This window comes from Balaenoptera acutorostrata, chromosome 15, assembly GCF_949987535.1.
Source record: "Balaenoptera acutorostrata chromosome 15, mBalAcu1.1, whole genome shotgun sequence".
Lineage (NCBI taxonomy): Eukaryota > Metazoa > Chordata > Mammalia > Artiodactyla > Balaenopteridae > Balaenoptera > Balaenoptera acutorostrata.
This window is the reverse complement of record NC_080078.1, coordinates 951208-1059813: the sequence shown is the minus strand read 5'-3', so window position 1 is coordinate 1059813 and position 108606 is coordinate 951208. Positions and strand designations below refer to the sequence as shown.

The 108606-nt window shown below is 58.8% G+C and overlaps 4 protein-coding genes across 13 annotated transcripts; 2 read left to right on the top strand and 2 right to left on the bottom strand.

Annotated features, from left to right (window-relative positions):
* Window positions 1-6823: 6823 nt before the first annotated feature.
* LOC130704888 (uncharacterized) lies at window positions 6824-57849 on the bottom strand. The gene is made up of 4 exons (XM_057529348.1): window positions 57779-57849; window positions 55093-55158; window positions 10658-10824; window positions 6824-7985 (listed from the first exon to the last, which is right to left on the bottom strand). Exon 4 carries the CDS (start codon window positions 7931-7933, stop codon window positions 7106-7108), a length of 828 nt encoding a protein of 275 aa, XP_057385331.1. The 5' UTR covers window positions 7934-7985; window positions 10658-10824; window positions 55093-55158; window positions 57779-57849; the 3' UTR covers window positions 6824-7105.
* Window positions 57850-61572: 3723 nt separating this feature from the next.
* PSMG3 (proteasome assembly chaperone 3) lies at window positions 61573-63591 on the top strand. Of its 2 annotated transcripts, none has more exons than XM_057529278.1 (3): window positions 61573-61654; window positions 62298-62535; window positions 63096-63591. In XM_057529278.1, exons 2-3 carry the CDS (start codon window positions 62320-62322, stop codon window positions 63246-63248), a joined length of 369 nt encoding a protein of 122 aa, XP_057385261.1. In that variant the 5' UTR covers window positions 61573-61654; window positions 62298-62319; the 3' UTR covers window positions 63249-63591. The 2 variants fall into 2 exon arrangements, with proteins under 2 accessions (XP_057385261.1, XP_007174684.1); XM_007174622.3 differs by lacking the exon at window positions 61573-61654 and adding an exon at window positions 61739-62100.
* A 4022-nt stretch (window positions 63592-67613) lies between these two features.
* On the top strand, window positions 67614-80674 carry TMEM184A (transmembrane protein 184A). 5 transcript variants are annotated; one of them, XM_007174616.3, is made up of 9 exons: window positions 67614-67738; window positions 71823-71999; window positions 74611-74776; window positions 75280-75370; window positions 75481-75556; window positions 75668-75759; window positions 76547-76716; window positions 77189-77386; window positions 78191-80674. In XM_007174616.3, the coding sequence occupies exons 1-9, from the start codon at window positions 67715-67717 to the stop codon at window positions 78448-78450; spliced, it is 1254 nt and encodes a 417-aa protein (XP_007174678.2). In that variant the 5' UTR covers window positions 67614-67714; the 3' UTR covers window positions 78451-80674. The 5 variants fall into 5 exon arrangements, with proteins under 5 accessions (XP_007174678.2, XP_007174681.2, XP_007174682.2 ...); XM_007174619.3 differs by lacking the exon at window positions 67614-67738 and adding an exon at window positions 69630-69819; XM_007174620.3 differs by lacking the exon at window positions 67614-67738 and adding an exon at window positions 69946-70048.
* Window positions 80675-82034: 1360 nt separating this feature from the next.
* MAFK (MAF bZIP transcription factor K) lies at window positions 82035-93087 on the bottom strand. Of its 5 annotated transcripts, XM_057529119.1 has the most exons (5): window positions 92912-93087; window positions 88791-88983; window positions 88504-88620; window positions 85025-85104; window positions 82035-84186 (listed from the first exon to the last, which is right to left on the bottom strand). In XM_057529119.1, the coding sequence occupies exons 4-5, from the start codon at window positions 85058-85060 to the stop codon at window positions 83752-83754; spliced, it is 471 nt and encodes a 156-aa protein (XP_057385102.1). In that variant the 5' UTR covers window positions 85061-85104; window positions 88504-88620; window positions 88791-88983; window positions 92912-93087; the 3' UTR covers window positions 82035-83751. The 5 variants fall into 5 exon arrangements, with proteins under 5 accessions (XP_057385102.1, XP_057385103.1, XP_057385100.1 ...); XM_057529120.1 differs by lacking the exon at window positions 88504-88620; XM_057529117.1 differs by lacking the exons at window positions 88504-88620; window positions 88791-88983 and having other exon boundaries at window positions 92912-93086.
* Window positions 93088-108606: the final 15519 nt, after the last annotated feature.

Genomic DNA, 108606 nt, shown 5'->3' with positions numbered 1-108606 from the left:
ACTTATATCCAAAGATCCTATATCCCCATATGTAAAGAGCGCTTACAAATCAATTAAAAAAATACCCAAGAGGGAAAAAAGTGAGCAGAGATTATGAACAGAAAAGGAAATAAAAATAACACTTATATATACAAAAAGTGCCCAGTCTCACACTTAACAACAGAAATGAAAATTAAAATTACTCTCAAAGATGATTTTTCATTCATCCAATGGGCAAAGGGTAAAGTTTAATGACACACCATGTTGCAATGGTATAGGGAAGCAGGCACTCTTGGAACATCTGAAACAATGTCCAAATTACAAATACATATATCCTTTGGCCCAGCATTTCCTTCTAGGAATCTGTCCTCCAGAGACTGCTCACAAACGTGAAAAATGATATATTACTGCATTCAAGGTTATTCACTGAAGGCACTCTTTGTAATAGCAGCAGATTGGAAACATCCTAAATATCGGCTGGCGGTGGAGCACTGGGACACTTACACATGGAGGCGTGTGCAGCTGGATAAGCACAGACTGATTTGAGTCCATCTCCCAGAATGGTCTTCAGGGGAACAAACAAGGAGAGGAACAGTGTATGTAGTACTTTTTTTTTTACGAGTACAAAAAGGGTGTAACAAAATAACATTTTACTTGCTTGTGTGTGCAAAACTGTAGCAAAATTGGAGGGCTAGGAGACATGGAGAGGGTAGGAGACGGATTTACTTAAAGATGTTTTTTAATGTATTATTTACTGACAATGAAATTCACCCTTCTTAAGAGTACAGTTCCACGAGTTTTGACAAATGTATACATCTGTGTCATCACCACCCCAATCAAGATATTGAAACTTCCATCGCCCCAGAAAATGAGACTTCTCACTGAGTACCCACATCTGCCATTTGAATTTTGTACAATGTGCATACATTTCCTTTTGTAATAAATTTAAATACAGAAGTTAAAATGAAAAATTGTTTCATATCTGTCATCTCATCTGGTCCCTGCAATAACCCAGGAAGGCAAATCTTTCCAGCCCCATTTTACATATCAGACTGAACTTCATTCCTGGAATGACAGAGACTTGCCCCAGAGAGCCGAGTCAGAACTTGAACCCAAGGCTCTCTTTTGTTTTAACAGATTTATTGAGGGATAATTTACATGCCATTTCAAGCGTGCTAGTCAATGGTTTTTAGTATATTCACAGAGTTGTGCAACCATCTAATTTTAGAGCATTTTTTACCCCGAAAGGAAACCCCAGTACCCGTTAGCAGTCACCCCCATTCTCCACCACCACCTCTAACCCTAGGTAGCCACTAACCTACTTTCTGTCTCTGTAGATTTGATTATTCTGGATATTTCAAATCAATGGAATCATATGCTATGTGGTCTTTTGTGACTGGCTAATTTCACTTAGTGATATTGTCTTAGTGTAAAATGCAGGGGGTTTTTGTTTTTTGTTTTTCATTTTTTTCAGATATGGAGTTTATTTAAAATCATGTTAACCTGTGATGTAGGCATTTGGAATAAAAGAGTGGAAAACGAGCTGAATGAGCCTGAGAAAGCATCTGAATCAGCATCATTTTACCCGCAAGGAAGCTGAGGCCCACGAAGTGCAGTTACTTGCCCAAGTCAAAGGTTAGTTGGCAGCAAGTCTACAGTGAAAATTTAGATTCCCTTCTTCCTACTCCACTGCTTCTCCTTCTGACAAATACTTGGCCTACGCAGTTTAGAATCCTAGATCCCTCTTCTCCAACTTCTACAGAGACGGCAAGATGTGGAGAGGAAAGGAAAGGGACGATCCACGCCTGCATCCTTTGACACATGCCTCTGTAGAATCTTGAATTAATCATTCTCTTCCCATTTCCACTGCCATGCCATAGTGCTGGCCCAACGCCTGCCCAGAAGACTTCTGCAGGAGCTTCAAAGCTGAGATTCATATATGTTGTAGCATATGTCACAATATCATTCCTTTTGATTGGCTGATAATATTCCATTGTATGGATGGACCACATGTTATTATCCATTCATTAGCTGATGGACATTTGGGTTGTTTCCGCTTTGGGGATACTACGAACATGCTGCTATGAACATTTACGTAGTTTTTACATTAACATATGTTTTCATTTCTCTTGGGTATATACCAAGGAGTGGAATTGCCGGTCATATGGTAACTCTGTGTTTAACATTTTGAAGAACTCCCAAACTGTTTCCAAAGTGGATGCAACATTTCATATTTCCACCAGCAGTGTGTATGTTTCAATTTCTCCACACCCTCACCACCACTTGTTTTTATCTGTCTATTTGATTCTGGCCATCCCAGTGGGAGTGAAAGGGTATCTCATTGTGGCTTTGATTTGCATTTCCCAATGGCTAATAATGTTGAGCATCTTTTCATGAGCTTCTTGGCCTTTGTAAATCTTCTTTGGAGAAGTATCTACTAGGATCCTTGTCCACGGCCAGGAGGCTATTTATCTTTTTATTATTGAGTTGTAAGAGTTCTTTATATATTCTAGACACAAGTTCCTAATTAGATTCATAATTTGCAAATATTTTCTCCCTTTCTATAGGTTGTTTTTTCACTTTCTTGTTGGAATTGTTTGCAGCACAAAAGTTTTTAATTTTGATGAAGTCCAATTTTTTTTTTTTCTTTTCGTTGCTTGTGCTTTTGATGTCGTATCTAAGAAGCCTTTGCCTAAGGTGAAGATTTACTCCTATGTTTTCTTCTAAGAGTTTTATAGTTTCAGCCCTTACATTTAGGTCTTTGATCCACTGAGTTATTTTTCAGATGCTGTGAAAAAGGGATCCAATTTCATTCTTTTGCACGTGTTGTTGGTCCCAGCACCATCTGTTGAAAAGACTGTTTTTTCTCCATTGAATCATCTTGGCCCCCTTGGCAAAAATAAAGTGACCGTAAATACAAGGGTTTATTTCTGCACCCTCAGTTCTACCCCATCGGTGTACATGTCTCTATCCTTCTGCCAGACCACTGTCCCGGTCACTGTAGAAGTCTGACAGGGGGACGTGTGAGACCTCTGCTTCGTTCTTCATTTGCAAGATCGTTTTGGCTCTTTGGGGCCCTTTACTCTTGAACTCAGTGCAAACCCTTGGCTTATCCCTCAGCCTCTCTGGCTGCCTACAGCACACGTAGGAGCCCTGATAACTCAATATTACCAACAATGGAATTGCTACCAACAAAGGGCACATTTTTTAAGCACCTACTGTATGCCAGTACTTACTGTGGGTAAGTACTTGACGTTCATTAATTCTTTCATGCCATGGCGACACGGAGGCACCAGGAGTCCAAGAAACTAGTCCAAGGTCACACACACGGTCAGTGAACAGCTACCACGGTCCAGCCGCTTGTCTACAGCACCTGGGCTCTTTCATTGGCTTTCACATGTAATCTTGCAAATTTTCAAACATACAGAAGAGTTGAAATAATTTTATAGTGACACCCAAACGCCCACAGCAGACGTTTGGCTCCACTTGCTTTATCACCTTTCTCTCCAGCCCCCAGGAATCTACCACTTTCCCAGTCGGCTGCAGATGTCCGTACACGACACCCCTAAATAGGCAGCGCGCACAGCACAAACGAGTTCAATGTTCGTTACGGATTTTTAAATTCTTTGGAGTAAAATTGATAATGAAATGTAGAAACATCAGGGGGGCCATCGAATGCTCTAACGTGTACTCTGCAGCCCAAACCCCCATTGAGAGACAGAACATTCACTCCAAAAATGCCCACGTGCCCCGGCCCCCCGCGCCACCCTGGCTCCGACTTTTTCCACCGTAGGTTGGCTTACCCTCTTCCGGAATTTCATACACTTGGGGTCACAGAGTATGCCCTCCCTGGGTCTGGTTCCTCCCACCCCGTCCAAGGTGTGTGTCCGCTGGCTGCTGTTTCGCTGAGCGGCGCTGCGGCGTACGCGCACCACGGCCGCTCTTCCCCATCCTGGGGCTGGGCGCCTGCAGGCCTCGCAGCGCCACCCCCATGGCATTTCTCAGTCTGAGGAAGGCAGAGAGACCCTCCCAGCCTCCAGACACCGCGTTGCTCCCCCGTGGCCTCAGCTCTGGCCTCTCGCCGGCTCACCTGCGTGACCTCTGTTCGCACCTGTGTTCCCCACCTGCTCCTCAGGGCCATCTCTCCAGCTGCACACCGATCGGAGGAAATGGGGGCCATGTCGCCTCCTTGGAAGCCAGAGGTTGCAGAAATGCACGTCTTTGTTGGCATCTTGCGTCTGCGATAAACCACACGATATGCTGTTGGGTGGAGAAATCAACAGAGTGTGAACTGCATAGTAGATTCAATCCCAGTTTTGCAAAGAAAAAATGTATGTGTGCGTAGAAGAAAGACCTGGCCGAATGACGGTGCTTTTCGTTCTCTTTTTTTTTTTTTTCCCAGAATTGTCCCTCTTGACGATTAGGAATGTGGATTACGACGGCCGGGGCTGTTGTGGCACATGAGGCCCGCAGGAGAGAACAGCAGAGCTCGGGCCCGCTCTGAGGCACCCTGCCCTCAGGGACCCTGAGATGTTGGGTCTGTGTCCCTGACAGGCGCGGCCCAGGGCCACCGTCAAGGACCAACCAATGTTTGCAGACTGGATGCGGGCAGGAAGGACAGATGGACAGACAGACAGAGGGGGCCTCACACCTGGGTCGGGTCCATTGCGTCTCCAAGTTCTGGGAACTAACAGGCAGCCTTTCCCGGGGCTGCAGAGGTGGGGCTGGGAAAGCTGTCCCAAAGGGGCTCGCACCCCCTCGTGCTTTGAGGGCTGGGGCTGCTCTCCTACAGCGTGAGAGGCCGGGGACCACAGCTCCAGGCCCCAGTCACTTGAGCCCCCCCGGGATTTTTCCTACTCACTGAAGGACTAGGCCAGAAAATAACAGAGATGACATTTACGAGCTTTGAAGTGGACTGAGAGGTATTTTATTTCTTAAAAACCGTTTCAGCCACCAGGATTTCTTTCTTGGAAGGAAAGATCAAGGACGTCGAGGCTGGTAGGGAATGGCCCCGGGGGGGCCCCCAGGTCCCTCCAGGGACTCCAAGATGGAGGTGCCGTCGGAGGCCACAAGTGGACGTGGCCTTGAACACGTGTGGACCCCTGCCGACACAATGAAAGCGGCTGCAGCAGCGGCCCTTCCCCCACTTCTCATGTGAGCCCCTGGGGTCAGGGCCAGTCAGAGCAGTGTCACCTTTGGGCAAAGTACTCACAGTAGGTGTCACAGTAGGTGTCACAGTAGGTGCTTCGGGACCGAGCCACAGGCGTGCCCTTCCTCACAGGTGGGCCGTCAGCGTGTAACCCTGCTGCCCTGCTTGGTGGGGACCCTGATGCCCACCCTTCTCCCTGGGAGACCTGCTGCAGCCCAGCCCGCGGGGCGCAGGAGCCCGGGCGCAGGAGGGCGGGTCTGGGTTCAGCGGGTGCTCGTCCCCTTCTGAGGGTATGGCCCCCTCACCTCCAGGCCTGTGCTCACATCTGTGCCCCTGCATGGCATGCTGTCCAGCACGCTGGCTGGCCTGCCCCAGGCCTCTGCCCTTCAGACCCAGCTTGGGTGTCCTGGGCCGGTTCAGGTGCCCGTGCACGCCCGTCACCTGGGCTGGGGTCGTGGTTCCTGGTCGGGGATCACCTTGCAGGAAGGGGCTTTTGCCAGTGCCCCGGAGCCCCAGTGCCCCTCACAGGACTTGAACTGACCTGGCTGGAGGGGGCGGCGGGGGTGGGATCCCAGGGGAGGGACAGGCAAGTGGGTCCAGGGAACAGAGGCCAACTCCGCCCCTCCCCCTGGCAGTCTCCATGCCAACCGACTGTCCCATCTCCTGCTTCGGTGTCAGCTGCTCTCCGTTCCCAGAGGGCCCCCTGCCCCCACGGACAGGCCACTTACCCTGAGCCCCCGTCAGGATGGAAAACCAGGCACAAGTAGGAGATTTGGGCCAGGAGGTGCCCTGCTGCAGGGAACGATTGATTGAGTTTCCTCCAGGAATGAGGCCAGTGCCTCCGTCCTTCCTGGCCGAGCGCCCTCCCTCTGGCCTGATCCGTGGGTCAGAGGCGTGTGGACGAGAGTCCAGGGGGTGGCCTTCCTCACAGCCACCCTGATCCACCCCTTCCTGGGTCCATGTCGACGCCTCTGCAGGGCAGCCTGGGATCTACAGCTGCAGGCCTCAGATCCCGCCAGGCTGCCCAGCCCCTGGGCCTCCACTAAAGCACCAACTAGTGTGGGAGGTGGCCCCTCCACCACCTCCTTGCAGGACATGCCCCCCCAATTACTTTTGAGAAAAATACACACCGCCCCTTGTGTTACTGGCCTTTCTTCTCCCACTCAAGCCTCCTGGCCCAGTGGGGCATCAGGATGTGCTTGATTTCCTCCAATGTCAGGGAGCTCAGTACTCAGCCCTGGCAGCTGCTGGCTTTATGCACCTACATGTCCCATCTGGCTCTGTCTTGAGAAGGGCTGAGCACGCCGTCCTGCCCCAGACAGGGCGGCTCCTCGGGCCATCTCAGGGCAGCCTGTGGTGGGCCCACCTCTGAGGCCTCCTGGCCTCAGCTCAGTCCTTGGCCCAGCCCTGCCTGCCCCGTCCCACGTGACCTCCACCCGCACCTCCTCGCCTCCCCTGCATCTCTGCAAAGGTGTCCCCAGCTCTCCTGGCTGTGCAGCCACCAGCGCCCCCTGGAGCTGACCTCTCGGGGGTCTGGGCTTCGCGGGCTAATGGGCAGCAGCCCGGGACAGGCTGTGATGGACGCCAGCAGGGCAGGGACCCAGCTTTATGATGGACCGTCAAGTGGGCAGCAGATAAAACGCCTACCCAGTGTGACAGAAGCAAGATATAAAAAGCCTCCACAGCGCCTTTTTATTGACTAGAAATCTTGTCCTTCATGTCCCATTATCTCCCGGGCTAACAGGCTGCACACTGAAGCTGAAAGGAAGTCGGTGTCCTGGCCACAGGGAGACGCGGGCTCCCAGGGTGCCCGACGCGGCCTGGGGCCCCCGGTCATCCCGCAGCATCAGTGAACCCCTCCCAGGACTGTCCGACGTGGCGGGTCACTGCCCCCCATGCACTTTCTCCCCCTTCTTGTTGGGGGTCCGGCAGGACACGATCACCCCTCGTGGAGGCTGCGGGTGGCAAGGGACTTGCCTAAAGCAGAACTGGTCGTAGTTCTGCAGCATGAGTAGAAGCGCAGGTTCTGGGGCCGCCCACCACTCGGCATTCAAGGAGGACGTGCCCCATCTTGCAGTTGGGGCTAAGTCCAGGGATGGGGGGGTTTACCCTGCATCCCTGCAAGTCAGAGGCAATGCTGGGCTGGGACCCAAGGCTATGGGACCCCAGAGGCTCAGGGAGCCCCCGGGAGGGATCAGGCTGGGGTCTGGAGCGTCTGCAGATGGCGGTGGAGCTCCAACCAGACCAACACCCAGAGAACAAGCTTCCCCGGCACCAGGGGTCTGCGGGCCCCAAGGCCCTTACGAGGCCAGCAGGGCAGAGATGGAGGACAGGCTCCTTCTGAGGCAGGTTATGCCCCGCAGGCTGGAGGCCAGCAGGGGGAGGGCTCAGGAGGGGCTTCCGGGCGGCCTCAGCCCGGGGCTGGCTCCTGGGGGTCCTGGAGCCTCGTTGCCCGCCCGAGCCCCCGGCCGGGGTCTCCAGGGGCCCCCTGTTCCTGTCCTGTGCCGGCCCCTCTCCCAGTCCCCTCAGGCAGGTGGCAGCTGCTCTCCTGCTCCACGCCCGGCCCAGCACCCCAGGGACCGCGCGAGCCGGAAACGTCTGTGGCTCAAAGGAGGCCGGGAGGCACGTTGATCTAAATGAAGGGCCGTTTCTTCCTTCCAGAATAGCTGGGCCCGCGGCACCTCCAAGGAGCCTGGGTCTGGCTGGCCAGTCGCGGCACGCGGAGCTTGTAATGAATAAAAATGGGTAATGATGGACCATCTGTCCCAGCCCGTGCTCCATGGCGGGGCCACGCTGAGCCCTCATTAGGCATTCCTCGGCTGTATCCCCACAGATGTTGACAGTGGCCGTGGGGCTCCTGCGGGAAGACGGGGTTGAACAGATTTAGGCAAACAGCACAGAGAAGGCTGGGTCTCAGTGAAGGAGCTCACGCGGGGTCAGCCTGAGTGAGACCCACGGGCAGGTCCCCGCCGTCTGGCGTCCACCCGGGAAGGTGGGACGGGGTGCAGACTGCGCGTGGGGGGGCCTGGCCTCACCTGCTCCCTGCACGACCTTGGGCGAGTGCCGGACCGCTGCGGGCCTCCACTCCGGGCTGCGGGGAGCAGGGCAGGGCCCCAGGACGGGGCTCAGAGTGTGTGTTGGAAACACAGGGATCAGGGATCAGGACCCCCAGAGCCTTTAGTTTGCTCACGTGCAAAGGAGGTCGCTGTCCGTGGAGTCTAGTTGGTGGCCAGTGGACAGAGGGGGCCTCGTGTCTTGGAACTCTTGGAAGGTGCTGGTCAGGGCTTACTCTCCTTGACAAGCTGGTCACCCCTGTGCTCCTGCCAGAGACCCGCACCCTGGAAAAGGCCTGCGGGCCAGGAGCTACTCCTTGCCCCGGGGGAGTCCACCAGCAGGAGACGGGGCTGGGCACCCTGGATGCCCACGGCTTCCAGCCCAGTGAGAGTCAGACAAGCAAAGAGGGAGCTGCCGGGAAATCGGGGTTCAGCACGGCGGAGGTGCCGGGAGAGGAAGCGCCCCCAGAGGTCTGGGGCGGCAGGGAGCCTGGGCAGACGCAGAGGCAGGGTTTGCCCTCTTGGAATCCCAAAGCTTTGGGCTCTGCGGTGTGTCACTGCGCCCCAAGCTGGCTCCCCTCTGGACGAGTGGCCAAATGCCCCCGGGTGGGGCCCTCCCACGCAGGGCAAGGGTAGCTGGCCTTGCATACGGCCGGGAACAGGCATGCACAGAGAGGGGCACTGAGATGCAGAGCCAGGCGGCCTGCGCAAGGTCACGCAGCGTAAGCAGTGGAGCCTGACTCCCTCCAGGCAGAGGGAAGCCCCAGCTCACCCCGACCCGGACCTCGAAGGCCTTCCCCACCCCCTCCGCAGCTGCCAGAACCGAGTTCTCCTGCGGTATCTCTGCCCCTCGTCCCCTATTTCCCTCCGGTGTCTCTACAGCACTGTGAGAGTGAATCTCTCAAGATGGACCTCATCTTAGAGGCGATCACTCAGGTCTCCCCTGCGGACACGGGTACTGAACACAGGCCGCAGCAGAGGATCTCTGCCTGCTCGGCAGCTCTTGGCCCTCTGTCCGTCCTTTGCTGTCCTGTCAGCTGACCCCACCCCTCCTGGCGAGTGCACCCACCCACCTGTGTCTCCCGGGTCCCAAGGGACAGCTAGCTGAGCAGGCCCTGGCCGCGGGCCCGTGACATCGGACCCCAGGCCTCTCTGGTTACCCGCCTGGGTAACCCGAGGCCTGCCTGGCTCACCCCCAGAGAAGCCAAGCCCCCAGCTTTGTCCCCACACAATGGTGCACTCGCCCAGAAAGTGCAATCAGAGAGGACGTGTTTGTTCCAGGGGCAGCCAGCCTGGCCGGACCCTCGGTGCCCATGGAGGTCAGAAGGGAAACTGAGGCCCAGGGGAAGCCAGCCCTTCCATGCAGAATGGGGTCAGAGTGGAGACAGGAACCCAGACCCCCTGGGCACCAGGCCAGGGGTCTTTCCCACCCGGCGTCTCCTGCCAGCCTCACTGCAATGGAGGTAAAGCCCCCTCAGGCAGGGGTCAAGGATAGAAGAGGGTGCAGGGAGCCTGGAAAGCTATGGAGGTGCCCAAGGGCAAGGGGGTGGAGAGGAGCGTGTCATTAGCAGCACGAATATTCATGAGTCCTATGAATATTCATAGCAATCTCCTACCACTGATAAGGGAGAAGCTGGGCTGGGAGGGAGAATCCATTACTCACTTGTCTGGCCAACCTGGGGCCAGAACCTGGACAGTGGCCCTGGGCCTTGCGGCCCATCCACCAGCAGACCCAACAGGGACCCCTCTCCAAAGGTTGCCAAGGAGCAGGGGCCAGCGAGGGCCTGGCCAGGGTTAGAGGCCCACATGGCCTCTCCCTGCCACGGACGTGGTCTCCTGGGCCCAGCTGGTCATGGACGCCTGGGCGTGGCAGGCGGGGGGAAGAGCGGCCAGGAGCTGGGAAGAGGCTGCAGCTGCTGGAAACAGGATCCCCTGGGGGCTGATGAGGACAAGATTAATGTCAGGGGTGTAGGGAGCCCAGAGAAGGAAAGCGAGGACGGCTCAGAGAGGGTCAGTAACTCGCCCGAGGTCACACAGCAAAACAATGAGGCAGTCCAGGGCTCCATTCTGTAAGTGTATAAGTGTGGGGTGGGGGCTCTGGTATGCAGGAGGGTGACACCTGAGCTGGTTCCTACCCTAGGACAGGTGCGTGATTCTTCCCACACTTAGTAGGCCCTCAATTTGTATATGTCCAATGAATGAATGATCCACAGCTCCACGTGTGTCTGTATTTTAAAGGGAGAACCGAGTCTCAGAGGAAGGGCCCCGTCCCAGGTCATGCTGGAGGGCACGATGGGCCAGCCCCTGTCTCACTGGGTTATGCCTGCAGGTTAGACACAGATCTTTGTGGAAAACCACCGTCTTTGGCGATCCTGAGCCGTTAGGAGCGGGCCGACTCCGCCAGCAGCCCCGCCTCTCTGTGACCTCAGTCCCTCCTAATACATGGAGCTGAGAAAGGTGTGCAGGTGATACTCACCTGCAGGAAAACAGAAGACTCAGGAGACCAGGGGCCGTTGAGAGTGGAGGGCGGCAGGGCTGGGCTGAGACAGGACAGGGCAGGTGGACAGGAGGGGCCCAAGGCCAAGGGAGGCCTGAGTCTCTGGAGCAAATCCCGAGGCTGAAAGGGTGAGCGCACGTGCCCGTCTGCGTGGTGACAAAGCAGGCAGGGCACCACGTTGATAGGAAGTCAAATGAGGAGGCTGACAGTTTGTGGGGGACTAAAATAATCATAAATGATGGTTTTTATTAAAAAGTATCACTGGGAAAATGTAGGCTCATTCCAGAAGCCCAAAAAGAACCCAAAATGTAATAAGGGGGTAGAGAGGAGATGGGGAATGGAAAATTAAAATCATGAAAATAGCCCAAGAAAATCTTCTGATATCTGCTGGCGGTGGCGGGAGGGAAGGAGGGAAGGAAGGAGGAAGGGAGGGTGTCATGTAGTGTGAAGTGATAAACATTATTCTGCAGCCGAAACAGCGCGAGGGCGGGAGGAGGAGGGACAGATAATCTATCACGGAGGTGTGATGGATGTTCCTGCTGCGGACAAGGAGGCCAGGCCAGCCGCGGGCCCAGCAGGAGCCCAGGTCCCCGGGAGAGTGGGGACAGCCTCTGGTGGCCCTGGGCAGCTGAAGTTACACGGTGTCCGGGCCTGAAGGGCCTGGGGCTCATGGAATCCAATCTGGATGAGAGAAGGGAAACAGGTCCAGAGAGGGGAGGCCGGGGCCCAGAGTCACACAGCAATCCAGGGTCAGGGAGAGGCAGGAACATGGGCCTCCTGGGGACAGGGGAGGTGGGGACGGAGCAGCAGCTGGACCCCCAGATCCAGGCCTCCCTCAGGGAGGAGTCGGGAGACCTCGCTACCTCCTACCAGCTCCTGCCAAGCCGGTGGCCGCAGCAGCCCCCCATCCCCACGGGGGTACGGGCTGGGGATCCAGTCTGGGTGTGAATCCCGAGTCAGCCACTCCCCCCGAGAAAGTCCCCCGGCGCACAAGTCCCGTCAGGACGTGGAAGGTGGTCGGCGCGCAGTGCCGGGCACAGGGCAGGGGTCCCCTCTACATCCACGGCTGGCCCTGGAGCTTCTGGTGCCGTGTCACTCAGGGGGCTCTACCTGGGGTTCCCTCCGGTGAAGCAGGGGATGCTAACCCCTGCCGTGTCTAAAGACAAAAGAAAGAGAACCCAGACTCTCTCAGGTCAGGTGTCATCTACGCTGTCTTTGCCTGGAATCAGAAATAATCGACCTGCAGGTTCTGGCTAAGGTGGCAGGGTGGCAGGAAGGAGCGACGTGGCCCGGGCTCAGGGGCGTCCGGGCCTATTGAACCCCTCTGGACCTCGGGAGACGGAAGGCAGTCGGGACATCACCTCCCTCCCTGCCAGGGGCTGCGGGGGCAGCTGGTCAGCCAGTACCAGGACGGGCAGGCGATGGGGGTGGTCCAGCCAGCCCCACCCTGGGCCCACAGGGACCCTGGGCCACCCGGCTCAGCGGCACACCTGAGACCCCTGCACGGCAGGTGGGGAGGGGAAGGTGGAGGCTAGGCCTGGAGAAGCAAGGAGAGAGCCAGAGGCAGAGACCCCAGGACCGCTCCCCGGACTCCACCTCCCAGGACCCCTGCTCTCCCAGGGTCCCTCCGGGCACCGCTGTCCTCCCAACCCTGGGTCCCCTGCCTCCCTGGGTGCATCCCCCCCACACCCCTCTGCCCTGTAATTAAAGGCGATCTCAACCCCCTTTCAGGAAAGTTTGGGAGGAAAAGGAGCAAACCCCCTTCCGCAGCCTCTGAGCCACTTTGATCAGAGCGGGGGAGAGGCCACGCCCCCTCTCCGCTTGGGACGGAAGCAGCCTCGGCTTTGAAGCTCTGGGAACCCCAGTTCCCACCCACAGTCCTGTCCCTCTGCTGCAGGAGAAAGGGTTTGGGGTCCATGCCAACCATGGGCTGCAGGGCGGGGAGCTGCGCTGCGGTCACAGCCTTGGGCGCCTCCAGGAAATGGGGGGTCAGAACCGGCCCCTCAGGGGCTGTGAGGACAGGATGGAACTGCCTGCCCGACCACCACGGCCGGGACCTGCCTGCTGCGGGGAGCTGTGACCACCGGGGACCCCAGGGAGAGAAGAGTGTCCCCGACACCCCCCTTCAGGCATCCTGGGTCTATGTGGGCCCCCTGATGGGAGGGTGCAGGGCACCCAAGTCCCCCAGCCACGTCTCGGGACCCCAAGTCCAGGATCCTTTCGGGGCTTGGGGATTCATGAGGCTGTTGCCTCCTAGGGCCCAACCCCGCGAGGCTGCGCCCATCCCCCTTTGGCTGCAGAAGGCTCTGTGGGGTCCGCAGGCTGTTGGCTGCAAGGAGAATGGGGAGGGCCCGTTCATCCTGCTCGGAGACTGCAAAGGGGGCCTGGAAGGGCGGTGACCATGGCCGTGACAAGCAGCATCTCCTGGGCGCTTTGCAAGGAAGGGGAGAAGGATGGGGGGCGTGAGTGCCTGAAGGGTTCAGGGTGGGGTTTTGGTTTCTTGAGGAAGTTGAGGTGGATTTCCATACGACTGAGTTTTCCCTCTGAAATTGGTTAAAGGCCTTCCTGGGTTCGGGAAACAAGGAGGCGAAGGAGGAAGGAGACAAAACCAGGCCCTGCGAATGAGGCCCAGCCAGCAAGAGAGGCCAAGGAGGCGGCGCCCTGCTCAGAGGAGCTGAGAGGCTGCGCCGGCCCAGCTGTCACAGCTCCTGAGCCCCTGCGTTCAGGACACCGGAAAAAACCACTGCGATCAAGCCATCAGCCACTGGCGGCCTGGGCCTCTCCTCCCAAGCGCTGGAGGAATTTTTCAACAGATGCAAATGACTTTCTTCGGGGGGAGGGGAGCAAAGCTTCCTTCCCCACAGAGATGCCCAGAATCCTGAACTGCCCCTGGGCCCCAGCACGGCCCTCACACGCCTCTCCCCACGACTGGGGGCCGCCCCAGTGCCAGCCCCCATCCTGGGCCCCATCCATCTAACCGAGGAACGCCAGGGCAGACAAGGCAACAAGCCACAGGAAGGATGCAGAGGAGGGAAGCTGGCCCGCAGTGCAAGACGGGCTTCGTTCATCCTGAGCAGAGGTGGCGGCCTGTGAGGCAGCTCCCCCCGCTCCCCATCCCCGGTCCCCACCCCAGACCAGGGCGGATCTGCCGCCAGGACCCCCGGCACCCCTCACCTGGCTCCCCGCCCCCCCTGCATATGACACCGCAGCCCCCCCCATCCCTAACATTTCCCGAGGGTCGATTAGGATGTCTGGAGTTGATTAGACTCTGACACTGATGAAACCCAGAGGTAATTAGTGAAAGAAAAAAAAAGTTTTGATTAGTCCTCAGCATAATTCTCTCCAATTATTCAAAGTTCATGCCTGCAGGGGGTGGAATATCTCCAGGAATATTTATTTATATCCCGATTTTTTTCATCAACTTTGTGAATCTAGTTAATAATCAATCACCAGGCCTGAACTTGTTAACTTGGAGACTTTGATGGGGCCAAGCCGGTCTGACGCGCAGGGGCTCAGCCAAGGGACACTGGGGCCTGTCTCTTCTCCCCCGGAAGAAGCCTGGGGTCGCCACCGACATGTGTCGCTTGGGGCTCACCTGGAGCTTGTCAGGGGCAGGGTCGGTGGCAGGCCCTTCCCGTGGGTAGGAAAGTGGGAGGAGGTAGGAGCGGCCACGCACCCGGGCCACGGGAGGTGGCCCCCGCAGCAGGGCTCCTGTCCTGGGACGACCTCTGAGTGGAGGCTAACGTGGGGTCTTGGCCATCTGCCGCCCCAGGCCCGGCCCGCCCTGCCCTCCCCGGTGCCCGGACTGCAGCCGGCCCTCAGCCCCGCACGGCACTCACGTTGCCAAGCTGTGCACACCCCCAGTGGTCAAGGAGGCCCCTGCTGGTGGCTTAAGGCCCAGGCCGGGTCCTGTCCGTCTGTGGCTGGCAAAACAGGGCAAACTGCTGACAACAGGTGAGAGCGGTGTGGCCGAGGCCCAGCCGCACGGCCGCCAGGTGTGTGCGGGGGGAGAGCCCGCTTCCCACTCCGAGCCTCAGCAAAGTCTCACGGGGACAGGCAGGGTCCCGGAGGACCCCTGATGTTTTGGGGAAGTCCCAGGGCAGATATGGGGACACCATGGCGACTCTGAACTTGGAGCACAATTGCTTGGGGACAGTGTGTAATTCTGTTTCCTGGTATTGCCCAGCTCAGGCCTCCTATAGCTCATGGACCAGGTGAATGGGGGTGGCGGGGAGGGAGGGGTCTGTTAATGGAAGGAGAACATCCAACATTAAAGAGAAAGGTTTTCAGGCTTCCCTGGTGGCGCAGTGGTTAGGAATCTGCCTGCCAATGCCAGGGGACACGGGCTTGAGCCCTGGTCCGGGAAGATCCCACATGCCGCGGAGCAACTAAGCCCGTGCACCGCAACTACTGAGCCTGGGCTCTAGAGCCTGTGAGCCACAACTACTGAGCCTGCGAGCCACAACTACTGAAGCCCGTGCGCCTAGAGCCCGTGCTCCGCAACAAGAGAAGCCACCGCAATGAGAAGCCCGTGCACCGCAATGAAGAGTAGCCCCCGTTCGCCACAACTAGAGAAAGCCCGCGTGCAGCAACGAAGACCCAACGCAGCCCAAAATAAATAAATGAATACAAATGAAAGAGAAAGGCTTTCCATCGTCAGGAAAGTGCCGCAGCCTCTGATGCAGGTGAACAGAGCCCTCCCCAACCAGGCCGTGCCCCTCCCCCTCCCCCCTCAGACCCTCCAAGTTAACAAGCTCTTGGCCTTTGCAGATCTGGAAAGCTAACGCACGGTTTAGCTTTTGCCCTCAGAGGCCATGGGGCAGAGCACCCGGCAGGGCTGGAATCCTTGGCGGGCTCTGGGCTGGGTGAATCAGGGTCCTTTCTGCCTGCAGAGTGTGGGGTCCATGCAGGTGCAGCCCTAAAAATGGTCGTCTCACTACTTTCATGTCCCACACGCCCTTCCAGAACCCTCCACTGCCGTGCCGAGGGGTGGAGCCTGCCCCAGCCCTGCGTTTGCGGTGGTCCCCGGACGTAGTGTGATGAAGTGATGTTCTGTGACTCCTGAGGCTGGTCACAAACGGCGATACCACCACCACCACCTGGCTCTGTCTTGGGGACGCAGACACCCTCCTCTGCCCACAGACTGCCCCCACTGGAGCTCACCGTCTGGAACGAGGCCCCTTCACCCGGGCAGGATGCCCTACCCAGTGCCTCGGGCAGCAGAGACCAGCGTCCAGTGCACGCCCAGCCCCGCCCAAGGTGCAGATTTGGGAGCAGAATAAACCGCTGTTGTTTCAGGCCACTGAGCTCGGGGCGCTCTGTGATGCAGCAATAGTACCATCAGAACAGGGGGAGCAGGGCGGGGCTGGGCTGCAGTGGTCCAAGCTGCGCCCCAGCTCCCCGGCTCTGCCCCCACTCCCACCCCCGGCTCCAGGCGTGAGCGGCTTCCGGGAGGACACGAGGCCAGGGCTGCCTCAGCCTCCTTTTCCTTCTGGTCCTCACTCCGGAACTGAAGGCTCCAGTTTCCAGTGCGGAGGCTCAGAGCTCCGCCTCCCTCTGCCCTCCCTCTTCCCTGCTGCCGTCCAGAAGGGCCCGCCTCAGCATCGGATGATGCTCTTTTTGGATTAATTTAGCCCAAACCAGCAAGGGCTCTCCTCATTCGGTTTTAATGGGGAGCTTATTAGCTGGGCGGTTCAGGGAAGGCTATTTGCTCTGTCTGCCCAGGTAATGCTGCTTTAAATCCAGCCAAGAGGAAGTTCGGAGACACCCCCGTTCCCCTGTTCCCGGGAAGGTCCAGCAACCCCACCAAGACGAAGGAAGAAGAGGGAACTGGGCATCCACTGGCCACAGTAAGAGGCCTGGCTGCCGGGTCCGGCGTTGCCACTGACCCACTGGCCAATCCCAGTGAACACCCCACCCCACTCCCGGCCTCAGTTTCCACATGTGCGCCCTGACAGAGTTGGGCGAGATGAAGACGACACGGGGAGATATAATCGTTCAGTGCTTGCCACGTGCTGGCCCAAGTAACAGCATTCACCGGCGAAACGAATCCTGCCAACAACCCAGGGAGGGGGTGCTCGATCTGCCCGGTTACAGGGAGCTGCTGGGAACATCGTGCACCATTTCTGTGGGACATATGCGTGCGTCTCTCTTGGGTGAGAACCTAGGAGCCGAGCAGCTGGGTCTGGGTCGAGGGCAGGTGTATGTTTCACTTCCCAAAGTGGCTGCCCCGCTTTCCACCCCCTGTCGGTGGACGACTGCTCCAGCTGACCACCCCCTCGCCAACACCCGCTGTGGTCAGTCTTTCTCATTCTAGCCTTTCTAGGAGGTGTGAGGCGATACCGTGCTGCGGTTCTCCTTTGCCTTTTCCTAATGACTAATGATATTGAGCATCTTTTCAATGTGCTGATCTGCCGCGTCTTCTTTACTGAAATGTCTGTTTAAATACTCGGCCCATTTAAAAAACTGGGCTCTGAGTCTTCTTATCACTGAGTTATGAAAGATCTTTATATATTCTGAATACAAGTCCTTCGTCAGATATATGTTTTGCAAATATTTTCTTCTAGTCTGCAGCATGCCTTTTCGTGGGATAAAAACTTAGGGACCTTGGGTTTGGCAAACATTTCTCAAATGTGACACAAAAAGCACGGATTGTAAAATAAAGTGGACTTGATGAATATTTAACGTGTTTACCCTTCAAAAGACACTGTAGGGCTTCCCTGGTGGCTCAGTGGTTAAGAATCCGCCTGCCAATGAAGGGGACACGGGTTCGAGCCCTGGTCCAGGGAGATCCCACATGCCGTGGAGCAACTAAGCCCGTGCGCCACAACTACTGAGCCTGCGCTCTAGAGCCCGCAAGCCACAACTACTGAGCCCGCACGCCTAGAGCCCGTGCTCCACAACAAGAGAAGCCACCACAATGAGAAGCCCGCGCACCGCAACAAAGAGTAGCCCCCGCTCGCCACAACTAGAGAAAGCCCGCGTGCAGCAACGAAGACCCAACGCAGCCAAAAAAAACCCCAAACAAACAAGTAAATAAATAAATCTCTTAAAAAAAAAAAAAGTTCTAAAATAAAAAGACACTGTGGTGCCCATTTTAAAGATGGGAAAAGTGAGACTTGAAGGGCTAAAGCATCTTGCCTTTCCTCTGTGAGTCTGGGCAGGAGTGTGGTGAGGGGAAGAAAAGGACTCGACTGGGGTGACCCGGCTCCCTGCTCAGCTCTGTGGCCTCAGAATCTTATCCAAATCACTGTCTGGCCCCCACTGGCTGCCGAGGGGGTGGGAGACCACAGCGCTGCCCAACGACGCACCCCTACTGCTGAGTCGTGGTGCCAGTCTTGCAGCCAGGGGTCTGGCCCCAGGGGAGGTTCTGAGGCTCAGAGAGCGGGTGTGTGCCCCGTGGCTGCAGGGCTGGGGGCTCCCAGGAAGGCTGGGAAGCAGAGACTGTCAGAGACCGTGGAGCAGCCGGAGGCGGCCTTGGGAGAGAAGTCTGGCCCAGAAACAAGGAGTTGGGCACATCTGGGGGCCAGCTGGGGACCCGGGGGGCACTCAGCACAGGCGCTGTGTCGCCACCAAGCCCCTCGTGGGACCTCACAGGCCCCTGCCTCGGCCCCAAGGTCAGACTGGGGCATGGGTCCCCTAGGCTGGTCACACCCTCAGAAGGCATCTACCCTGGTTCACGGATGGCCCAAGAAGGGGGGGGCCCCCGAATCATACAGGGGGGCCACGGTGAGGTAGGGCCAGCCCCAGCATTACCTGCCAGGCGAGGGGGCTTCTCAGTCTCCACTGGGCCTCCCTGCCTCCAGGCCTCTCCCACAGGAGCTGGCGACATAGCAGCCCCCCTGCCACCACTCCAAAACCTGGGATGGCCCCCAATTCCACAGACTGTCCAGGCGCCAGGCCCTGGGCTGGGTGCTGGGGACGCAGAGGAGGGGACATATGGGGACGCGGTTCCTGCTGGCCGACGTCTCAACCGGGTGTCCCAGGCCCTCTGTACGGCTCTGGCGGAGTTCTCAGTGCTCTGCCCCTCGCTGACCCACAACTGGCCCATCCTTCTTAGCTCTGGTCTTGCTCTTCTCCTCCAGGATGCCCTCCTGGGCCCCATAAACCCTGGAGGCCCAGCTTGGGGCACAACAAGGACCAGAGCGACTCACAAAGCCCCCACCTCAGTCCCTTCGTAGGAGAAATGGGACTATCTCAGGGAGGGGCCTATGAGCTAACGTGCGCACCTGTCTGCTGGGGGTGCAGAGCGCTTTGGAATCCGGAAAGCGCTTCATGCGCTGGCAGCCTCTGAGGACACGCCCCTCCTGCTACCTGCGCCCTTGCGCCGGCGCTTCCCGTGCTGAATGGGCCGATTCCCAGGGCCGTGAAGCGCTGCACCTCCCCTCCCTGCCATCTTGGGTCACTGGCTCTGGGAGGCCAGCCCCCGTGCCGTGAGGACACCCGGCCTGAGCCGGGGCCAAGTGGGAGGGACCGAGGCCCCGGCCACTACTGAGCCTGAGCCACCTGGACAGGGAGACTCCGGCCGCAGTCAAGCCTTCAGATGCAGCCTCGTGAGAGCCCCTGAGCTGCAACCACCCAGCTAAGCGGCCCCGAGATGACTCACCCCGGAAGTTATGGGAGATACACGCATTGTTTTACTTCACTAAATTTGGGGGAGGTCTGTTATGTAGCAAGAGCTATCGAATACACAAACCATTTGCTTTGTGAACCAAAAATAATGATAATAACAGTGATAAAGTATCTTTGCAGGAGCAGTGGTTGGGAGCGGTCCCCTGGGGGCCACCGTGATGGTGTCGGGTGGGGCTTCCCCATGAAGACACGGAGAAAGCAGGGGTGTCGCGCACTGAGAATCCCCAAACTCACCCAGATTGCCCAGCAGCTGCCTCCAAGTGGTTTCGCCCAGGCAGGGGCTGGAAGGGGGTCTCAGGTCCCCCTTCTCTGCCTCCCCCAGGTCCAATTATTGCCCCTTTCAGCAGGAAAAGCCCTCACACGGTTTCCCCCATCCATGGCTTATGCAATAAAGTCTCTGTTCTCACTCAGAAACGCTTTCTTTCTCAAAAAGCCTTGCCCTTGCAAAAGAAATCCTCTGCGCTTTCAGAATATTGCCTCTGCTGCGAGTTTTTAAAAATTCATCCAGAAAGTCAATTGATTTCTTTGTTCTTCGCTGTGTCTGCTTCCCCCCTGAGGCAGCCGGGGCCCCGATTCAGTGGTCAGAGGCCACAGAGAAACAAGAAAACTGTGAAAAAGACAAAAACCTCCGTTATTAACTCCAGACTATATGCTGTCACAAGTGGGCCCAGGCTGCCAGGGGGTCAGGGTGAGCCCCAGGACCCAGTGTTGGCAGAGCCACGGTGGGTGGATCGGGGTCAGCTGCCTCCCCCAGGCCCCAGGCCCTAGCCTTCCCGCCAGCTCAGAGGCCACCCCCTGGGATGTCAGCCCCGCCAGCCCTGCATGCCACATGCTCAGTCTAGCCAGGGACACACGTGTCGGTGCAAACAGCCCTGGGTGTGCACAGGTGAGGTGGGGAGGTACGGTGGCGGCCAGAGCAGGGCTTCAGGTCACTGCTGATGTCAGCTCAGAGGGTAGAGCAAACCTGAGGCTTCCCCAGGCCCCTGCCCTGCCCTGCCCCTCGGGCCTGAGTGGCCCCCACTGCTCGCCTCTCTGTCCTCTGTGCTTAGCCACTGCCTCCTCGGGGAACCTGGAGGCTCCCACTGGACACAGACAGTGAGGGGCACCCCTGGATGCCCAGTTAATGCCACCTGCACCAAGAGGGCACCCACTGCATTGCCCTGTGATGGGGGCCTGAGCTCCTGGGATCTTGGCACAAATAGGTGCAAGTGGCAATCTGTGTCTGTCCCAGAGTCAGTGGGCGTGAAAACCCCTCTCTGACTTGGCCCAGCTCCTCATCCTTCTTGTGGAAGTCGTGTAACCCTGTCAGCTTCGGATTTTTGACTGTCCTTGTATGGAAGTCAAAGAAAAACAGAGTGTGAAGGGTCCTGGGAAATCACTTCATTCAACCTGCTCGTTTAAAGACAGAGAAACTTAGGTCCTGGAAGGTATTTCTAAACCCCAGTGTCTAGCATGGCTGGTGATCAGGAAGGGACGGGTAGGGGAACACGAAGGTGGGTAGAAGAGGGAAGGATGTGGGTGAAGGATGGGCGGGTGGGTGGGTGGGTGGATGGATGGGTGAATAGGTGAAGGATGTATGAGTGAAGGATGAGTAGTTGGATGAATAGGTAAATGGATGAAGGATGGGTGGGGTGGATGGAGGGATAGATGGGAGTATGGATAGGTGAATAGATGAAGAATGGGTGGGTGGCTGGCTGGCTGGATGGATGGATAGATGGGAATACGGATGGATGAATGGGTGAAAAGTGGATGGTTCGATGGATGGGAACGTGGATGGGTAAACAGGTGAATAAGGCATGGGGGGATGGGAACTCACAGCATTAGCATCCTAATTTTCGTCCACAAAGTAATGAACTTGTCTGGAAATATGATCAAAGCCTTAGGAAAAACTCTTCCCTATACCCAACTCCGATGGGCTCTTCATAGATGGTGGAGAATAAGTGATGATCCCCCCACCGCAGGAAACTCAGTGGGTAATGCAAGGGGCCTGGTGTCTCTATATGGGGGACAACAAACGCGAGTATGTAAGTTCAGAGAGTGGACACAGTGATGGACAGACCGCATCAGGGGAAAGCAGAAGTTCCTGGAAAGTTTAGCCTGCAGGAGAGGAAACAATATAAACCATAACAACTGCCAGCTATCATAGATCAGTGCAAGTCTGCACCAGGTCTGGTTTGGTTTTGTCTTGAGAAATTGACAAGCTATTTGTAAAATTCATATGGAATGCAAAAGGCCTAGATGAGGCAAAGTGATCGAAAAAGAACAAAGTTGGAGCACTAACACAACCTGATTTCAAGACAGATTATAAAACTATAGTGATCAAGACAGTGAGGTATTGGTATAATATAGACACATAGGCATGGAACAGAGAGTCCAGAAATAGACGCACACATACATAGACAGCTAATTTTTGACAAAGGGACAAAGGCAACTTAGTGGAAAAAAAGACAATCATTTCACCCAATGATATTGGAACATTTGGATATCCATATGTTAAAAACAAACAAACAAAAAATTTTGATCCATATCTCACACTACATACAAAATTTAATTCAAATTGGATCATAGACCCAAATGTAAAACCTAGAATTATAAAACTTATAGAATACAACATAGGAGAAAATCTTTGTGACCTTTTGCTTAAGTAAGGATCGTTTAGATATGACATCAAAGGCATGATCCAAAAAATAATAATTAATAAAATGGGCATCGTCAAAAGTAAAAATTCCTGTTCTTTAAAGGTAACTGTAAAGAGAATGAAAGGACAACTCACAGACTGGGGGAAAATATTTGCAAATTGTATATCTGACAAAGAATTTATATACAGAATGTGTAAAGAATTCTCAAAATTCAACAATAATAAACCAAAAAGTCAATTTTAAAATGGGCAAAAGATATGAACAGATACTTCTCCAAAGAAGATATACAAATGGCAAATAAATACCTGAAAAGATGCTCAAAGCTAATAATCATTTGGGAAATACAAATTAAAATCACAATGAGATATCTCTCAGCACCTATTAGAATGACAAAAATCAAAAAGACCAATCATATCAAGCGTTGGTGAAGACTTAGAGGAACTGGAACGCTCATACACTGCTGATGTGAATACAAAACTGTACAACCACTTTGGAAAATAGTTTAGCAGATTCTTAAAAGTTGGAAGTTAAATATATACCTGCCATATGACCAAAACATTTCACTCCTAGGTATTTACCCAAGAGAAATAAAAAGATATGTCCATACAAAGAATTGTACAATAATCTTCATAGCAGCCCAATTTGCAGTAGCCTAAACTGGAAACAACCCAAATGTCCATTGACAGGTGAATAAATAAATTGTGACAAATCCATTCAATGGGATGCTATTCAACAATAAAAAGGAATAAACTATTGATACACACAACATCACCAATAAATCTGAAAAAAAAAGCAAAGTAAAACTACCTCTATTAACAGATGACACAACCTTATATATAGAAAATCCTAAAGAATCCATACACACAAAAGAAACTGTTAGAGCTAATAAACAAATTCAGCAAAGTTGCAGAATACAAGATCGACACAAAAGTCAGTGGTATTTTTATACATTAACAATGAGCAATCTGAAAAGGAAATTAAGAAAACAATTCCATTAACAATAGCATCAAATACTTAATAATAAGAATCAGATACTTAATAATAAATTACGTAAACCAAGGTAGTAGGTACAAACTGATATAAGGAAATCTATAAAACATAGAAATCTATAAAATCTATAAAACATCTAAATAAATGGAAATACATCCCCTGTTCATGGATTGGAAGACTTAATAATGTTAAAATGACAATATTCCCCAAATTGATCTACAGATTCAATGCAATTCCTATCAAAATTCCAAGGCCTTTTTTGCAGAAATGGACAAGCTAGTCCTAAAATTCATATGGAATTGCAAGGGGGTCCCAAATAGCCAAAATAATCTTGAAAAAGAAGGACAAAGGTGGAGGATTCAACTTGCACTTTCTGATTTCAAAAGTTACTACAAAGCTACAGTAATCAAACAACATGGTACCGATGTAAGGATAGACATAACGATCAGTGAGAGTCCAGAAAAAACTCATACGTCTGTGGCCAACAGATCTCCAATAAGCAGGCCACCACTATTCAATGGGGGTAAATAGTTTCTTCGGATGGTTCTGGGGCAACTGGAGAGCCACACGCGAAAAAAAGGAAGCTGGACCCCTACCTCACACCATATATAAAAATTAACTCAAAATAAATTTAAAAACCTGAACGTGACAGCTAAAACTATAAAATTCTTGGAAGAAAACAGAGGCAAATCTTTATGACCTTGGATTTAGCAATGGTTTCTTAGATATGACACCAAAAACACAAGCAACAAAAGAAAAAATAGATAAATTGGACTTCATCATACTTTAAAACTTTTGTGCATCAAAGGACCCCACCAAGAAAGTGAAATGACAGAATGGGAGAAAATATTTGCAAAACATATCTGGTAGGGGTCTAGTACCCAGAACGTATAAAGAACTCATACAACTCAAGAATAAAAAGACAGCCCAATTTTTTAAATGAGCAAAGGATCTCAATAGACATTCATTTCTCCAAAGAAGATATACAAATGGTCAACAAGACATGAAAAGATGCTCAACATCATTAGTTATTAGGGAAACGCAAATCAAAACCACAGTGAGGTACCACTTCACACCTACTAGTTTGACCACAATAATAAAAAAGAAAAGAAAAGAATACGTGTTGGAAGGATGTAGAGAATTGGAACTTCGTGCAAGCTGGTGGGATGTAAAATGGTGCAGTCGCTCTGGAAAACACTTTGGCAGTTCCAAAATGTTCAACACAGAGTTACCATGTCACCCAGCAATTACACGCCTAGGTACAGACCCCAAAAGAACAGAAAATAGTTGTTTAAACAAAAACTTGTACGTAAACGTTTGCAGCAGCATTATTCACACTAGACAAAAGGTGGGAATAACTCAAATGTCCATCAACTGATGAATGGATAGATAAATAGAATGTGGTCTATTCATATGATGGAATATTTTTCTGCCACAAAAAAGGAATGAAGCACTGACACCTGCTACAACCTAGAGGAACCTTGAAAACATGATGCTGAATGAAAGAAACCGGACACAAAAGGCCACATATTGTGTGATTCCATTGATATGAAATGTCCAGAATAGGCAAGTCCTATTCCGGATTTGCTTAAAATCCTAAAAAGACACATAAGGCTACATGCTATATGATTATATTTATATGATGTTCTAGAAAATTCCAAGCCATTAGTACAGAAAACAGATCCGTGATTGCAAGGACTGGAGGTTGGGAAGGAGTGGGGCCCAACTGCAAAGGGACTTCAAGAGGGATCTAGTATCCAGAGAGCCCGAGAGGTGGGAAAGGAATGAGGGTTCTCTGAAGGTGGGCACAACAGCTCAGACACCTGGCAGGCCACAGGAAGAAGGAGCTCTGGCCCGCGGGCTCCTGTCCACAGGGGCCCCAGTGGGCGGGCGGCCATCCACGCGCCAAGGTCTCACTGAGCACCAAGGATTCAAAGATGTGCTTGGCTGTATTTTCTAAAAATGGCCACGGCTATATTCCTGGTCCCTGGTGGTGGTCAGGACTCTACTCCTCCCCCTTTGAACTGTGCTCCCTCCTCTTGAATCTGGGTGGGGACCCATGTCTCCACCAGCCAGGATGGTGCAGAGAAGCAGTCTGTATATTCTGGGCTAGGTCACAGAGAGGACACCGCTTGTGCCTGGCACTCTCTCCAGATGCTCGCCCGGCCCCCGCACTGTGAGGAAGCCCAGACCCCACGGAGAAATCGACAGTCAGCCCTCAGCCCCGTGTGTCACCTGGTGATGAGTGAGCAGAGGAGAAGGAGGTGGAGAGTAGGCAGACGGCAATCCCAAGTAGAAGAAAAGGCGACGTGACAGTAAAGAGCCCAGTGAAATGGGGTGTGAGTGGGTGGGGAGGAAAGTCGAAGCAGCAGCAAGTGCAAAGGCCCTGAGGCAGCAGCAGGCCTCAAAGCTGCAGGAAGCCAGGGGCTGTACGGCTGAAGCAGAAAGAGCACGGGGAGAGAGGCAGGGGACGATGGAGCAGGGCCAGGTGGTGTGGGGGCTTTGGCGGCTTTTCCCTGGAGGGAGCTGGGCCTGGAGGGTCTGAGCAAAACCTGAACGGAGCCCAGTGTCACTTGGCCTTCGGTTTCTCTTTGTTTCCTAAGAAAAGCTAGCAATCAGATTTTAATGCAAAACCTCTCCACTTTAAATCTTGGCAGCTGATTCTAATTTTTTTTTAAATATTGCACTTTTCAGACAAAGTCCATGTCTGGGCCACCGCCGGGGGTCTGTGGTGAAAGGGGGTGTGAGGCAGTGACCGTGGGGCTGACCCCTGCCCTTGCCCCTCCCTCCCCCACCTCGCCCCGCCCAGACGCTGGTGCCAGATCCCCTCAAGTTCAGAAGCAGAGGCCTAACGCCAGGGCTCAGCGGCCTTGGCCTTCGAAGGCAGCCAGGCCCGCCTCACACCTAATCTTCCCTGACGACGGGCGGGCAGGCCCACCCAGGGCCCACACGGAGCTGGAGGGGCTCGGAGCCTAGAGGGGGCCCGTGGGACCGGGCTGCAGGCCACACGGGGGGCCCTCCCGGCCTCTCCCCACCCAAGGCTTTGCCCAGAGCCTGAGACCTGGGGTCCCATTATCCGCCCCCATCCCCAGGCCAAAGCTCTCAGGCTCCAGATCCAATTACAGGCCTGGGAGAGAGCAGGTGGGGAGACGATGGGCATCCGGGACCCCTCCCCTTCCAGCCCGCCTGGGGTCCCTGGTCTTTCTTGGTGACTTAATCCCAGGCTCTGGGGAAAATACGTGGCCCCCAGGAGAAGCAATAAAACACAGACACTGGCCCCCAGGCTGAGGTGCGCAAGGAAAGGACGATTTATGAGTGTCTGTGACTCGGCTGAAGGGCAGCCTTGAGGCACTGCTTCCCCCACGGCGGGAACTCGGCCGCTGTCCTTCTGAGCTCCCCTCGCTTCTCCCCGCAGACGTGGGTCTGAGTTCTTCTGTGTGTACCACCGCCTGCCCTGGGGCATTGCCCCATGGCCCTCGGGTGTGGCCCAAGTCCTTAAAGACCCCACAAGTCACCTCGGTCCCTGTGGTCACATGGCCTCCAGGGCTTTCTCTGCTTTGCTGTGTGGCCAGGAGACAGCATGCGCCTCCCACCCAGGGGCCGGAAGGTCCCCCGGGTGCTGCCCAAGGCCCCAGTGGAGGGGCCTCTGCCCCCGACACCCCCATCACCTGCAAAGCACGCCCCATGCCCCAGGCATCACACCGGCACAGCCCTCTCGTACCCCAGAGCGCCCACCCCTCCAAAGGCTCAGTGCAGGTAACGGGGCCAGATGCCCGCTGCCCCTGACCCCCCCTCCATCCTCTCCCGTGGCCCTCCTCTGTCCCCCCCCCGTTATGGGCTGAACTGTGTCCCCCACCAACCAACTTCATGTGTTGAAGCCCTACCCACAGCACCTCAGCATGTGACTATGTATGCAGATGGGGCCTTTAAAGAGAATGAAGGTAAAATGAGGTCACGTGGGTGGGTCCTAATCCAGTGTGTCTGGGGTCCTTATAAGAAAAGGAGATTAGTACTCAGACACACAGAGGGACGACCCCAGGAGGACACAGGGGGAAGACAGCCATCTGCACACCAAGGAGAGAGGCCTCAGGAGGAACCAGCCCTGCTGATACTTTGATCTCAGATGTCCAGCCTCCAGGACAGGGAGAAAATCAATCTCTGTTGTTTAAGGCGCTCAGACTGTGGTGCTTTGTTAGGGCAGCCCCAGGAAGCAGACACCCCCAACCCAGGGCTCCAGGACTCCTGCCCGCCCAGCCTCCCAGGCAGCCCCTGATTTCCTTTCTGAGCTGCCAGCCCTGCTGGGCACCGCGGTGTGAGGACTGGCGCTGGTGGCTGAGCGGGGGGGGGGGGGGGGGGGGGGGGGGGCGGGGGGGGACCAAGGTGGGGAAGGCGATTGGGAGGCAGTGTCACCAGGGGGTCCGAGTGTCCCCTCCCCGAGGGCTGGGGTAGCTGTCCTGCACGAGAGGGGGCCCCAGCTGGGAGCCCGGAGTCCCAGGCCTGGTCTTCACTCCTGTAACTCTGTGTGGCCTTGAGCAAGCCCTGGTCCCTCAGCGGGCTGGGTGACCCCCTCCAGCAGGTGGACGGTGAGGCTGGGGCCGAGGTCAAGGGCAGGGAGCCCTCCACCCCCACCCCACTTCACAGCCTGCAGGAGGCCAGGGTCTCAGCTGGCAGGGCGGCTGGGCCTCCTGACTCCAGGGCCTGTGCTTTGCCCGCCCCCCCGCCCCCCGGAGGCCTGACCCTCACACAAGGCTTCTGTGTGCAAAGGAGGCTCATCACAAGGTTTCGGGGTCCAAGGAAGCTTCTATCACAGAACACAGACATCCCGGTGTTGCCCATCCCTCAAAAGTGTCCCATTTAACTGTTTAGCATCCCCAGAGCCCCTCCCCCAGGAATCCCCCATCTGCCACATCGTCCCAGCATCCCAGCCGCCTCCACCTCAGCTGGCCTCCCTGCTCCCTCGAGGCCCCCTCATCTCTCTCCCCTTCCACATTTCCCCTCCCCTAGGGCTTCCAGGAACTCAAACCACCCCGCTTACCACAAGGAGATGGCAGCTATACTAATCAGAGGGGAAAGAGGGACCAAGCAATGAGGGGGCCTGGGAAATCAGACCCTGGACCGAAATCACCAGGTGAGGCCCCACCTCACATCACTATGAAATGCGACCCCGATGGTTAGAGGCCTAAGTGCGCAGGGAAAACTTTTTTACCATCTCTGGGTGGAGAAAGACTTCTTAAACCAACAAAAAATGAAGGGAAAGATTGATGAATCCAAGCAGAGCAAAATTAGAGAACTTGGCATGACAGAGCACACCGTAAACACAGCAACAAGACCACCGGACACAGAGGAGATACTTACAACACGCATCACCCACGAGGGATTAACACCCAGGCTACACAGAGGACTCCTGCATGTCCATAAAGAAGGACGGCCGGGGAGCCGGCCGGGGATGGGAACAGGACGTCCCAGGAGAGGAAGTCCGGCGGCAGGTTCCACTGCGGGCACCGCCGGGGAAACGCAGATCAGATCCCCAGTGAGATGCCACTTCAGAACCACCAGCTGGGCAGACACTCAGGTCCGACAGAACGGAGCGCCGGTGAGGTTCTGGGGCAACGGGAACTCTCCCGGAGGCGGGACGGCAGGTGGTGCTGTCATTTCCGAAAACCGTCCGGCCGCTTCTCCTGGAGTCGCACCTGCCGGGACCCAGCGGGGAGCTCCCGGCTGCGCGGCGGAACCCCTCGCCCGCGCGTGTTGGGACTGGCGCGTGGGCAAGAAGCACTGCGAAGAGCACCGTGTGTATTTCGCGGGAAATGAATGAACGACGTTCACGCGGGAGCCCTGGACCGCGGTTAATGTAAACAGATGACCGACGAACCAGACATGGACCGACTCGGATAAGTCTCGGGAGGGTCATATTTGAGCAGAAAAGCAATGCTGAATGTCAGGGACGCAAGGTACCATCTATGTCAAGTTTAAACATCGACTCTGCAGGCTGCTGGGATGTAAGCATGTGTTGTAAACACACAGAAACACTGGGGGACTGAGCCATGCCGAAAAAAGATCTGAGAAAAGGGCACGTATCAGAATGTTACGTCTGCTCAGCCTGCGTGCTGGGCTCACAGGTGTTCATCACGTCACTGTCTGCGCCCCTCAGCCAGTGGAGAATGCTCCTAATGGTTCCAGGAGCGCTTTGACCTCCATTCCCAGGTCAACCGCAGGCCCGGCTCTGCTCCAACCCCTTCCGTGTCTCTGTCCCGAGCAGGGTCTCTTCCCCTCGTCCCCCTGCAGCGAGGAGAGGGCTTCTCACCCGGGAGCCACAGCCCCACCCCCACCTCGGGACACGACTGCCTACACCGGACCTGGGTTTAAATCACACTTAGTGCCCGGGCCTCCCCAGGGAAGGCGCAGCACCCTGCTGTGTCGAGACCCTCCTGACCCCGGAGGTCGCAGAGCAGCAGCAACCCCAAGCCCCCCGAGGTGTGGGGAGGATGGGACCTGGGGCAAGTAGTCCCAGGTCACAGGCCATAAGGGACGCTCAGGTGAGACCTGTCCTCATCCAAAGCAAGTCAAATGAGAGGTGGTCCCAGGTTGGTGACCCGGGACGTTGGATGTCGGCGTGGGCCCTGGAGCCCCTTCCCCCGGGTGTGTCTGCGCAGGGGAGAAGGAGACAGTTGGGGGGGGATAGCACCCACATGCCCAGCACTTGGGGCACTGCAGTTTGCAAAGGGGGGGGCGTCTCTGGCACCTGCCCCAGAAGCCACCTGTGGGCAGAAGGAGCTGGCCAGCTAGGGAGCGACGCCCACGAGAGGGGGACCACGCCGGTGGCCAGAGAGAGCTTGCCTGCAAAGGAGGGGTGTGCTCCCATTTCACAGGTGAGAAAACTGAGGCCCCAGGAGGACACAGGACCCCCATGAGGCCACACTCAGGTGGGGAGGAACTGAGCTTGGGTCCAAACCAGGCCACTCCACCACCACCCCCACCTGCCGGGCTGGATCTCAGGCTCCTGGGTGGAGGCGGCACTGCAGTGTGGATGGTTTATCTCTCGGCCCTGCTCCCTTCTCAGCTCCGGCCCCCGCCTCTCCCCAGACCTTCAGATCCACTGCCCTTACCCTAGACCTGCTCAAACGGGATGTGTTCAAACAGAGCGCCTCGTTCTGTGCTCCTCGGCAGTGGCTCAGGCCAAAACCTCTGATCATACCCTCTTCCCAGCAACGCCCCCAAGGCCAGAGCAAGTCCAGGAGCCCCAGTGCCCCCTCCAGCCAGTGGCCACACCGGGATCTCCATGTTCTCCCGCCTTCCACTCCCCAGTGAGGAGGCAGCTCCAGCCTTCAGAGCACAGATCACGTCCCTCCCCAGCTTAGAGCCCCGTGGCTTCTCACGTCCCTCCCCACCCCAGCCTGCGGGGCTTCCTTTCTCTACCTCCCTGCCCTCAGTTCCTCCTGCTCCAGTGGCCACACGGGCCACATTTCTTTTTTTTCTTTTTCAAACCTGACTTTCAATTTAATTATCTTATTACTGATAGTTTTATTTATTTATTTATTATTTATTTTTGGCTGCATTGGGTCTTCATTGCTGTGCACAGGCTTTCTCTAGTTGCAGAGGGCAGAGGCTACTCTTCATTGCGGTGCACGGGCTTCTCATTGCGGTGGCTTCTCTTGTTGCAGAGCACAGGCTCTAGGCGTGCGGGCTTCAGTAGTTGCAGCACGTGGTCTCAGTAGTTGTGGCTCGCGGGCTCTAGAGCACAGGCTCAGTAGTTGCGGTGCACGGGCTTAGTTGCTCCGTGGCTTGTGGGATCTTCCCAGACCAGGGAACGAACCCGTGTCCCCTGCATTGGCAGGCGGATTCTCAACCACCACTCTATCAGGAAAGTCCCCCGGGCCACATTTCTGACCCACGTTTCTGATCCACCCCAGGGCCTTTGCACTTGCTATTTCTTCTGCCTGGAAAGCTCTTCCTCCAGATCTGCACATGGCCAAAGTCACCTCCTTTGCAGATAAAAACCCCAATGGACACAGGGAACAAGCCCTGATGGGAGGAGGAGTGGTCTTGTTGTCATAAAAGAAGCCTAAGTAAATGGCCGCTTGGCTGCGACAGTGGAGGGGATTCCAATCTGCTTGAGGGTCTGGATCAGGTCCACCTCTAGGGTCTCTTGTGGCCTTGAGGGGCCTTCGTTTCTCCCATTGTCAATGAAGGGGTAGACCAGATGGCCCCTCAGGGCCAGGTCTGATGGGAATGTGACATTTGGAACTGCCTCGCAGGGGACCTCCAGTCATTCTGGCCCATCACCCCCAGGAGAAGGACACTCACACCAACCGGTCAGGAGACCAAGGCCCTCGGCACGCAGGCAGAGCCAGGAATTCAGCCTCGCTGTGCCAATTTAATCCAGCCCCCTGTCTGGCAAAGCCCCATTACAGCTTGTCAGCGTACAGCAGGTACCTCCATCCCAGCCCAACTTCTCCAGCCTGGATGATCAGCAGAGCCGCTCAAGTGGATCTGAGACGCCCTTAATTGGAATCCTGACGATTCGGAAACTAACGATACACTCAACTCATCCTTAATTGGCGTGGTGTCACCGGCGACGCAGGGCGGTGAGAGCCGAGGGCCGGCTCCGACATGAGCCATCATTAGCGCTCCTCAGGCAGCTCTGCAGTGGGGCCGGTCCCCACCCCTGCACTCCCGGAGCCGCGGCCCAGCAGACCCCACCCCACCTCCCCAGTGTTCTCTCTGACAGCTGGGTCCGGGGCAGCTGTTTTTGAGGCTCCTAGGGGGCCCCGGGGCCTGTCCCCGTGTAGATCCCCACCCTGGGGGGCTGGTCAAATCCTGGGGTGCTGGGAGGTCTCTACTCTCCCTCATCACCGGCATGCCTCCCCGGGTCAGCCTCAGCTGGTCTGACGGGGACCTCATTAAGGGTGTGGGGAAAACCAGCCAGAGCACCGGGCCCACGTGGCTTCCCTGATGTAAGTTCTCAGTGCACAGCTCCCGACCCTGTTCTGAGCCTCACTTTCCTCAAATGCAAATGCGGATGAAGTTGCTGGTTCAGCCTTTCCCCCAGCGTGTTGGCAGCCCGCACTCACTGCATGGCCAGGCCCTTGGAAAGACAAAGGAGCGTGTGAGGGGTGTGGGCCCCACCGTCCCCTCCTTTGGGGGTGTCCAGGCTGGGCACACAGGCACGGCTAGCTCTGGACGACCAGCCGGCACAGCCTGAGCCCAGGGACAGCCCCACACGTGGGGTCTGTGAGGAAGCGCAGAGCTGTGTCGCTGTGCTGGGACCAGGCCCTGCAGAATGGGGCTGCGAGGCGCCCTGGGAGCCGGGGACGGTGACCAGCACCGTCAGCGAGACTCCAGCCTGGGGCCACCTGAGCTGCCTGGCGACCCTGCTCAGAGCCCATGAGGTTCAACTGGCCTGCTGCCCACTCAGGCCAGGCCCCTCTCTTCTCCCAGGGGCCCTCCTCCTCACCCTTGTCCTCGGACGGGGCGTGAGTGGGCAGGGGTCCCCAGTGTCCGTAAGATACAACCCAAACTCCCTGGCACGGCTTCCAAGCCACATCTCTCCCCACCCCCCCAGCCACACTTGTCCCCGCTGTCCCTTCATGCCAGAGGCTCAGTTGGGAAGGAATGACTTGCAGCTCTCCAAGGACACCTGGCTTTGAACCTGCTGTTTCATCGGCTTGGGGCATTTCCGCCATATCACACGCCCGCGGCTCGGCTAAAGCTCCGGCCGCTCTTCTTGATCACCCAGGACAGGGTGGGTTGCAAGGACCTCCCATGCACCCCTGTAGCCCCTGGGGTCACCCCCGCAGAGGAGTCGTCGCATGCAGCATCACTACCCGTTGGCTCATTCTTCTCGGCCTCTGGGCCACACCACCTGGGGGCGGGAACCGTGCCCGCCCCGCACCCTCGGTTCCGTGCACAGCAGGCATTCCACACCGTTGCTGAACGGCCGGGAGAACTGTGGGATCCAGAATCCAGCAGCTCTGGGCCCTGGCTCTGCCACTTCCTTGGGCAAGTTGCTGACCTTCTCCGAGCCTGGCTACTCACCCACAAACTAGGAGTGAGCACCCACAAACCTGACTTACACAGTCATTGCAGCACTTCCTGAATACGGCGCACGGTGAGTGCTCAACAAGTGTATTTCAAAGTGTTCCGGCCCCTGCCTGGCACACAGTAGGTGCTCAGTACATGTAAAGATGCCGCTGGGGCTCCAAGGGCCGCTCACCTGGCTGGGTCTCTGGTCTCTGCTGGGAACTGGAGCTCTGTGACAGGCCCCAGTCCCTGGCCTGTGCCACCAGCTGCCAGACCAGACCAAGAGGCTGCCCTCTTGCCTCGCAGAGCCGGGCAGGATGGCTCAGCCGAAGCCCCTGGGCTGCTCTGGGCTCCTCTGGGCTCCCCGGGGCGACGGGGAGAGGCGGTCATTACGATGATTAACATGTCATTTCTCATCAGACACCAGCTCCCAGCACTTCTCCGTGGTTAACATCGTTCCAAACTCCTGCCTTTTCTATTTCTGACTCTTTCTCTTGTTGGATTGCTCTGGCTTTGCCCTTAATAAATCTCATTTTATCCTTCTAATTTACTCAGACAAAGTTGGACGGTTTTAATGTCATGTAAATTATTAGCCATTCTGCCAGTTTCCTGGTATCTGCAAAAGATCACGCATGGATTTGCCAGCCTATCCTCTGGGTCAGAAAGCCACGAGCTTCGTGGAGGCGGCCCCCAGCCCGGGTCCCGGGAGCCGAACCCAGCGCCAGCCTCCAGGGCACCTGTCTGTCCAAATTACCTCTCGGGGAGCAAGCAAAGCACGGGGGCGAGCCTGCGAGCGTGTGTGCCGCTGGCTGCTGGCCTCGTCCAGATGCGCGAGAAGGGAAGGGGCGCTGGGGTCTGGGACGAGTGAGTGGGGGAGGACAGGGAGGGGGCCACCCCCAAAGAGGCCACATAACCTGAGAGTCTGGGTCCTGTGGGGTGGTGGGGAAGGTGGGGGGGTGGGGAGGTGGCCATGCCAGGGCCCCTCAAAGGCGATACTACAACCACGGACGGGGGCTTCCTTGGTGGCGCAGTGGTTAAGAATCCGCCTGCCAATGCAGGGGACACGGGCTCGAGCCCTGGTCCAGGAAGATCCCACATGCCGCGGAGCTGCTAAGCCCGTGCGCCAAAACTACTGAGCCTGCGCTCTAGAGCCCGTGTGCCACAACTACTGAAGCCCACGCGCCTAGAGCCCATGCTCCGCAACAAGAAGAGCCACCATAATGAGAAGCACGCACACCGCAACAAAGAGTAGCCCCGACTCGCGGCAACTAGACAAAGCCCACATGCAGCAACAAAGACCCAAGGCAGCCAAAAATAAAATAAATAAATTTAAAAAAAAAATAGAACTTCATTAAAAAAAACACACACACGGGCAGAAGAGCTGGTTATGAAACCCAGATACTCAAAGAAATCAAAGGGGAGAGTGTCTCCGATGGACAGCAGGAGGCAAGGCGCGGCACCAGCGCCCGGGGTTTCAAGTGCTTAAAAGGAATTTACTATTTTTAAATAGCTAACATTTACTGAGTATTTAGCACGTGCCAGGCACTATTTTAAATATTTTACAGAGAATAATTAATACCCTTAACACCCCTGTGAAGGTAGGCATTGTGATTTTCCAACAGCTTTACTGAGCTATATAACTCACGCACAAATCACCCACTCGGAGCGCATAATTCGAAGGTTTTTAGTACCTGCCCAGAGGTGTGCACCCACCACCACCAATCAATTTTAGAACATTTTCATCACCCCAGAAAGCACTCCTGAAGTCCTCGGCCATCACCCCATTCCCCCACCCCTCCCAGCCCTGCTCACCACGTTTCACATAAATGGAATCACACACTCTGGGGCCTTGTGTGGAGGGCTTTTTTCACTGAGCATCACGTTTTCAGATTCAACCAGGCTGAAGCACGCATCAGGACCTCAGTCCCTTTTTATTTGCTGAATAATATTCCTCTGTGTGAACAGACCACATTTTATCATCTGTTCATTGGCTGATGGACATTGGGGTTCTTTCCACCTTTTGGCTATTGTGAATATGCTGCTGTGAACATGTGTTTCCCTTTCTTGTGGGCAAATACCAAGGAGTGGAATTGCTGGGTCGTAGGGTAATTCTGTCTTTAACCATTTGAACTGCTGGACTGCTTGAAAACGAATCGATTTTGAAGATAAAAGAAAGGAAACAAGAGTGGTGCTTTAGGGCACGCGTCTGTGCTGTGTCTGGTTGGTGCCAGGAGACTGGGATTTTTTTGTCTCATTCATTTCTGTGTCCTCTGGCACCAAAGGGCCCTGTCATGGATGAGTGAGTGAATGAATGAATGAGGTGACCCAAGGGGCCTGGGAGAAGAGGAAACAGACAAAAGAGGGAAGAAGTCTTGGTTTTCCAGTCCTGAAGCCGAGCTCAGCTTGGGCGTTGCCCGAGCCCATGTGCACTCAGGTGGGACCTGGAGGAGACCCCGCCGAGGGTCTCTCAGCAGTTGTTTCCGGTCGCCCGCCCACCCCGGGGCCTCGGCTTTGCTCCGGGAAATCGCAGCCCAGAGCCCCTCCTTCGCCTAAGTCACTATCTTCCAGCCTCCCCCTTTGACAACACCTCCCCACGCGGTCTGAGAGGCTGTAATAGCCTGTTAAACAGCATAATGAGAGGAATAAAACCCACTGAGACGTGGCCCAGCACGGCACACAAAACCTGAGGCTGCCGCGGGCGGCCTAGAGGGACTTCGTGGGGGACGGAAGTGCGTGGCAAAGACAGCACAGCCGGGGGCGCGGGGCCGGGGGGAGGGGGCGTGGCGGGGGCGGAGACGGCAGAGCCGGGGCGGGGCCGGTGCCTGGGGGCGGGGCGGGGCGGGGCGGGGCGGGGCAGTCCTCGGAGGGACCTCCCCGTCCTCTGCCTCGCAGAGTATGCGAAGCGCCCTGCTCTCCGGCTGCGCCTCCTGCCTCCGGGGCCGCGGGACTGTGCTCTCAGATGATACACGCTGGGCCCTGGGCCCAAACCCGCTTGTCAACCACCCTCGCAGCTGGCAGCTTAGGCGGCTTGGCGAGGCCCCGCTCGACCCCGCGCCCCCTCGTCCCACGTCTATGATGCAGCAGGCCTCCTCGCGGCTGCCTGCCCCTCCGCACTACCTGCCTGAGTCCCGCTCCTGGGCAATCCGTGTGCGTCAGTGTAGCACACGGTCTTTCCCACCATCGATATTCCCGGACCACCTGCTCCTCCAGAACCTTCCCACGAAGGGGTGGGGTCACCTGTGGCCCCTCTTTCAGCCTGGGCGGGCCTCTGATCGCCTTAATGGATAGAGTGCAGCTGAGAGATGCTCTCGGTCAGCGCGGCAGCTGTAACAAATACCACAGACCCGGCAGCGTAAACAGCAGACATTTATTTCCTCTCAGCTCCGGAGGCCGAAGATCCAGGTGTGCGCAGGGTGATTCCTCCCCAAGCCTCTCTCCTTGGCTTACAGATGGCCGTCTTCTCCCGTGTCCTCACGTGGCCGTCCCTCCGTGTGTGTCTGTGTCCTAATCTCCCCTTCTTATTAGGACACCTGTCAGACTGGATTAGGACCCACACACATGACCTCATTTTACCTTAATTCTCTCTTTAAAGACCCCGTCTCCACCACAATCGCATCCTGAGCTACTAGGGGTGAGGACGCCGGCGCACGAATTTGGAGGGGGCACAATTCCGCTCATAACAGCTGCTGTCTGACGTCTGAGGCTGGGCTCATAAAAGGCCATGTGCCTGCCCCCGGAGCACAGGGGTGGTGCAGAGGGGGCCGGGGGGGAGGCCCGCGTGGAGGGGAACTGAGGCCTCTGGCCCTCTGCCAGCACCCCCTGCCAGCCACGTGAGTGCGCCATCTTGCAAGGCATCCTCCCATCGCGGACCTGCCTTCCACGGGACTGGTCCTGTGCCAGGCGCGCTACCGACACCGGCTCCTAGAGCAGCCGCAGCAGGCCTGTGAGGCGGGGGACATAACTGTCCCCGTTCTGCAGGGGAGAGATTGGGGGCTCAGAGAGGGCAGGCCCCTTGCTCACGCCAGAGCAGGGGCCAGGAAAGGCTGAACCCACGCTGGCCTTAACCACTCTTGGCCAAGCACTGAATCGTGCTGCCTCAACCTGGACAATCCTCCCCTGGCCCCAACTGGCGGGTTCCACACCTGGGCAGGTACAGGGCCAGTAGCCAGTAAACATCCCCAAGGAGTGGCGGGAAAAAATTACAAAAGTTACAAGATGACACAGCCTCCAGGAGCCCCAGGCAATGGGCTGTCGGCCCCTCATTGTCTGTTGGCCTGTGTCACCCTGGGCAGCAAGGAGGGTGGGACCCTGAGAGGTGGGGGCTTTGGGTTGCCTTGGATCTTTCCTCAAGGTTGAGGTGGGTCCCAAGGACGTTGGAGAATCCTGGCACCAGGAAGGGCACAGGGCCAGACCCCCAGCACCCCTCTCCCCCCCCGTGGGACCTTGTGGGTCTACGTGGCTGGGAGGGCGGGTGTCACAGGGGGGCTCTGGGGGTGTGCGCCCACCCCCACCTCTCTGCATTTGCTTTACGTTTTACTCCTCTCTCCGCATGGCTTCCCCCACCCCATCTCTCTTCTTTCTCTGCAAATGGACATCAGATTTCCCAGACCCCATGGGAATAAAGCTGCCCCGCAGCCACCTGCAGGGACTGACCTGCTACCCCAACTGCTGATGTGATTGGTCTAGCTTAAGTCAGGTGACCAGCCCTGGTCCAATCATCAGGGCCCAGATGGGTATGGGGCGGGATGGCAGGGAAGACGTGACAGCTGGGTTCACCCTAAAACCACAGCCCGCATCAGTGTCAGCTCGGTGCCTGGACTAGACCTACCGCTCCCGCAGCCACGTCCCCTGCCCAACCTCCCACAGCAATTGGCACGGAACCGGTCACATGTGGCTTCTCCCTGGATGTCAACCAGGTGGGCCAGCAGCGCACCTCGAAGGTCACACTCAAGGTGATCTTTGGCCATCTGGCTGGAGGTGCGGTGTCCAGAAGCAGGAAAGTGATAGGACTCTTGGCCGGTTGGTCAGAAAAAGGAACATTCTATTTGGTTCCGAGTGCCTGACTTTAGGGACATTGGCAGATCAGAACATCCCAGGGACAGGATGGGAGGACCCGGACACCAGCTTAGGACACACGGTTAAGGAACTGGAGGTGGTCAGCAGAAGGGGAGGATGAGCTGACCACCTTCAGACACCAGACAGGCAGGAGGAGGAGGGGGGGGTGATTCATACATCTTCAGAGGGCAGAACACAATCAACAGAAGCAGATTTGACCAACACTGGAGAGACCGTCCCACAGCCAACCTGACCAGCTTTAGATGGGCTGCCCTGGAGGTGGTGAGCTCCCCATCACTGGTGGTATTCAAGCAGCAACAGGGCAGCTGTGGGTCAGCGACATCGTACGAGGTGCGCAGGTGGCCCCCCACGCTCCCGCAACTCCTCCCATCTGATGCCGCCATCCAGGGCCGGCTCTGGGGAGAGAGCGTCTCTTTCTCTCTAAAAACGAATCCTCACTTCTCATCATTTCTGTCATATTGAGTCCTACAGGAACAGCTGTTAAGAAATCACATTTGTACCTTCTCAGGAGCTCTCTTGAACTTGGAGTGCAAATTAACTTCATGTGATCTGAAATATAAACGGTCGCTTCTCCCACAGATTAAAAGCTGGGAGCTGCTTGCCAAGCTGGTGAGCGTATCAGGTCCTGCTGGGACGTCTGCGGGGAGGGCCGGGCAACCACGCTGCTGCCACGTTCACGAGGACGGCTCCGTGTCGTCCTCTCTCAAGGCCGTCTGCCCCGGTCACAAGGTCCGCCCAGGCTGCGGCCTCTCCATCCCTGACGGCCCTTCCCTGCTGGTCTGCAGCCTCCGGGACTTCCAAGTGTACCGAACACCCACACAGGGCACGCGGAGCCAGGACCCTGTCCTGCCCATCTCCCTGGCTTCTTCCTGCCTATGTTGTGTCAGAAGTGGGCAGGGCACAGCCGAGGGGCCTTCAGTCTCCCCACGCTGCACCAGGGCGGAAGCCCCCAAGTTCTCGTGTGTCCCCACACCCAAAGCCCCTTGGACGCCAGAGGTCCTGGCTACTCCCCCCGGCCCCTCCCCACCTCCCTGCCTCTCCACCGTCACCAGGACCAGAACTCCCCTTTACTGCACCCCATCCAGGATTCTCTCGCCCTCACTCATCAGCAAGACTCAAGGACATCACTGCCAGCCTGGCCGTTGAAATGCTAAATAGGAGTCAAGGGAACCGAGAGGATGTCCTCACTCACAGAGCCGGGCTGTCCCAACCATCCCCCTCGCTGTGAGCTGGCTCTGCACCCTGGGCTGACCTTTCTTTCACCCGTCTGTTCCGGATGGGATCCTCCCTCCTCCCCACCCAGGGGCCTCGAGGCAGCTCAGGGCTCAGCCCCAGAGATGGGAGGCATCAAGGGAACATGAAAGGCTGACTGCTTTGCTAGTGTTAGAACGTTGTGCCAGTACACAGGAGCGGGACTGAGGGGGAGCTCATGTGGCTGGAACACGGTGGGAGGCGGAGGTGAGCTGGGCCCGTGGCCTCGTGGCTAAGCATCCGGGCTCAGAGGCTGGAGAGGTCTGCCTCGTGGGCCTCAGTTCTGTCACCTGTAAAAAGGTGAGCGTAGCCCCATGCCCGGTACCCGCTGAGTGCCTGGTGCAGGGTGTGGTGGGAGGGAGGAGGCCAGGGCGGGGCATGGACGCCTTTGGAGGGTCTGGAGGAGACTAGGAAGCGTGGGGAGAATAACCAGGCCACACCTCCGGGAAGGGCCTGTGTCCTGTGTTCTCAGCCAGCTCCTTGTCACAGGGGGAAGGGGAGCGTGGGCTCCCCAACCAGTGCCCATGTGGGCTGGGGGCCAGTTAGGGGCAGAGGCTCACAGATTGGTTCATTTCCAATAGAAACTGCACCATGGCCGCATGGGGTCCCTACAGGATTTCTAGAACCTCCAAATTGATCTTAATTTCAAATCCCAATTACTTGCTCTTAAGGAAGAAGTTGGGAAGATGTAGCTGGGTCCAGGAGGGTGGGCTTAGGGGAGAGTCAGAGGGATGAGTCCTGCCTGATAAGGCCCCTGGTTGCAGCCAGCCTTGGAAACAGCGCTCCAGCAGCTGCCAGCTTTCACCTCATTGCAGGGGCTGCTCTGGTGAGGGGACCAGGGAGAGGTGGCCTACCCTTCCCAGATGGAAACTCACCCCCCTCAACTGACCAGACTGGGAGTGGCCATCCGTGGAGGACTTGGGATACAGCTGAGGGACACTGAAGCCTGGATGGTCCTCATCCCTGGGATGGGACATAGCACAAACCAAAGCCCTGTCTGAAGACAGACAGGAGGAACCCAGGGGGTACAGTCTGCACGGGAGCGTGGAAAAGGCGGAGGGATCAGACAGCAAAGGAGCAGAGGAAAAGTCAGCTAAGTCCCTAACGAGCCAGCACTCTTGTTCTGGTCCCCTCAGCTGACCTGGACCCCTGACCAGGGGTGGAGGAGGCTGCTGCTACTGCTGTCTCATCATCACTGCCGTCGTCACCGTCATCACCGTCACCATTACCTCCATCATCACCATCATCACCATAAACATCATCATTATCATCTCCACCACCACCATCACTATTACCTCTATCGCCACTATTATCAACACTTTCATCACTGCCATCATCACCATCACTATTATCATTGCCATCATCATCATCACCATCATTATCTCCACAATCAACATCACCATTATCCCCATCACCATCATCACTCCATTATCACCACCATCACCATGATTATCATCATCACCACCAGCATCACCATCATCGCCACCCTCATCATCACCATTATCCCCATCACCATCATCATCATCACCGTCACAGTCACCACCGTTACCAGCTCACGGTCTGCGCATACTCTTTCTCCCTAGGCCTATGCACACGCCGCCTCCTCCTTCCAGAACTCTCTACACAGCTTCACCTGGAGAAGAGCTACTCACTCATTAGGTCTAAGCTGGGAGAGCTCTTCATGGAACTCTCCCCTGAGAACCCCACCCCCTGTTCTGGGCACCCACAGCCCCTCTTTCCCCGTCACAGCACTGAGTGCACTAGACTGGAGCTGCTTGTCGAACGTCTGTCCCTTCAGCGAGGAGGGAAGCTCCTCGAAGGCAGCCGTGCGCACTCATGCCCCCCAGCCCTGGAGAAGGCCCGCTCCATAAACAGGTCAGCGATCAGCCACTAAGCACCCGATGGGCTGTGTTCCTCCTCGCGCCAGGCGGGCCCTGGGCCAGTGTTTTACACGCACGATTTCTACCTCTTAGAGCACCTCAGAGTTCAGGCCTTGCCGGCAAGGACGCTGCCATTCAGAGACAGGGACTGACTCACCCGGGGGTGCGCAGCCCCTCGGAGGCCACGCCAGGATGGGGGGCCAGGCGACCCTCACCCCAGACGCGGCACTGCGGCTCGGTCCGCGAGGCTCGGGTTCCCAGCTCTTGACCGGGGTCTGGTGTGCGTGGCCTTCCCAGCGTCACTGCACAGCCTCCCGTGCTGCTCGCCACTGCGCAGAATCCCACCCCGCACGCCCACGAGCTTGACACAGACAGCCGTCAGTCACTGCCAGCGTGGTGGTACCATCATCAGAGCCCTTCTCTGGAGGCCCGAATCAGCACGCCCCGCCCTGGTCTCCGATGGGAGACCCTCAGCCATGGCCTCCTGCTCACCAGGTGTCCACTCCAGTCCTGCCACCAGCCCGGGCGTTGGACCAACCTGAGGCCTGGTTGAGAGTTCCCTGACCCCCTGCACTCTGCTAAGTCAGGACTAACCAGGACCGTCCCCTGCAACCTGGGGCCTGCAAAACCGTGCTTCATCAGCACCCTTCCAAGAGTCCCGAGACCAGGCACAACCCCTTCTCCATGTGTTTGGGGCACGTGGCCGGGCACGCCCATCCCCAAGCACCCGTCAGGCCCTGAAGGCCTGAATAGCCCTGGCTTTCTGAATCTTGGGTTGTAGGGGCCACACACACCGTGCACACACACATCCATGTGCCGGGCACACAGTACCCAGGCAGAAGGCCCCCGGGTCTTTGCATCCAACACCCACTGAGCCTGCCCTGGTCCACCCTGAGGACGGCCCGCCGCCTGGCCACCCTGCTTCCCCAAATCTGCTCATCTGACATCAAGGGCTCCCAAGGGGAGAGAAACCCAGGAAACATAATGAATCCGGAGAACCTTCATTATTAGTTCAACCTTCTGGCTGAATTGGAGTTTACACCAGAGAGTCAGCCTGGCAAGGCAGCAGGGTGCCAGAAGCTTCTCTCGGATTTGGGGGAATCAGGATGGGAAGGGGTCCCAGAGACCAAGTAACTGATGAGAAATGGGGGTCCGGGGTGGGGGGTCGTCCAGCATCATGCAGCCTCTCCTCCTCAAATCCCCCCGGGGATGTCGCAGAAGCAGAGGGACACAGCCCCTCAAGGTTGGCAAATGGCTTCCTTGCAGGAGGGCACGAGACCTCAGCACAGAACTGGGCTCCATCCCTAGTACAGCGCGGCCGGAGGGCCAGGGGCTGGAGGAACAGGGCCGCTCACCCCTTCTCCCCACGCGTCTGACTCCTGCCCCACTGCCTTGTGAACGATCCCCCACCAGGAGCTTCCCGTAACCAGGGCTGTGTTTCTCTCAGCTGACACAGGAAGGGAATATTGCAGCCTAGAGGCATTTGGAGATTAGAATGCTGTAATTAATTTTTAGTGATCAATGTTCGCAAGGCCTTTTGGAGATGAAAGTCCCGCGGCCCCCACTGTGTGACTCCACTAATGGAATAATAATCTGTATAATGGGTTAAAAACACACAGCCCAAGCCCTCAGGGTCTGTGGGAAGCGCAGAGCTGCTTCCTGTCAGTGACGAGCGATACTGTCATCCGAGGAGAGAGGCTTGTCTGTGTCTTCACGTCCCTCCCCCAGGACTCAGGCCTGTTCCAGCCCGGGCGGGCAGGCGTCCTGGATGAGGAGCTGCCAGTGGGGGCCGGGGGAGGGGACAGTGCAGTGAGGGGCCCTGCACCTGCCCCACCCCACCTGCTGGCCCAGGACACAGCTGCTCAGTGAATGGCAGGCTCCCATCTCACCTGTGTCCCCACCCCCCATCGTCAGGCCCTCACACAGCTGATTCCTCGTCTCCATCCCCATGGCCTGCTCGCCTCCCCGCTGCCCCAGCCCAAATGTCCCTTCATCAGAGACTCCCCAGGCCCGCAACCCAAGCCGGCGGCCCCGTTATTCCTCCCACAAGGCTCAGCCCCCGGAGCACACATTACGGACCTGTTGTTCCCTGTTTGTTCCCTCTCTCCTGCTAAACGGTGGCCTCTGTGATCATGTCACCACCATATCCCCGTGCCCAGCAGAGCTCCCTCCCTGTCCTGATGGCCGCTGGCTGCTTGGATGGGAGGGAGGGAGGGAGGGAGGGAACAGCATCCTTGGCCTGGGGCTCCGGCCCTCTTGCCGCGGGGCGGGAGCGGGGCCCTGGACCATCTCGGAAAGGCAGGAACTGGGGGAATAGCAGCGGGGGTGCCTCTGGGCTTGGGGTCTGCAGTCAACCAGGCCGCTTCTCCTGTGCGGCTCCCTGCCAGCCCTGCTAGGTGACAGCTTCCCCAGGCCCCGAGGTGCCCAGTCCGCCTGGGCTCTGGCCGTGTGCCCAGTCTCCGGAGGGCTCCTGCCTCCGCCCCGCCGCCCTCCTGATAACCCCCCCCGGGCGCCGCTGCAGGTGAGCAGAGAGTCCCCGGAGGCCGAGGGCTCGGACAAGCCGCGCGGAGGCCGGGACGCAGCCCCAGCCTTGGCTCCTGCTCCTTCGCGGGACGTCGAGCTTCCCGACCGCCTGCTCTGCCCGTGCTGTGCCCCTGCCGGGGGTGCCAGCCCAAGGCCACGAGCCCTCTGGGCCGCAGCTTCCTCTCCACGGGTCTCCTCTTCCCAACCAGACTGGAATCCCACCTCCGCTCACCCCCGTCCAGGTGACCTGGGGCCAGCCACACGCCTTCCTGAGCCTGGCTGTCTGGGGACAAAAGGGGGACCGCAGCGGGTGTGGTCTTCAGTGTTCAACAAGATAATATCACCGGGGCACGAAGAGAGCTCCTGGCACGTGGAAGGTGCTGGAAAACTTTGGTCAAGCCTGACGAATCTTTCTAGTCCACGGTGCCTGGAAAGGGTGCACAGACAGATCGGGCTTCCTTCTCTCCAGCTGAGATCGTGGCTTGAGGCCCCCCGTTTCCAGGCAAAGCCCTACAGGTTGCACCGGGAGCTGCCACCCTCCCCACGTGCCCCGCTGCTCCCCCAATGGCCAGGTTCCTCCTCCTCCTCCAGAAGAAGAAGGAATGAGGCAGGGGAGGACGAGACACTGGAGAAGCTGGCGAGTTGCAAGGGAGCGAGTGGATTTCTGAGAACCCCAGGTGCAGCTTAACCAACAAATGAAAAATTACGGTGATGAGAAAGAAGGAATATTTGGTGAGGCAGCCTTGGGGGAATCGGAACTTGGCTGACGTGCTACGAAAGGCAGGCTCGCGGAGATGGTGCGGGCGGGATTCCGCTTGTGCGGGGAGGCAGCGACCCGCGGAAGGTGCCCCCCCCAGCCTCACCCCTCCAGGTGCCAGGGCAGGACACCCACTGCTGGTCGGCAGGGCCAGCCTGGGTGGCTTAGTCACCCCTCGTACATCACGCGCTGAGCATACACTGAGCGCCTGCGGACGCTCCCGGTGCCGTTTTCTCAGGCCCCAGTGTCCCCACCCCCGCCAGAGTCAGGGCTCCCGGCCCCAGCCCGTGGTGGTGGGGGATCACACCCAGCACTCTCGTGGCCGGGACTCTGGGGGAACTGCCTGCAGGTACGGCCACAGAGGTTCTCTCCCCCAAGAGGCAGAAGGCCCTGGAAGGCTCCCCCGATCGGCCCTGTCCCAGTAAGGAAGCTGGTCCAGCCTTCCGAGGGCAGGGGCCCCGGGAGGAGAGCCGGCCCAGCACCACGGCCTCGAGCGGGAGGCCGCCAGGATGCTGCCGCAGGTGGTGAGCCCTGCTGCACCAGACGGAACCACCAGCCCTGCTCTGCCCGGTCCTCTGGGAGGCCGCCCGCCCCCAGCCCCCAGCCCTCCCGACTTTGATCCATGTGGGCATAACCTTGGGCCCTTGGAGGTGAGTCTACAGCCCCTCTCATCACCCGGCTGATAAGGCAAGAGGCTTGCAGGAGTTCCCCGCTGAATTCTCTCTACATCCTGCGAGGGCAGCTGTGCTATTTCCCCCCATCCCCCGAGGGAGGACATTTGAGAGCTCAGGTCACGGAGCTCCTGGATGGCAGAGCCCAGACTCACACCCAGGCCACCTGTGTCCTCTGAAACCACACCCCCCTTGGCCAGACCTGAGGACCACAGCCCCGCCCTCTCCAGAGGCTTCCAGCCCCTGCTTTCACTTCTCAGGCCACTTTTGCTTCCCACCCATCCCCCCAGACCCCAGATACCGGGCCCCCAGCTCCCCTTTCCTCCACCATCTGCCATCTCTTCTGCTGCCTCCCGATTTGCTACGTGACCCAAAGTGTCCAGGCAACCTCTCTCTCTGCACAGCACGGCGTGGTGGCCCAAAGATGCTGCAAGTCCTTGCCCTCCTCCTGTTGATGAGGAGCCTGCACCCCCTCCCCTTAATCTGTGGGCTCAAGAGTGTATGGCGGGGGACCTTCCCTGGTGGTCCAGTGGTTAGGACTCCACGCTTCCACTGCAGGGGTCATGGATTGGATCCCTGGCCAGGGAACTAAGATCCCACATGCCATGTGGCATGGCCAAAAAAAAAAAAGTGTACGGGGACTCAGACTCAGATATGTGTACACCCACAGTCACAGCACCATTATTCACTGTAGCCAAAAAGCGAAACAACCCCAAGTGACCATCAGTGGATGAATGGATAATAAAATGTGGTCCATCCACACAATGGGATATGATTCAGCCTTAAAAAGGAAGGAAATTCTGACACCTGCTACAGCATGGATGAACCTGGAAGACATGAGGCTCAGTGAAATAAGCCAGTCTCAGAAGGACAAACATCACCCCAGGTGGCCTCTCATCAACGCCACGTGGAGCAGACCCGCCCACCTGAGCCCAGCCCGGATTCCTGACCCACCAAGTCAGGAGCTATAGTAAAATCGTTGCTGTATGGTTTGTCATACAGCACAGGTAACTGGAACACACAGTAAGGCAGACCATCCAGATACCGACCCAGGACATGACTGACCCTTTCCTGGGGCCCAGAGCATGCGGGCGGCTGGGGGCATTCAGGTGAGTTAGAAACAAACCCTTCCCTGGGGGGCTCACGGCCCGGTGGGACATGTAAGGGCAGCACAGGAGCCTGATGAGGGGTGGGACCCAGCTGGAGAAAAGGAGGGAAGGCTTCTTCGTGTGGCTGCTTGGGCTCTGACCCAGTCAAGACTCTCTGAGCCTCAGTTTTTCCATCTGGTGTCTCCTTCTGGTGACATGAGGACCATGAGACATCACAGGAGGAGATGGTCCAGGACACAGACATTCACCAGCGCCTGATGGAGTTGGTGTAGAAATACCTCCAGTACCTGGGGGCGGGGGGATGGCTTTGAGGGATGCCCCACAGTGTCGCCCAGGGCCCTGAGCAGGGGGGAGCTGCAGCCGTCCACAGGGTGACGTGTACCCTTCCCTGACTCACTCCCCCCTGCCCTGAGAGCACCCCCCAATGACAGCACTCCTTCTCAGACCCTCCTCTCAGGGTTGGCTTCCAGGGGGATCCCCAAGCCTTTCCCAGAACAGCCCTGATGCCTGTCTTGCACAGGGAGGTACAGGGATGGGTGCAGAAGCAGACAGGTCTGCAGTCAGTTCTGCAGTGAGGCAGCTGTGCAGCCCCGGACAACCTCTCTAGAGAGGTCCCCTAACCTCTCTGAGCCTTAACAAACTGATGTCTGCAGATGGACGGCTTGGCTCCTGGGTCAGTACCAGTGTCTTCCTCGTGTGGCCCTCAGCGGTGGTCCCTGCTCTGCCCCCGGTGCGCTGTGTGACCTTGGGGGCACTCCTTCCCCTCTCTGGGCCTCAGATTCCTCCAGGTTCAGGTAAGGGATCAGCCTAAGCTGCTGAGACCCACTGAGCTCTTAGAACACAGGGTATTCGCTTAGGAAATACCACCCAGGGGGACGCTTGCCTATGGCTCTGGTTCCTCTCCTAGAAGGGATGGAAGGACAAGCCCGCTGGTTCTGGGGTGCCCCTGGGTGGGGAGCGTGGGCAGGATCTTTGCCCACCCTGCCCTGCTCTGGGCTCCTAGGTCAGCGATGGGGAAGGACGGCCAGCACTCCAGCCCTCTTGGCAATCTCGGGGTGCGGCGGGTACTCCTTGGCGGGCACCCCCACCCCTTGCTCACCTCCGCTGACCTCGGTCGCTCTAGCCTGTGGCCTGGGCCCTCCAGCTCCACCCAGAACTCTCTTATCCTCGGTGCCTGCTCTGTGCCAGAGAGCCTGCTGGCTGGGAGGGGGGGACCGGGGGGCAGCCCTGTCACAGGGTTGGGGCCTCCCACCTGCCCGCCCACGGCCCCAGGCACAAGCCCCAGAGTCGATGCCCAGGACGGGCTAGGAGGACACAGGACTGGGAAGAGGAACCAGCCAGGCGTCTGACCCCGGGGCAGGAGAGCGGCAAACTGCCAGGTCTGCTCAGCCAGGGCGGCCCCGCAGCACCATCCATCATTCCCAGCTGCGTGGAGAGAGAGCCTAGCTCTGGGCAGTGCGCTCTGCCGGCCCGCGGACCCCACCTGCCCTCCCTGTGACCTTGGCGCCCGCGTGCACAAGTCACAGGGGCTCGCAGACTATGCAGCCCACCCCAAAGGCGGCAAGAGGGAAGATGGGTGTTCCCAGTCTGTGGATGGGAAAACTGAGGCTTGGGGAGGTGGATGCCTTTAGGGTCCTTCCGGGGGGATGACTGCAGGAGAGCAGGCCACCCAGACTCATTTAGGAGTGACCCTTTCCTGAGCAGAACCACACAGGTGGTCAACGTAGAGCATGGATCAGAACCTGGGTCTCCGGCCCCTCAACGCGTGCTCACCCCCCAAGCCAGGCTGCACCAGGGAACCAGCCCCCCGGGGCTGCCACGCCCTCGCTAGGCGGGAGGGGCCTGGGCGCTCGGAGAAGGGCGGGGGGGGGGGGCAGGAGTGGCCGTCACCCTAATGAAGCCATCTCGCCACCGTAATGAAGACCTCATGTACCTCCAATGACACTTAGCAAATCCGGGCACAAATAAATAACCCCAGTCCAATTGAATCAACCTTCAACTGATCGGCACAGCTAAACAAATTATCCCGAGGCCCGGACGAGATTAAAAGACCAGGCAGGCGCAGGCTGGGATCATTCGGCAGGCGGGTTCACGGGGTTTAATGAGTTTAAGCCAAATCCCCCGGTGTTCATGTCTCTGGTTTCAGGCCACTCTGCTCCCAGAGTGCAGGCTTTCGGGGGCCACGGCCCTGGAGGCTGCGGAGGGAAACCAGACACGCGGCGGCGGGAGAGATGCGGGTAGAGGACGGGCCGGGAGCGGGGACGCCCTTCCGGTACAGGAGAGAAGGTGCAGGAGGCTGTTGCCGGACGGCCTCCTGGTGATGGAGCCAAGTCTGATGTGCAGGGGGGTGGGCAGGAGCGGGCGGCAGGCCCACCGCCCTCCTCGCCCTGCAGTGCCACCGCCCACACACCTGCATCCAGACCCGGGTCCCCCAGGAGGGGCCTGCTCTGCAGGGCCTCGTCCCAGAGTGAGTTCCCCTGCCCCCCGCCCTGTGCAGGGGCGCTGGAGCCTCCCCGGACACGCGGCGGATGGAGAAGCCCCTCTAAGGGCCCAAGGCGATGCGAGGCCCAGTGTGTCGACAGCCGTAACAGTAAGAGGCAGGCCACTGCCAGCTTCCTTGCCAGTGTCCCAGCCGCGCTCTGCAAAGCATGCTGTCCTCCCGGGACCGTGACACAGCCAGCTTGACGCTCGTTGTGGGGAGGGAAAGGCTCGGGCCTTGGCTCCTCCAACGGTGGCGGTGGGGCTCAGGGCTCCTGGCCAGCCACGGAGTGGGGAGCGGGGAAGGTGAGCTGAGCGGGAACGCCGAGAGCTTGCCCCCCAGAGCGGGCGGCCGGGACATCGGGGAATCGCTGGTGGCAGCTGACTGGCCCCCCCGGGAGGGCTCAGCATAACCGCAACCCAGATGAATTGAAAAGCCCCCACTGTGTGCCCCCCACCCCCAAAGGTCTGACTTCTCTTGCGCTGGAGGGTCGCCAGGACAGCCGCATGCCAAGAGCCAGGATGGAGGTACCCGCACGGCCCCGCTTGCCCCCAGCGTCCAGCGGGGAGGACGGACACGAGGTGCAGCAGAACAAGGGCCCCTTCAGGGGCGGTGCCCATGGGGTCCCCGCGCCACAGCCTCACTTTCCGATGTCACTCGTGTGTCTTTACAAAAGTGCCCAGGGCTTCCCTGGTGGCCCAGTGGTTGAGAATCTGCCTGCCAATGCAGGGGACACGGGTTCGAGCCCTGGTCTGGGAAGATCCCACATGCCGCGGAGCAACTAGGCCCGTGAGCCACAACTACTGAGCCTGCGCGTCTGGAGCCTGTGCTCCGCAACAAGAGAGGCCGCGATAGTGAGAGGCCCGCGCACCGCGATGAAGAGTGGCCCCTGCTTGCCGCAACTAGAGAAAGCCCTCACACAGAAACGAAGACCCAACACAGCCAAAAAAATAAAGAAAAAAAAAAAAGTGCCCAGCAGTGCCCAGGAGGTGGAGTGGGGGCCATGGCCTTCGTGGCGGGCTGGCAGTTAGGAATCACTTGAAAACAAGGGGGGAGGACTGTCAGCTGACAAGCGATGGCGGTTCATTCCCAAGGGAGCTCATCCCTAGCGGAGGTGGCAAGTCAGCCAGAGAGGGTGGTGGGCAGACGGGGCCTACCAGCGCACGAGGAGGGACCGGAGACACACACACGCACAGGTACACACACATGCAAACACTTACACACGCATGCCTGCACAGCTCACCCCCTCAACAGCCCTGCCAGCACATTCCATGGGGTTCTGTTCAGATGACATTTTGGAAAAGGCAAAACTACGGGGACAGAGAAGAGACCAGGGGTCACGGGGGCTGGGGGACAGGAGGGAACTGGGCAGATGGGGCACCGCGGTCACGCTTATACGATCACATGCGTTTGTCAAAACTCAGGACGGCACACCAAGTGCATCTACTGCATGTACTTCATGCCTCAATTTTTTTAAGTTATAAAAATATAAACCTAACCTGGCCTAGAGCCCTGCTATTTAGTCAGAGAATGTCAAGGCCCTCGATTCCTCAAGGTTTAGCCCCGGGGGAGGCTGGGTCCTTGCCTTCCATCCCCTCAACCCTCCTGTCCGAGTGATGCTTTGGGGCTATATCCCAGCAAGGGGCAGTTAGAGTGCCCAGGTGTCGCCCTGACACCTCAGTGGCCCCTCCAGAAAGCCTGGGAGAGGACAGTCTTCCCTGTGGAGTCTGGACAGCCTGGTGCTTCTGACCATGAGCAGGGAGGTAGGTACCTGGGTGCCTGATCTTGTTTCCCTTTTCTCTGTGGCTACCAGGAAGCTCAAAACTAAACCTGAGGCCCAATCACAGTGACTGTGGAGGATCCAGTGGCCAACATGCACCCACTTTGTGTTTCATTATGGCCTTGACAGTCTAGTCCAGCTTATATTTCCTAGTCCTGATCTCTAACGCTCATGCTGTGGTCTGATTTATAATCCTGGTAATTGTGAGTGTCCTACGGTCTCCCCAGGGGTTGGGGTTGGACTTGGACTTCCTGCTAGCCCTGCAGTGCATAGCTCAGGGTCCGGCCCTCAGGACAAGCTCTTCAAGTGCCTGTGACATAAATGACAGATCTCGACACCTTTGAAGGACAAAGAGGTTTGTCATTAGATGGCTCTTTGGATGGGGAGAGGGAGATACCCAGAGAAGCAGGTGGGAGTTGGGGTGGGGAGAGAGACAGAGACAGAGGGGTGGGCAGGGGAGAGAGAGACAGAGAAGGAGAGAGACCGAGAATAGAATTGGCTCCTGGCCTCTGGGGAAGAGGCAGGGGGCCAGCCCTGCCCTAGTGTGGATGGGGGTGGGAAGGCTCGAGGGAAGGAGGACGCCCCCTTCCCGGCGCAGGGGAGGACAGGGCTCCTCCGTTCCTCCGCCCACACTGGGTTCAGCCCTGTCCCTGCTCTGCACGCTGAGAGCGTTCTGTGGCCTCTGCTGCCCCCCAGAGGTGTTCTCTGGTAACGCAGGCACTCCCCACCCAGCTCTCCCTGGGGCTGGGGGCCGCCCTGCAGCTCATTCCTGCCAGACCCAACTCAGATCCCGGCCTGGGTTCGCCTGGGGGCTCTGGGTGCGTCTACACAGTGCAAAATCCCCTGCTACAACGGCCAGGAGTACATTTCCTTCTTTCCCCTTTTCTTTCTTTTCTGAAATATGCTAAAAATTCAAATAGTACAGAAATGTGTGACCATGGAAACTGATAAAAGTCCCAACTAATTCTTCACCCCCACCACCCCAACATGTCACGTCTGTGACAAAGTGTCATGACTGACCTTTTCACCAGGCAGTAGATCCTGTGTTTCTAGAACCTCTTTGCTTATAGGTCCATCTTACGTTTCAAAGTTGTTTTCCTAGGGGAGTATTTCCACCTTGCTTTCAACCTCCTTTGAAATTCTTGCCTGTTCCGTTTGTTGGGTGGAGTTATTCCTGTTTCTACATGACTCTGCCTTGACCTTCAGCTGTTTGCTCAGCATCGGTCTCTTCTCTGCAGTGAGCTGGTGGGCATCTGGGGGTCCCCTCAGGCCAGCTCCTAACAGAACATGTTCATTGACTGAGTGACCAAGCAAACATTTCACCCCTGGATGGATGGAAGAATGGATGGATAGATGGATGGATACATGGAGAGAAGAATGTATGGATGGAAGAAAGGATGGATGGATGGATGGATGGATGAGTGACTTCAGCACTTTCAGAGTATGCCCCCAGCAATGCAGTGCAGGCCCAGGCAGTGGAAAGCAGACCTGTGTGCACTGAGGAGCTGAGGTGACAGTACCTGGGCAGGACATTGGCCACACCTGCTGTACACAGAGGCTGACTTCACCCTGGACCCCTTTGTGTACTGGGATATTGTAGGGTATGAACACGTTAGTTATTCTAACAACAACAACAACAATATCAGTAAATTTCAGGAAAGAAGAAAAGAAATAAGACTCCATCTACCGGGACTTAGGTGTAAAAAAGTGAATCCAAAACCTCCGAGTGCCAGACGCTTGCCACCTTTTCCATCACTCAGCTGCCCACGCCCCAGACATCACCTGGGACCCGGCTGAGCTGCAGCTTCCTGAGGACGGCTTGGCAGCACCCAGCTGCAAAGAGCCCTGGAACCTGGGCCCCAGCCCCACACTGCTCCCCCTGGAGCTCACCACACCTCTAAGTCCTGGTTCCGTGTCTGCCCCCCTCCCCACCGTGGGCTACAGGACAGGGCCCTTGGAACCCTCAGCACCTACACAGGCTTAGGTCACTGAGCACAATATTCTAAAGGCTCATCCAGGACTTCCCTGGTGGCGCAGTGGTTAAAAATCCGCCTGCCAATGCAGGGGACACGGGTTTGAGCCCTGGTCTGGGAAGATCCCACATGCCGCAGAGCAACTAAGCCCATGCGCCACAGCTACTGAGCCTGCGCTCTAGAGCCCACGTGCCACAACTACTGAGCCCACGTGCCACAACTACTGAAGCCCGCGCGCCTAGAGCCCGTGTTCCACAACAAGAGAAGCCACTGCAATGAGAAGCCCGCGCACCGCAACGAAGAGTAGCCCCCGCTCTCAGCAACTAGAGAAAGCCCGCGTGCAGCAACAAAGACCCAACACAGCCAAAAATTAATTAATTAATTAATTAATTAATTAATTTTAAAAAATTGCCGTCTCTCAAACCACTAAAAAAAAAGTTTAAAAAAAAAAAGGCTCATCCACGTTGTAGCAGGTGTCAAGATTTCCTTCCTTTTTAAGGCTGAATGATTTCCCACTGTAGGGAGAGACCACACCGTGTTTGTCCGTCTGTCTGTGCATGGGCACTTGGGTTGCTTCCACTCTCTGGCTACAGTGAATAATGCTGCTGTGAACGTGGGTGTGCATGTTGACATATCTCTTCAAGACCCAGCTTTCAATTCTTTTGGGCAAACCCAGAAGTGGAATTGCTGGATCACATCATAATTCTATGCTCAGTGTTTTGAGGAACTGCCACATGGTTTTCACACCATGGCTGCACCATTTTACACCCCGTGAACAGTGCCCAAGGGCTCCAATTCCTCCACATCCCAGCCAACACTTGTTTCCTCTACATCTGTGTGTGTGCACATTAGCCATCCTAACGGGTATGACGGGCCTTCATTCCAAGACAGCGCCTCCTTTGGGCTGGGGTGAGAATTTCCTATCATTTGTCTGCTCTTTGCTTGAATCGTTTACTTGCCCTTCTTCAATTTACGCAGCTTAGGATTCACTCATGACACACAGTTCCAAGAGTGTAGACAAATACACAGTCCTGCAAACACCATCACAGCCAAGATACAGCAGATCCCTCATCCCCTGGGGCCCCCCATTTGCATTCAAACCTGCCCCTCTCCCCCACCCTGCCAACCACTGATCCATAATCTTGCCTTTTCCAGAACATCACACGAACGGACTCACAGAGCACGCTGCCTTCTGTGCTTGGCTTCCTGCCCTCCTTGTCCTGTTTTGGGGTCCATCCACACTGTCACGTGCCCAGAGTAATGATCCATCACGTGGATGGACCCCAGTTTGTTAACCGTTCACCTGCTGGAAACATTTGGGTTGTGTTCCGTTTTTGGTCACTATGAAGAAAGCCACTGTGAACATAATTGTTGGTGTGGACATAATTTTCATTTCTCCTGGGTAAATACCCAGGAATGGGATTGCTGAGTCATATGGTAGGTGTCTGTTTCCCTTTATGAGAAGCAGCTAAACTGCTCTTCACGGTGCCTGCCCTGATCGGCGCTCCCAGCAGCAAGGCAGCGGCGCTCCAGTTGCTCCCCGTTCCTGCCAGCACTTGGCGCGGCCGGACCCTGTTGAGTTTAGTTGTGTGTTTTGCTGGGGACGCTCTAGTGGGATTTAGCCACATCTCCTTGTGGTCATCAGTCCACCCTGACGCACAGAACCACAGACGCTGGGATTTGGAAAGGCCTTCAAAACACTTTGAGTCGAGGGCTTCCCTGGTGGCACAGCGATTAAGAATCGGCCTGCCAATGCAGGGGACACAGGTTCGAGCCCTGGTCCGGGAAGATCCCACATGCCGCGGAGCAACTAAGCCCATGAGCCACAACTACTGAGCCTGTGCTCTAGAGCTCGCGAGCCACAACTACTGAGCCTGCGTGCTACAACTACTGAAGCCCATGTGCCTCGAGCCCGTGTTCCGCAACAAAGACAAGTCACTGCAATGAGAAGCCCGCGCACCACAACGAAGAGTAGCCCTGGCTCGCTGCAACCAGAGAAAGCCCACGTGTAGCAATGAAGACCCAACACAGCCAAAAGTAAATAAATACATAAATAAATTTAAAAAAAAACCAAAAACACACTTTGAGTCCAGTCTCCCCAGTGCAGACCTCCTGGTACCGCCCTTAGCCCCAATGACCACCTGGTCCCAGCACCTCCCCAGGGAGGGCAATCACCACCTCCCATGGAAGGCCCTGGCGTTCCTGGAAAGTTCTGTTGGTCAGGAAGTCCATGTGCTGTGCCCAATCTGCCTTCTCAGAACCTGCATGTGGTACAGGCCCTGGGCGCAGTCCACAGACACAGAATGGGCCTTCAGGAAGGCGGGCCCGCCCCGACCTCCCAGCCCACTCCGCTCCCTCCCCGCTCAGACAAAACCAACTCCAGTCCATCCCCCAGGGCCCTGTCCCCATCAGAGGGCAGGAGCACAGAGGAATGGTTCAGAGGCACCCGGAGGCCACCCGGCCAATCTGCCCATTTTACAGATGAGGAAACAGAGGCCCGGGGCAGGGAAGGGAATTGTCCAAGGTCATCAGCAAGTTAGTGCCAGGGCCTGGGGGCAGGGCTTGGGTATCTTTCCACTTCATCCTGCCCCCTCCCTAGCCCCACCCACCACTCTGGACCCACTGTTTTACACACCAACTTGAATGCGATCCAATTGGGCAAACGTTTATCAAAGCCACATGCTGGCTTTCCGTCCTCTCCCTGTAAAAGAAAAGAGTACGAACAATAACCAGCCTGGCAGGCTTTGTCGTTTGGCTTGACAGGGGGCAACAAGACGGCTTCTTATCAGGGGAAATAACTTCTTAAAATATTGAAAGAAAGGCTTTCAGAAATTGTACATGGATTAAGGTTTCATTTATTAAAGAACTAAACAAATAGTGCAAGATGTGGGTACAAGGCAGTTTTCAATATTTCTAACGAGGGCAGAAAGCCTCACTCCAGGAACAAAAAGATTGTAATATTTGAGCTTGACTAAGTTCGGCAGAAAACAAAGTGACAAGCTAAACTCTCAATTCTGTGCCCTGCTGGAACTAGGTCCAAAAATAGAGGATTTTCTTTGTGTTGACCATGTGACGTTAAATAAAAATACTCCTGCTGACATAAAACTCCAAAGCTCAGGGCACCCCTAGGCCACACAGCGGGCGCCTGCCTCAGAGGGCACCACCGGCCTCCACGGGAAAGTGATGCTTTCACTTCTGACCCTGGGCGGCAGGCATCTCGGAAATGATCTTTAAATGCTCCCTGGGAAGAGGATTTATGCCCTTTCCGGGTGAACCTCTCCCTGGACCCTTATAAACTGGGCTCGGTTTTAATGGTAGTCATTCATTTCCCTCGGGAAAAATTCGAATTTCACGTAGTCTCAGGGTTTTGTTTCTGTAATAAAATATATGTGATTTTCAAAGGGTTGCCTTTAATCTTTATATCCTATCCCTTCCCTCAACTTAGATAAACCTGGTTTATAAGAAATTAATTGCTCACTATCTTTTTCTAGATAAGTAGGTGCGGTAAAAGGTCGTTTCTGAGTCCCGGAGCCCCCTGGTTAGAACTGTCTTATTTCCGTGCTGCTGCTTATTCAAGGCTCTTTGCGACCGCTGAGCGCACACACACTGTGCCGCACAGGCGACTGCCGGACATGCAGCCGTGCCACGAGACCAGGTTGCACCCGCTGGGGGCAGAGGAAGGCCGGTGGCGAGGCTGGGGGTAACAACCAGGGTCCACAAGCACCAAGACTCTCTGTCCTTGGCTGCAGGGCTGCCGAGCTGAGGGAGATCTGCAGACAGCCCTGAGGCTGACCCCGGTCGCCGTGCTGGGCCTCGCTGCCTCTGCAGCTCTTGTGCCGGCTTAGGAATTGACGTCCTGTTACAGAAAGACCCAGCTTCGGTATCATCGCGGCCTTTCTCCAGAGACGGGATGGTGGCATTAAGGACCTCACAGCCCTGACGGTTAGGGGACCGGGCAGGTCGCTTTACATCGCCCCTCCTGCTCTTTCTGCTACTTGCAGAAGCCTGGGCGTGGAGAGGCTGGGGCCACCGATGGCACGAGGGCCTGTGCGTGGGGCGCTGCCAGTGGATTCCAATGACCCGTGAACGGAAGGGGACTCTATCAAGCGCCCTGTATGTGCCAGGCCCTAAACGAGGCCCTCTTGCAAGTGGGATGTCATTTAATCCTCCCCATTACTGAACAAGCAAGAATGGGCTTCTCCAAAAGGAACGAAGCACTGACACAGGCTACAACATAGATGAACCTCGAAGGCTGAGGGAGAGAAGCCGACATGAAAGGCCACAGAAGGTGAGCCCGTTTATAGGAAATGCCCAGGACAGGCAAAGCCGTAGGAACAGAAAGTAGATGAGTGGTTTCCAGTGGGGAGGTCTAAATATTTTGTACTTTCCACTTACGATTTCTTCTTTGACATACATTAGTTAGAATTATTTTTTAAACTCCCAGATGCATGGGAAGTTGCTTTTACATTCACTTTTTTTTTTTTTTTTTGGCCGTATTGCATGGCTTGCAGGATCTTAGTTCTCCAACCAACGATTGAACCCACAGTAGTGAAAGCGTCGAGTCCTAGCCACTGGACGGCCAGGGAATTCCCAACATTAACTTTTTGTTTAAACAGTGATTGGTTCAAGGACAGGCACGTGACCCAGGTTGGTCTAAGGAGATTCAATCCTGGGACTTTCACTGGGAATACGGGGAAAGGAAAGCTCCTGAGGTGTGCAGGCTGTTGATTCTGCCACAGCACAGGCGACAGCCCGTCTGAGAGTAGGGCCCACACGCCCGCAGAGCTAAGAGGCGGAGAAAGACATCATGCGACTCTCTGGGTCTTTTCAGCCCAGAGAAAAGCCCGTCTGTTCTCCTTTTGGGGCAGAAGATGGTTTCACATCTGTGTCTGTCACCTACACTTGAAAAAATCCTATGGATACAGCTTCCCTCACTCATTTCAAAATATCTATAATCTAAATGTCAAAAAATATCTGATGGCTGTGTCTCAGGCCTGCATCACAAATGTAATCTCCGACAACTGCTACCCAGAGCCTCTTAAAATACCGGCCAAGAGAAGTGACAGTGATTATCATTTATATAAATAAAGTGGTTCTGGGACTTCCCTGGCAGTCCAGTGGTTAGGACTTGGAGCTTTCACTGCCGTGGCCCTGGGTTCAGTCCCTGGTTCGGGAACTAAGATCCCGCAAGCCTCAAGGCGTGGCTAAAAACTTATTTTAAATTTAAAAAATAAAGTGGTTCCACCTATTACCATGTCTCACAAAAACTTAAGAGGGACGTTGCCTGTACGAGACTCAGGCAAACCCTGGCAAAGCCTTACCCATTCCAAGACTGTGATACCCAGGAGGTCCTTTTGGTCCAAGTTTTGGCTACCTGGGTACCTGCGGTCAGGAGGCTGCAGAGGAAAATAGATATTCTCATAGCACAAAGAGTTTCACGAATGAATTGACCATTTACATAATTGGGCTCCACTCAAACATTCCTCCCTGCATAGCTCCAGAATCTCTTTCTCTCTCATACATACACACACACACACACGCACCCAACACTGAAAGGCCTGGGAATCATGTTGTGAGGCTGTGGAAGTACAGTGCAAATCAAGTCAAATTGTAAATCTTATGAAAGATGCAAGATTTCAGAAAGCCCATAAGTGTAATAATACTGAGGGATGTTCAGATCTAGCCCAAAGCAATTGGCCAGAGTGGGAGGGTCTGGCCGTGCAACTGAGGACCATGAATCTGACAAGGTAATGACAGGCTGGTGCTCCCACAAGAAGCGATTCGAATGTGAAAGAGAGGCTCTTGGGGAAATGGAGGGTGCCCTTGTATACGTTAGCGCAACTGACCCTCTTTGTAACGGAGCTGAGAAAATCACACATGATGTGAAGGAGAACGTGGAGACCTATCACACAATTTGTCGGAAAAATTATGAGCCTGCCAAATCAACCCTTGATTAATTCTTTGTTGGTTCTACAAATTAACTTATAATTGCATTCAGAACCTAAGTTTCCTTGAATACAAGACAAATTCAAGATATCCCCTTTTTTTCTTTCTCACGATATATTCTCAAAATCTTCTGCCCCACCATTGACATCATTACTATTTGATTCCCATTTTAAGTGAATTCACTTAAGGGATCTTTCTTTCCAGTTCGATTTCCATCTTGCACTGGAGAACGTCAGCGGCAGGCAGTGAGCACCTCCCCCGCTACTGTAAGTGTGTAAGTCCTGCCCACACATCCACTCAGGCCGCCAAGAAGCCTCCTCCCTGGACTGCTTCCACCTCACCCGAGGACAGCCTTCGCACCTCGCTTCCTCCAAACTTAGTCTTTATCGAAGATCTAGACCAAAAAGCAGCCAGTGTCATCAAAACATCACCCACTTTGTTCTTCCAACATCTCTTTTATAAAAGTGATAAGCTTATTTCAGACTTAGGGTTGTTTTTGTTTTTGTTTTTGGTGTGGGGAGGGTCAGATGTCTTGTACCAATCTGCCTACAGAGAGAGAATGCATGAATTGGTGAATAAAAGTAAATGAACCTTTTAGAGGTTTCACATGGCAATACATTGGCAATTGGCTTTTGGGGTGTGTGTGGGGTGGATGTGTGTTTAAATTTAGAACCAACAAAAAATTAGACTCTCCTGAGAAATTGATATGTTTCTTCCTTTTTGAGTATTGGAACCACAAAACTCATAACCTTTCCCACTGTGAACTGGCTGCAAGAAAGCTCAAAAACAAGTTTCCTCTTGATTTTTATGTCTATTTTGATAATGTCTTGTAGACATGCCTTTTTCTTTTAGGCCAGAAATCATTGTGGAATGAGCATGCTTCATTTGACTTAACTTGGATTGTACAAGGAGCCATGACATCATGAGAAAAGGCGGTAAGGACATGAGGGGTCCCAAAGCTTCCTAAGGGGTTAAGTGATGTGGACAGACCAGGCTGGGGGTGGGGTAGCATGTGCCCTGACGGGCCTGTCAGGGAGCCGGAGAGAAAGCCTTCTGAGTGTGCGGTTTTGAAGGGTGTTCATCCCCTCAGGAAGAGCCTCAAGGCTCAAATTACTGCAGCATCAGACAAGACTCCCCACCCTGCCAATACCACTTCCAGTGTGGAGAGAGGGAAGATATGCGGGGGGCTGGGGGGGCTCTCAGAATCCCTGGGAGGAACGAGAAATCATCCCGCTCCAAGGCAGCACTGCCCGTCTTCCCCTTTACCCAGGCATGCGAGCTGCGTGCGAGACCAGTAATTAACGGTAAAGGTCCGAAGCCCAGATCCAGCCCTTATCAGCTTTGTGACCTTGGGCAAGTTCTTTGAACCTGAACATCTTGTCTATAAAACCGGGATAATAACAACTCTACTTAATGGGGATGTTAAGATTAAATGAGTTACCATAGAGAAAGCACTTAGCGGCTTCCCTGGTGGCGAAGTGGTTGAGAATCCGCCTGCCAATGCAGGGGACACGGGTTCGAGCCCTGGTCCGGGAAGATCCCACATGCCACGGAGCAACTAAGCCCGTGCGCCACAACTACTGAGCCTGCGCTCTAGAAACCGTGAGCCACAACTACTGAGCCCGCGTGCTGCAACTACTGAAGTCCACATGTTTAGAGCCCGTGCTCCGCAACAAGAGAAGCCACCGCAATGAGAAGCCCACGCACCGCAACGAAGAGTAGCCCCCGCTCGCCGCAACTAGAGAAAGCCCATGCGCAGCAAGGAAGACCCAACGCAGCCCCAAATATAAATAAATAAAATAAATAAATTAAAAGAAAAAAGCACTTACAACGCCTGGCACATACTAAGTGCCAAATAAATGTTAGCTATTCTTATTATACCCCTGGACATGGGAGGATATCCCAGATGGGCTTCTGAGGGCAGAGACCCCTGGCACTGCCTAGAGCGGTTAAAACGCCTTTGTTACCGCCAGGCAGGGGACGCTGACAAAGATTCTCTCCTACACCAAACTCTACTCCCTGAACTCTTTCTCAACCAGGCCTCCACTTTTTGGACTTCTGCATTTTCCAATTTTAGCAAGAACTGCCCCCCCATCCTCCATATCTGATACCCTCCCCCCCAGGTCTGATCAGTTCCCCATCGCCCACCGACCCCCAGGTGGTCTGATACCGCCCCGGCCTGCCTTCAGCAAGAATCCTGCTAGGTTTCCTTGGCTAGAAACCCCCAACCCCTGATGTTTCCTCTTAGTAATTTCCCACCCACTGACCTAATGCTGCTCCTTGGCTGTAAATTCCCACTGGCCCCTGCGGTTTTAAGTGAAAAACGTCACCTGCCATAACAGTAAACAAAGGATGTTGCAACCTACAAGCCATCCCGTTACAGCCCGCGGACGCTGCACGCTGAGGGGACTCCTCAGGATGGAAAGCGAAGGATACTGGCCCCAGCGAGCTGAGGTGCACGTCAAAGGAATGATTTCAGTGAGCCCAGACTCTGGCATCTTCCCATACACAGAAAAGCACTAAATTCCTTAACTCGAGGTGTCTGGTTTTCTTTAATGAACAGTGTCTTGCGACGTTCCGACTACCCGGTGTTTGTTGTAAAAGCCCCTATGTATCCTGGATCCTCCCTTACCTCTTCAGAACAGTCCCTGAATTATGTGAGATGCTGTGTCCGGGCTTAAGTCCTCAGTTTTGTCCACCGAATAAAACATAACTCTCAACTTTTAGGTCGTGCATTGTTTTTCAGTCCACACGGTATTTGGGGATGAGCCCGGTGGGTCCCACACTGAGGTCTCCTGTGCCCTATGTCAACGGTCCTGAGTGGAGTGTTTTCAGCGCTTTAACTGCCCTCCGGCCCTGCTTTTCTCTCTCAGCTCCCTGTGCTTCTGTGAGGGTCCTGGAGCCCACGGCCAAGGGGCCCGAGACCCCACTCCTGAGGTCCCCCAACCAAAGAGCAGCAGGGTCCCCGGCACGAAGGCCCGAGGACCCCCTTCTGGAGAAGCCACAGGCCTGCAGGTTGGGGGGGGCGGGGGTGCAGCTCCTTCCCGCAAACACGGCGCCGGGACCTTCCCTGTCCGGCAGCACGGAATCCCGCAGCCCAGGGCCCGGAAGCCGCCGGCGGGACCGGAAGCCCTGCGGGCTGCACTTCCGGGGGGCGGCGGAGCGAGCGCGCAGGCCTGCGGCTCGAAGGGCGGGGTTTGTCGGGGGGCGGGCCTGCATTGCCCACGCGCGTCACTTCCGGGCGCGGCGCGGTGAGCGCGGGCAGCATGGCGGGCGGTGGGGCTGCTGGGGGTCCGGCAGGGCCGGGCGGGGGCGGAGAGGGTGGGCGTCCCCACGGGCCCCGGGCGGCTCCAGCCGCCCTCTGCCCTCCGCCCTCCGCCTTGGTGGGGGTGCTGCTTCTCCCGTGGGACCGATGGTTTCCCCAAACGCAGAAAACGAAACCTCAGTGGGCGCACTAGAGGGGCGCCGCGGGCGCCGCCACCCGCTCCGCCGGGTTTCTGCACCTGCGGCGCTTACTTCCCCCCAACCCCCGCGCGATGGCATGACTGAGGCCCACAAGACTCAAATGAGAGCCGTTGGGATGCGGTGGGGGTCACAGTGATGCAGGACGGCGGGGGGCCGACGCGTGGGGAAGGGGAGTCCTCACCTGCCTCCAGAGGCGAAAGTGTATTTTGACGTCTCGCCTGTCTGTATATACGTATGTGTCTAGTCAAGGGATCCAGAAAGTTGCGGGCGAATGAAGCCTGTATGGATGAACAGGCACAGGCTTTTGAATGGGCCCACTTGTGTTTCTGTTTTAATGCCCAATAATGCTTATTCTTGGAGCCTCAGGGCTACCTGCCATTGATCGATTGACTCTTTTTTTTTTTTCTATCTGTTTAACGTAAACTGAAGGTGCCGTCGAGCAGTCCCGGCTATGGAAGGTAAGCCATTGGTGATATCGAAAGAGAAGACTGCCGTGGTGTGTGGGGTCCCCACCCAGCTGGTCTGTACAGCCTTCAGCACTCACATCCTGGTGGTGGTGACCCAGTTCGGGAAGATGGGTACCCTGGTCTCCCTGGAACCCAGCAATGTGACCAGTGACGTCGGCAAGCCCGTGCTGACCACGAAAGTCCTTCTCGGGCAGGACGAGGTAAAGTGGTCGGGAAGGGCTCCCGGTGCCTGTAATTTGTCTGTACGGCTGTGGAGCGTCTGGTAGGCGAGACCCGCCTCCAGCCCAAGACAGCATTTTCCGGAGGCTCCGTGCATTCGAGGGCATCCGCCTGCCCTTGGTGGCTGCCGCTCCCGGAGGAGTTGATTGTGTAATGCAGGCCTCCCCGCATTTTGACCCGGTCATAGCACGTTATGGTGATGAGTGCCTACTCCGCTCAGGAAAGATCACCTGTGACATTTGACAGGGTTTCCCACCTCTGCAGACCCACATGGGTCTTTCCAGAGTAAAGATAGCTGGAAGAGGCAGGAGCCAGAAAACACCGAGGAGACAAATCTAATGACGCTCTTTAGCAGCGTGTTTATGACTGGAGTGTCTGGAGAGTCTCGCTGAATCTGAATCACTGTCGCGCTGGACTTACCGGGTGGTGCTTTAATGGTGGTGCGGGAAGCCCTTCTGGGTTCCTCAGGGGTACTCAGTGAAGGCATTAAGAAGAAAACAGGTTTCTTGCAGTTAAAGTGGTCTCTCCTTGCCTTCGCCAGCCTCTCATCCATGTCTTCGCAAAGAATCTGGTGGCGTTTGTGTCTCAGGAAGCTGGCAACAGAGCAGTCCTTCTCGCCCTAGCCGTGAAGGACAAGAGCCTGGAGGGGGTGACGGCCTTGAAGGAGGAGATCCGGACATGCCAGGTGTGGTGACCGCGGAGTAACCACCCGTGCCGTCCAGCAGGGCCACATGGCGACTCAGACACCCTCTCAAGGATTTGAAGACCCTCCCTCAGTCAGAAGGAGGGGCTTTATCTGGCTTTGGTCCTTGAAGCTGGAAGAAACATGCACGTCTTGGGCCGACTTTGGTTTGGGGGCTGACCTCACCTGTGGAGGGAGGGCGTGGAACGTGTCCTGGGGCGTTGTGAGCGGTCCTCCCTGGGTCCACACAGTTGCACATGGTTGAGAATTGACGGAACAAGTCATGGCCCTCAGTGTGCAGATGAACTGTTGGGGGAAATTTTTTTTTTATTAAAAGTAAATGCACATCCCGAAATACTTCATTGTCCTTCTTAACGCTGCCAAACTTCAGGCACACAGTGTATGTTCACTGTAGTGAACCATAGCGGGGAAGAAAACCTGTTTGGTGAAAACTCGGCCTGAGGTTCACACGGTGGGACGGCTCCCAGGAGCCGGCTTTGCTGGCGCCCTCATCCTGCCCCTCTTCCCGTGACTTCTCTGAGCCTTCCGTTCCACAGACACTGCTCGAGGTCTCCCTGTGTGCTGGTACCCTAGCCTCCAGAGCCACGTCCTTGAAGGCTGGGGGCAGACGTGCATCACCCCACGGGCACAGGGTGAGCCGGGGAGGGCCCGCGTGGGGCAGACCAGGCAGCGCCCCGCTGCCCAGGGAAGGCTCCGTAGCGAGGGGATCCAGACGCGGGAGGAGGGTGTGTCTAGCAAAGGCCAGGAGGCGGGAGAAGCACAGACTGTAGGGTGTTGGAGGCTGGCTGCACGTGAAGCCCGAGGGCTGGGGACAGGTGGCCAGGGCCTTCTGTGTGTGCCGAGCCCTTGGGACTTGATCCTGAGCTCTGCGAGGAGCCACTGAAGGCTTGCAAGTCAGGCTGGGTTTGCCCTTTGGAGGTATCCTGAGGGTAGGTGGGAGCGCGAGGCGAGGCTTGGCTTCAGGACAGCGTGTCTGCCATGGAAGACGGCCCGTAGGTGCCCAGGCCTGGGACCCACCTGGGGTCCCTCATCCCTCCAGATGTGGTGACCTGGGTCACTGATCGTACCAGAGACCAGACCGGTAAATCTTTGTGCCGTTTGACTCTTAGTCTCGTTAGAAAATAGGGGCAGCAGGAGAGTTGAGGTGAGAGCCGGGGTCTGGAAGCAGAGACCAGCTGGGATCCTGAAACGGAGTGGGCAGCCAGGACGCCCTACCGGGGGACACCGGGGGTGGATCCGAGTGTTTATGAGATTAGAAAGGGATGTTTTAATTTGGTTTTCTTGGAACCAAAAGCCTCTGGAATCCTGAGTCTGATTTTAGAAACCCCTGCTGAGGACAGGTGATGGGAGAGGCTGCACTGCTGGTCCAACTTGAAAAGAACTTAGTGAGTTTGTTGAAGGTGGGACGGAGGAAAGCTGTCTTCAAGGGCTCATTGCCTCAGCAGACTCCCAGGGGGGAACCGTCAGCCTGAAGAGCTCGCGTCCCCTCTGGGGACAGTCGGGTAAACCCACAGGTGCACACCAGGCTCACGGGGTGACCAGGCGCCCTCAGCATCAGAAGGGCCAGGGAGTCACACGGGATCCGCCAGACTTCCCAGAGGGGGTGCTGATGCTCGAGCAGGCTTGGCACCTCGCGGGGAGCCTGAGGGGCCTGGGACCCGACCCCCGACCAGGGGAAACAGACCCACCCCGGGAGACACGGGGCTCCTCGGTGGCCAAATCTGGCTCGGGGACTGCGGTGTGACGTCTCCACAGCCTTGCCCCTCCCTCCCTGCTTGCTCTCAGTGCAGTCTTTCTCCTGAGAAGGTCCCACCTGGCGTCTGCACTGGGAGGGCCCGGAGGACACTAGTTTTAAAGGCCAGAAAGCAGCTGACCAACTGGAGAAGAAGGGAAGGCCCTGTCCATCCACGTGTGAGGACCCCAAAGGTGACACAGGTCATGGCAGTTTTGGGGACCCAGGCACTGTGGAGTAAAGGAGATGTGCGGGGCGTCAGCAGGTCCGGGGGGCGGGCAGCCCCTGGAGAACCGGCTCCTGGGCCGGGGGCAAGGGCAGGGTACCGTCCGATGACACTGGAGCACCACCGGGCGGGAGCCTCCTTGCTCAGAATCAGCCTGTAATTATGCACACCCCTCATCTAACAGATGTGTTTGTCCGTGGAAACGTGCTTCTCTCGCTTGACCAGCGGGGAACCTGAACCATGGGTCGGGCTCCACCTTGGGGCTAAGTTCAGATTGGCAGCTCTGGTTTTCTGATTTGACCCCTAAGTGCACAACGACAGGACGGGCCCACGCTGCCTATTGGTGGGGTCTGGGGTCAGCCCTTCATGCAGCCGTGGTAACGCGTTCAATGCTCACAACGACCCCGTGAGGCCACTGCTCTCATCTACATGTCAGATGAGGAAACCGAGGTGTGGTTGCCACCGAGCCGCAGGGCTGGGGTTGCGAGTGGGCAGAGAGCCTGGAGTCCACGCTGGTCCCCCGTCACCCGGGCCCTCACTGACACTCATTTTTGGACCCCTTTCTCTCTAAGGAGTGGGCCATCCGCCTCGTCAACACTGAAGGCAGACTTGCCTCCGTGCTTCTGCCTGGCTCTGATTCAGCCTCCGTGCGGGGGCCTCCTGTGAGCCAGGCCCTGGCAGTGCACACACCATCTGAGTCCTTACGACTGCCCTTAAGAGGCAGGTAGGCAGTGGGGAAAATTGAGGCTCAGCAGGACAGGGCGAGTCGCTCAGACCCCCAGGTGATCAGTGGTGGCCCCAGGATGTAAACACACCTGAGCCCCTGTTATTGGCACAGTCCCACGGTTGCCCGCCCGGAACATGGTGGGGCAACTGACGTATAATTGAAACCAGGGTCCCCAGCGCCTTCCCGAGTGGCACTTATTCACAGCTGCCCGAGGCTGTCTGGTAGCTATTAAAGAATACAGGCTGAGACCAAAGGCTTCCGTCACTGAAGCCAGTGCCTCACTGCTCTGCTCTGCCTTATAAATCAAGACATGCGACTCCTGTGAAAAGGCATTTGGCCCTTTGCTTTCCGCGTTGCTCTGCTCCCAGCTGCTATAATTCAGGAGGAGAGATACATTCTCCAATAAAGAGGTCTATAAAGCCGCAGTTTCCGCAGGCAGAGCTGTCGGCTTTGCGGAAATTGTTATTCCTTTAGATGGAAAGGCTGAATATGGTGCTTACCCAGAGATCAAACCGTAATTACAACTTCCAGCAATTTATGGCCAAATGTAAATAATGAACGTGGAGCTGATTTGCCAGCCCCTGCGGCACAGACTGGTGGATGAGTTTCCCTTTTTCAAGGCCATGCCCTTGGACCAACGCGGTATGATTCATCCGACACGGTTTCCTGCTGAGCTACAAGTAGAGAACCCCAAGTTCCCCTCCCTCTAGCTCCCTTTTCCTAAGTGGACATGGGCCTGTGGCTACAGTTCAGAGTCAAGGGCCAGTGGGTACCCTTGGCGGTCAAGAGAGGCCAGGAGGGCGGCCACCCATGGTTACCAGTCTGAGCAGCTTATCCAGGGTTTGACAGAGCCCTGGATCCACCTGAACCAATTATGACAAATAACCCGTGGAATAAGGCAGTGACCGCGGGGCCCAGCTGGATAAGCTGGCGTCGGCTGTTTCATTTAGCGCCTTGGAGTGAAATCGGACGTCAGGGGCGGGTGCCGGGTAGCTGATGAGAGTGATGGCCGGATGGATCAGACGAATTCAGAGCAGGCAGAGGCACTGCCGTCGGGGTTTCGTAATCACAGCCGGAAGCAGGGGGCAACCCCGGTCTTGTGTGGGGACTCGTAAATTCCAGAAGGACTGTGGGAAGACGGGGGGGCGCCGGAGCACGGGGGAGGTGGGGGAGCGAACGGGGGAGCGAACGGGCAGGAGGGCGCTCCCCGATGTGGGGCATCAAGGGGCGAAGGGACCAGAGAAAGGAAAACGGAGCAGCGTGAACGGGACGGGGTGGGGGGTGGACATCCCAGCTCCGTGCACGGCGGATGCTGCATCACCCTGTTTAACACTCGTTGCACCATGAAGTGGGCATGGGACCCCCCCCCCCCACCTACACAGATGGGCCAGGGAGATGAAGCACCCAGAACCACACCTGGTCAGTGGTCCAGACAAGATCCACGCCTGGATGTCGGAGACTCGACAGCCAGCTGGACGGTGGGTGGGAGGGACGGCTGGTCCTGAATCTGGGCAGGGCATAGCAGAGGGTGTGGCCGGGCTACCTGGGCAGGTAGGGCCGGCCTGGCAGGGCGGGTGGGGCAGGCGGCAGGGAGGGGTTTTCTGGGTCTGGGGCAAGGCCAGCGCTTTGCCAGGAGCAGTCGTATCGACTGACCCCGGCTGCTGTGAGGAGGCACGGCAGAGTCCTGGAGGCCCGGCGGCGGGGCCGGACAACCCCGGTCGCCCCCTCAGGCCTGGAGACCTGCGACAGACCTGCCCCAGGGGCCTGGCCAGATGGCCGAGGGAGCCACCAGGGAGGTGAGCTATGTGTGTGTGTACACGTGTGTGTGTGTGCACGCGCACCCACAAGAGAGGTGTGGTGTCCGGGCTGGGGCCCTGTGCACCTCTGGAGACAAGCGCCCACACCCTGAAATTCTGAGACTCACAGCTGCTCCGTCCCCACCCCATCTCTACCCCAGAGGCCGTGCCCCCTGCCAGGCCCCAGGATGCCACCTGGTGACCAAAAAGGGTCTCAGGCCAGTCCAGCCGGGCCAGGCCCAGGTCGGCACCCCTGCCCCAGGTCCTCACGGAAGGGTGCCCCCCAGGGCTGGGGCAGCTTGCTCTGGGGCAGCGGGCAGGTACGGACAGGCCCTGGGGAGTCACAGGCTCTCCCTGGGGACCGAGGCAACAGGCCTGGGGAGGGGCTCGGCCGGGCATGGGCAGGACAGAGGACGGGAGGCCTACGGAATGAAGAGAGAAAGACTCCGAGGCCCCGTGTGGGTCCCGCTGGGTTGCAGGGCAGGGCTGGTCGGCCCGGCAGCCCAGAAGTAGAGGAAGACCACCCACGTGCCCGAGGCTGGCGGGACCCCGCGCCTAGCCCCCAGCGCCAGCAGCCTGTGGGAGGAGTGGGCAAAGCCTCCCGAGTCCCCGCTCTTACCAGGGCTGACCTGCTGCACACGGCCGTCCGTCACCCGCGGAAACTGACGCTCAGAGAGGCCCACGGTTGGCCCTAAGTCACAGACACGGTGAGAGGCCAGGCCAGGGTCCCAGTCCTCGTGTCGGACCCAGGGCCCTGCTCCTGCCCGGCTTTGGGGCCCAGTGCCCTGCCCAGAGGGGCCAGCACCTTGGACACGGGGAGGCACAGCTTCCCAAATTGCCCCCAAACTAGAGCTGGAAGGACCCTCAGCTGCCCGGCCCCCGAGGCCCAGAGGAAGGGGAGGAGTGGCTCGGGGGTCCCCAGGCTGGTGGGTGGCCCGGCTGGGACTCATCACCCACAGGCTGCAGGGGCGTGCTGGGGGCCTCTGCAGTCACCCCGGCCCAGGCTGTGGTGGCATTAGCTGAGTCAGTGGCCATTGTGTGGGCCGCCACCAAAGCCCAGGGCCAAATCCCATCTGCCACTCCCTGGTGGGCCGGCCTGGGGAAGGGGGCGTGTCAGGACGCCTCCCACCACCCTTCCCTCCAGCCCCGTCTCTGCCAGCCCAGAGCGGGCAGCTCAGAGCTGGAAGGGCCTGGGCTCAGGGAAGGCGGGAGGGGAGAGCCTGTCCCCCGTGGGAGAGTAGCCGTGTGCCCCCGGAAATGGCAGGCCGGCCTAGAAGGGGCGCTGGCACAGTGGGGGGGCTGGAAGGAGGTTCGGTGCCACACTGAGGCCATCAGGTCCCTGGGGTGAAGGGCAGGTGTCGGGAGCGGGGCGTTGAGGTCCGTGACTGGCCCGCGGCTCCTCGGCCAGCCCACAGCTCGGCCAGGAGCTGCCCAGGGCCCAGTCACCTGGTCACGGTAAACAGCGGTCAGAGGCGCCGGCCGCCCGCATCTGGGCGGGCAGGTCTGTCCTGCGAGAGGCTTGGTCAGCGTCCAGCCCCGGGCAGGGAAATCAGGCCCGGCCGGCCAGGCCGCCTCTCCGGAGTGGGTGCCGGCTGTGAGAGCAGCCGCCAGGGGTGGGGCCTCGTTTGGCCAGAGAGCCCCGTGGGTGGCCGCTGGGTCAGCCTCTCCCCGGCCCCTCCCAGGACCAGGGTGCTGAGTCCCTCGCTCCCCCAGACCCGGTACCCGTGTCAGTCGTTCCCTCTAAGCGGGTGAAGCACACCTCACCCACCCCGGGCCCCTGCTGCTCCCGGCCGCGCCTGGTATGTGGCCCTGCTTGGGGTCTGGGGTCTGGGGTCTAGGGCTAGGGGGAAGGCAAGGGCGTGCTGTCGCAGGTCCCCAGGGATTGCAGGGACCTGCATGCCGTACCCCAGGCAGGGGCTGGCAGACCCTAAACTCTCGTTTGCTGATGAGAAAGCAGAGCCCCAGCGAGGTGCAGGGGCGTGCCCAGGTGGCCAGAGAGCGGGGGCAGGCGAAGGGCTGAGCGCCGAGGCTGCCTCTGGAGCGACCTGGTCAGGAAGCCAGAGAAGGAAGGAGAGCCCCAGGTTTGTAAAATGCAGCCGAGCGGACAGCGCCGCAGGTCCGGGCGCCGTGGGCAGGCGGGGCTCGGGGGCGGGCGCGTGGCTCGCAGGAACCCATGTCGGCTGGAGAAGGGCCAGGCCACACCGGCCAGCCCTGCTGGGCCAAGTGGGAGCCCACGCGGAGGACACCGGCGCCCCGGGCGTGGGCTGGGCAAGGCGCGGGGTTCCCGACGCGCCTGTGGAATTTAAAGAGGTGAAGAGAGAGAGGAGGTGACATCTGAGAGGCGGGAGGAGAGTCGGCACCGGAGAAGGCCGTGAGGGGAGTCGGGCCAGGTCCCGGGGCTCTACCTGAGTCAGGATGGGTTCTCAGGGCGTGTCTGGGGGACTCCCCAGGGGGGCGGTGTGGGCGGAGGGGTGGGGGAACGGGGCGGTGTGTCCGAGGGGCTGGCAGCCTCCCCCAAGACCCTCCTGTACCCTTGGGGGACCCTGGACACGTGGGAGCCCCCGACTCCCACCTCTGAAAGTGTCCTTGACCCCACGGCCCAGGGCCGCAGGGAGGGTCGGGCGGCACCAAGGACAGGACTGTGTGGGCACTTAGTCCCCGTACCCAGGGTGGCAGACGGCTGAGGCCCCCCACCCAGCCGGCTCCTGAAGGAGCCCGGGGGTGGGTGAGCCCTTCCCACTGGCCCAGGGCTGACCACAGGGCAGGCCCAGTGGCCTGTCTGTGACTCACCCACACCCCCTCCTCCCCACCCCCCCCCCCCCGCCGCCCCTGGCAGAAAAAAACAGAAATGTTTCCAATGCACCTCTTGGAGACGGGGGCCTTTTTAACCAAGGTGAAATTCTCATAATAAATTTACCCGTTTTAAAGTGGCACTTAATACACCCTCAATGTCATGCAACTGCCACCTCTATCTCCTTCCAGAACTTTCATCACCCCAACTGGAAGCCCGCACCCATTACGCACACAGCCCACCGTGGCCCACCGCAGACCCCTCCCCCATCTCAGGCCCAGGCAGCAGCTGCCTGGCCTTCTTGCGCAGGCAGGTGAGGGCACCTGGCGGCAGGCAGGTTCCTGGGAGCCAGCTGCCTCAGCAAACAGCGGGGGAGGGATAGAGTGTCAAAGCGGGAGGGAACAGCCCTCCGCTCCTCCCCTCCGCCTGGGCACCTCCCCGCAGCCAGAGGCTCCGGTGGGCCACCCGGGAGTTGAGTGCTGGCCGCCCGTCCCCAGGCCTGGCCCAGCCTCCAGAAGGTAGCCTGGTCCCGCCCCCGCTGGGGCCGCCCGTGGGGGCCATGTGGCCACACAAATGACCAGCCAGGCTTCCCTGGAGGCCGGGCCTCCCAGGACTGGCCCAGGAGCTTCCTGACTGAGAGGTAGGTGCCGGACCCTGTGACCAGGTCTGGAGGGAGGCGGGAGGCGCCCAGCACCCCAGTGGATTACGAGCAGCTGGAGAACAGGGCACCCAGGGCTGGCAAGCGGGCTAGGGTGGCCAGGGGCCCTGGCCAAGCTGGGCGCCAGGCGGTTAGGCAGGCCCGGTGGGTGCAGGGCGCCTCCCCACCCCGTCTGCTGCTGCGGCTGTGCCAGTCTGGCCTGCTTCCCGGACTCCACCCCGGGCAGGCAGGGCACCTGGGGCTCCCCGACTTTCTCAGATGTCTTTGGCCCCTGAAAAGCAGGCTCCCCGCAAGCCCGGGACACCAGAGATGGGGACCGACTGCCCCAGGACACAGTCAGGCAGCTGGTGTCTGCACCCAGGTGGCTGACCCTGGGGAAGAGGGTGCCCAGGCCCGGGCCTTGGACCTGGGTCCCTGCACACAGAGGGCTGCCCAGAGCCCAGACAAGCGGGCAGGAAGGTCGGGCTGGAACTCCCAGGGGAGGGACGGTGGCCGAAGCCCAGCGTGCCCCGCTCAGCACGGCCTCCCTGTCCCTGCCCCGCTCTCGACCTCACAGGCACTGGGGCTGCTTCCAGCGTCTGGGTGCACCTTTGCCCTCCCTCCTCCCCCATCTGTGTCCTCCCTCGCCTCTGCAGATGACTAATGCCTCGGGGCTCCTGGGAGCCCCCCCGCAGGCCGTGCCCGCCAGGCCGCAGGTGGACCGCGTGGGGAACAGCTCCCAGGGCACCTCCCAGCTCTTCCTCACCACGGCGCTGGCCCGCGGCGTCTCGGGCGTCTTCGTGTGGACCGCCCTGGTGCTCACCGGCCACCAGGTGAGCCCTCCCCTGCACGCTGCCTTGGGACCCACTCTCCGTGAGCCACAGCTCAGCCTGGCCCTGGCCGGCCCTACTGGGGCTGTGGGTCCACGAGCGATGGCCTGGGTGTAGACCTCGGAGGCCTTCGGGCCAGAGGCCCAGGGGCTCGCGGAGGCAGCATCGGGCCAGGGGAGGGGGCAGGGGAGGGAGAGAGCTGGGCCCGAAGGTGGGCGGCCTCTTCCAGGCAGAGGGAAGAGCTCCAGCAGGGCGCCAGGCCCTTCCCCCGGGGCATTTTGTCGGCCCCTCAGCCTTTTCACTGAGGTCAGCAGTACTGTCCCCTTTCACGGACGAGAAGACTGAGGCTGGGAGAGGCTGGGGTCTTTCCCAGTCTCACGCAGCCGGGAGCAGAAAGGTCCTTCCCCTCCAGAGGTGCAGCATGCCCGGGAAAGCTGGTGAGGCTGGGACGTGGCTCTGTAAGGAGTGAGACCAGGCTCTGGAAGTGGAAGCAGGGTCAGAGCTTGGCTGGAGGGGCCCAGAGCTGGGGAGACAGGCAGCCCGCCGATGCAGCGGCGCCAGGCCTGGCAGCAAGAGCCAGGGAGCGGGTGACAGGAGGTGGTGCCCGAGTGCAGGGCTGGGCAGTGGGGTCCCGCGTATCTCAGGCAGCGGAGGGGCTCGGGAGCCCAGGACTGCGCCGGAGAGACACGAGCAGAGCTGGGAGGGAGAGGGCTGCCTGGGCTGGAGGCACCCAGGACCCGTAGGAGGGGCCTCCGACATCATGCGGGAGTTTGGCCTTCAGCCCCGGGGCGCTGGGGAGCCAGGGGAGGCTGTCGTTGGGGGGAGCTGAGAGCAGAGCTGCCCCGTAGGATGACTTAGCTGGCATTGTCGTAGGGACTGGGTTGGCGGGGTGAGCCAGGGGCAGGGGGCGGTCAGGAGACTGGCTGGCAGGGAAGCAGGTGGCCAGAGGCCTCCGAGGCAGGGCGGTGGCGGCAGATACCCTCTCAGTGAGAGCCGCCTGCCGTGTGGTGCGTATCCAGGTGTGGCCTCAAATAACCAGAATATAAGGGGGACACGGCAAGTGTATTAGTGGGCCAGGTGCAGCTGAGAGCGGCAGGAGGAGGAGGTCCCTTCCTGTTGGGGCCATCCGGGAGGCCTTCCTGGAGGAGGCAGCCTTTGCCCTGAGTCTTACCAAGCTGCCCTGGAGCATCTGGACAGGTAGACCGGACAGGGGGGTGGTGCATTTGCATCTGCAGGGAAGCCATGCCTTCCTCCCTGGTGGCAGAATGGCTTTAGGTCTGGTGTCGGCTGTGACTTGTGGGACAAGGAGCAGCAAAGGGGACGGGCACCCAACGCCCTGGGTCCAGGCCAGTTCCAGCCACAGTCTGGGCCTTGGCTTTGTCCTCTGTCCCCTGCCCTGACCTTTTGTAATTCTGGGTGCCAGCTGGGCACGTGTGTTTGGAGCCCAGCGTCCTGGGCAGCCCACAGCCTGGACGGGGCTGATGGAGACCCCGTGGGTGGCACTTCCCAGGCCTCACCCTCCTCCCCGCCCCCACCCGCACTCCCACGGAGGAGTCCCACCCTCCCCACCCATTCAGAGCCCAATGGGACAGAGAGACTGGACCCTCACTTTAAAGACGGCGAACCAAGGACAGAGAGAACAGTGGCTTGCCAAGGCCCCCAGCCAGGCAGTGCCAGCCCAGGAGCAGAAGTCCGTCTCCTGATAGCTGGTCAGGCCGTGCCCTTCTGCCGCACCAGCTGGGGAGGGAGTGGCTGATAAGGAGCCTGACTCTGACGCCAGGCTGCCCCCGCCACTCCCCGTGCTGGGCCCTAAGAAGCTGGGTCTCTGCACACAGCCTGCCCTCTGTCTGCCCTCTCTCCACCTCCTCTCATGGCACCTCTTCCGGGAAGCCTCCCAGAGTTGCTTGGGACTACAGCCAGCTACTTGTTTGCCTGGCTCCCCGGGGCCTCTTCCTTCCAAAGACCCTGTCACTGTTTTTTTTTTGTCCTCGTAGAAAATGTGGACGATCTAGGAAGGTATACAGATAAACATGAGAACCACCCATCTTTTCCTTTTGTCCAGGGATGTCGTTCCCTTCATTTTTACCCTGCTTTTTCACACACCTGGGTCCTGCTCGGTTTGTCATCCTGACGTGACCGGTTGCGTTCTATCGGAGCGTCTCCCCACGTTGGCGATTCGGGGCTGTAGGGTAGCCCTCTGCACGGCTGCGTCTCGGTCACGGACCCCGCCACCGTGCTCGGTCTCTCGTGTGTCCCTACGACGAACGTCCTTGAACGCAAATCCTACTTTTGTTTCTGAATAAATCTGTTCCGTGGGATAAATCCCTAGAAAGGGTCAAAGGGTATCAGCCCTTTTAATGCCTCCGTGTCAAAATGCCAAACTGCTCTCCAGACCAGTCGAGTCCACGAGGGGGCCGTGACTGCCACCCATCCCCCTGCCCCAGGGGAAATTCTCGTTGAATGAATGAATGAATGAATGAGCACGTGAGTGAATGCACGTTCCCAGTGCGGAGTGCCCGCTAAGGGCAGGGCCCAGGGAGGTTCGCTCTGCTTCCTCCCGCTTGGGTGGCGGGTGGGCCATGTCCCCCAGGCCGGCCTTGCTCCGCCCGCCCAGATCTACCTGCACCTGCGCTCCTACACCGTCCCCAGCGAGCAGCGTCACATCATCCGCCTGCTCTTCATCGTCCCCATCTACGCCTTCGACTCCTGGCTCAGCCTCCTCCTCCTGGGGGGCCACCAGCACTACGTCTACTTTGACTCCGTGCGGGATTGCTACGAAGGTGAGCACAGCTGGCTCCCCGGGGCCCAGAGCGGCCCCAAGCTGGGCTGGCAGCGGGAGCCGAGTGAGGGGCTCCCAGGCGCCTGCACTCCCCCTGCCTGCCCCGGGGCACCCCACCCTCCAGGCCTGAGTCTGGCTTAGCGAGGCCCCTGCGGGACAGTCGGGATTAGCGGCGCTAACGATACAAGACTCCCAGGCTCCCAAGCTGGGGGCGAGACTGCAGCTGGGCCTGCCCAGAGCCTGCGGGGGGAACGGGCCCTAGACGGGGTGGGGGGCGTCAGAGCTGCCGTGACTGCTGCAGGCCCCACCCCCGCCAGGGATGGCATGTGGTCCCAGAACCCGGCCGGGAGCCCCCGAGAGGAGCGGGTCCTGCTGCGCGAGCTGAACCCCAGCTGTCTTCCGGGAAATGGGCGCCAAGGGGTTCTGAGTGGTCAGGGAGCCTTCGTGCAGGCCGGGTGCCCTCGCGGACCGCCCAGGCTCACTGCCCACACCCCTGCTCTGCAGCCTTTGTCATTTACAGCTTCCTGAGCCTCTGTTTCCAGTACCTGGGGGGCGAGAGTGCCATCATGGCTGAGATTCGGGGAAAACCCATCCGGTGAGCGTCTCCCCAGAGCCCGCCGGGCACCCCTACGCCCAGGGTGGGCAGCCAGGCCAGTCTGGGGGTGTGTCCTCCAGGGACACACCTCAGGGACTCCCTCACCCCAGGCCCAGCTGCTTCTACGGCACCTGCTGCCTTCGGGGCATGTCCTACTCCATCGGGTTTCTGCGCTTCTGCAAGCAGGTGAATAAAGGCCGGCCCTTCCCAGCCACCCCCTGACCGCCCCTCACCGCCCAGTGCGCTGGGGGTCCCTCGGCCCCTCCCCCGTCCCCTCACTCTCCTCCCCACCCCCAGGCCACGTTGCAGTTCTGCGTTGTGAAGCCCATCATGGCCTTGGTCACCATCGTCCTGCAGGCGTTGGGCAAATACCACGACGGGGACTTCAAGTGAGGCCGGGCTGGCGTGCAGGCAGGGAGTGGGTGGGCGGGCCCGGCCTGGGGGGCACGGGGGAGGTAGGCAGGGCCCAGCAGAGGGCTCAGCAGGGGCCAAATCCCCTCCCCCTCCTCCTCCTGGGAAAGGGCCGGGGGCAAGGCCATGGCAAACAGACCCTTGTCACACATGTGCCCTGGGGACTCCAGGGCTTCGCGGCCCGGGCAGCGATGGGCTCCTTCCCCAGCGCTACCCCACAGCAGGGCCACTGGAGGGCAAGCATGGATTTAAGGGCGCTCGGGCCCAGGGAGCCAAGCTCTGCGCTGGCCCGTGCCCCTGCCCTGGGTCCACACGAACTCCTCACGCGCATGCGCACGCATGCTCACGTGTGCACACGCGCACTCACGCTCACACGCACATGCACATGTGCTGACACACGTGCTTTCACATGGGAACACAACAGTGAGCATGTGCACATGCTCATACCGTTGACGTGCACACGAAGCACCCACGCACGATTGTGGGTCCACGACGCAGGGGGCCGTTCCCGTGCCTGGGAGGGTAGAGAGGGGAGGGCCAGCAGGGCTCCCGCCTGGAAGGGGGCAGGATCTGGAGACGACGCCCGGCAACCAGCTCCTCTGCCGCCCCCCTAGGGTGCCATCTGCAGGCCCTGGAGGGAGGGTCCAGGTCTGCGCCACTGCCGGTGCCCAGGCTGGGGGCCCAGGCCAATGGCACGGCTGGAGGGTGAGGAGGGCACGGGGGCGCGGGCCCACCCTCACCACCGGCCCCGGCTCTGGCCCCCAGCATCCACAGCGGTTACCTCTACGTCACCCTCATCTACAACGCCTCCGTGAGCCTGGCCCTCTACGCCCTGTTCCTTTTCTACTTCGCCACCAGGGAGCTCCTGAAGCCCTTTGAGCCTGTCCTCAAGTTCCTCACCATCAAGGCCGTCATCTTCCTCTCTTTCTGGCAGGGTGGGTGGGGCTCCTGAGGCAGGGGCTGGAGCCCAGAGAGATCCCCCAGCTGTAGCCGGGTCAGCAGGCGGCCCTCTCAGCGGGAGGCCATCAAGCCCCTGGCGGGGGGTAGACGGTGGGCTCCCCACCCGGCAGGTCTGGCCCGATGTGTGGGGGAGAGGCCATGCGGGGGGCGGTGGAGCCCTGTCCTCGGCGGGCCCTGGGCCAGGCTCTGGGCACCGCCAGCCCCCACTTCTCAGGGGACGGTGAGGGGTGGGGCCAGGGAGAGACCAGGACAGGCGCTCGGGCAGTTCTTGGATGTCTGCTGTGCCAAGGCCCCGGCTTTGGGGGCTCCCAGCCCCTCTGGACCTCAGACCCTGCAGACCCCCGCCAAGCCCATGAGGCCGGCCTCAGGGGGACTCTTGGCTGGGGCTGGCTGCAGTCCAGCCTCCTGTCCGGGGCAGGCACCTGAGTGGCCATCACCACCCCCCAGGGATGCTGCTGGCCATCCTGGAGAGATGTGGGGTCCTCCCTGAGGCCCAGGTCATCGAGGGGAGCAGGGTGGGGGCCGGCACCGTGGCTGCCGGCTACCAGAACCTCGCCATCTGTATCGAGATGTTCTTTGCCTCCATCGCCCTGCGCTACGCCTTCACCTGCCAGGTGTACTCGGAGAAGAAAGAGCGCTCGCCAGGTACTCGGGGCCCCGCCAGCCCCGGGCGGGGGTGGGGAAGGTGGCGCTGGCGCACCCGGACCATCACAGGGTGGGCCTGAGGTGGGCCTGACCAGCCCCGCCCTCCCCGGGCCCCCCAGCACCATGTCGCTCTCCCCCATCTCGCCCACGGGCCCTGGGAATGTCGACTTGATGGGCGGGGAGATGGACCCAAGCTCCAGACAGGTGCCTCACCTGCACGTGGTCCGGGGGAAGAGACCAGGCAGGCCGGCGGGCAGGCGGGCTGAACTCTGAGTGAGATGGGCTGGACCTGATGTTTGGGCCCCCCAGGGTCCCTCGGTGATAGGGGGTTGGCGCAGCACCTGAGCCTGGGGGGTCCCAGCAACCATACCCAGGTGCCTGGACCAGCCTGACCGGAGAGGCCAAGGGGTGGCTGGTGCTGGTGTCCCTAAAGAGTGGCCCGTTTGGGTAGGGGTGGCCTGAGCCTGGACCGGTCATCCTGGAGTGGCCGAGGGTGTGAAGGGTTCACACCAGGGCGGAGAGAAGATGGGGGCCAGCTCACGGCGGTCTCTCTCTGCCACCCCTGGCAGGGGGTCTGGGCTGGGACAGCCCCAGTGCTGGGCTGGGGTGGTGAAGTTGGGCTGGGATTCTGGGGTCCTAGGAGTCACCCTCTGCGGCCGAAGCCAGGGCCTGGAGATGCAGGGGCCCCGGCCCCAGGCAGCCCCGAGGCTGGTGGGGAGCAGGGTCAGGTCCCGGGGTCCGGGTGCACGGGGGGAGATGATGGGGCGCAGGGAGCACCCCAGCCCACCCGCTGCCTGTCGCCAGCCCCCACGGCGCCCATGCAGAGCATCTCCAGCAGCCTCAAGGAGACCGTGAGCCCGCAGGACATCGTGCAGGACGCCATCCACAACTTCTCACCCGCCTACCAGCAGTACACGCAGCAGGCCACGCACGAGGCCCCGGGACCCGGCCAGGGCAGGGATCCCTTGCCCAGCACCCACCCTGGCATGGATGGTGGCTGCGGCGGGGGCAGGAAGAGCCGCAACGTGGAGAAGAGGATGTTGATCCCCGCGGAGGAGCTGTAGGGGGGCCCCGAGGTCAGCGGCCGCCTGGCTGGGGTCAGTGGTCCAGGCCGCTGGGAAAGGACAGGGCCCCTCACCCACCGACCGTCTTGCCAAAGGTCAGGCCTCTCCTGGGAGCCTCCTGCTAGGCCCGTGGAGGCCACTGCCCATCCCGCCTCTGGCCAGTGGAGCGGGTCGCTTGGTAGCCCTGCCAGGCGCCCCGGGGCCGCACCATCGCCTGGTGGGCCCTCGGCCTCAGAAGAGGGCACCTGAGCCTACCTGACAAGCCCAGGGACCTGCCAGGCTCACTTGGCCGTCGGCTCAGGTGGCCTCCCTGGATGGACAGCTCCCGGGCAGGGCTGGGCAGCCCGGAGCTGCGGGCCTTGCAGGCAGGAGGGCTCCGCGCAGAGTGCAGGGGGTGGGGTGGCCCCGTGGAGGAAGGGCCGGTGTGGCCGCTGGGAGTCTGGGAGGGGCTGGGGCCACCGGTGGACGGCTCTGGCTTCCTGGTGAACTGCACTTATTTATGCATAAACAGCCTGGGTTTTCTAGTGACTCTAGTGGCCTGTGTTCCTGCAGGGTCAGTGCTCTAATGAATGGACCACAGTGAGGCGGACAGATGAGACCCATCGTGCGAAGTCTGGGTGCAGCGGGGAGGGTCCCCGTCCACTCTGGGGCCGCGGGCCACAGTAGCAGCTGAGAGCGGGCAGGCAACAAGCTCGGACTAGAGCGGGGATGGCCTGCCCCGCCGTGCGCACGGCTGTGCGGTCCGGAGCCTTGGCCTCCCCAGTTCAAGGCCCCGTGCCAGCCCCGCCCGAGGAGGGGGCTGGTGCCCGGGATCCTGGGACCCAGGAGGCGGAACAGGACAGGGGTAGTGAGGGTGGGCCCTGGACATCAGGGGGCCCCGCGTGGGGAGGGGGCGGCAGCGGGTTGTGAGCCTTGGTCCGTCCAGTGTGTCTGGGGCGCTCAGTAGGGTGGGGCGGGAGCCGGGGAAAGGTGCCGGGTGGTGCGCCCACGGGCAGGCGTGCGGAGCTGGCAGCGCTGCGGCAGGAAGGCCCGGGCACCACCCAGCCACGACCTCCCACGCCTCCCGGCCGCCGGCTCCCATGTCACCCAGGGAGAGAGGGAAAGGCGCTGAGGGTCTCAGAGAGACTCAGCAGGGCAGGAACCAGCCTACGGTTTCCAGGGCAGAGTGGGGTCACCCCTGTCCCCTTGTTCCCTGGGCCTGGGGCACGGGACTCAAGGCCAGCGGCCTCTCCCAGGGTCCAGCCCGGCTGCCTGATAAGATAGGCCGGCCTCCTCCCTGCCGCCAGCTGGGAGGTCCCCCATCTGCCTTACCGTGCCCTCTGCGGCTGGCAGGCCCAGCTCGGGCCCCCACGTCTGTCAGCTGGTTTGTTAGCGGCCACAGGGCCCCCAGAGACCCGCTGACCCAGGAGGGAGGTTTTCTGGAGGCTGCAGGGCAGAGGCCCTGCAGTGAGCCAGGGGAGGCGGTGCTGCCCCAAGGCCCTCGTCTGGAGGCGCCCTGCTTTGGGGCCTGAGTTGCCCAAGGCTGTGTACCCAGAGGGCATGTGGGCCAGGGCCGCCTTCCGGAGACCCCGACACAGCGTGCGGTCCTAGGGTGCTCTCAGGCGGGCCTGGCGCTCTGGGAGCACCCGCCGTGTGCCAAGGACCGGGCCAGCAATGTCACACACACGCAATCCTCACGACGGCCCCGGGCGGGTGGCCGAGGCCCAGGGAGGTTGAGCCACTTGCCTGAGGTCACGGAGCTGGCAAGAGGGGCTGCTTGCCCACTGGTCCCAGCCCCACAGGCCCCTCTGCCCGTGGCCAGGCTCTTCTGACGTAACAAAGTCAAGCAGTGAGGACAACACACCTGCAGGTGGGACAGAGCCTCAGAGCAGGTCAGAGCAGCTGCCGGCCTCACGGGCCTGGCCCTGCTGACAGGGAAGCGTGGGTGCTCCAAGGAGGGGTCCGCGGGCCACCTCTCCATCTCTGACGAAACCCTGGCTCCCGATTCCAGGCCGCACTGCGTGGGGCCAGGGGTGGCCACGGAGGCCGGTTGTCTCCCCCACATGCTCTGGCCTCGGTGTTCTCACCTGTGAAATGGCCCCAGCGGTCCAAGCCGCAGGGTGGCGGCCCCCAGAGCAGCTGAGCGGCCTGGGGGCAGGAACCCTTTAACAACCTCCCTGGAGCCCAGCGCCGGGCGGGGTGTGTGCCTCCCCAGCCTGCACCCAGGGGCTGCTGCCAGCTCTGGTCTCAGGGACACACCCAGGGGGCTCCCGGGAGCAGCAGGCCGGGGTGCGGGGGTCTGCTCAGCTGGGGGAAGACAGCGAGCGATCAGCTAGGGGTGACAGTGACCGCGCCGTGCCGAGCGCGTCCGTCCCTGCACCTGATTCCACAGAAGGGAGCTCGGGGACTGGGGGGGAAGAGCCGGCGGAGGCCACACGGAAGCTGGGGGTGGGGCTCAAGCCCAGTGGCTGGCGCTGAAGCACAGGCCCTTGGTTACGAGGTGCCACCCTGGTCAGCCCGGCAGAGGTGGGGCGGAAGGGCTGCCAGTGTTCAGAACCCCCAACGAGCAGCACATCTCCTTGCAAGCTTGACCCTCCTTCAGAGGCCAAGGCCAAGTGCTGACCCACCTGACCCTGCAAGGTCAGTGGGGTAAGAAGGGGGCAGCATCCGAGGACAGGGCACCCCCTCCCCCGCCAGCAGGCCCAGGTTGGCCGGGCCCCTGGCTCTGGCTTTCAGGAGAGTCTGCTTACTGGCTTTGCCCCCGGACCCAGGCAGACCCCATCTCTCCCGCCCGCTGCGAGCTCACCTTAGAGCCCCAGCCAAGAGAGCCGCCCGGGGAAGGGGGGACGCGTCCACCGACAGGGGCTCCTGATCAGGGCAGCAGGGGCCTCGGGAACTCCACCCACCACTCAGAAAGGGAGCCCGCCTGCCTCCACCCGCCTGAGCCCTCCGCGCGCAGCCCTGGAGACCCACTCACGAGCAGCATCCGACGGTGACCCCGCCCCCAGGGCGGCTACAGCCACGGGGGCTAGGATGGGGGGGGCGGCGCATGCAGCGGCCCACAGCCCTCCGGGCCGGGGAAGGAGGGAGGGTTGGCCCAAAGCACCAACTGTGCAGGAAGACAACGTGAAACCAGAAAACTCTTTATTGAAAGGTACAAAAGCGTCACGGCAGAGATGTACAGCAATAAATTAGGTGTGGCTGGGAGGGGACGGGCGGGCGTGGGCCGCACGTCACACCACAGGGGCCACGACATAGGGTCTCTTCTCAATAATTTATATCATGATAAAAGCAGCACAAAAATAAATATTGAAATGAAACTGCTGAGTGGCCAGAGGTGCGGGAAACGGGAGCGGGGCTTACGCAGGGCCCTGTCGCCCGGACGGCGAGCGAGCCGGAAGCACGGGGGACGGGAAACCAGCACCCCCCAGCCAGGGGGCTGTGCCTGTTTTCTTAAATTAAAAAATCCATATATTAAAACTGTGACAATGAAATTTCAACGCTCTGAGAGGAGGGGGAGGGATCACGCTGGTCTCCCAGGCCTGGTCCCGGGCAGTGGAGGCTGCGGGATCGGGTGCTCGGAGAGCCCGGGCCGCCCGCCTGCCCGCCCGCCCCGTGGGGCACCCGGCTGGGGCGCGGCCCAAGGGCAGCGGTGGGCGGCGAGCGGCCAACTTGAAAAGCCAGGTGCGGGCGGTGGTCCCACTCCCACCCACACTCCCAGGCAGCTCTGCCCTAGAGAGGCTTACAGTATCAAATAGGAAGAAAAGGTATGAAAATCTGTACGATAAAATGTGTATATAATTTTATATATATATATACTTTTCTCTCTTTTAAATATCCCCATGGTCCTTATTGATATCCAATGTGGATTACCTACCATGGCTATGGTATCAACAGCTTCTTTACACACCGGCCGTGGCTCTGCAAGGACCCAGACGCCTTCTCCCAGGACAGGGGGACGCTTTCTGTCTGTAGCCCTTGGGGCCCTCCCCCCTCCCCCGACTCCTCCCGGGGCGGCTGGCCCCCTGCGCAGGGGCTTTGCAGCTTGCCGGGGGGCTTACTAAATGGTGGGAGGCAAGCCAAGAGGAAACCACGAGCTGGAGCCCAGGGCTTCTGGCCCGTGGTGGGCTCGGGACCGGCCGCCTGCCCCTCGGCCCCGGCATCTTCCCAGGTGGGGCAGGGAGGGGCGGCCCCTGCCTAGCCACGCGGGAAGCCCCGCAGCGGCTCTCTGGGAAAGGACACCCCAGCAAAGGCACCCCCCAGTCATCAGTGGCTCCGAGTGCCAGAAAGGAAGAGCGGGTGAAGGGTCCAGGCAATGATTAAGCACCAAGGTTGCAGAGCCCCCGTGTCCTCTGCCGACAGACCGTCCGAGCACTCCCGTCCCAGCACTCCCGGCAGCTGGTCCTTGCCACCTTTCCAGCCCAGTGCCGCCCCCATCGTCACCTCCCCCCACCATCCACACTCCTTCTCCAACCCCACCCTTCTCCCTGCTCTCATCTCCTCCAGCAGCAGGACCCACAGGCAGGACCACGGGCGCCACTGCCCAGCTCCGTGGCCCGCGCCTGCGGCTGCCGCCGCCACCTTCACGCCTGTTCCACACAGAACGTGCCCGCCCGCCCCAGGGCGCCCCTCCCCGGCCAGGCGGCTGCTACTCCTCGACGGGGACCTGCCCTAGGTCACCCGACACAGAGGGGAAAACCCAAGGCTCGCCCGAGCCCCGTTAACAAGCCGCTCCCCAAGGCCCCCAGAGCTACTGGCATGCTGACGGGAGGACAGGTCCACGTGCACATGTGCTTGCACACACTCGTGTGTACAGGCTCGCACACGCTCTCATGCACATGCAGCCCTTCCTCCACCCGCTCACGGGGCACAGGCCTCTGGCTGAGGCTGAAGCAGGATCCCGGGGCGTTCGGACCCCTTGGGGCACAGTTCCTCCTGGGGCACCCAAGGGCAGTCAGGGCGGTGAGGGGGTCCTGCCCCGGCTGGGGGGCCGAGCAGGGGACGGACGTGCTGCTCGTGGGAGGGGCGGAAGACGTCTGGCCGGGAACCTCCTAAGGACCTTCCCTCCACACATCCCAACTCCCCCAGCGCAAGACAGATCCCTGGCAACAGCCCTGGGCGAGGCGGCAGGGCCCAGGGGAAGGCGGGGCGCGTGGGCGCGTGCGTGTGCAGAGCAGCCGGCACTCGGGCTCTCGGGATCCTCCTCTTTTCCAGCCACGGCCCGAGCCCGGCACGGGTCCGCGATTTGACTCCGGTGTGAAGGGGTCTGCTCCCCATGGGACCCTCGACCGGCACCCCGGGGCCCCGCCCCTCAGCCAGGCACTAGGAGGCGGCCGAGAAGGGCACGGAGCTGGAGGAGAGGTCGGCGGACTTGACGATGGTGATGACGCTGGTGGTGGCCACCTTGGTGGGCGTGACGGGGCCGCGGGCCACGGTGCGGGCGAAGGTCTGCAGGGCCTCGTACTTGGAGCGCAGGGCGTCCAGCTCGAGCTTCATGCTGCTGTTCTCCCGGGCCAGCTTCTCCACCTCCCGCTGCAGCTCCACGCGCTGCCGCTCCAGCTCCTCCTTCTGTGTCACGCGCTTGATGCGGCAGCTGGCCGCGTAGCCGCGGTTCTTGAGCGTGCGGCGCCGCTGCTTCAGGCGGACCACCTCCTCCTTGGTGAGGCCACGCAGGTGCTGGTTCAGCTCCCGCACCGACATGGACACCAGCTCATCGTCGCTGAGCACCGGGGCGTTCTCGCCCGCCTCCTTCTTGACCTGTGGGGCCGCAGCGCACGGTCAGGGCGGGGACGGCAACACAGGCCGCGAGCGCGAGGGCTCGGCTCCCTTCCCCTCTGCGCCCCAGGCCGGCCCGCCCTCCACCCCGGGAACGGGACGGGCGCCGCGGGGTCGCCCGGCAGCGTGCACACGGTACGGGGCAGGGTGTCCCCTGAGGGGGGCCGATGGCCACGCCCGGCCGAGAGCCGGTCGCCCTCCGTCGCCCAAACCCCACGAGGCCGCGGCCCCGCCGTGCCGCCCCCGGGACTCTCCAGTGCCTGGTGCGGGGCTGACGGCAACCCCTCCTCCTGCACCCCTCAGGCCCGTTAGGTCCCGCCAAGGCCGGTGGGACGAGGCTACATGGACCCAGCGGGACCCCAGGAGGGGCCTGGAAGCGCACAGCCCACAGATGCACAGAGAGCCGACTCTGGCCAGACCCAGCTCTGCTCCTAAGCGGGGAAACGGCCAGCCCCAGGGAGGCAGCACCTGGCGCGGACTCACGGCGCCAGGCCCGGAGCTGCAGCACCCGCTCGCGGGCACCCCACCAGGGGCTCTGCGGGACCAGACGCCACCCTGCCCACGTCCGGGGCTGGGCTGATAAGTACGTCCTGGCCGGCAGGCACCCGCCCCTCCACCCCCAGACGCCAGAGCCGGCGTCTCCCGAGGCCACAGCCCCCGGACTCTGGCATCACTTCTCCCAAAGGTACTTCCTCCAGCCCACGGCCCCTCCCCACACCCGGTGACAGACTTCCTTCCTCAACTCTAGGGCGGTCCTGGGACAGGGGCTTCGGGGGCCGGGAGGGACCTTCTCGGGCCTGTGCCCATCCCACCCCCTTACCTTCAACGCCTTGTTCGCTTTGGGATTAGTCGTCATAACCTGGGTACAGTCACCCGGACAGAACCGCTTGGAAATGGTAACTGAAAATCACAGAGCACAGAAGCGAGTGTGATGAGTTCCTGGCTGGGCACAGGGCAAGCTGCGGTCACAGGTGACCCAAAGCAGGGACCACCCCCTGCAGGGAGGCCCCGAGGAGGCTCAGCCCCCGCTCTGCGCTGTCCAGTCGCAGCACCCCGAAAGCAGGGGCACCCTGGCTGGGCCCGCGAGGACACCTGGCGGCCACACCCCCAACTCCAGCGGCGGCCCGCAGAGTGGCCTGCATGCACCTTGGCTGGGGCCTGGCAGCCGCACGGCTGTCCCACGCTGCCCCCACCCACTGGGCCTGGGCCATGAGCGCCAGCGCCATGGGCTGGCACTGGGCAGAAGCAGCGGCTGCTTCCTGCCCTGCCTCCGGCCCCGAGCTAGACGTTTGCACCTGTGGCAGGACGCCACGTTCAGGGGTCCAGGTGCGCAGCAGCAAGGCCCCCTCCCGAAAGGCCACACCTAGCCCCTGTGAATCGCCACTGGACCCAGGACAGCCCCTGCCCTGGCAAGACCTCATCACTCTGGGCCCACCTGGCCCCCCGAGAGGCCAGGTGGGGAGCCCCTGGCTCGCTGAGCTCACCCCAATTACGGGTGGGGGGCGCCCCGCGCCCGCCCTGGCCAGGCCCCACCCACCCCAGCAGACCTACCTCCGCCAAGGGCACTGCAGCTGTGACATCACCGCCTTCACCTAGGCTGCCCCACAGCCATGACCTGAGGCCCAGCGCGTGGGCGGGGGCTCCCTGCGCCAGCCAGCCTGCGACCAGGGGAGGTGGGAGCCACCGCCTCCAGAGCTCACTGACCGTCTGGCGGGAGCCGTCTCTGCCACCGCCTGCCGCCCGCCAGCCCCCGCCGCCCGCCCTTCTCGTTTTCGCGTCTGCATTGTGTCACACATTCTAATCATTCATGAAAAAGCCAGCCAAAGCATCCCAAGCATGATTCCCCTCTGATAGTTGCCATGGCGACCTTGGGCCGTAGCCAACCCCTGATGGTCGTCATGGAAACAGAGAAGCCCACAGCAACAATGGCTTGGGGCAGGCTGAGCAGACAGCACAGGTTGTGGGGCAACAAGCAGGCCCCTCGTGCCTGCGGCTGGGGAAGGCACGGGGAGGACCCGGCCCGACTCGCTGGTGCGCCGTGTTGCCAGCTTACAGGGTCGGGGTCTGCCCCCCAAGTTCCCAATGCCAGACGAGGTGAACTGAGCAGAGAGAAGGTCAGAGAAACACCCAAGGACGGTCCTGGGGCCAGAGGTGAAGCCACAGCAAAGCCTCCATCTCAAGGTGAGGGAGGCCTGGGTGGACGGCCTTGCCCTGCGGCCCTGAGACCCTCGCTGTAGCACTGCCTGGACCCTCCACCCACCCACCCTGCCTCCGCGGCCCGCCACCCTTCACCGCCAGAGGGTCTCAGCACCCAGGCCTGTGGACCCCTGGTCGCCCCCGGCAACACAGCCACTCTCCAGGGCGCTGGTGCGGGAGAGCAGGACGGCAGCAGGGCCAGCATGGCCTCCGGGGGGAGCCGTGCCCCTCTGTGCTCCTCGCAGCTACATGTGTGCTAAGACAGACATGCAGCCGCTACTCGGGGCAATCCTAGTAGGGAAGTAAGAGCTGCTTCCTGACGGTGGCTTGACCCCTGGCATCTGGGGAGACCCCAGAGTGCCCCACGGGCCACCCCTCCCTCCGGTGCAGGGGTCAACGCTGGGCTGGAGAAGCCACCGGGAGGGCTGGTGGGCCAGGCGGCTGGGAGGCCATGAGAAACTTCTCCACGTTGAGCGAGGAGGAGCCGCTATCATTCCAGCTCGCTCCCAGCACGCCAGGGCATAGCTGGGCGGTGAGTCACCGGCTGTTTACAGAGCTGGGCTCACATTCCCACAGACTGAGGCCCCGCCCACCCACCCGGACCAGCTCCCACCCGGTGGGAAAAGGAAGGGCGGGGGGGGGGGGGGGCCTCCGCTCGGACCCCGAGCAGACCCTCAGTAACGTACCGGCCTGGCCGGGACCCGGGCACCTTCAGGGCAGGGACACCTCCCCTGGGGACCTGCCCACCGTGACACTGCCTGGTGGGTCGCCCATTCCCAGCATGTACATAGGCCTGGGCCTCAGCACCCCGTGGGCTCAGCCCCCTGCCCTCTGCACAGGTCCCACAAGCATCAGGTGCCCCTGTCCACCAGGTCAAGGTTGCCCGGGCAGACCCTCAGGCCACGTCCACCGGCTCTGAGCCCACCTCGTCCACCACCTGGGCTACTGGGGCCCAGGACCACGGGCGAGGAGCCTTGGCAGAGGCGGGGGAGAGCGGTCCGGCTGGGGTCCCGGCCGGGGTCTGACCTCGGAGCTTTCCCCAGTTCTCAGGCCTTCTGCGTCCGAGCAGATGGCGCAAACGCGCGTAAACATGGAGCCGAGGGGCCGGTCACCGCTGGGGGTGACGAGGCAGACCCCCTTCTCTCTGCGGGTCTCGATCTTCCCTTCTGAAAAACGAGGAGATCAGAACCAAGGGCCCCAGTGCCAAACGTCCTCAGCTGGGCCACGCAGGTGACGCCGCAAGACACTCCGGCCGAGGGCCGCGCTCTCAACCCCCCGGGCTGCAGGGCCTGTACCAGCACCCTGCCCTGGGGAAAGGTGGCAAGTCCGGGGCGGGAGCAGACACCCAGCGCCCTGCTCAGCGTCGTGACCCCACTGCCTTGGCTTCTGCCCCCTCCTCAGGGACCTGCTCCTCCCGGCCCGGTGCCTGCCCGACGGGCTCACACCAAAGTCAGGGCTGCAGGCCCAGGGGCAGGGGCCCTGCTGCGGACTCGGTGCAGGGGTAGGAGCGGCACGGTTACTCACCTCTCGCCCAACACCCAAAACACACAAAGTATTGACCTCACGTCACTTCAGACTTCAGAAAAACAACAGCTCGCTCTTGGAAAGAGGTTCGGAGAAGAGTTTTGTACGTGTGGAGAAGAGTTTATAAAACGACTGGTTTTGAAACAACCACCCTAAAAGGGTATTTGTGAACCACGGAACATCAGGCAACCTCATGGGCCTCAGAGCTCACACAGGACGGACTGGTCTCTGGGACTCGGCTGGAAGCCGGCTGGGGTGGGAGACAGCAGCCGGGCATGGGCAGGGGTGCTCAGTGCCAGCGCTGCCACGTCGGAGCCTGGTCACCCCACACGCCTCTCCAACAGCCCCGCACAAGGACGCCCGGGCACTGCGTCCCAGCCGCCGAGTAACGGAACCTGGCGACGCCACGTGCACAGAGCCCTCGGGCTCGTCCTGGTGGGGTCACCCCCGAAGCTCGGTGGCCAGCGTTAGACTGGGAGCCGGATGCCGGGGCTGCCCCCGCTCGCCCCCTCCCCAAGCCCTGAAGGAGCTGCTGGGCCTGACGGCGCGCAGCCAGCACTTCTACCCTAGAGCACCTACCAGGAGACCGTCAGCCTAACTAAGGCTGGTTTTCAATCCAAAGCCGGAAACTCCATTCTCACGTACAGCTGAACACGGAAGAGGGCTTCCTCTCTAGGAAAAGGGAACCCCAGCAGCCTAGATGGAGGCAGTTCAGGTGACCGCAGAGTTTGGAGGACCTTCGGGAGCTGGGGTGTCCCTCCCCTTCCGGGCCCATTGGGAACAGGGCAGGGCAGGTAGGCCAGGTCTGACAGTTCAGGACTGATCTTCCAGAAGGCAGGTGAGCCTGGGCCAGGATCACTTCTTACCTTCCCTCTCGCAAATCCCTTCCTCGGTTGTGACCTAGCTCCTGAGGTGACTCACGGCCTGGCCCTCCCCCGTGCGCTCCGGCCCCCGTGGGGCTGGGCCAGGGTCCAGGGCCCGGGGGACATTTTCTCCATCAGGGAAGCCAGCGGCTGACAGGAGCACTGACCCACCTGAACAGCCCCGGCTTTAGATTACCTAGGAGCAAAGGAGGGTTTAGAGTTTCAGATTCTCGCCTAGACTGGACGACTAGCCCGCTTGCCCAGATCGTGAGCTTGAGCATGAGAAGCCGCGTCTCTGATACCGAGCAGGGTGGGCCCTCGAAACACGGCTCCTGTCCGGCCCGTGCCATGCCCCTCAGCCCAAGACAAGCGGACGGAGAAGCCCTTCCACTCCCAGGCCTCGAGGGTGTCAGGTCAGAGGAGGGAGGGCAGGTTCCCACTCCGAGAGCAAACCCCAAAGCCAGAAGCCACCGTGACGCGGCTGCCCCCGCTCTGGGGGCTGGGGAGCTTCTCACAAGAGACCCCAGGCCGAATGCCCCTCTGGCTGGCCGCACGGCGGGCACCTATCTGCCGAACAAGCACACATCGACTCATCCCACGAACAAACAAGCCGAAGACAGGTCCCAGAACCAGAAGGGCTCCCACCGCCCGGCCCCAGCTCCCCGAGACGGGGTGTGTGTCCTGCCGCATCTCTACGAGCACCCCACCAGCCCGGCCCGCACCCGGCCTCCAGGCTGGCCCTGGCTGGCCGCCCTCCGGCAAGACGTGACTGTCTGCCTGCCTCAGAGGACGTCTGGTCACCTTGCCTTTGCAGCCTGAGGAAGCTGTGTCATCCTGGCTACGTCCAGAGGTGACTCAGGCAGCTGCTGGGCTGACAGCAGGCTGAACGCTGCCCCGCACCCGCCACGCCCCGTGCCCCTCTGCTCCTGCCACCCCGCTTCAGGCCAGGCCCTGCTCCCCTCAAGCCCCCGGGGGGTCCCCCTCTGGCTTCTGTCCTCCCCCAGCCCAGCTGTGCCATGCAGGGCTCCAAGCAGCCCAACCTCCAAGTCCAGCCAGGGATGCCCCGGAGAACCCACAGCCTGCACGGGCCCCGGCGGCTCACCCTCTCTCCACACCTGCCCTCCTCCTGGGTCTCCAGCTCAGGGGATGATGGCCCCCCAGGCCTCACCTCTCCTTCCATGCCCACCTGCTAGGCTCGGCCTGCATCACCCTGTAGATGCTCCGGCCCTACAGCACCGCCTGGGCTCAGGCCCCCTGCGTCTCGTCTGGATTCGTATCTCGGTCCCTGAGATGCAGCCCCCCGAGCAGGCAGAGGGAGCCCCCCTGCCCAGAGTCCCTCCCGAGCCCGCCTCTCTCCTGACCACCTGTTGCCGTGCCAGGCCTCCCCCCCGCCAAATCTGTGCTGGGTACCCTCCCACTTCTGAGCCCCCTGCCCTCCCCTCCCCCAACCCTGGCATCACCAGAAAGACTCCCCTGCCCTCCCTGTGGTAGGTGGGTGCCCCCTCCTGAGCACACATCGAGGGCTGAGCCCAAGACCTGGTCCTTCTGTCCAAGCCCTGCCTCCCTCGCTGGATGGAGAGCAGGGGACCCTCTTACCTACCTGCTCCCCCCAACTCCTGGCAGGTGAAAGGTCTGCTGCATAAGCAGGTGTGTTAGCACTGCACTGAAGGGAGGGGGCCTGGGGCGGCTTCCACCCCATCTCCTCTCTGCCCCCCTGCCCAGGGCACCCAGACGGGCAGCGCAGAAAAGCAGGCAGGTGCTGCACAGACCCCGGACACGGGACCCCGCCCCACAGGCAGGCGAGGAGGCTCGGGGCTCAGTTTCCTCACATAAAATGGAGTGTGTGTGTGTGTGTGTGTGTATGTGTGTGTGCAGACTGAGACCACACAGGTTCATTTCTACCTGCTCTAAAATCCTACAATTTTAAGATGACACTTTCAATTTCCTGGAACTGTAAGAAAGAGGAAACATGACGAGTCTGTGACTTATAAAAAGCAAAAGTAAATACCGGAGCAACGCATCTTCCATTAGCAGAGAACAGGGAGGCGGGGAGCAGAGGAGAGCGTGAGTCACTGTTTACTGCTCTGAGGAGCAGCTACACAGAGGACGCTCCCAGCTGGCCGGGGCTCCATTTCCCGTGTGGACTGGACCCGACATCCAGAAAGTCCATCCAGAAACCTTTAGACTCGGGAACAGCCAGCACACGGGCAGGAATTCTAGGTTGCCCGAGATTGTAAACAAACTCTGCAGCTATGGCAGAGCCCGAGAGTGAAAGAACGCACCGCGGTGGACAAAGAATGGTCCAGAAAATGACCTGGCTCGCTCGGAGGCAGCCTCAGCTGCAGGGCTGGAGAAAGGGCTGGAACGCAGCAAGCCCCGGAGCCGACTTCCCCAGTAGCCTCGATTCAACTCCCATTTTTAGCAACCACCTTGAAAGTTAGCGATGCTGAACTTGGAAGCCAGCCCTTAAAGGCCAGCTATGCTCGAGCGCAAGAGGCAAATGCGCTCTGGGGAGAAGCCTCACTTGTGGTTCTGAGTTAATAAATGTTTTATTTTGGAATAGCGAGAGATCTAGCTTTAAGTCATAAGAGCAGACACCCTCTACCAAGCTCAGACTCAATCAAACATTCCTACTGGACCCAGGGAGAGAAGTTCTCAGAAAGGTGTCAACCGTCCAGGATGCAACAAGCTGCAGGTGCCCCACCCATGGCACAGCCCACCTTCAGCTTCCCAGGCCCTCCCACCCGCTTAGACAAACACTTTCTTAAAAAGCGCCATCCCCCTGAAGACACCAGGCTTGGAGATCAGGCTCCAGAGACGGCACACAGCCGTACTTCATTAAGACACCTGTGCAGCAACCGCTGTGCGGGCAAAACCTCGCCAATGCCAATAAAGGGGCAAGGGGAGGGCAGTGGGGCCGCCAAGCCACACTGCGGGGGAGCCACTGATCTGTCACCACGGGCTGGGTGTGGGCACGCGAGTCGCGGGAGCTCCCCGAGTGAGGCCAGGCACCTGGCAAGGGGGTGGTGAGTGCTGGTCAACTCTGAATGAACTGTTAGGGGGAAGATCTCACTTCTGCCTGGGCTACCAGGGCCGTGGGGAAGGTAAACAAGAGCGTAATCATTAACACACGAAAGGGATCAGGGGACTTCCAGCAACCCGAACACCGAGTGCTCCGGGAATGTGGGCAGAAAGTGGGCAAGTGCCGCTTGGGTGAAGACTCCAGGACACGTGGCGCGTGAGGATACTACAACGGGAGACAGGAGACGGAGGGCAAAGCGATGTGCTTTTCCAACGCAGACCCGGGGCCAGAGCCCAACACTTCCCTCCCTCCCAGGTTCCGGAGAAGGTGTGTGAAAGCAGGCAGACTACTGACACATCGTCTGTGTCCTGAACTCGGAAGAGGCACCGAAGGACCCGCATTTCCAGTTAGAAGGGATGGAGACCCCCATTCACAGAGGAGGAAAATGAGCCGCGAGCCATGGGGTTCGGGAAGTGACGCGTTCGCCGTCCCCCTCCCCACCCCAAGCTCCCACACCGAGGCCTCCCTCCGTGAACCCCGGCAGGTCGGCTGCTCGGACCGCGACCTGGTCGGCGAGGCCCCTTCTCCTCGCCCTGACCACCCTCGGCGCGGGCAGCGCAGGCCGGGCCTGAGCGCCGCCGGGCGGGACCGCGCGGCCGAGCCGGGCAGCGCCCAGGTGCGCGAGGCCCGAGTCGCCCCGGTCGCCACGCGCTCCCCGGCACGTGGTCCCCGCTTCCCCCGGAGCTTATCTCCGGGGCCTGAGAGCAAAACAGGTGGGGCGAGCTGGGAGGGGGCACCGGGCCCGCCGGAACGCCGCGCTCCCCACCCGGCCCTCTCCCGGCCCGCCCTGCGCCCGCCGCCTCCGGACACGGGGTGGGGGTCGGGGGTCGGGGGCGCGCTCCCCCTCCCCAGAAAGAAGGCCCCCAGCCCGCGCGGCGCGCTCGGGACGGGACACCTGGCGGCAGGTGCGCCGGCCGGGTAGGGGTCCCGGGGTCCGGCCCAATTTGGTCACGGGTCCGAGGGGGCCGTGACTCAGCGGCTGCCCCCCGCCCGGCCCCCCGGCCCCAGGCCCCTGGCCCAGCCCTGCCCGGCAGCTCCTCACCTGGCGTCGCGCGGGGGGCGCGGGCGCGCGGCGGCTCCTCGCGGGCACGCGCTCTCCTCGCGCTCGCGCTCACTCTCGCGCTCCCCGTCGGCCACCGCCTCCGCCGCGCGCTCCGGCTCGGACTTCGCGAAGAACAACAAGTCCCCCCGCCGCCCGCCGCCCGCCGCCAGCCCGCCCGCCCGGCTCCCCAGCATCTGACACCGCTTCCGGGATCGGCGTCGGCGCGCGTCACGCCGCCCCGCCCACCGCGCGCACCGCCCCCGCCCACCCGCCGCGCGCGCGCCAGCGCCCCGCCCACCCGAGGCACCGCCCGCCGACGCGCGCCGACGCCCCGCCCCAAGGTTCCTACCACCCGGAGGCTCCGCCCCCGCGCCCACCTGTGCAAGGCGGGCAGGCGGTACCTATGGCCGCAGGTGCAGTGCGCGCTGCTTGGTGGCGGCTCCGGCGTGCGCTGCGCCCCACCCGTGGCGGCAGTCGTCCCCATACGTCGAACCGAGCCGGGAGCACCCCCATTCTCCCTCGAACTCGCCCTCTCTCAGCTCGGGGGAAGGGCAGGCTCCTGTTTGGACTCCACATTCGTATTCTCCAGTTGGCCTCCCCTAACCCTAACCCTAAACACCCCACCGCCCACCCTCGCGCATCCCTTAGCCTCACCAGGGCCCTCGGAGACCCCGCCCTCCCCAGGAGTGGTCGCAGCGGAAGCCCGTGTCTGGGGACGGCCTAGTGGTCTTATCACAAGAGGAGATGGGTCCAGGGACACACACACCTCCCTGTCTGTGGGGTAGGCCGGCCCCACAAATGAGGAAAGGGCACCTGGAGTCCCCTCCTGATTGGCACCCCTATCTTTTGATTTCCCGTCTTGACCAAGATATGAGTAAAGAGAACTATTTCTCTTCTATTGGAAAGAGAACAACATAAAATGGTGATAAATGGCTTCAACCCATAGCCTCTATGTCTAGGGGTCCAAGACCCCTGGAACAGTGCCCACCTAAGGCCCAGCTGATGGTTGCCACGGGAAAACAGACCCAGCAAAGGCAGAACCAGCATGCTGCCCCGGCCTCAGGTCAGGGCCACCGCAGGAGAGGAGAGCCTCCGCGCGCTGCAGACGGAGGACAAAGCTGGGGAGGTGACCCGTCCAGTCACACGGCCTGGCCCACTCCCCCCTCCCCAGCGCTTGGGTGGGAGGCCAAGCCCCTGGACGGTTCCTGGATCCCTCTCAGGAATAATAATGAGGCCACAAGTCTGAGTTCTGAGTAGAGAACAGGGAAAAATGCGGAGGCTCTGGGAGAGGGGGGCAGGCCTCCCACCATCTCAGGCCCCTCAGGGAATGGGAGAAAGTGCCGAGAGGTTTGCGGGTCTTGCGTTTGCAGTCGGTACCACGGGTGGGCTTCCTTCTGAGCAACCTGCTCTGCTGGGGCGCCCCGGCCTCGTGGGGCAACCAGGCATGCTGGAGCTTGCCGCCGGCCCCAACAGGAGCAGCTGCCAATAAACACAGCGGCAGCAGCGGTAGCCCGTCTCTCCAGGATGTTTTCAGAGCCGGAATTTGAAAGGTGTTTCCCCTTCCCTTAGCCCACACCCTCTGTCCTCAGAGGCTGTTGCTTTGTGGCCCTCTCAGCAGGACACCACAGTGAGTGATCAGGGTAATTGACTCTCTCCTCAGTATCCTCGTTTCCCTAACTGGACTGCAGTCTCTTCATATAACCTTTGGTTGCTAAGAGCACTGTCTAAATAGTCTCATCAACACCATGAAAGTGGGGCCTGGAGAGGCTGCATTAGGTGGACCCGGGAGAGAGAGATCACACCTGTGCTGGAGCCGTTCACATCGGTTCACTTAGTTTCCTCAGCTGTAAAATGGGCTTGGGAAACAAACTTATTTACAAAACAGAAACAGACTCACAGACTTAGAGAAGGAACTTATGGTTACGGGGGGCAGGGGGGAAGGAGCTGGGGAGGGAACGATTGGGAGTTTGGGACTGACGTGTACACACTGCTATATTTAAAATAGATAACCAGGGGCTTCCCTGGTGGCGCAGTGGTTAAGAATCCGCCTGCCAATGCAGGGGACACGGGTTCGAGCCCTGGTCTGGAAGATCCCACATGCCGCGGAGCAACTAAGCCCATGCGCCACAACTACTGAGCCCATGCCACAACTACTGAAGCCCACGCGCCTAGAGCTTGTGCTCTGCAACAAGAGAAGCCACCACAATGAGAAGCCCACGCACCACAACGAAGAGTAGCCTCCACTCACAGCAACTAGAGAAAGCCCGCGTGCAGCAACAAAGACCCAACGCAGCCAAAAATAAATAAAAAGTAAATTTTAAAAAATGTTTAAAAAAATAAAATAAAATAGATAACCAGGGACTTCTGTGGTGGTCCAGTGGTTAAGATTCTGTGCTCCCAATGCAGGGTGCCTGGGTTCAATCCCTGGTCAGAGAACTAGATCCCACATGCTGCAACTAAGATCCAGCACAGCCAACTAACTAAATAAATAAATATTTTGAAAAATAAAATAAAAAATAAAATAGATAACCAACAAAGACCTACTGTATAGCACATGGAACTCTGCTCAGTACTCTGTAATAACCTAAATGGGAAAAGAATTTGAAAAAGGATACATGGGTATGTATAACTGAATTACTTTTCTGTACACCTGAAACCAATACAACATTGTTAAGCAACTCTACTTACCCTGGGGCTTCCCTGGTGGCGCAGTGGTTAAGAATCCGCCTGCCAATGCAGGGGACACGGGTTTGATCCCTGGTCCAGGAAAATCCCACATGCTGCGGAGCAACTAAGCCCATGCACCACAACTACTGAGCCTGCACTCTAGAGCCTGCGAGCCACAACTACTGAGCCAACGTGCCACAACTACTGAAGCCCACACGCTTAGAGCCCGTGCTCCGCAACGAAGAGCAGGCCCCTCTCACTGCAACTAGAGAAAGCCCGCGCACAGCAACGAAGACCCAACGCAGCCAGAAATAAGTAAATAAATAAATATAAATAAATGAATAAACTCTACTTACTTCAATACAAAATAAAAAAATTTTTTAAATAAATAAAAAAATAAAATGGGCTTGATAAAATCAAATGAAGATGGGCTTTTTAAATAAATGATGTTGAGACAACATGATAACCATTTAGTAAAAGATAAAGTTGGGTCCACGGCTTACCCACACGGTACAGCAGTATTATACATTTTGAATGGATCAAAGAATTAACATTTTTAAAAAGAAACCATGAAATGATGAAAAGGTTCTGGAAATGGATGGCGGTGGTTGCACAACAATGCGAATGTACTTGATGCCGCTGAACTGAAACACTGAAAATGGTTAAAATAGTGAATATCACGTTATGTGTATGTCACCACGATAAAAATAAATAAGATTAAAAAAGCATTAAAATATTGAAGAATGCGTGAGTGACTTCCTTTAAAACTTTGCAGTGGGGAAAGGATTTTCTAATCATGGTTAAAAATCCAGACACATAAAGTAATTTAAGGCAAAAATCACCATAAGCAAAGTCACAACACAAAGTATAGACTAGGACTGTCTTCCTCATGTACAGAGTGCTCCTAGAAATGTAAAAGAAAAAGACAAATAAAAAAGAGCAAAGGAGAGAATTCCCTAGTGGCCCAGTGGGTAAGACTCCGTGCTCCCAATGCAGGGGGCTGGGGTTCAATCCCTGGTTGGGGAACTAGATCCCACATGCCGCAACTAAGAAGTCCGCATGCCGCAACTAAGATCCCATGTGCCGCAACTAAGACCTGGTGCAGCCCAAATAAATAAATACTAAAAAGGACCAAAGGATACGAAGAGATCCTTCATAGAAAAAGACATCTAAATGACAAACACAGGAAAGATGTTTGTCATAAGAGAAAACGCACGTGATAATGAGGTTGCAACGCCACTGCTCATCTGTCAGAATCCAAAAGGCAGACCACTTCCTCTGATGGCAGGGCTGGGCGAACGAGCCCTCGAGTACACTGCTGGTGAGGGCGCAGGAGGGGCATCTGGCAGCTTCTTCCATACTTACCTTGGACCTTACTTGTCCTCTGACCCAGCCATCCCACTCCTGGAAATCTGTGCCACACAGGCACCTGGTCAAATGTGAAATCGGGGGTGTACGAGCTCAGCATTGGGGCAGCGGCTATAATAAAGGAAGATGGGAGACCACCAAGTTGTCCTCATCAAAGGACCAGCTAAATAAACTGTGGGACACCTGTATGACAGAGTACTACGCAGCCATGCAAAAGGAATGCAGGAGAATGCCGTACACTGATACTGAAGACCTCGGGGTCTGTTGTAAATGAAAAATCAAGGTGCAGAACTGGGGGTGTGATGTGCTACCTTTAGTGTAAGGAAGGGAGGGATATAAAAATGTATACTGTCAGTCCTCTGTACCTTTGGGTTCCGTATCCTGGGATGCAACCAATCTCAGACTGAAAATATTTGGGGGAAAAAATTCTGGAAAGTTCCAAAAAGCAAAAACTTGAGTTTGCAACACACTGGCAACTATTTACATGGCACTTGTATTATATGTTATAAGTAATCCAGAGATGATTGAAAGTATATGTGCGTAGGTTTCATGCAAATACTGTGTTATTTTATGTAAGGGACTTGAGCATCCTCAGAGTTTGGTATCCGTGGAGGGCCAGCGACTGTATTCATGTCTGTACCTGCAGAAGGAAGCCTGGGAGGATAAAAAGGAAACTAAGGAAAAGGGTTGCCTTTGGCCGTTGGGGGCCAATGGGGCGCGGATAGACATGAGATTGCTGTGTCAACTTCTTTATGTCATTCTGACTGCCAGACCGTGAAATGTATTAGCTCTTCAAAACTACAGAATCGAATTAAAAATGAAATAAAATGGAGGGAACTATGCCGACCTCACAGGACTGGTGTGAGGGTGCAGTTTCTAAATGGCCGTGAAGACCTTCGCACAACCCTCACCCTAACCCTGGTTGGCCTTAATAAATGGTCCTTTTCTGACTGCTTTATGGCAGAGACAGCACTGCTTACCCAGATACACTGCTCCTCTTTGCCCTGGGAAGAGTCTTGTGACCATCAGGGCCCACGCCTGGGGTACACAGACCTGCCCATCGCCCAGCTGGGCAGAGCTGGTTCTTAGGGAGGAGCCTGGGCCCCCCTCCCGGCCCAGGGTCCACCCCGCCCCCTCCTTCCAGAGAGCTGGAGGTCGGGCGTGCTGTGGGCAGACTCATGTGGCCCTGGCCAAGGTCCAGGGAAAGGGAGGGACACTGGGGCCCCGAGATCAATTATTACTCAGCAGGGAGGTGAGGGGGAGCTCTAGCTGTGAGGGGCTCCCAGCACTTACTACCCCTCAGGATCCCCATAGTTGCCCCCAGAGCCCCGGACCCCAGAGAGGTAGGGGGCTGGAACCTTGGATGGGCCGGGCCATGGGGCACCTGCTGCAGGCCCCACCCCTCCACGGGCAGGCCAGCGGGGCTCTCTAGGAACTGAAGGGCCGGTATTGGCACCCCACGCCTGTGACGGGGCTGCCTTTGCTGGGGGATGTTTGCTGACCCAAGAACAAATGACTCCTGCTCTCGGCCCGGCCAGCGGTGCCCTCCCCTTGCCCAGCGCTGACCACGGCCGCCCTTTGAGGCTGGGGGACGTGAGGCTTGGGGAGGAGGGCACTGGCCGGGCAGAGCCAGGTCCCCTCCTTGGCCTTCCACCGTGCCACCGACGCACCTGCTCTCAGGGCCCCGCTGGGCTGCAGCCGTCCCTGGTCCCTCCCTCGGGAAAGCTTCCCCAGGGCCAAGGCCCCTCCTGGGAGTGCTCCCTGCAGCCTGGTCCTCTGCCGGGGAGCAGGGCTGTGGCAGGGGTTGGGGGTGGCTGGGAGGCTCTGCCTGCTCATCCCCTCCTGGCTTCTGGGGTGAAGGAGGTGGTCGGCATGGCTGGGGCAGGAGCTGGTCTGGAACCCTCAGTCTTGAAAGGGTCTCCTCCTCCTCTAGCCAAGGGGAAAGGGGCCCCTCGGCATCTCAAATCTAGGAGGGGAGCAAGGGGCCCTGGAGAGGGAGGAAGCAGAGTTTGGCTTCCAAAGGCTCCTCTGTGTGGTCATCTCTGGGCCTGTCTCTGCACCCTTGAACTGGGAATAGGATTGACTGAGGATCACATGGGGGGAGGGGTGCTCTTTGTAAAAGGCCAACTGTTCTCAAAGGAAAAGACTCCCGTTATCATGATTATGATTATTGTATGTTCATGTATTATTAAGTAATATAGCTGATTCCCAGTCACAACCTGAGAACAATTCTGTCAAGATTCCTAACCTCCCTTCCCCCTGCAACCCCCTGCCCGACTGCCAGCGACAGCAGTGTCCTCTGCAAAGCGCCCCCCCCCCAGGTGGGGTTCCCCCTAATATTTCCAGCCCATCAACTGCCGGCCAGCCAGTTGGAGAGGGCATATTGGCTGCTCTTGGGGTCTGCAGCCACTCCTCAAACTGGTACCCACGGCTACACAGATGCAACTTGGTCCCATTTTCCAGGTGGGACACCTGAGACCCAGGTGATGGCAAACTTGTGCTCGTGGCCACCAGTGTGTCACTGAACTTGCTCATTCCCTTGTCTGAGGGCCTGGGGCCCAAACCCTGTGAATTACAACGAGTGGGGGCCAGCAGTGACCACGGCTCTGATACCAGATTCTTACCAGGTACCCGTGCGGCAGGGAGACCCGTGCTGTGTTCCCTCCCTCACCCCAGGAGACACACCTTTTATTCTGCAAATAAACACACCTTTCCTGCCCTTGAAATTTAGAGATGCTGGAGGGCAGGGGTTCTCATCCAGGATGATTTGGCCTGGGGGACACTTGGCCGAGACAGGACACATTTTTGTATTCTTGGTAGTCACAGCTTGGAGAAGTGACGAAGGCTCTTATCAGAAGTGCGTCTCTCAATAATTGCACTTTTTAGGATCCAAAACAAAAATTTTTTTTTTTTTTTTTTTTTTGGCCAAATCGTGCCTTTCCTTCTGGAATCGTAAGTGAACATGATAATGGTACCTGTTTACTCAGTGATGTGGATTTTGTTACAGAGAACACACCAGAGGCTCTCTCACCTGTGAAGCCAATAATGCTGTGTATGTGCGATCTGCGGAGAACGCCTGTAGTTTTCCCTGCAGATGCTGTGGGCTATTTAAGAGTGAATTCTGAATGGTTCTTCCCCCTGTTCTACCGAGAAAAAAAATTGCTACTGGCGTCTAGTGGGTCGAGGCCAGGGTTGCTGCTAAACATCCTACAATGCACGGGACGGCCCCAGAAAACAAAGAATCATCCAACACAAAATGTTAAGGAACTGCTCGGGGAAATGCAAGTCACGTGTCTCCCCCCACCCTCCCACAACAACAAGGATATTAATAGCTGAGCTTAGAGTCCTTTTCTGCCCCAGACACAGGGTGAGGCACTTAGATGCATTCATTAGCCACCCCCCCAACCCCCGCTGAAGAACCCAGCAAGACAGCTTTGTCATCTCCAAGTTAAGGAGGACAGAGAACCACGCCTGGGTATCTGGGTGCGGTGAAGTCGGTCCAAGTGACAGGCCTGTGCACAGGTGTTTATTCTGGCCTTATTCGTAATCTCCCCAAACTGAAACAGCCCACGCGTCCACCAACCCACGGGCACGGCTCGTTACCAGATGCCGTGGTCAGTGGTGGGCCAATCACCAAGTCACGATTTCACAACTGTAGCGCCGTGTGCCCTGGGACGGCCCCGAAAACATCGTCCTCCAACTAGTGGAGCGGGTGTCCTCTCCCAGGAAACCGGGCCAGGCCTTCGTGACAGCTTTGACCCACAGAGGACGGTGGAAGTGCCGTGCCGTCCAGGCAGGTCATAAAAGGAACTGCTTGGTTTTTCCAAACACCAGCCAATCCTGTGACTCTCCGACACCAACGGGGCATCCTACGACTCGATTCAACTCCACCACTAACTCCCCTGGGTGAGGGCTCGGTCCCACAAGGTCCCCCCACAATTTCAGGTGCCCGTTCTGAGCCCTGGGTCCCCAGGCTCCCCACAGTCTACCTGGCTGACTACAAATTCCGGGGTTCCCATGAACCCGACCTCAGGTTCAATAATTCACTATATGAACAAAGCACTGAACGCAGGAAATCATTATACTCAAGACAGGTGCATCGCAGAGGCTTCAGCTCAGGAAGAGCCTAATGGAAGGGGTGCACAAGGCAAGGCGTGTGCAGAGCCGGGTTGGGGTGCAGAGCTCCACACCCTCCTAGAGCAGCCGCCCTCCCCGCACACCTTGTGTACACCAACCCGGATGCTCCTAGGATCTCTCCTTCTAGAGTTTTCATCAAGGTTTTTTATGTACACAAGATCGATCCAGCCACTGGCCATTGAACTCCATCTCCAGTGTCCCTCCCCTCCTCGGAGTCAGGGGTGGGTGGGGTGCAGCTGAAAGTTCCAACCCTCCCATCACATGGTTGGTTCCACCAGCAGCTGACTAGGGGCCCCACCCTGAGTCATCTCATTAGCATAAACTCAGGTGTGGTCCAAAGGGGCTTGTTAGGAATAACCAAAGACAGCCCTGTCCCTCAGGAAATTCCAAGGGCTTTGAGCTCTGTGCCAGGAATGCTGGAAGAAGACCAAACACATTCTTCTTACTATATTGTGTTGCCTGGCTCTGTCTCTTGGACCTCCTGACCTGGAAACCTGGTTCCATGCAGTGAGGAAGCCCAAGCCACGTGCAGGTGCCACCGCGAAGGTCCCAGCCTGTGGCCGGACGAAACGCGGATGCCTGCAGCCCACCTGTCTGCACCTGCCTCTCCCCCCACCCCCTCCATGCACACACACAAGAACCGCCCAGCTGAGCCGAGTTAGCCCCGGACCAGGAGAGAGAATAACCCGAGCTGTGAATAATCCATCCCATGACCAATGCAGTCTGGATGTCACCCACCTGGAGGCTGGGCCTCCTCTCCCTCCATTGGCTGGCATTTCCTAAGCCTGAGAACGTCATGGTGGACCAAGACAACATGGGAATATCTGTCCCTAAATTCTGAGCCAAAGTTCGAACACATGATGTAGTATGAGTTTGTGGCGGTGCTTCTCAAAGAAAAGTGTCAACAGGGAAAAGTGGGACTGGGATGTGTGTTAGAATCTCTGGGACTTTTATTTATGTATGTATTTGCTTTTAAGAAAAGTGCATGAGGGCTTCCCTGGTGGCGCAGTGGTTAAGAATCCGCCTGCCAATGCAGGGGACACGGGTTCAAGCCCTGGTCTGGGAAGATCCCACATGCCGCAGGGCAACTAAGCCCATGCGCCACAACTACTGAGCCTGCGCTCTAGAGCCCACGAGCCACAACTACTGAGCCCACGTGCCACAACTACTGAAGTCTGCGCACCTAGAGCCCGTGCTCTGCAACAAGAGAAGCCACCGCAATGAGAAGCCCGTGCACCGAAAGGAAGAGTAGCCCCCGCTCGCCGCAACTAGAGAAAGCCCGCCTGCAGCAACGAAGACCCAATGCAGCCAAAAATAAATAAATAAATAAATTTATTTATTTTTAAAAAAGTGCTTGAGGGTATTTTTCTAATTTCAAACTTAATGTATGCTCTTTGCAGGAAGCTTGACAAACCCAAACAAGGAAACTAAACCCTGCGTAGCCACCCCACCGGCGGTGTTGGGGAGATTTTGAGGCGTGTCGGGACAGTGAGACGGAAGAGGTGAAACCAGGGCTGCCCCGGACAGGCCGGGAGAGACGCGGTCATTGTTGCGGTGCCCTCCATCCCGCCGCACCAGACTTAGGATGGGAGAGAAGGCGGGGCTGGGACTGAGGGTCTCCGTCTGCTGCCCCCAGAGGAAGTGCTGTGCCTGGAGAAGAGACCCTCCGCATCCAGGCCCCCTTTCAATCACCCCTGATGTTGGCTGTGACCCCAGTGACCCCAACCCTGCCAGTCCCATGCCCTTGACCTCTGACCTCCTCTCCCCACCATAGCTGACTGGGTGCCCCTGGGGCTTCCTCAGCCACCACAAGGAAGGAAACGAATACCTTCCTCCCCTCCTGCTGGGCCTCAGCCATTCCGGGGAGCCTGGAATCTGGTGAGGTGCTGGCTGGGAGGGTGGGGCTGGGCCTGGGGGTCCCTACTCCTTAGTCCCCTTGCACTGGTTCTCCAACTGTGCTCCCTGGAACCTCAGGGTTCTGCAGGAAGAAAGGTCCAGCACCCCCCGCGCCCCCCATTCAGGGCACCTGGCTCCTCTCTGCCCTGCTCTCTGTGGGTGACACGAGCCTCCTGCCCCCTCGCGGTCTCTGGAAGGCGTGGAAACAGCGTGTCCCAAGGTGGATTGTGTCCCGAGGTGCATCTGCTTTTGCACCAGAAGTGGGCCCTGGGCTCAGCCTCGCCCCGGGAGGTGCCCAGCCTGGTCCTGGGGGCCTGAGTGCTCGGGTGGGGGGACTGCTGAACTCCGCAGATTGTGCCAGGCCTCCGGCCCCCACTGGATGAGGGGGGCGAGCAGCAACACAGCTGGGTCCTGGCAGGAAGTGTGCCCTCTGCGAGACGCATGGGGGCGGGGGGCGGGCTGCACCCCAGGCCTGCTTCCTCAGCTCCACTTCCCCAAGCGAGAAACCGAGGCCTCGGGGCCTCCCGGGGTGGGAGGCCTGGGGCCCCTCCCTGCTCAGCAGGCTTCCTGCTCCCATGTGCTCCCTTCCCGTGGCAGGGGACTCCTTTCCTCGGGAGCCAGCCCGTTCTATTTTCAGACAATTGTTGGAAAGCGCTTCCCCCCCTCCGGCCAGAGGCGGCCCCTGGGGCTTCCGCTCCCGGCCAGGATCTGCCCGGCACAGTCCCAGCTCTTGGCCCCCAAAGCCGGCTTCAGGCTGGGGGCGCCCAGGGCACCCGTCTTCCCGGCCCGGCCTCCCTGCAGCAGCATCACACTGGCAGATTCCAGGGCCACGCGCTCTGGACAGGACTGTTCTCTCCCGGAGGAAACTCCCGAACGCTCCACGTGAGAGCAGATGGGCACCCAGCTGCCCCTGCCCGGCCGCGGGTGTCTGAGTCCCCACAAGCACTGACTCATGGCGCTGAAGCCCAGTCACCAGGCTGACGGGGCTTCCAGTTCGCGTGAGGCAGTTTCTAAATTTAGGAGACCAGGTAGCTGGGAGCCGACCAGCCCCCGGCCCCTCTGTGGCCGCTCCAGGGGGTACCCAAGTCCCACTCCCCCCACCGTGAGTGCTGGGAAGGGCCGGGCCTGGCTGGGCTGGGGACCCCTGACCCGGGCAAGGAGGCCTAAGCCCGGAGAAACCGCCCGGGGTTGGAGCCCAGCCTGGGGCCCAGGTCCCCAGCCGGGAGCAGCTGCTTCCTGCCCAGAGGCCGTTAGACATACACAGCTGCAGCCCGGCCCTCTGCACCCACCCCCCTGGGGGCTTGGGCTGGTCCCTCTCACCTCTGACTCCCACCTGCGGCAACCCCAGCCCTGGCGTCGGTGGGTTCCTTCCCCCCGTGGAGCCGCGGGGGGCCCGGCGGACGTGCGTGCCCCCCACGCAGTCGCTAGGTCCGGAGCCTGGGGGGCAGGGCTCTTGCGTGGCTCTGGGTCACAGTACAGATGACCTGGGACTGCAGGGGTCAGAGGCCTGGGCTTGCCCGCCGGACGTGTCCCTCCAGGCTGAACCCAGCTCCCGACCATCAGGGTTCTCTGCTTGGGGTCTCCCTCTGCTCTGGGGCTTTGCACACCTGGTCCACTCACCCCGCCCACGATGACTGAGTGTGGCCTGCGACCCTGGACCGGGCAGGGGACACACAGGCCAGGTGCTGCTGGGGGCTGAGTCAGGTGGGAAGCAGGCCTTAAAAAGGAGACCGGTAGGTAAGTCATAGGATCTCAGGGGTGGCGAGGGTTCTAAAGGGAGCTTTTGGGGACAGCAGTTCCCATAGGGGGCTGGGCTGTGGTTCTGGGGGCTAGGATGGCAGCACCTGGGCTTCCTGACATAGAAAGAGCCCGAGCAGAGGCCCTGAGACAGGAACCTGGTGTGTCCCAGAGACGGCGAGAAGGCTGGGGTGCTGGGTGGGATGGAAGGGGGAGCGGTGCCGTCGGTGGGAAGGAGGCCCCAAAACACACGCCACCAGGACCCTCAGAATGGACCTTGTTGGGAAATAGGGTCTTTGTGGCAATGGACCTTGTTGGGAAATAGGGTCTTTGTGGCTATAATTTGGGTAAGGATCTCGAGCTGAGATCATCCTGGGTTAGGGTGGCCCTAAATCCACCGAGAGAAAAGGAGACATGCAGAGAGGGGAGGCCTGGGAAGCTGGCAGCAGAGACGGAGGACGCGGCCCGAGCCCAGAAGCCCAGCGCCCCCAGGAGCTGGAAGAGGCCGGAGGGACCCTCCCCCAGAGCCTTTGGAGGGAGCGCGACCCTGGGACACCTGATCTCGACGTCCAGCCTCCAGGACTGGGTGTGGAAAGGTCTGTGGTTCTGCCGCCCGGCCTGAGGTGCTTCCCCAGGAAGCTAACGCAGTAGGGTCTCGGGGAGGTCTGGAGACCCTGCATCTTCGGGGAGACTGTGGAATGCAGATTCCTGGGCCCCACTGGACTCAGAACCCTGGGTGGGCTGCTTGGTGGCCCCTCGCTGCCCCTCTGCAGCGTCTTCCTTTCTCCTGGACCAGGCGCGGTCGATCTTCCGGGTGGACGGGCGGCGTCGTGGGGGACAGTCCCCCGATGCCGATTGTGCATCTGAGTCCCTGGCCTGCTGCTGCCCCAGAATCCCCCGAGGGAAAGATCCCTCCATCTACCCCTTGACCTCTGACCTCCATAACCCCGACCCCAGCCTCGGGGCTTGCCCAGAAAGTTCAGGCAGGCAGGCAGGCTGTGTTCTGCGAGGGCCAGGCGCTGTCCCTCGGGGGCACTGCTCTTGAGCACAGCCGCAAAGGCGTGCAAATCGCTGTGGGAAGGTACCAGCAGGAGAGTGGCCGCCACCTGCCCTGGCAGGGGAACCCCTGAGGACTTCACAGAGGAAGCGACTGAGCTGGGAGGCTGGGTTTGGAAGGAAGAAGAGGTTGTGTCCAGTGAGAAAGAGGATGGAGGAAGCATTCCGGGGGGGACCCGCACCGTAAATGCCAGCCTGGACCATGCCTGTCCCGTCTTGGGACAGACAGGGAGGCTGGGACCTGAGCGGCCCCTGCGGGAGGATCCCACAGGGCAAGCGCACTGCTCTTCATTCCCTAATGGAAACTTCTTTTTCTGGGACATTCACATAATTGCAAAAATGAACCACGCAGAGAGGATGGCTTGCATGGCTGCCCCGCCCACCCCCGTAACCATGGGGACCACTGGGTGTGTTTCCTTCCAGACTTTTCCCACTTTTAGACAGATGTGGTCACTTCCTACATCCTGGTGCACGAATGGCTTCTTTCCCTTCACCACCGATTGGGCTGCTTCATCACAGAAGGGGCCATTTGGTCCTTCTGCAGAAGCTTCTGAGAAGTGTGTTGTCTGGAGGCCCCGTGGCTGCACGGACCGGTCCAGGCGGCTGGACACTGGGTCTCCGAGAAGAGCAACCTGGAGCCTACATTTCTGCTCAGTTGGGGTCAAATCCTAGGAATGGAGGCTGGGTCAGAGGTTGGGCACAGCTCACAGAACGGAGCCTCTCGTTAGACGTCCCCCCCTCCCCACGATGGTCGTGAGTTCACACAGCATGGGGGCCGGCTGGATGCCCCCCGGAGGAAGGCCAGCACTGGGCAGAGTCTCTGCTGGAATCTGGCCCTGGTTTGATGGCTCCCTTTGACGATCTTCCTAGAACCCAGCTGTCTGCAGTAGCCTCAGCCCAGCTCCCACTCGAAGGTTTGAAAGGAGGGTCTCTCCAGAGCCACCAGGGGCAGCCTTGATGGGGCAGGTTGGGGAGGCCGCCAGGAGGCTGAGGCAGAGGGGGCATTTCTTGACGCATCCACCCAAACTCATCCCCTAGCGGTCCCCCACCCCTGTGTCCCTTCCCCCACCTGTCTTCCCCTCTCAGGTGGCGGGTACCATTCTCCACTCACTGAGTGTCACCTCCCTTGCTCCATCCTTCATCTATCCTTCACTCTTTCCATCCTCCCTCTGAGCCATCTATATCAGTTATTCATTCCTGTGTAACAAACAACCACAAAACTTAGTGGCTTTGAAAAGTAAGGAAGGGAGGGAAGCAAGGAAGTGTTTCAAGAGTCACATCAAAAGAAGACAGGAACCAGCTGGGTGAGGCCCTGGCTGACCAAACCTAGGACAATCTGAGCATCACATAAATAGTAATAGTAAAGGATTATGATCTGCTGAACAAAGAAGCCAAGCGTCCAAACCGATGGGAAAAATAAATGAATAAATGGAGAAGACACGACAGCTCTTCCTGACATTAGAATGCCAGCTCAGGAATGCAGAAAGAATAAGGGAAAGAAGAGCACCTCTTCCCGGTCATCACCACCATGATCATCACCATCACCACCACCATGATCATCATCACCATCATCACCATCACCACCATCATAACCACCACCATCATCATCATCACCACCATCACCACCATCTCCATCACCCTCATCCTCATCATCACAAACCACCATCATCACCATCATCATCACCACCATCATCATCACCATGATCATCACCATCACCACCACCATCATCATCACCACCATCACCACCATCATCATCACCACCATCATCATCACCACCATCATCACCAGCATGATCATCACCATCACCACCACCATCACCACCATCATCATCACCATCATCATCACCATCATCATCACCATCACCACCACCATCAACACCATCATCATCACCATCATCATCACCACCATCACCACCATCATCATCACCACCATCATCACCACCATGATCATCACCATCACCACCACCATCACCACCATCATCATCACCACCATCATCACCACCATGATCATCACCATCACCACCATCATCATCACCACCATCATCACCACCATGATCATCACCATCACCACCACCATCATCATCATCACCACCATCACCACCATCTCCATCACCCTCATCCTCATCATCACAAACCACCATCATCACCATCATCATCACCACCATCATCACCACCATGATCATCACCATCACCAGCACCATCATCATCATCACCACCATCACCACCATCTCCATCACCATCACCACCATCATCATCACCACCATCCCATCATCACCACCATGATCATCACCATCACCACCACCACCATCATCACCATCATCACAAACCATCACCATCATCATCATCATCATCACCACCATCGCCATCATCATCATCACTGATTCTGGCTCGAGCCATCCAGGGCGCTGAAACTGAGCTGGTAAAAGTTTGAGGTGGGGGGCTTTCCTGGTGGCGCAGTGGCTAAGAATCTGCCTGCCAATGCAGGGTACATGGGTTCGAGCCCTGGTCTGGGAAGATCCCACATGCCGCAGAGCCTGCACTCTAGAGCCCACGAGGCACAATGACTGAGCCTGCGTGCCGCAACTACTGAGGCCCACGCACCTAGAGCCCATGCTCCACAACAAGAGAAGCCACCACAGTGGGAAGCCTGCACACTGCAACAAGGAGTGGCCCCCGCTCACCGCAACTAGGGAAAAGCCCACGTGCAGCAACAAAAGACCCAATACAGCCAAAAATAAAATAAAATAAAATAAATAAAAATTAAAAAAAAAAAAGTTTGAGGGGGAAGAAGTCTGTCCAGTCTCAAGGCATGTTCCACTTATCTCTCATGCACT

Bases quoted from the DNA above. Each gene is read 5' to 3' on its own strand.
- PSMG3 (XM_057529278.1), top strand. From the start codon at position 62,320: ATGGAAGGTAAGCCATTGGTGATATCGAAAGAGAAGACTGCCGTGGTG. The intron at 62,536-63,095 runs GTAAAGTGGTCG...TGCCTTCGCCAG, and splicing joins TCCTTCTCGGGCAGGACGAG to CCTCTCATCCATGTCTTCGC.
- LOC130704888 (XM_057529348.1), bottom strand. From the start codon at position 7,933: ATGAGGGCTCAGCGTGGCCCCGCCATGGAGCACGGGCTGGGACAGATG.
- MAFK (XM_057529119.1), bottom strand. From the start codon at position 85,060: ATGACGACTAATCCCAAAGCGAACAAGGCGTTGAAG. The intron at 84,187-85,024 runs GTAAGGGGGTGG...GCGGCCCCACAG, and splicing joins AAGCGAACAAGGCGTTGAAG to GTCAAGAAGGAGGCGGGCGA.
- TMEM184A (XM_007174616.3), top strand. From the start codon at position 67,715: ATGGCCGAGGGAGCCACCAGGGAG. The intron at 75,371-75,480 runs GTGAGCGTCTCC...CCCTCACCCCAG, and splicing joins ATTCGGGGAAAACCCATCCG to GCCCAGCTGCTTCTACGGCA. The intron at 76,717-77,188 runs GTGGGTGGGGCT...ACCACCCCCCAG, and splicing joins CTTCCTCTCTTTCTGGCAGG to GGATGCTGCTGGCCATCCTG.